This window comes from Malus sylvestris, chromosome 16 (genome assembly GCF_916048215.2).
Source record: "Malus sylvestris chromosome 16, drMalSylv7.2, whole genome shotgun sequence".
Taxonomy (NCBI): domain Eukaryota; kingdom Viridiplantae; phylum Streptophyta; class Magnoliopsida; order Rosales; family Rosaceae; genus Malus; species Malus sylvestris.
Window position 1 is genome coordinate 5,657,818 of NC_062275.1, and position 123,603 is coordinate 5,781,420.

Sequence of the window (123,603 nt, forward strand, 5' to 3'; positions counted from 1 at the left end):
CCAAGTAATTGATTTTTCCTGGGGCATTGTCCACGTGGACCTAAATTGTTGGTTTTGTAGGCTCCATGTGTTGCACAATAGCAAACTAACAGAAAACTTGACGGAATTAAACAGTTAGGACTAAATCGATGTGTGATAGTCACTTTTAGAGACAACATTAATTGATTTTCAAATTAATGGACCAAAATAATGAAATAGATCAATTTCAATAACCATTTGCCACAAAAACCCTTACAACTATAGTACTTTGTGTGACATTTATGGCAAACAAGCCTAATTACTTAAACCAAGTTGAAAATTGCTTGAAGGATGGGTGTAGGATGAAAAGTCAAGACTCAACTTGGAATGAAATCCCAATGGGCCTCAAATCTATAAATTGGCATTATAATTGATTTGGGGCGAACAACTTTTTTTACACTATGGGCCTGGACAACTTAAACTAACTACAATTATGTTAAACTCTGAGTAGTCTTGCGAGTTTTTATTTCGGAAATATAATTTTCACACTATACACACCCTTTTTTATTTTTTGTCACGAAATTGAATAAATTAAGTGGACATAAAGGTTAGTATCAAATATGTATGAGAAACTAAAAAAATGTGTACTTATCAATTTATTTTATCTTTTTTATCTTCAGAATAAGGAAACAAAAAATCGAAAAGATAAACTAAAATGTGTGGGTAAACGATTTGTTTCATCGGATATATTTTTCCGAGCCGTCGAAATAATGGATGTGATGTAGCTAAGGATGAGAAGGCGTTACATTACATCTCTCATTTGCTCCGTCTCGCACGAATAGGCAAAGGGTCGCCCTCTTGACAGTCTGATTTCTTACAAGAAGGAAACCTTCATGCCAAATTGCCAATTGCCAAATCTCATTAAAAAAAAATGAAAAAAGGAATATTAAACACAACCAAACCAAATTTGAGAACACAATGTATGCTTCTTTCAACTCATATTCTTATGCTTGTCTTTTTCTTCGTTGCACAATAAGTTACGCTTGGCGATTCACCAACCTCGACAAAGCAAACCTAATACATAATTGTAACTAAATCACCCAAGCAAATAAATAATAAAAAAAGGTTAGTGTGCGTATAAAATAAGAAATGACACAATTTGTAGCTTAAATAGTTAAGAACATTTATCTTTATATACAAAGTCCAACGAACTGAATGTATTGTTAGATATACACATCCATGATGAAGCTGGCTGATGTTGGTTCTTATTACTTCACCTTTTACTCTCTGTCATGACAGCAAACTTCCATAACATAACTCAACATTGTTTCCATATGGAATTGAGGTGTAATAGAAATGAATGATTTTCTTACCATGCATTGCATGAGCCATGGATAATACAAGTCTGCAGTAAGCGACGGATTTATGATTTGAATTTTGGAGATTCCAATGTTAAAGATTCTAGTTTTTTAGATAAAAATATCGCAAAAAACGCACAAACAAATTTCAATTTATTCACAATGACATTTCCTCGAACACTTGATAGTCCTGGAACCACCTTAGTCTCAATGCACATCCACTCTTACCTGGAGCCACCTTCATCAAATCTTTTCTTGGCACCCAAACAACCTTTTATTGTTGCTCCCACCCCCATACTTTGCCCTAAAACAACAAAATTAAGTTTCAACAATCCTAGAATGTCTATGTATCTTGCCTGTCATATTTATGTTTTCAATCATATCGGCATTTATAATTCCAAAAATAAATAAATGAAACATTTTATTCGACCAAAAGGGTGATGATAAATTTATATATTATTATTTTCCATGTGTGAAGCAAGCGGACCATATGATGATATATGTCACACCCATTATTTCATCTGCTTTTATATGAAGGGTTCATAAATGATAATGATCATTTCCCCAGAAGGAAGAAGAATAAATAAATAAATATTTTATTAACTGTAAACGATAAGTTTTGATTTATAATAATTAATAATATGTAAAAGTTTGAGGTCAAGTTTCTAATTCAATCCCACCGCACTGATTGCGATTTGAATAACCTTATTAGCCTTTTTAGCTTTGATTATGGTCAATGAGGCAATGATCCAACCCACCTCCCTTCGAGCCATTTTTTCAAACAAATAGGAGGTGTGTCTCCCATGCACCCCGGTGCGCAGTTTCTCATTTTTAAAATGGCCAACAGTTTTCATGTTTGTCCTCAAGGTTCTAAACTTAAATTTTCGTCTCATATTATCGTTTGTATTTAAATATAAAATTACCATTATATGAATAAATGATGAGATTGTACATTAATGATTTATATGAATACTAATTAGCCTTTTGTTTAAGATGATTGTGATCCTTTAATTAGACAAATTTCTCCACAAAATGAATTTTATTATTGCGATGTTCAAGTCAATAAATAATAATACGCGTTTTAACTTTTTTACACGACAATGTATTATTTACTTAAAACATCACCAAAATGAAATTTTGTTGCAGGAAACTCCTTTTCCCGCTTAATTGGAGTAAATCTCAAATTTAATTAAGTAGATTCAAACTTAATTGTGATTTATTTAGTAGACTACGTTAGAAAGGAAGGATAAAAAAACATGCGTCTTTTGTATAACACCACACGCGCCGATCGCGTGCAAACCGTGCGTATTACGCACCCCGGCGTACATTATCAGGAATCCCCTCCTTTTCAAATTTTCTCAGGAGTTACCATCACTCTTGTCTCACTCTCTCTCTGTCTCTCTCTCTCTCACTCTCTCTCCTCCAAGGCTCCAGCTTGGATGTGCATGGAGTCTCTCTGCCTCCTGGTTTTCTGATGCTCCAGTGCTGTGGGACAGCTGATTCGGCTCCTCCACTTCTTTGAAATGAGGGAAATTTTCACTCCGGAATCGTGAAATCGGCGTTTCGGAGGTAATCGAGAGGCAATTTCTAGGGTTTTGTGAAGAAATCGGCCCTCAATTTTGAATATGCCTGGCAGCCGATCGAAATCGGAGAAACAGGAAGCTGAGAAGCAGCTCCGGCGAGACGCTTATGAGGTCCTCGGCGTCAGTAGGAACTCCACGGACCAGGAAATCAAAAGTGCTTACCGGAAACTGGCTCTCAAGTATGTTCATCTTCCGTTTTATCCCTATTCTTTTATTTTTTATTTTTATAAGCTTTTGAGTTCCGAGGCACTGTTGGACTTTGTTTATTTCTTCTTCGATGAGTTCGAGCTTATGGCTTCTGTGATTTTTGAAGTTAATTTGTATTTAATTTGTAGCTGATGTAATTGAGAATACTATCAGTTGCGAAATTGGGTGCACGGATTCTTGTTTCTAATTAGATTGTAATAAATGCTGGTAAATCCAAAGTCAAACGCAACTTAGATGCAAACAAAGACGACGGCATGAAATTTAGGAATAAGGGTTAAGAATTTTGTAGAATTAGTATTAGCTGGAAGTAGTGGTTCCCGGTTTGTTGACCATTGCTTGTGTGGAGCATCTGCAGAAGAGAGAGAGAGAGAGAGAGAGTAGATTGGGTGAAGGATTAGGTCGAAATTAAAGGTTTCCTGATAGTTGCATAGATTTGCTAATCACTATCTTATAAGCTATGCTATTCCGCATCGTGGGCAGCTGCGTTGCAACACTTCTTTTGCGTAGTCATGTGAGTCTCGGATTTCTGTGGTGAAATCTTCTTGTAGGCTTGTGGGACAGATTCGTGCTAACATAGTATTATCTCTATATTAGATGGTTCTGACAATGGAATTCCAGATGTTTAGGTGTTGGATTTACAGTAGAAAGATTGAAGTTTCCAAGGTTTTAAATTGAATGTTCAGTTTTATCTAATGGGTTAGTTTAAGGCATCAGATTGCACTTCCTTATATGTTTTTCCTTGATAATCTTATATAATATAAAGAATTTTGAAAATGTGCTGCGCCTTGGTCCATGACTCCATGTGATCGTTTGGTGGCTTGAATGGGTTCAAATCTTACAGAGTAAAAGAGAGAAAAATTGTTGATAATGCTACAATGTATCATTCAGGTACCATCCGGACAAAAATGCTAATGACCCTAAAGCAGCTGATATGTTCAAGGAGGTTACGGTTTCTTATAATATATTGTCTGATCCAGACAAACGACGTCAGTATGACACAGCCGGCTTTCAGGTGAGATATTTTTGGGGTGCTTATTATTGTGAACTATTGAAGATTCAGTCACCTTTGTTTTGATCAGAGGCAAATTATTTGTCCCACACTTTAGGGCTGTCGAGACTGCAGTCGCTCCCTCTGTTGATGCATGCATTTAACTTGGATTATGTCGATGCATTTTATCCTTTTGGTTAACATGAATATTTTTTGCTGAACATGATTCCTTTGTTTGTTGTCTAGGCTGTTGAAACAGAAAGCCACGACTTGGAGCTAGATCTTTCAAGTTTGGGTGCTGTAAATACCATGTTTGCTGCCCTTTTCAGGTTTGGTTGGTTTATTTGCTCTTTTTGTTCTTCAGAATTTTCTTCCCTTCTCTGAACTTATGAAAGAATTCCTGATGATGTAACACTGTTTTACACATTAGTAAACTTGGAGTGCCGATAAAGACCACCGTATCAGCTACTGTCTTGGAGGAGGCACTACATGGGATGGTCACTATCCTTCCACTTCCATTGGGGCAGTCTATAACGAAAAAGGTAAGTTATCCATTTTTGGCCTGGTTTATTATTTTAATTATAGTGTTCTATTTATTCACTCATTTTTCTGTCTTTTAACAGGTTGAAAAGCAATGTGCTCACTTCTATTCTGTTACAATAACGGAAGCGGAAGCAAAAGCTGGATTTGTGTGCCAAGTGCAATCGTCTGACAAAAGCAAGTTCAAGGTTAAATCTTAGATCTCTTCATACACGTGTCACCTGGAAAGTAACTATTCGATTATCTTCTGCTCTTTTAACTTGTCAAGTTTTGTGGATGGAATTTTATTTTTGCAGCTATTGTATTTTGATCAGGAGGAGACTGGTGGATTGAGCCTTTGCCTACAGGTGCCAAGATTTTTCATCTTTAATTTTGTTGGGTTATGGATCATTAGTGTAGCCCGGCACCACAATAAACTCCTTCATATGACTGTGAACTATAAATATAGAGCTGGGTGGCAAATAGGATAAATTGAAGAGTGGGACGATTTTTATCTTATAAGAACATGCTCTTTCTTTCAGTCAAAGTCATGTAAAATCAAGGGTCACATGTTAATATCATCTTCTTTCCGAATTGATCTTTCCTTGGGGTTGGAGGCATGGAAGGAAGAATGAAAATGGGGCTACAGTGCTAGTATTTTCAATTACTAACTGATATATGCGTAAGAATTACGGTTTCATATCAGCTGCAATATAATGATTGGGATCTTTTGGCGATGCTTCTTATAAATAAATTGTTCTGGCCACTGTTATTTTCATTCTAGAAAAAACTGTCCTAACTACCTACCTTTCATGTCTGTAATGTTGGCGGGGGCATATGCTTGTTTTACCATGTTTGTCTTAGTTGCTCATTTGTATTTACTTCTGGTGCAGGAGGACAGTGCAAAAACTGGAAAGGTTACATCTGCTGGGATGTATTTTCTTGGTTTCCCTGTATATCGGTTGGACCCAACATCGAACTCGGTGAGCTTTTGGAAATCGTAATAATTAATTCTACCTTTGAATTCCATGTTTTTAGTTTTTGTTTCAGGTTTTTTATCCTAATTGTTCTTATTATGGTTTCTATAAATCTTTTGGCTCTAGATGGCTAGTGCAAAGGATCCTGATGCTGCATTCTTTAAAAAGCTGGATGGGTTTCAGCCATGTGAATTAACCGAACTGAAAGCAGGCACCCATGTGTTTGCTGTTTATGGTTTGTAACTTTTGTCTATGTTGAGTTTACTATGTTTATTAGTTGTACCGTACTCTGCTAAACCTCACTACCACCTCGGTTTCGTGGCAAATTTGATTCTAGGTGACAATTTTTTCAAAAGTGCAAGCTACACGATAGAAGTTCTTTCTTGTGGACCTTTTGCAGAAGAAAAGGAAAGTTTAAGGGCAGTGGAAGCTCAAATACTATCAAAAAGAGTGGAGTTATCGAAATTTGAAACTGAGTACAAAGAGGTATGTACATGACATAAGCACTGCATATACCCTTTGTAATTGTAAATACCTTTACCTTACTTTTCACTTGGCTTGTTGACAGGTTCTGGCACAATTCACGGAGATGACCTCCAGATACACACAAGAAATGCAAGAGGTAACGCTCTTTATACCTTTTTAAACAAACTTCATTTGAATGCTTAAGCATATTGATAATTTTGAACTACACTAAGTTTCTGCTGTTTTCATTTCGTTTTCTTTTTCCCTACCATGTTGGGTTTCTCCTCAGATTGACGAGCTTCTCAAGCAGAGGAATAAAATTCATGCCTCGTATACTATTGCTCCTCCAATGAAGCGTAGTTCAAGTAGGAGTAGAAATAAGGGTCAGCCTAAGGAGGTCAAAGAGGATGGTCAAGTGAGAGATAAGAAACCTTCGTTTAGAGATAGATCTAAGAAGAAAAAATGGTTCAACCTTCGCTTAAAGGTTGACAAAAGAAAACCTTGCTGACCAGGGTGAGTGTCATATCTTCTTCTATTAGCTTTGCAGCGTTCAATGTCAACGATATCTTGATTTTACTTCAAGAGAATCTCCTTATGCTACAGGAAGTCAATCAGGCACTCTCTTTCCAGTTTTTGGCATCCATTGAAGCAAAGTACAAGTTGACCAGAATCACGTTCAACAACTGCATAAGCGGATATGATTTGGCTCCATTAAATCAATCAGCCTGTTCTTTTTGCATCGGCATTGTCATCAAATCACACATGTAAATTGGCACAATTTGTTCGATGAACTCTTTCCGTGGGTACCAGTCATTTTGGATTAAGGAATGAAAAATTATGGCAGGATTGTATTTGCTCCTGCACAAGCTCCCAACTGTTCTTTGCCAAGTTTCTCTTGTTGTAACTGGCGATTTCGCCTACTAAACAGACATTATATTAGAAGCAGTTCCTTTTTTTGTTTATGAATTTGTAAGTTTGTAATTTCATAACTGCGCATAATTGCTTACAAAATTCGCAGCTACATGTCTGGGAGATGCAACATTTTCGTATTTCTAAACTTTACAAACAAATGAAAAAAATGCAAATTATATCGATTACAAGCTGACAACAGGTGAGCTCGAATTAAGCTGAGGAATTTTTTTTCTTCTTGTTCAAGTCTTGAGGTTTGTTGTTCGAGTCTTGGGGTTTGTTGTTCGAGTCTTGAGGTTGTTGAAGGTTGTTGAAGGCGTCGCATCGGCGTCGGACCTCCCCATGCTTCCCTGTCTTCACTTTCATCAAGCTGACCCTCTGTATGGCCTGGCCGAAATCCTCGAAAAACTTTGCCTGGTCGGCGGCGTAGAGATCCACAAACGGCTTCGTCCGCGGATCCGTCACTAGGGCGTTGTCTGTCGCCAGTAACCCTAGACCCCTTTGCAAGTTTTGGAAATACAAGTTGTCGAACTTCCCCGGGGTCATGACGTCGTTGAACGCCGACATCCCGGGGTTGGTAGTGTAATTGGCGCAGAGCTTCCTCAGACCCTCCGCGTAGTTGCGATTGAGGGCGGGGTCGGTCTCCGCTGTCGTGCTGAAATTGAAGAGGCGTTTGGCAAACTCGTTGCAGTGGGAGAAACCGATAGTGTGGGCCCCGCTTAGGGCGACGAGGTCCTGGACGGAGAGATTGATGGAGGAGAAGAGGTTGATGATCTCGGAGATGGTCATGTTGGTCCTGGCGTAGTGGCCCTCCACACGATCGGCCCGGGAGATTAGACCGTCTTTGCGGCCGAAACGGAGGGTGTAGTGGGGTCCACCGACCATGTTGACAAGATTGCGTGCGGCGGCGGAGAGGATGTCGGCGCAGGAGACGACCCCGGGGCACTGGAGCTCGAGGGCGGTCTTGATGCGGGTGACGACGTCGAAGCCATCCCCGGGGATGGCGACGTTGATGTCGGCGTCCCTCTCCGCCTTGTTGAAGGAGTTGGAAGCGATGAGGAGGGAGGCGTCGCAGCCTTCGAGGACGCAGTCGTGGAAGAAGAGGCGAAGGACGGCAGCGGCGGTAGTGGGAGTGGCTATTTGCTTTTCGGTGACGATGCGGTGGACGATTTCGTTGAATTTTGGGCATGTTTTATCGTAGTAGTTTTCGGTGAGCTGGGCACGGGATGCTGTCGCGGCGGGAAAGGGTAATACTAGGGTTAGAAGGGTGATCAAAAGGGAATGGGAATAGAATGCCATGGTTCATTAGTGAGAGGAATGTTGGAGATGGAGAGGTGCAGGAATCGATGGGGGAATGTGTGTTGTGTTTCCTTCTTGTGATTGTGCAGGGTGGGGAATGAAGGGTGGGGAGAAGAAGATAGAAGAGAGAAAGTTGCGGATTGTTTTTTGTGGAAGAGAGGACTTACAGGGGAGGGGAAGGGAGGGCTGTGCATGCATGCGGCTGACTCTTGGGTTGGACTCGTGCAAGTCCAAAATGCTGGGGGACATGATTTTCTACTCCCTCTATTTTCGCAATAAGTCCCCATTTTTGGTGCACCATTATAGGTCTAGGCGCAAGAACCTGCTTGACAAAGCAGAATTGTTATTTGTACTACGTTTACTCTTCAACTTTTCGATAAAATAAAGGTAAATTTATGTTTTGAATATAATAATTTGTACCATGTTAACTTAATGATAATATTAATGTTGAGATATATCGTATAATTTACAACATAAATTCTTTGTACATGAGAATGTCATGTTTTTAAGAAAGAGTCTGGAAAAAACTTATAAGTTTTGAGACGATTTAAAAATCCTAGATTAGAAACCTAAGTTTTAAGTGATGATTTTACACCTTAAAAGAACCCACTATGTCAAAAACTGATTAAAAGTTAAAGAAAATTTGAGTAAAAGTGATTGAATGACGTATTGCACAAGTGATTAAGAGCATCAACTCGTACACTCAATATAATAGGATCAAATCTCAAGCTCTTCCAATGCCAAGATGAATGCTTTTAGATGTATTTCATTATCTCTCTACTAAATGTAAGAGTTCCAATCATATGTGGATCTCTGACAAATAAAGTTAGTTGGATCTCACCTCTATTGAAAAAAAGCGATAACAGACATCATCAGTGGAGATATATAATATAGTTTATAGAACTTAAATATATATGTTGATTAAAGTTCTTTTTAATAAGTTGGAATCGCAGGATCCTATCAAGATCTTAACAGATATATAAACAGATATGATTGGAGGATCATTGGGAACCTCACAAAAAGGAATCGGCGAGGATTCTCCTGGTATAATCGTCGGACATGTATTTTGTGATAGAATTAAAAAATTGTTGAAACTAAATACAATTGTGATGGTAAGGTGAATGATGTGACTTCCTACTATGGATCATATTCGTCTCATGCAAATTGACAAAAGGTCCAACTTAAGACTTGACAATTAGCTCATGTGATGATGTATGCATTGGAAACTAACGCACGTTTTTTTATGTTTGAAAACAAAAACATGGCTAATTACATATATTCTTCCAGGTAAATAAGACTTGACAATTAGCTCATGTGATGATGTATGCATTGGAAACTAACGCACGTTTTTTTATGTTTGAAAACAAAAACATGGCTAATTACATATATTCTTCCAGGTAAATAAGGGGTTCAGTGCGATTTTTCCAATCCATATAATTCACGTTTCTTAATTACTTTTTAGTAAACATTTGTTATATGGTATCGATCTTCCACACCTCTAGGGGTGGAATTAGAATGTTCAAATAATAGGATAATGATGTCGATCAAAAAAATTTCAATGGACTATTTCGTTGAACACTTGATGAGAACATGTAAATTCTTGTCAACATATGTCAACAACTACAATAATATGTAGAGGGTTGTCCATGGTGGCTACAAGAACTGTAAAAAAATGTTGAAAATTGCTAAAACTTGTCAACTGAGGCATTTCATTGAGCATTTGATGCAGAATGATGATAAAAAATAAATAAATAGAAGAAGTAAGAGGAGGTTGTAACTGATTTTGCCCTGTTTATAGGATCAAGTATGATACACACATAAATATACAAAGGTTTTTGAAGTAGTTGGATTCATGGGCAACCAACGATCCAATGTTAGCTTAACCACTGCACATGTTATTCCACATGCTATAATATAATTGACGGTAAATGATCTATGTATTCAATTTCTAAATATATATTCATATCTTAATTTGAATGAAACAATAACACTTCAAACGCACTTGAAAAATTATCTTATATTTGAGAAGTCCACGAATCGAAATTTCAACACGTGACCTATTTTCCGCACTAGCTAGCTGTTGTTCTTGCGACTACCCACCCCAGGCATCACGTGACCTATTTTCCACACTAGCTAGTGACCTATTTTCCACACTAGCTAGCTGTTGTTCTTGCGACTACCAACCCCAGGCATCACTCAAAATAAACAAACAAACAATTCCTCAGCCGATCGATCGAGGATAAAGTCAGAAAAAGAAAAAAATGAAATTACTGAATAAAATCCATGCTTACATAATATTTGATATGCATATTGCCTGCCATGCCATTGTTGGAAAACAGAAACGAGAAAAATATTTTATGATTTGAGTAAAATTAGGAATTTTGTTTTATTTTCCAGATTTCCTTCTGAAATTCAGATTTTTGTTGTTGTGCGGATTTAGATTTATTTCGTAATATTAATTCCACTTAGATTCTAGGTTATCGTTTGAATTTATTTCTTATTATTGTTCTTTTATTTTGTTATATATTCTTCCGAGATGAAGAAGAATAAAGTGCGATAGAGGTTGTGAAAGAAGTCTAAAATTTACACTAAAACCTTCTTTTTTTTTTTTCAGAAGCTGTAGAACTTTTGATTTTCCCCAACGAAAAGAGTATTTCTTTTGACATTTTTATTAATTTCAAAGCTGAAAAGTCTTCCAAATCATTGTAGCATTTTTATTTTTAATTTGTGTGTGTATCTATATATACTCACACACACACACAATTGAATATACCAAGCAAAGCTACTTGCACATTATTCCATCTGCAATTTGTGCAACATGGACTTTCTTCTTCTGCAACTTTTGTTCCTAATAATCTCCCTTGCCATGCCCTTGTGCTTTTCTCTGAAACTCCAAATTAACCCTACCGATCATCTCAACTTATCCACCACATATCAGACTTATTCAGTGAAACACCAAATAGTTAGGCTGGCCAACGAACCCAGCACAGTGAATTGGATGAAAAACGTGAGAAGGGAAATGCATGAAAACCCAGAACTTTCATATGAAGAAATCGAAACAAGTGCACTCATTCGCCGCGAGCTTGATAAACTCGGTGTTGCTTATAAATGGCCTGTGGCTAAAACTGGTGTTGTTGCCACGATTGGGTCTGGCTCTCCTCCATTTGTTGCTCTAAGAGCTGATATGGATGCTTTGCCTATTCAGGTTAATTAATTATCTCACTATATTTAATTTAATTTATTTTGTTTAACCTTCTTTTCTCAAAGGTAATTTAAATTGTTGGGTTCTGTCAGTTTTGATCAGGTTGATATATATTCTGTTGCTACTTTATTCCTTTCACTGGCTTTTAAATTTTAATGTTTTCGACAAGTGATTAAAAGTGGAATGTTGAAAAAAGATGCTTTTGAAAAAGCACTGTCATGTTGACAGTACTTCCCTGAATATGAGTATAGGAAATGGTGGACTGGGAGAACAAGAGCAAAGTGGAGGGAAAAATGCATGCTTGCGGCCACGACGGCCACGTCGCCATGCTTCTTGGCGCTGCAAAAGTACTAGAACAACTGCAAGACACATTACAGGTGATGTGAAATATTCAGTTAATGAAAAACTCACTAATTTGTTGATATATATAGGCACGCTCGAACGCTAACTATTAATGTGTCGCTAACCACTCGTTTGGTCCACTTTGTAATTTTGTCATATTTTGAATCTATCGGACCCTTGCAGGGAACCGTTGTACTTATATTTCAACCGGCTGAAGAACGTGGTGCAGGCGCAAAGGACATGATTGAAGAAGGGGTGCTTGATAATGTGGAGGCAGTTTTTGGGATGCACGTAGCGCCTATATATCCGACTGGCGTTGTTGCATTGAGGCCTGGAGAATTTCTAGCCGGTTGTGGGAGCTTCAAAGCGAAAATTCACGGGAAAGGGGGTCATGCAGCAATTCCTCAGCAATCCATTGATCCGATTTTGGCAGCATCAACATCTGTAATTAGTTTGCAGAACATCATCTCGAGAGAAACAGACCCTCTAGATTCCCAGGTATGTATATATTTTTTTCTGCAATTTCGTCTGTGATTATTTCGAAGAAAATGCAGGATTGTGCTTGAACAATGCAATGTTGAACATTAATGCAGGTGGTTTCTGTTGCTGTGATTAAAGTGGGGACTTCCTTCAATGTCATCCCGCAGTCAGCTACAATTTCTGGTACGTTTAGAGCTTTTAGCAAGAAGAACCTCAATGGACTCATGAAAAGAATCGAAGAGGTAATACACCAACAACGTGGGAGTAGGCACATATCGAACTGGTTACAAAATTTTAATCAAAAACAAAATTGCATATGAACGCTAAACCCTGATTTATGCAACTTATTGTTTGTTTAGTAAATTGTAACCGCGTCTAGCTAAGCGTAAACATACAACTGAAATTCTTCTTGCTGACGTACAGGTTGTAAAAGGGCAGGCAGCCGTGCACCGGTGCTCCGCTGAGGTCGAATTCTTTGGGAAGGAACATCCTACCATCCTTCCTACTGTAAACGACGAGAGAATTTATGAACAAGTAAGGCGAATCTCGAGCGAAATAGTAGGAGAAGAAAACATAAAATTAGCTCATACCTTCATGGGGAGTGAGGATTTTGCTTTTTACTTAGACAAGGTGCCTGGATTCATGCTGTTTTTAGGCGCAAGAAATGAGAAGATAGGAGCCATACATGCACCGCACAGTCCTCACTACATCCTCGATGAGGATGTGCTTCCCATTGGGGCTGCCATACATGCAGCTTTTGCCCATTCTTTTCTATCAGATTCAACTGGGAAGTTGCACCTTCATAATTTATGAAAGTCCATCTTCTTATTATATGTTCATTTGGTGTGATCCTTAAAAGTTATCAAAAATATCGATTCATCCAGAGTATCTTCTGTCTTGAAATGATGTATAAGATGTTGTGATTTATAACTTAAAGGATCAATGAATTGATCGCAGAGTTCACTTGGATTTACTTGATAACCAAGTATGACAATTAAATTTGCAGTTGTTCCGTTCAACACATTACGATTCGATTGATTTGTACATGTTTTCAATTTATATGTTTGCATAGGATAAGTTGAATCGGTATTGGGGTTGGCAAAATTTCAAAATGTATTTAACACCGCATTACATGAATATAATAAAACACGACGCGTTGTTAGGTTTAATCACGTCCGTCAGATGGTAATAAGATGTGATACTGCACACACTATTGCCAAGCCCTTTTGTTAAAACCCCATTCCCATTATTGGGAAAATTTCAAACTGCAACTAACACTGCATTACATGAATATGGTAAACACGACATGTTGTTAGGTTTGATTACATCCAACACACACTATTGCTGAGCCATTTTGTTAAAACGTCATACCCATTAATCTCATTGGTGGCGAAATGTTGGTTTGGAAGTATTTTTAAAATGATTGAAATTGCTTTTAGAGAAAATAATTTTGGGTTCCAAAATCACTTAAAGTGCTTCATGAGAAGCACCAGTTATGTGCTTTTTGTAGAAAACACTTTAAGTGCTTTTTTATAATTCATTTGCACTTTTACTAAAGATTGGTTTCAAAATATTTTCATCAAAAGCGTTTCAACCATTTTGAAAGCATTTCCAACCGAGCCCTAAAATGGAGAGAACTTCAGTAAGTTAACACATTTCAGATTTTATTATTTCATAAGCCATTTTTGATAGAACGACGGCTTGCCTAGCAGAAAGATATTGACCTTTTTGGTTTTGGCTTACTACAAGAGAGTACATATATCGAAGATGAAGGGCTGAGATTGGTCGGGCGTTTCTATGAGTTCGTTAATCGTTAGGGAGAAATGTACAAGGCCAAAACTGTCACCTTCCGTACTATCTAGGCTCATGGTTTTTCAATTTTATTTTGCCTGCTGCTTGATAGTTTGTCTTTTTTCGTTCTTGTTTTGTAAGTTAGAAAATAGAAGAGTAAAACTACGTATGTCAAACAATAAAATAAACAAAGCTTAGTGTTAGTCTGAGTTATTTTTCAGCTTGACGGTAACACCACTAATTATTTCTTTTGTTTAGAGTTAGTTTGAAATAATTTATATAGAAAATATTTCTGCTCATAAGTGTTTTGGTTTTTTCTAAAACGCTGAAATTTTTAGTAAAACCCAAGTGCTTATGGAAAATCATTTGGAAGTGACCAAAATAGCAATATTTTTTTTTTCTGAACGCCATCAAAAGCACTTATAACTAAATGCTTTTAGACATGTTAAAACAGTCTTAAATATGGCATTAGATCATTGAATGGATCGATTGGTTTGTTTCAGTCATGCTAGTAATCGAATGCCCAATGAAAATAACCCAAACCGTATTATCTTATACAGTGTACAATCTAATTATTTATGGATCGTCAAAGCATATTATCAAATATGTCATCGATAGTAGTAGCCAATAAACTGTACACATCATAAATAAATTATCGACATCTAAAATAATTAAGAGCTTGTTTGGATGCACTTTTAAAATGACTGAAAGTACTTTTAGAGAAAATGTTTTTGAATTCCAAAACCACTTAAAGTGCTTTATACAAGAAACACCAGTTATTTGTTTATTCCAGGAAGCACTTTAAGCGCTTTTCCAGAATTTACTTGTATTTTACCAAATATTAGTTCTAAAAATATTTTCACCAAAAATACTTTTAATTATTTTAAAAGCACATCCAAACGAGATTTAATAAAGACGTCCGGCACAAAAAATTTCTCAAGTATGCTTTAGAGAAATCGCAAAGGCCGAATTCTAGACTGTTCGTTTTGGGCCTGAAAGGCAAAAGGTCCAACAAAATTCAAGAGCCGAAGCAATCGTTTTGGGAAGTGAATTGGTAGTTGATAGAGAGTGGTCGTCGTCTGCTCGCTCGTTTGTTCGATAACAATCTACAGAGTCCCCGCCGCTGCTTCGCCCTCTGCAACAACAACAAAACCTCCATAGCCTTATCCGTTCATTCCAACAACCCTATCTCTATGCCCTTCTAACTTCCAGCTCGCTCTCACCATATGGGCTCCACTTCCGCCATCTCTCTCTGCTCTCATCCCAAGGTACTCTCTCTCTCTCTCTCTCTCTCTCTCTCTTACTTGAATATTAAAACTCCTATTCGGTTCTCAGATTTTACTGCGGCCCCAAAGGTCTGGGAGTGCTTTTCTGGGCTATCGTGGGCAGGGCGTGGTTTTACCTGCTATCCCACCGCGAAGGAGGAGATGCTTGGCGGTAAAAGCCGCTTCTAGGCCATCCGGTGCTCGAAGAGTGTACAGAGAATCGCAGAGCGGCGGCTCATTGTCTGTTGCTCCTGTCAAGCAGCTTGCTTCCTTCGTTGTTCCCGCCGCCTCCTTCTTGGCCGTCACTTTTGGTACTGCTTTTGCTTTCAATTCCTTTTTGTTTTACCGTCTCTTAGGCAAAAATTTAACTTGGTTGAATGTTGGATAGAAATTAGAAAACTTTAACATGGTTAAAATGTGGTAGAAATTAGAAAACTTTAATTTGGTTGAATGTTGGGTAGAAATTGGAAAACTTTAACATGGTTAAAATGTGGTAGAAATTGGAAAACTTTAATTGGTTGAATGTTGGATAGAAATTAGAAAACTTTAACATGGTTAAAATGTGGTAGAAATTGGAAAACTTTAATTTGGTTGAATGTTGGATAGAAATTAGAAAACTTTAACATGGTTAAAATGTGGGGTAGAAATTGGAAAACTTTAATTTGGTTGAATGTTGGGTAGAAATTTGAAAACTTTAACTTGGTTAAAATGTGGAGCAGAAATTGGAAAAATTTAATTTGGTTAAATGTTGGATAGAAATTTGAAAACTTTAACTTGGTTGAAAATTTGAAATGTCGGATAGAAATTAAAAAGTTGATGCATTTACTTTTAATTATTAGCAAATTTCAACTGGAAAATAGCTTTGCTTGAAGTTTTTGTCTTAATGAATAGAAACCTTTATGTGCTTGTGATAATTAAAGTCTTTTTTGGGTCTGGCATTGTTGTTTAGTGATTATATTTGCCTTGTCGCTCAAATTGGTGCACTAATTTATGTTTTCAGCTGACAGTTTTGTGGAAATTGGTGGAGAAAATTCTTGTTCCAAAGCGTCAGAGGACTTCATCGGTAGAGAGCAATACGCCTGCACAAGGGATGAAATGGTCTTTTGCCGCCGGTACGAATCTGTTATCGGGTCTGGGGGCAAAGATTGAAAGAGAGTCAAAGCTGAAGCTCAATGACTTTGCCAAGGAACTTAGGTCATTCAGAAGTGTTGACCTGTCAGGTAGTTGCTTAGTACTCATGAATGTAGTTTCTCTATCTTTGCAGGCATTTTGGAAAACACTAGCTATCTAAAAGTTCTAATATAGTTACAAACTAAATGTAATAACTCATGCCTATTCTGGCAACACTTTGTTTTGACAGGACGTAGCTTTGGAGATGAAGGATTGTTTTTTCTTTCAGAGAGTTTGGGTTACAATCAGGTTTGAGTTCATTAGTCAAATGCTAAAGCTCTCTGTTTTTGTTATATATAATTTTATTATCTTTTTAATTTATTAAGAAACTGTTACTGTGGACCATAATTGCGTGCTTTATTGTGTTTCAGACTGCTGAAGAAGTAAGTTTTGCTGCAAATGGAATAACTGGAACTGGAATGAAAGCCTTTGATGGTGTTCTTCAATCTAACATCATGTTAAAAACTCTTAATCTTTCCGGAAACCCTATTGGAGATGAGGGAGCTAAGGTCAGTACAAATTCCTCCAGCTAACAATTTTCGCTTCACCTCAGTCACAACTTACAAGTGTATATTCTTGTGCATTCATAAATTAGAGAGCTGATTATTTGTGTGGTGTACTACTGTTCACAGTGCCTATGTGATGTATTGGTGAATAATAATGGTATTGAAAAGCTCCAGCTAAACAGTACTGACATAGGGGATGAGGTTAGATTACTTTTTCTATCCAAGCTGGTGCCCTAATGAGTACATTCATGTGCTTGCAAAAGATGGAAGAGGAAAGGCGTGTTCATGAATGATACACTTACAATGCTGCTCACTTCACTGTGCAGGGTGCAAAGGCTATTGCTGAAATGTTGAAGAAAAATTCAAACTTACGTGTTCTCGAACTTAACAACAATATGATCGACTACTCTGTAAGGAATAGCCTCCTGATATCCTAAGATAATAGTCTTCAATGAGTTCAGTTATAGTTCACTAACTGATTCCATTTATTATTTACAAAATGGAGGTAGGGATTTACAAGTCTTGCTGGAGCTCTTGCTGAGAATAACACAATACGAAATCTACATCTGAAGTTAGTCAAGCCCCCTCTTTTTTTCTCATGTACTACAAACTTTAAGGTTTATACCATTATATGTACCGTCTGTTCAGCTTTGGCTTCTTTTAAAGAAATTCTTCTGACAACGTATTATTTGCTTGAAGTGGCAATTATGGTGGTGCCCTGGGGGTCAATGCTTTAGCTAAAGGACTTGAAGGGAACAAGTCTTTAAGGGTACCTGTCTCTTCAGTCTTCACTACCACTCTTCTTTCCTTTTTGCAGTGCGATAAAATTAAATTACTACTCTATGTTGATGATGACTCTGAATTTTGTATAAATTTTCAAGGTATCTTACGTCTCTGACTCTCTGTTAATTGGAAAACACAATAAGTCATACTGAGGAAGATATTCAGTGATAATAGTTCACAAAAATCTACTCTTACTACGCAATTTTAAAGATTGATGGAACTTTGTTTATTGTTTCCAAGAAATGCTGTTGATTATTCTTCTTTTTAGCTGCCACAATGTTTCTGCATAAAAATATATGAGCTTGCAACAGAATTGATTAAGTTTTACAAAGGGCTCTGATATTAATAGCTATGCTATATGGCAGGAACTTCATTTGCATGGAAATTCTATTGGAGATGAAGGAGTGAATGCTTTGATCTCAGGTTTATCATTACATAAAGGTTTGTATTTCACTATATTAATTGCCAATTTTTGGTCAGATTTTTTCGGTTTCTTGCAATTAATTTGATATGCATATTTTCTTAGGTAAACTTACACTTCTGGACATTGGCAACAACTCTTTTACTGCTAGAGGTGCTTTTCATGTTGGTGGATATATCAAAAAGACCAAAAACTTGTTATGGTTGAACCTTTACATGAACGATATAGGCGACGAGGTATAGTATTTTCAAGTTGTTGATCACTTCTGCTACACAATTATTTGAACTCACAATTTGTCTGGTTTCCTTTTCAATTGTTAAAATTACTCAAAAGCCAATCTAGAATGTTTGGGAATTTTGTCTATTATCGTGTACCCCAAGAAGGTATCGACTATGATGATTGAAGTCATTAAGCATGTAGTTTTTCTTTTTCAAGGTTATCAGCTTGCATTGAACCATCTACTGCTACAGCCATCACTGTTTGGATTTTCTTGCATTTGACAATCTTAAGATGGTACAGAGAACTTGACCGACCGAAAAAAAAAGAAAAGAATTAAAACTTAGTTTGAGTATTTTCCATTCTGGAACGGTACATTGTTTGTGTGACATACCAAGTAACTAATCAGTAATTCAAAGGCATGTTTAGAGTTTTATAACTTCAAAAATCCAAGTCAAGTTCCTTGCTGATGTGTAAATCCTGTTCATATTTAGGGAGCTGAAAAAATTGCAGATGCTTTGAAGCAAAACCGAACGATAACAACCATAGACATGGTGAGAAGAGCATGTGTCTTTTGTTAGCAGCATTTTTTTTTGTATATGTTTTTTTTTTATTCAAAAAAGAAAGAAGATGTCCTTAACGTGGTAGTTTAGTAAACATGGGGATCGTTCTTACAGGGGGGAAATAACATCCATGCCAAGGGAGTCACTGCAATAGCTGAAGCATTGAAAGATAATTCTGTCATTACATTCGTAAGTCCTTAATATTTGTCTTTTACCTTGTCTTTTCACTATTCATTTTATTCATGAATGTAATTTCAGACAGTTCTCTCCTTTCTCAGTTGGAACTCGGTTACAATCCCATGGGACCTGATGGGGTGAAGGCTTTATCAGAAGTTCTCAAATTTCATGGAAACATAGAAACCCTTAAGCTTGGCTGGTGCCAGGTAATTTATACTTTAGCACATTTGCTTTTCTGTTTATAGTCTAAGATCTGAGCTTTCCGTATCCTTTTAGGAGGATCGTTTAACAATGTATTATGAGTTTTTGGCAGATTGGTGCAAAGGGTGCAGAGTTCATCGCAGATATGTTAAAATATAATACCACAATACGTGTTCTGGACTTGCGGGCAAATGGACTTCGAAATGAAGTGTGTTACTGTAGATAATAAATGTCTTCCATTCGGAACTTTATGATCACTCAAATCTTATGTTAATTTATACGTTAACAAATGCAGGGTGCATCGTGCCTGGCTCGTAGCTTAAAAGTTGTTAATGAAGCTTTAACTTCATTAGATCTAGGGTTCAATGAAATTAGGGTATGTGTTGTTCTGTTTACCTTTTCACATGTTAGTGTTCTTTTGCACAACATTTGACGGCGGTTTTGTATTCAGGACGACGGGGCATTTGCAATTGCTCAAGCACTCAAGGCTAATGAAGATGTGACAATCACATCTCTGAACGTAGCCAGCAACTTCCTCACCAAATTTGGACAGGTATTCCTCTTGGCGTCTAAGGTCTTCGAGTTTCACCATTTGTTGCCATTTTGTTTCCGCTATATAATGGTGTTTTGGATCATGCTGCAGAGTGCTTTGACAGATGCAAGAGACCATGTATATGAGATGAGTGAAAAGGAAATCAACATTTTTTTCTAGAGGGCTTTCCTTAAGCTCGAAACAACACCGTTCTCGTGGTTCATTCTTTCCCCAGGAAGCATTGGCAAGAACTCCGAAGTCCAAGCTCTTGGTTGAAGTTTTTGAGTTCTTATCAACTTCAGCTTACCGGGAACAATTAGAAATTTTGACGTTGAGAGATCTTAGTTAGCTCTTCAGAGATATAGGCATTGTTTGTTCTTAAAGGTTTTCATTTTTGTTTCTTTGAATTTTGGTGGGTGGAACCGAGGTGGGAGGTGTTGTTCATCCCTAAAGAGTTAAAATGATTCTAAAAGCTTGTATCTGTCAAATGTACTGTTAAATATTCAGACAAGCTCAGTAATGATCTTAGTGTCAAAGATGGTTATTCAAAGGATGGGTAGGAGTCCTTACTTAAAATTGTTCGTTATCGATTCAAGAAATTTTGTGTTTGTGATTAAAACAGTTCATATTATAAATTACTCAATAAAGATCACTTCTGCAAAAAATCAATTAAAATTAAGGTTGTCTATTCATCAAAATGTATAAAAACAGATGAATGAAATCAGATGAACTGTTTGTATATTTGTTATAATAGATTGATTAAACGATTTTAGTTTTGAACGGTTTTTGTAAGATCTCACATCGACCAATGGACATGATGTGATGTGCCTTATATGTACATGCTCTTCTTCCTATAGTACGAGGTCTTTTGGGAATTTATTGGCTTCGGGTTCCATAGGAACTTCGAAGTTAAGCGAGTTCGGGCGAGAGCATTCCCAGGATGGATGACCCACTGAGAAGTTCTCGTCTGAGTTCTCAAAAACAAAACCGTAAGGGAGTGGTTAGAGCCCAAAGCGGACAATATTGTGCTACAGCGGAGCCGAGACTAGGATGTGACCGTTTTGATCACAAGTACAAAACTCTAAGATTCAAACATTAAGAATTTTGAAGAAGAGTACTTACTCATTCTTGAGTAGTCAAACATTATTCATAGAAAAATATTTAGCTTCTCACCACATCAATTCATTCGTCGAAGTTTGTAGATCTTAGTTTGACACGAGTGTATAATTTTTTTTTTGAACTTTTCTTCGTTTTCAATGTAATCGTCATAACTTGTTGACAGTGTACCGAACCCATGAAAGTTATCCCCCACCATCAATATCATCTTACTGCATGTAAGCGGTGAACAGGTTTCGTGGCTATCTTTGGAGACAACATTCATGTCGTGGCATCTGGACCTGGTTTTTATAACACTACCATGGAGTCATGGACCATAGAAACCAATGTGTCACCGCCTACCTTTTACTACCTTTTACTTGAGCTTACTCTGCAGCCTCTCCTTCCCCTTGGAAATATAAGACTTGGACGACGCACCGGTTCAGTTCCCGTGCCAACCCACGACCCACATTATTTTATGAAAATGACTTGTAGGAAATGATTTACGGTCACTTTGCCGTTCCGTTTTTAATAAAACAAGGGATGTGCTATCCACATATCTTATTTTACTTCTCACACACCTCTTGATAATTTATGTCTGTTGATCTTCTTCAATTCATCGGATCCAATGACTGAAAATTAAAAAGATGTGTGAGAAGTAAAATGGAGTATGTGGATATCACATCCCTAAAACAATAACACGTATAAATTTTCTAAAACATAACATAACATTGAACTATTAAAATAAAATGTTACCTGGTAATGAATTGTTCTATGTAATTTTTTTTTCCTCTAAAAAAAGAGTATGGAAATGTGAATAACACCGTTGAAAATATGTCCCGAACTGGAAAATGCAGGATTTTTTGTGCAGGTCGTTTAGTATGAAGAAGCTGAGGGCTTCCTCCAGCTCAACATGAGATTAATACTGCAGTGTGCCAAAAGCTGCCATGTTGCAAGATGTCACTCTTAGATTATTACAAATTTAATCCCGCACTATCATATGAAAAAATTAAATATATAATCGTGCATATTAACTTGAGATATCTTCACAATTTTATTCGAAGGTGTATCGATTTTTCTCCCATGCCTATAACGAGGACAAAGAAAGTGACGTCTCATTCACTTGATATCAATCCATCCAACTGGAACTGAGCTGTCCTATGCTGAATACGAGATGAGATTACGGTACCAGTATTATTTGTCAATAGCTAGCTTGGCTTCTTCAGTATACTTTCCAACCGACTCATTCATTCATGTGCATGCATGCACAGATATTGCCTCCCTCGCCATGACCAAGCCATGCCCCTTCTTATCCCATCCCATGCGTCGTGGTTGGTGCTCATGGAAATGGAATGGGCGTTTCATCAATTTCCTTTTACCCATGTATTTATCGAAATACATCAGTTTCGCACACAATTCTTTATATTTCTTGCATTTACGTTCAATAAACGATCGATGATTAAGAAACAAAATAACACGTTTAAGCATAACAAAAAAATATGTGCGAAAATTATTTATTTTTTTCCCGAGTTAATATCCCAAGTAGTAACATCTGTGTGCATGCCATACATATTACATACTGATACTGGTTTGCATGTGTATATAAGGCTAACCCAAAAGTTTTTTGAAAAATCATATGTACATTAAGAGATGAGTAAATATCTAATTTGGCGTTTACGAAATTTGAACTCCAAACTTTTCACTTCCAAACGATGAAACGCACCAAACCTCTACGTGCGAATGATGATTCATCAAGCAAGAAGCTAGCTGGGTGCCACGTATGCCAAAGAACTGAAGTGGAATTAAAATGGGGTTTTGTTTTTCCACTGGCAAATTTGAAATTTCGACGAATATTTTTGTCGTCTAATGTTGTGTACTGCCAGAGTGCGTGGTCCGTCCGTCATGGTTCAGACACCGATACAGCGTCGTACTTAGTTCAGGACGTGCTGAACAAGACATGGGCGCATGCAAATACGGTACAAGAGACATGGTCAATAAGGTAACTTTACTACGTCAAAAAACGACCATATAAACAAAGGGGCAGCTCTCTGTCTATGTAGTTCAAGACTGTAGCTTTCAGAAAGCACTAGTTTTGACTGTTGATAGAGTAAACTGCTATAAGTAGATACATATTGCTACGGAAAATGGAGTCACGCTTGCTTCTTGTTGTGGCGGTTTTGTTCTTCTGCATGGCGGTGGTTTCGTCCGAACATTCTACCATTGAAGACCATGAAACGCAGGTTAACTAATTACTCACCACCCACTAGTCACGACTGCTTTAGTTTTTTTTCTCTTTCGGTTCTTTTTTCTGAATTTCTGCAACTATTTCTTACCAGCTTTACTTTCTGTTTATTGCAGGCGGTGGTGAAAGGAGCAAACAGAAGGCTTTTACCATTCCTGAGTATGCATGCATGGCCTTTTCATTTGCTTTCAAAATTCCGATCCTTCTATATTGATACATGTAGTTAATTAAATTAAAACTAATGATTTGATTTTTTATTTTAGAATCGATATTTTACTTTAGAAATGACTTCTGCACAGGACGATTATGTTTGTTTTATATCTCTAAAATCTTTTTCGGATTGAATAATCCAAACGAGAACAGTACTTAAGTCTACTGAGGAGAAAATTAAAGTGCATGCAAATCACTTTATTTTATTTTGAACTGCTCTAAACTATGTGGGAAGGCATATTCAAACATGAAGAGCACATCTGCTCTAACCAACGTGGATATACACCCCTTTTTGTGCATGACTTACTCAATTGATTTAGTACATACTGCAACCGTTAATTAGTGTTAATTAATAGGTTCGCATGAGTGTGCTTGTTTTAATTTGCAGACTGTGAAGGGTTGTGCAATCAGAGGTGCAGTAAGCACTCCAGGCCAAACGTGTGCACAAGGGCATGTGGTACCTGCTGCATGAGGTGCAAATGTGTTCCTCCCGGCACCGCTGGCAACAGAGAAGCCTGCGGGACCTGCTACACTGATATGACTACTCACCACAACCACCTCAAGTGCCCTTAATTATCACAAATTATGAATTACCTCCTTAAGTAATCAGAAAAATCACGGGAAGCGAGAAATGCCCAAAGGGAAATAAATAAATTTCAGCAGAACTCATATGCTGTATGATGTTTTTGTATATGTATTTCGTTATATAATATATATCTGGATTTTAAATTTTCTGTCGATGTTAATTGTGTAATTTGTACGTAGTTGTGCTGATTCCCATGTCATTTGCTCTAGATTCTAAATCACAACGCAGAGTTCTATTTTTCTGTGTCCTCTGAAGTTGTGCAAACTGGGAACTCCACCAGCTACCAAACTTAGAACCACTTGAAGACAGCAATGAAACAATTTAAACGTTCTAGACTTGAGTTGCAAATCTTCGCTAGAAAGGTTAACAAGGCTGCATGTGAGACGCAACTCTCTCGCCTATAATTTATTGGACTAACAAATAACAAATCAATAAATTCATCAGCCTAATCATTACCCCATGGTCTAACACATGGAGTGCTTAGTAGGAATTATAAAATGGGAAATAGTTTTTACACCTATTTTCTCCTATTCTATGTTCTTAATTATTTTGTTTGATTTTCATATAATTTTTTTAATTTAATAGTATAAAATAATTAAGAATGTGCAAGGGCAACTCCAGCCCTAACCAATTGCTAAGGCAATTGCACAATTCATTCCCCCAAAACCCAAAAAATTAACCATCTCTAGCCCAAAAGGTCGGGGGTTTGTGGAACTAACCTTTTCGAACCAAGCAGTGACGGAATTAGGATTTCATGTGAAGGAAGATCTCTCACATACATAGGTAATTTAAACTCAAAACATGAGAAATTGAAGTAATTTGCATAAAATTTGACTGACCTAAGTTTAATAAAGAGAACTAAGAATATTGCAAACCCCTAGAAACTCGAATATGAAATAAAGAGAAATCAAGAAATTTTTGAAAATATAAGTTAAAGCCACAGAAAAGTTAATAGAATAAGGAGGAGAAGTGAAAACTGCACCACAGTGAGAATGAAATGATGAAGGGAAATCCTGCTGTGTGTGCACTCAGGTTTATTTCACGACAGGTTGACTTCAGGATGACATCAGCCGTGTGGCCAGCCTCATTTTCGTCGCCAATGATGGATTCAATCGAGCATTGCATAGATTAGTGATGTTGACAAAGCCGAGATTAACAGAGGCGTGGCCAATGGTCTAGTAGAGAGTGGTGAGGACGGAGCCGTCGTAGATTTTATGAAGTTTTGGGGGTCGTAGTAGTCATGGAGGACGTGGAGGCTGAGGGTGTTTATGATGAGGGAGAGGGAGTATTTGACGACGAGGGTGGAGATGGCAGCGTTGTTGAGGACGAGATGGCATCGTTATTTTTAAATGTTAAATTCGGACAATTTATTTTACTGGATAAAAATGCACTCAAACAATTATGTTTATTAAAGCAATAATTGCTTATTGTCTAATTGCCTGGACAATTATTGACCTAAGAGCAAGTCCATCGTGTGCTCCAGCCCGAGGGACAGGCGCAGGAACAAGACCATGTAGCTCAAGTGATGAAGCCCAGCGTGTGCTGGCAAGCGAGCCCGAGCAGGCTTGAGGGAGAGGCTCGGCGATTCGTGCCGGCCCGAGCGCCCAAAGGCAATGTGACGTGGGCTGACGTCAGGGTGACATCAACCACAATATAAAATTATTAAAAATTAAATTTTTTTATAAAAAATAAAAAAAAATGAAAACCCAGGCTTCAAACTCAACGGCTCTCGCCGGAGTTCGTCGCCGAGGTTGATGATACACTCACAGACAAATGGCAGAGACTAAACCCAAGGGTTTCAACTCGAAACACATAAAAAAACCAGAGAATAACTCAAGCAATTGAAGTAGGGCAATAACCTCATATGGGTTTGAGCAATGGAAGCTTGAAGCTCTCGGCTTCAATGGTGGATCACCCAAATGGTGCTCTGATGATGCATGCAGGGATATATTCGAGTTCCTCTCATCCAGGGGATTGAGATTTCAGAGTTTGTTAGTTTGATTTGCTTCGGTTTCGAAGAAGAGGAAGGATGAAAAGGAAAAGGAAGGATATATGGATTGGAATATGAGCTTGTGCCTTGGCGTCGGTCCATTTTGTGATTCATATGTGAGAGATAGAGAGAGGGAGAGAGAGAAGGAATAAGAAAAGGAAGAGTGTTCTAGAAAAAAAAATGAAAAGGAAAGTGTTCTGGAAAAAAAATGAAAAGGAAAAGGAGTAGAAAAAAATAAAAAATTATTTTGTATTATTTTATTGCCAATTGCCAAGGCTATTTAGTGTAAGGGTGGAGATGCAAAATGTAGTTATTGTTCATTAAAGACAGTTACTGTTCACTAGGTGGATTAAATAGTATATAGCCCTAGGGGCCCTTAGACACTGTGGAACTGCTCTAAATATTGGAGTTTTTAAGCTCGGGCCTCCTCCGCACAAAAAAAAAAAGGTTTTGTTCATGGATTTAGATTTCATCCAGATTGGGATCTTAGAGATTTTCACATCATAACTGTTTATTGTACATCAATAGTACCTAACGAAAACTGGTCGCACAATGTACAATGAACGATCATGATGTGAAGATCCTTAGAATCCTCACAAAGAGAATCCAGAGAGGATCCTTATCATTTGTTCACGGTTTAAATTTTCATGTTTCTATCTCGATCACAAAAGAAGGGCGGGGGTAATTCTTTTGTTTCCCATATGGACTGCACTGTTTTTTGCGTCAACACGATGTAATATATGCAGCACAAGTACACAATTTTACAACCAATATTGTAACATCCCACATCGCCCAGGGGAGTGGATCCTCTAAGCCTTATATGTATTTTCCCATCTCTATCTAGCACAAGGCCTTTTGGGAGCTCATTGGCTTCGAGTTTCGTAGGAACTTCGAAGTTAAGCAAGTTCGCGCGAGAGCAATCCCAAGATGGGTGACCCACTGGGAAGTTCTTATCTGAGTTCCCAGAAACAAAACCGCGAGGGCGTGGTCGGGGTCCAAAACAGATAATATCGTGCTACGGTGGAGTCGAGCTTGGAATGTGGTGGAGGCCCGGGCCAGGATATGACAATTTGGTATTAGAGCCAATCCCTGGCTGGAAGTGTGTTGACGAAGACGTCGAGCCCCTAAAGGGGGTGGATTGTAACATCCCACATCGCCCAAGGGAGTGGATCCTCTAAGCCTTATATGTATATTCTCATATCTACCTAGCACGAGGTTTTTTGGGAACTTACTGGTTTCGGGTTCCATAGGAACTTCGAAGTTAAGTAAGTTCGTGCAAGAGCAATCCTATGATAGGTGATCCATTGGGAAGTTCTCGTGTGAGTTCCCAGAAACAAAACCGTGAGGGCCTGGTCGGGGCCTAAAGCGGACAATATCGTGCTACGATGGAGTCGAGCCCGGGATGTGACAATTTGGTATCAGAGCCAATCCTTGACCGGAAGTGTGCCGAAAAGGACGTCGGGCCCCTAAGGGAGTGGATTGTAACATCCTACATCGCCCAAGGGAGTGGATCCTCTAAGCCTTATATGTATATTCTCATCTTTACCTAGCACGAGGCCTTTTAGGAGTTCACTAGTTTCGGGTTTCGTAGGAACTTCAAAGTTAAGCGAGTTGGTGCGAGAGCAATCTCAGGATGGGTGACCCACTGGAAAGTTCTTATGTGAGTCCTCATAAACAAAACCGTTAGGTCTTGATCGGGGCCCAAAACGGATAATATCGTGCTACGGTGGAGTCAAGCCCGGATGTGGTGGGGGCCCGGGCCGGGATGTGAAAAATATTGTATTTGTTTAAACACATGATAAATATTTATAAGATGGACATCCAATGACAATAGTGGAGCCAAAGGGGTGCATTAGGATCCCTTGACCCCAACAAGTTTCTAAGTTTACTCTCATAAAAAAAAATATTTGATCCCTATACCATCACCAGCAGATGAATTATGGCTAAATTTAGTGCGTCATTTGCTGTTTTTTGGTTCCATCCTTCTAATACATTTGGTTCCTAACCCTCTAATGCTTGGGCTACTTTATTTGTGCTCTACTTTGAACAATCACTCATATTGGTGCTACGTTTTGTAGTTTTTGGGAGAGAAATTTGTTATGTATTTTCGTCTTCTTTGTTTGTTATTTGTATGAGTGAGAGCTATCGGTGTATGTGGGATTTGGTTTTGAAAGTTAAACACAATCTCCATTTGATATATTTGAGAGCTATTTTTAAATGAAAGTATGATCGATTTTTAAACTATTATTGACTCCATCGTTGTAAATTTATGGCTCTACCATTGTTCAATTAAAAAGCGTCACATAGAAAAAAAAATCAATTTATAATCACCATTAAAAAGAACTAAAACCGAAAAAAGAAGAAGAGTATATTATAAAGAAAAACAAAAAAGTTATAAAAATCCCTCATGCCCCATACCCTACCCGTCCCCAAAATGCCACACTTTTTTATACAACCTACTAACTGAACACGAAAATAATAATTTTTGAGTCGATACGAGTCCTTATTGGGTTACTGGTAAACAAATCGGATCGTTATCGGGTCATCCATTAACAACACAATAAGATATCATTTGCCAGATCTCTAAATTAAACAAGACAATTTCTTGTATAACCCGTTAACCCGACACAAAACAACATGACCCTTTAACGACAAGGTCCCTTGTTAAAATCTGTTAAGATAACAAATTTGACACGATACGATTCGTTAAGATAAATAATATATACAAAAATTCCAACAAATAGGACAAACATGACCCTTTTGCCAGGTCTTCCCATCTCCATTCCCTTTGAAATTCAGGGGTATTGATTTAAACAGGGAGAAAATTTTCATTGTGGCTGGAACACGAGTGGTACATCATGTGTTTTAATAAAATTGGTGGGAAATTTTATTTTTGAAGTTATCAACTTTTTAGCACACATATCCCATCATTTTTATAGTGATACGTGATATACCACTCCGTGTACCGATTATACTGAAAAATCTCTCTTAAACAAGGCATAAAGAAAATTGATTCTCGTTAGCGCACCAATCAAATGTATTTGAGCTTTTACAGTCGAACTGGGTACTAATTAATACTGACCACGTAACTTACGTACTCAGCCTGACATCATCTGAATGCTCATCTTCCACCATTTTCCTGCCTATAAATAGTGACGATACTGTTGCATGCAAGAATTAAACGAAAGCAGAGAAGAAATGGAAAAGAGGGTTCATGTTGTGGTGCTTCCATATCCAAGCCAAGGCCACATCAACCCTCTCCTCCAGTTTGCAAAACGCCTTGCCTCCAAAGGCGTCAAGGCCACGTTGGCAACCACCACTTACACGCTCAACTCCACTCGTGTCCCAAACGTCGGCGTCGAGCCCATCTCTGATGGGTTCGACGAGGTCAGCTTTGCTCAAGCCGCAGACGATGAGGACACTTTCCTTCGGTCATTCAAAACCAACGGATCAAGAACCCTATCACAACTCCTATAAAAATATGAAAGCTCCGATTTCCCTGTCAGCTGTATTGTGTACGATTCGTTTTTGCCGTGGGCTCTTGATGTGGCCAAGAAACACAGCGTCTATGGAGCCTCATTCTTTACCAACTCGATGTCTGTGTGCGTCATTTTTTCGCATATTCATCGCGGTTTAATTTCACTGCCGTGTAAGCTCGAGGACATGCCCTTGTTGGTTCCTGGGGCCTGCCTCCGCTCAACTTACCTGACCTGCCTAGCTTTCTTAAGAAGCCGGATAATAACCCGGCTTACTTGAAGATGAAGCTGAATCAGTATCCTAACTTGGACAAGGCTGATTGGACCTTTGCAAACACCTTCGAAGCACTCGAAGGCGAGGTACACAAATACTAGATAATTTAACTTATGTTTCTTGTCAAACGATAATGTTATATTATCATATTGCCAAATTTTATTGTTTTATCGTTAACGGAAAACATACGCATGTTTTCAGATTAGAGCAACTCAAGCGTATCAAAGGCCTCCTAGGGCAACTTCCTATTGAATCCTCTCCAGTGAACAGTAACTGTCTTTAATGAATAATTATTGTCTTTTGCATCTCCATCCCTAATTGAATAGCTATGACAATATACAATAAAATATTAGTATTTTTTATTTTATAAAATAATACAAAATAATTTTATTTGTAATTTCGGATAAGATTTTTAATCGTTCTCGTTGCACCACGTGTCATTAAATAAGAAACTACAATCCAAAGTATTTGAGAAAATATAAAATTATGGTGTAAGGTGGAAGATAATGATAAGAAATTTATAGAAAATTTATAGAAAATTTAAATCTTTTTTTTTTAATTTTAAAAAAAAAATTCATATTTTTTTATTAATTTTTACATTTCCCTCAGACACTCGGGCTGTTGATTCCCACCTCCTCTCTCACTCCGGCCTCCCCAAGCCCAATCGTCCGCATGGGCTGAAATAAGGGAGGGAGGCAATTGCATTAAAATGGTCCCCGGTCCATCGGGCCATCACCACCTCTGGTATTGCTCTTATTGTCCCAATTGGATCCCTTTGTTTTCACACCTCTCCGTCATTTGAATGGTCGGCACAAAAACAGAGTGTCGTTCACATTTTAAATTTCCATCTTTCTATAGGACAAGGATTGTCTGCACTCCATTTCCGGTGCCCTTCTCGTGCCCTCTTATTTTGTGTGGTCACGGTTAAGCCACGTCAATATTTTATATTATTTTTTTATAGATATAATAAAATAAAAATAAATAGTAATATAAAATGTTGACGTGACTTAACCGTTATCACACAAACAGGATAGCACATGAAGGGTACCAGAAATAGAGGGCAGACAATCCTTATCCGTTTCTATCGCCGTCACAAAACAAAGGCGGAAAGAAAAAGAGAAAATTAAAGCCGGTCCCCTTATTTATTATATGTTTCCCACCTCGTACGCTTCTGTAGGGACGATCTGGGCCGCACCTTTTTGTTTGCTTCTACACGATGTAATGAGTGCAACACGAGTATGCCATTTTACGACGGACATCAATGAAAAAGCGTCGGGTAGAAAAAATAGAATAAATTAATTATAATCTAAGATTCTAAACTATTTATTAACATAACTCTCATTCTCAATAAAAATAAAATAAAATAAAAAACTTTCATTGTCAATAAAAATCTTATAGAATTAATGTTCTAACTATCTAATCAAAACTGAACATAAATATAAAAACATAGACAGTAATGTAATTTCATATAAAACAAATTATGCAGTTTTTTAAAGCATCACTTACATATGATTCTAAAATAACTCTAATATTAAAAAAAAAAGAACTTTAACAAAAAGCTCCCGATACTGTTCACTTTAACAAAAAATCACATTTTTATACTAAAAAGTCAATCCTGATACTATTCACTTTACCTTTTATTTTATCTTTATCTTTAGAACTCAAAGTTTTCAAGCTACTTTTATTAGTTTTCCTATAAAAAAAACATTTTCTCCCTTCTCTCTCCAATTCCACGTTCTCTCTCTCTCTCCTCCTCTCTCCTTCCATTTTTTTTTTAAAAAGTCACTTAGTAGTATTCATCTTCTATTGTAAGTGTTAGGTTTTAGGTTCGACTCGCACCAAATACGAGTTTGAACTATATTATTGTTAGCCTATTATGATGTTAAACCCACATCTTCCCCTTTAATGTAAATAATATCGTTTGTTTAAAAAAAATATAAAATATAAAAAGTTTCACACACTTTGTGTGGCATATGGTAGTCACCCTTAAAATAAGAACTTAAAAAAGGAGTAAAATTAAAAATAAAAATAAACAAAAAAAGTTTGAAAAAAAATCTCTCGTGCCCCATTCCCCGCCCTTAGTCAAAACTTTTATCACGCTTGACAATTTTTTACACGATTTGTTAACTCGGCACAAAAATAACATATTCGAGTCAACACGTTAAGAACTCGTTAACAAATCGGGTTGCCAACATGATAAGATATCGCCATATCTATACAAAAGGCATGTCAATTTCATGCATGATTTGTTAACCTGACACGAAACGACGCGGTGTGTTAACGAACCATGTTATTGTTGGATCATCTATTAAGATAATAAGTTTGATATGACACAATACATTTAGATAACAGGCATGATATAAAAACAAAACGAACACAACAAAGCTGATCTGTTTAACAGATCTACCCATCACCATCCCCTTATAAATTAAGGGAGATATTGATATTTAAAAAAGGGACACCGACTTCCCGTATTTATGCCGACAACGGAATCAAACTTACTTGTTTTTACACTCGAACCAGGTACCAATTAATACTGGGAATTGGATTGTCTGCCCTCTTTATCTTATTCCCTTCCCATCTTTTTTTATTTATGTAGTCACGGTTAAGCTACGTTAATATTTTATATTCTCATTGTTTTTTGTCTTATTATTTTTATAAAAAAATTAATATAAAATGTTAACGTGACTTAACCGTGAGTCCGTGACTACATAAATAAGAAAGGATGGGAAGGGAATGCGATGAGGGAGGGCAGCCAATCCAGGTCCTTAATATTGACCATACAATAACTTTGTTCTCAACCAGACATAATCTGAATGCTTATCTTCCCATCATTTTCTTGACTACAAATAGTGAGGAAAGTGCTGGATGCAAGAAAAAGCTGAGGAGAAATGGAGAGGAGGGTTCATGTTGTGGTGCTTCCATATCCAAGCCAAGGCCACATCAACCCTGTCCTCCAGTTTGCAAAACGCCTTGCCTCCAAAGGCGTCAAGGCCACGTTGGCAACCACCACTTACACTCTCAACTCCATTCATGTCCAAAACGTTGGAGTCGAGCCCATCTCTGATGGGTTCGACGAGGCTGGCTTTGCTCAAGCCGCAGACGAGGACACTTTCCTTCGGTCATTCAAAACCAACGGCTCAAGAACCCTATCGCAGCTCCTCCAAAAATACGAAAGCTCCGATTTCCCTGTGAACTGTATTGTGTACGATTCGTTTTTGCCGTGGGCTCTTGACGTGGCCAAGAAACATGGCGTCTATGGAGCCTCGTTCTTTACCAACTCGGCGACTGTGTGCGTCATTTTTTCGCACATACATCGCGGTTTAATTTCACTGCCGTGTAAGCTCGAGGACATGCCCTTGTTGGTTCCTGGCCTGCCTCCGCTCAACTTACCTGACCTGCCTAGCTTTCTTAAGAAGCCGGATAGTAACCCGGCTTACTTGAAGATGAAGCTGAATCAGTATCCTAACTTGGACAAAGCTGATTGGATCTTTGCAAACACATTCGAAGCACTCGAAGGCGAGGTAAGCAAATACTAGATAATTTAACCTATGTTTCTTGTCAAACGATTATGTTATATTATCATACTGCCAAATTTTATCGTTTTATCGTTAACGGAAAACAACGCATATCTTCTCATCATACTATCAACATTGCGTGCAAGTATTGATTTTATGTTAAAAAAATGAAAGGCTGCGCGAGGAATATCAGAGCTCTGGCCTGTGAAGTTGATTGGCCCCATGGTGCCTTCAGCGTATTTGGATGGGAAGATTAAGGGGGATAGAGGATATGGAGCAAGCCTATGGAAGCCTCTCGGCGAAGAATGCGCCAAATGGTTAGAAGAAAAGCTACCCAAATCGGTCGTGTATGTTTCCTTCGGAAGCATGGTGTCTTTGACCGCGAAGCAGATGGAGGAGTTGGCACTGGGATTGAAAGAAAGTGGACTGTATTTCATGTGGGTGATAAGAGAATCAGAACGCAGTAAGCTGTTCGATGGAATTGTTGACTCGGCAAAGGAACAGGGTTTGTTTGTGACATGGTGCAACCAGCTGGAAGCGCTGGCACATGAAGCAGTTGGGTGCTTCGTGACACATTGCGGTTGGAATTCGATACTTGAAGGGCTCAGCCTTGGGGTGCCGATGGTAGCTGTACCGCAGTGGGCAGATCAGCTGACTAATGCAAAGTTTGTGGAGGAGATATGGGAGGTTGGAGTGAGAGCTAAGGAAGACGAGGAGGGGGTCGTGAGGAAAGAAGAGTTTATTGGGTGCTTGAAGGAAGTAATGGAGGGAGAGAGAAGCAAAGACATAAAGAAGAATTCGAGTAAATGGAGGGAGATGGCTAAGAAAGAATTTAGTGAAGGGGGGAGCTCTAACAAGAGCATTGGTGATTTTGTAGAGCATCTGAGGCTTGCTAATAAGAATGGAGAAGCAAAGGAGTTTATGAAAGGCACAAATTAAACTAGTTTATGCCTCTTCCGAGCTTATTTTCTTATGGATCATGAGATTCACTCGTCAATATCATTGTTGTAAAAAGTTTAAAATCTATGAATATGAATTGCGTGTGCTTCTTTTTACATCAGTTTCGTCGCAACCTAGCTTTCTTATGCTATAACATCCTCATCAACATCTATGACTACGAGTGTGATTTTTCGGCAGACATACTACAAGTATAAAAATGATAATCAGTCCCATCCCTTATATCATAACAAATATGTACTCAAATCATAATGAAGTTATTTAAGATGCAAGTTCTATTCTACTAACCTTGCCGGTCTTAAGTGAGAACGCTCTCCTCATTAGCTGATGAATCCTTGATTCTTCGCAAAGCAGCTGTAAAAATAAGAATGATAGAATCAAGCTCCATATGTAATAACCAATCTGTTTCCAATCAGAACCAAATCATAGATGCAAGTGAACCAAAATTCAAATGAACTTCTAGTACACTACAGTTTTTCAGCATATACACTTGATTTTTATCTCGAGTTTTTGGCATTTTAGACAGTTGAAGATATGAGCTTTCAGGGAAAAAGAGATCAGAAATTTACCTTTTTTCTTGAGCTTATTTCGGAAGCTTCTTTTCCTGCTAAATGCTGTCTCCTACAAACAATAAGATAGCAAACTAGTCATTACCAAGATGTACCAAAAGACTCCATTGTCAATCAGAGCAGTAGAAACATAACAATATGCAATTCATTATCTAAAACCGAGGACTAGGAGGAAGAAAAACTGTTGAATCACAATTAAGAATATCTTGTTTCAAATTGTGAGTTTTATAATTACCACAGGCAGATCAAGTTCCCCTGCCCGACGAACTGCAGCAACCAGGTCACGGTTAGATTCTGTATACATGCTAGTCACAAGTCCATACTGACCAGCTCTGGCTGTGCGACCAACCCTGTGTATAAAGTCCACGGCAGAAGTAGCAAAATCCGCCTGAAATGAGTAATTGATGCCAAGAGTTAGCTCTGTTCATGCTAATATATACCCGATGAATACTTGAAACAGTATCAAAAACTCAGACACACCTGGATAACGTGTGATACATTTGGAATGTCAACGCCATGTGCGGCAGAATCAGTGCATACGAAAATACCACCTTTCTCTTGAAAATCAACCAATGTCTTTGCACGGTCTTCCAAGGAGCAATCTTTATGGTATTGGTAACATTCAATTCCAGCTCTCTTCAATATCTTTGCTACCGATTCCACAGCCTCAACAGTATTTGCAAACACCATTGTTCGGCACTGACCAGAAGCTGATCTCGTCTCAATTCCATGTTTCACAGCCTTTATAAGTTCATCTACCTGAGTATCAAAAGTAACTTCAATCCACCTTTGCTTTAACCTGAAATATATCAGAAGCAACAAATTAAAAACACTCACAACACATCAATGTTAAAACACCTACTACTAACAACCTTGACTCCAAACAAAACCCAAAAAATGCTGTAAAATCAGCAGAACACATATGTTACCTAGGGAGGAGGCAAAGGAGATTATAAACAGTAACTGGTAGCTAAAAAAGGTGTCGCACCTGGGGTTGTGGCAATGGAGGTAGTTTCCGCTAACCCAATCGGCCTCTGGAAACATCTTCTTCAACACTGCCCCGGCAGTTCTCTTTCCATTTGCTGGAAGAGTAGCGGCAACAAAAATGTACTGTTTACTGCGCTTATAAACTTTTCTCACTCTCCTCCAGTCTGAACTTTTTACACGCCCAGCCTCAACCTCCTCATGTACGCTACCATCTTCTTCGGAATCTCCCTCAGAATCTCCCTCTTCTTCAAATATGTCTTCAGTCTGAAGGTCGTCTTCATCTTCAAAGTGCGATGAATTGGGTTCTGATAGATTCTCTTCACTTATCCGTGACAACAGCTTTTCATCAAACCGGAGCATGTGTATGAGACGGATAACCTTATTCTGGTAACCCCCAGAGAGGAGCATATCCGCTTCATCAAATACCTATCAATGCCAAATTGACCATAAATCATGGGATTCCTTCTTCTATATTCATGCAATTGTAGATATATGATTTTGAATGGAGAAAACAAACATACCACATATTTTACACTCCTTATAAAATCCATACGACGGAAATTTTTTGGGTCAATATTATTCAGAAGAGCGGCTGGTGTCGAAACAATAATATCAGGTTCACTAACTGGCCATCCCTGCATCAACGTTTCTTATTTGTGGGAGAACTGTACCGCAAACATTCAAGGGCACACCCAAAAGAGAGATAACCACATCCTTCGAGAAATACAAGTAACACCATACAAGTGCAGAATTCTATATCCAAGACAGAATAACTAGAACATCAATACCTGTCTCCCACAGAGAGATACAACACTCAGAAGTGGTTCACCATTTTCACCACAAAGACCGTTGGCCATCCGAACCACTTGGTCGGCAAGTGTCACATTTGGACAAAGAACAAGAGAAACCTGACGGGGTTGGGACATTCCTTGATCAGAAGAAGCAACATTCGCAAATTCGTGGTGCTCATTACACAGCTTATCAATTAGGGGGACAAGGAAGCTGTGCGTTTTACCACTACCAGTTTCAGCTGCAACAACAACATCCTTCCCTGAAAGTACAGACGGTATGCTAGCAGCCTAAAATCCCAAAAACGCAAATGCATCAATAAAAAAATTCAAACTTTGAAGCGATTTCACAAATTGGGATCAATAATCTGAAAACCCAGTTCCATTTTTCATTGCTCCGACGGAAAATATTGAGAAATGAAATAATATAAGAAAAGGACTGAACTTTGCACCTGAACCAGAGACGGTTGGCCGAGGCCGGCGTTGTAGAGAGCTTGGGAAACCTTATCGGACACGCCGAGGGACGTCCACGAAATGCTTTCTTCAGTGAAAAATGTATCTCCTCCCTCCTTCCGGTACGCGGCAGTGGTGGCGGTTCCGAACCGGCGGGGGTGGCTGAGCAAGAGCAAGCTGATCCGAAACGAAGACGAAGAATTGGAATGAAGAGAGAAGGAGTTCCGGTATTGGGAGAGGAGCTTGGGCGGAGACGCGGAGAGTTTGTAGAGAGGAAGCATTGTTGTGGCGGAGCGACGGAGTATCATTTGGGGGGTTTTGGATTAGGATTTAAGGAATGTGGATAAACCCTTTCGCTGGTGTGAAGATTGGGTTTGGAAATGGAGGGAGAGGTATAAGAGGGGGATACGGTGACAGCGATAGTGGACCTGTTTTGTGACTGACGCATTTTGGCCCGTTGGATCATTCGTTAATCAAATGAGTACTTTTTGGAGGAGTAAGATTTTCTCCCGTCTTATTTTTGTCTCCTTCTCATCCCTTCTCTCACAATTTTCGTTTTGTTTTTCTCTCTATATAAAAAAAATCAATACAAAATGTTGACGTGATTTAATTGTAACTGTTTAAATAGGAAGAAAGGAAGTGGGAGAGATATTAGAGTTTGCACTCAAATGAAGGGACATGTTTGTTCCTTATTATTGCACTTGAGTCTTTTTAAGTTTCACTAACACATTATTACTAGACTTGACAATTTCTTACTCGATCTGTTAATCTGATACAAAATGACATAAAAATAACGAGTTTCGGGTCAATTTATTAAAGTGTGGGGTCTTTATCAAGTAAACTGTTAACTCGTGAAGTCGTTATTGAGTAAACCGTTAACCTCTTTGGTCGTTATCGAATCACTCATTAAGAACACGATAAGATATTGTTGCCATATCTAGACATGAGGTATGCCAATTTCTTGAATGATTTGTAAACCCGACACGAAACTACATACTCATTAACGAATCAGGTTTATTGGATCACATATCAAGAACTTGTTAAAATAACAAGTTTGACACGACATGACACGATATGATCCATTAAGATAACAAATATGATTAAAAAAATGACACGAACACAAAAAACACCATCCTGGCTTAATTCACTTGATTGCCGGATCATGATCCTCTCCTGAGCTAAGGGTGAGGATCCTCCTGAGCAAATCCATATGACCGTTCAAATTTTATCTAACGGTTACAATTATTATAACTTTTAGAGGCCCCCATTTGTAACCCTTTGATAAAATTTGAACCGTCCGATGGGCTTGCTCAGGAGGATCCTCACCCTTAGCTCAGGAGGGGATCCTGATCCTTGATTGCTACCCATCAAAAACGAAGAAATGGTGTTTGATTGCCAAGTGTCTTCTCCGTGACACATGTCATCCAACGATCAGGATTATATGCTATGGATAGCGGTTGGACGTGAAGCTCTTAGATAACGACCGCATCCAATCCCATAGAAGTAAAAACTGTAAAATTCCCGACGGCTTTTGTTGTAGAAGCCCTGGAAACAGCCAGAATAAACGTGACCAAGTCAAAGTAATGGCGCCAAAGGCAACCAGAAATCAAAGTCCGCCGTCCGATCCTCAGGGAATGTTCGCCGGAATGGTCGTCTTCTTAGTAGAAAACGGCGTTCAGAGTCGCCGTTTACAGGTCTGAAACTCACAGCTTCTCCACTCCATAACCCATGTTTTTTTTTTGCTTACTTTATGTTTTGAGAAATTGGTCCGTAAGATTTCAGATTTGGAAGCAAAAATTGGTCCAAATGGGGGCCTCCATTGAGGAACAGTTAACCAAAAAGGTCACTCACATACTTGCTGTGAGCCCAAAAGCCCTCTTAGAACGAGTGGGCAGTGAGAAATTGGCTAATTTCAAAGGAGTGAGTAATTTTTCACCGTTTGATTTTCCTTGAGTCTTTGTAATTAATTTTCAATTGGGTACTTTTGAAAAGTGTAATGCAGTATAATAATTCTTCAAAGTTCCAAACTTTGGGTGATTTGCAGAGTGTTTTGGTTTATCAGTGGCTTGAGGACAGCTTGAGCTCAGGAAAATTGGTGTCTGAGGATTTGTACCCTCTAAAATTGGAAGCAGAAAAGTCTTCCAGTGATTATGTGTCGAGCGATGACGAAAAACCAAAACCGAAAAAGAGAAGATCATCTTCTCCTGGTGATGAGTTGGTTCAGACCTCAATACCCAAAACCCACGAAGCGCCAAATAAGGATCAGGTTGCAGCATTGGAGTCAACCGTGCCCTACAGCCCACCTGATTTAAATAGGAACATAACCGAGATTTTCGGGAAACTTATCAATATATATAGAGGTGGGGCATATGTAACATCTAGTTGTTTGCTTTGGATTTTGGTTTTTCAGGATTCTGATGTTGTGTGGTTGTTTCGTGTGTTGAAATTAAAGCCTTGGGTGATGACCGAAGATCATTTAGCTATTACAAGGCTATAGCGGTTATAGAGAAGCTACCTTTCAAGATTCAAAGTATGGACCAAGTTAAAGACCTACCCAACATTGGAAAGTCAATGCAAGATCATGTAAGTCAATGTGCATGATATAGGTTTGTATGAGGAGGATATATTAGCTTAATTTCAATCTTTGAATATGTTTGTGCAAAGTACATGTCACTAGGTGTCTTTTGTGAAGCCGTGAGCCTTCTGAAGTATGGTTAATGTTTCCATCACAAACGGATTGTTAGGGTGAGAAATTGTTTTTAGTTGCTTAAATTGTTATCAGTTTTGATTCTAAGTGACAGAGTAAGTCTTCAACTTCAAGCTTCCTATTCTGAGAATATGCAGATTACTTCTCTGTGTGGAATGGTGAGTTTTTTTAGTTTGTCCACTTGATAACAGAAGCTGTTGATCTGTGATTGCAGATTCAGGAGATCGTGACTACTGGGAAGTTATCCAAGTTGGAGCACTTTGAAACAGATGAAAAGGTGTTGGAAAGATCCTCAGTAAATTTATGATTTCAGTATTCTGCTGCTAATTTGAAATCTGAACTCTTATGTCATATAAATTGTAAATACACTACTTCACTTATGATTTATGTTTATGGGTGTGTAAATGTGTAATATACATACATGTATATGATAAAAAGAAGTCATATCTTATCTATATCAACAGAGGTTGATTGGGGAACGCAATATTTGAGCTAATTCTGAGTCCACAACTTCATTTCGTTATTGTGTTGACGATTCTGGTTTCTCCTTTCGGTTAATGGATTGCAGGTACGAACAATCGCCTTATTTGAGGAAATTTGGGGTGTTGGTCCAGCTACGGCATTGAAATTATACGAGAAAGGATACCGCACATTAGATGAATTGAAGAATGAAGATTCATTAACTAAATCACAGAAGTTGGGGTTAAAATATTATGATGATATCAAACAGAGGATCCCACGTCACGAGGTCTAATTATAATGATGTTTCCTGATTTCTATGCTGACTTGAGTTCTTTTTACCCACAAAAATTGGTGCTTTTTATATTCTATAGGCTGAAGAGATGGAGCGCCTTCTACAGAAAGCCGGAGAAGAAGTTTTGCCTGGGGTAAGCATAATTACGTTTGATTTAACTGCTATGTGAGGCAACAAAGAACTGGTGTAATAGAGAGAATGAACTTAACTTCAGTTTGCATATTCACGCTGGTGTTAAACAGCTGCCATATTGTGGAATTAATTGAGCCAAATGAATCTATGCTTTTATAATCCCTTATTTAGGTACGACTGTTATGTGGATCAATATAACATCCATTGACGCATTCCTTAAAAGCATTACTCTTGCACACAATTACAGCATTGGCTTCCATTCTAGTTTGTGGCTTTAATTTTTGTACTACACGTAGGTGGTCATTGTATGTGGAGGCTCGTACAGACGTGGGAAAGCTTCTTGTGGGGATCTCGACATTGTAATTACGCATCCTAATGGAATGAGGTATGAAAGCGGTAATTTCTCATCCCTTTATTTTCTTTGCACTAAGAAATACTGATATGCATGTTTCTTAAGATCATAATGTAGTCGTTTTCTTACTATACTGGTCAAGTTCCTGGTTTTAATTTTGGAAAGTTTGATGTACTTTGGTCTGTGTTTTCAGTCATAAAGGCTTTTTACCAAAGTATGTAAAGCATTTAAAGGATATGAAGTTCTTAAGGGAGGATTTGGTTTTCAGTACCCATAGTGAGGAGGTAACATGATTTTTTTCTCTGTTTATGCGTTTCTTTTCACAACTTTTCCAATGTACATATGTCAGTGTTACAGACACGGGGTTGTAAATTGAATTCAGGTTTCCACCTACTAGTTGAATGGTGGTAACTGTAAGAAGCTTTTGGCTTGTGTCGAGTCAAATGCTGCAAAAAGTATTTATACGTGTCTTAGTTGTTTTAATATAGAATCATCTGACTTCAGAAAGCATAGCCCATGTAATGTCTGCATAGCCCTAAGTGTTTCTTGGTTTATTATTCCATGTTATTATAATGCACTTTCCGTGGTTTATTATTGCTTGCATTAACTTCTTTATTCAATAACGTGAGCAGGGTACTGATTCCGGCGTCGACACATATTTTGGGCTTTGCACATATCCTGGACGAGAGCTGCGGCATCGCATAGATCTTAAGGTTTTTGTTGGTGATATTTATTTCATGTTTATTACTAGAAACATTTAGCAGCAGTTATTTTTTCTCCAAATTTTCATTGCCTTACGGTAATATAGGCACTCAAATCACATATTCGTACACTTACGCTATTGTAGTATATCCCTCCTCTTGGGGCATAACGGCCCTGGGTGATTGTTTTTATACTACATGCTTTGCTTTTATAGGTCTACCCACGGGAAATATATGCGTTTGGAATAATAGCTTGGACAGGGAATGACGTATTGAATCGGAGGTTTGTTTACTTCATTGACTTCTACACTATTTTAAGCATAGTTTCTCGTATTTGAAGCATGCTCATATTGGAGGGAAGAAGAAACATTTTTGATTTGTTAGTCTCGTAGTTCTATAAACAGAATGTCCAGGACTCATTGACGCCATGTTTTCGAGAACATTCTCTGTATCATTTCTCTCATACCCGTTGGGCAGTATTGTATACAATTATCATTTGAATCCTTGTTTTCTGATGTGTCATATTAGGGTCATTGTTATTCGCACATATGCTAAGCCGAAAAGTTTGTAAATCCTATCTATGAATGCAGGTTGAGATTACTAGCTGAATCTAAAGGATTCCGGCTTGATGACACAGGGCTGTTTCCAGCCACGCAGGGCTCTTCTGGCGGTAAACGGGTAAAGGCCTGTTGTTTTTGGGGTCTTTCGACCACACTTTGCATCCCTTTCACGGTTCGCTTAGAGCCTGCTTGTATCATTTCTGTTTCAGGGAGCGAGGGCTAGCGCAAGCTTGAAGTTTGATACAGAAAAGGAGGTGTTTGATTTCCTCGGGTTTCCTTGGCTCCAACCGCAAGACAGAAATCTGTGAAATGTGTGAATGTTTTGTATGAGTTGTTTATTCCTGTGGACATAGGATCCCTTGTAAACCATGTAGCTCTTTTGTTTTCTCTAATTTATTTTGGACAGCCAAATGCGCAGCGATAAGTCTCCAAAAAAAACATAGGAAACTAATGAAAAAGGCTTGAAAAACTTTGAGTTTTAATGATAAGGATAAAATAAAGGGTAAAGTGAATAGGATTATGATTGATTTTTTAGTGTAAAAATGTGGTTTTTCGTTAAAATGAACAGTACCGGGAGCTCTTCGTTAAAGTTCTCAAAAAACATTTGTACTCGCATGTTATTGAAAAAATCCAACTAGGTTCCATGAGCCGCCACATAACGGAATAGCCTACATTTGTCTTTTTATCAAACATTAACTTCATTGACAGATGAAGATGGTAGATGAGATAAACATAAAAACATGATGCGATTAGTTTAGAAGGGTAAAATATGAATAATACTTGGCTACTTAAATATGAGTAGGAATTTCTACTCAAAATTTTTAATATTTTAATTACAGAGCTTTGTGCTTATGATCAGAATCGTTCAAACTATGAATCATTCTGTAAAGATCATCTCTGTAAAAAATAAATTAAAACTAAGGTCGTTTAGTCAATCTATTGTAGCAAATACATAGGCTGTTCGTAATGCTTTTATCAATACTATTCAATTGTTTTTAAACAGTTTGATGACTAAACGATCTTTTTTTTAATTGATTTTTAGTAGATGTGATCTTTATATAATGATTTATAATATGAACATTTTTTATTATAAACATGAAGTTTTATAAGTTGACAACGAACAATTTTGAGAAATTTTGAGTACTAGTTCCTACTATTTTTTAGTAACAAAGTATTGTTCCTAAAATATTTTTATTTCTTGAAAGAATTCAGTAGTCACATGTTCTTTATTCCAAATTAACCCCCTGTGACTGGGGGCTCAAATGCAAATGTGAAACAGTTAGAGGCCCTTGTGAGAAATCCAAATCCCACAATTCCACGAGTATATACGGCTTAAGGTTTTAGAGGAGGTTTTAGATAAGAGAAGAAGGAAAGAGATGGGCTGGGCAACTGCAGCTCCGCTTCTATCACTGCCTCCTCCCAAGCTTCACTCTTCCCCTTCCTTCCTCTCTTCTTCTTCGTCTTCGATTTCGAGTGTTAGGGTTTCAAAAACCAGTAGTATACATTTTTCTTCTGCTTCGCCATTTTTGTCCTCAGAAAAGCACCAGATATGCAGAGCAGCGGGCGAATACAAATTTCCCGACCCAATTCCTGATTTCGCTGATGCCGTACGTTTTTTTATTATTTTTTATTTTTTATAATTTTAAGAATTAGTAGTCATTTTTCTCATAAAGATTTGATTTTTATTCGATTTCTGGGTGTTTTTTTTGGGTGCAGGAGACAGAAAAGTTCAGGACCCATCTGCTGAACAAGCTCTCGAAGAAAGAAATGTATGAAGACTCTGTCGAAGAAATCGTAGGCATCTGCACTGAGGTACTTCAACGGCTTTCCGATTTAAACTTGCATCAATCTATCTTTTTAGACTCTTTAAATTGCTGAATGTCTATGTTATGGCAACCAAAATATGTTACATCGTGTTATAGCTACCAAAATATGTACATCACATTGTTGTCTTTCGGGTGGCTCGGCCTGAACTTGGCTATTTCGATTAAATTAGACTAATGTTCTGGCCGCTGTTTGATGAACTTATTAAAATCCGAGACGATGGACCAAACCCCACCTATTGTGTCCCTGTGCAATTGACATTTTTAGACTACGCACAATTGGCAGGCACGTTTTTCGCTGTTACATAGCAGCTAGGTGGATTTGGGAAAGGTTCATTCAAAACAAAAATGCAGGATTTGCATGTTACGGTTTCTGGATAACGGATAACAGAACTGCTTTGTGAATCATTTCTTAGGTGGCTTGGTATTGCTGTGCTTTGAAAAAAAATTGCTTCTGCTGTGCTGTGAGAATAAGCTCATTTTTGCTGCTTCACGTTTTTAGCATTTTTTTCACCCAAAACTGTGAAAATAAGCTGTTTTTAAGTGTTTACCAAACACATTTTTTAGCTCAGCTGTTTTTTGATACCCACTTTTTATAAAAGCACCTCAGTACCAAACCAGTACTTATAGAAATGTTTCAAAGCCGCTTCTGCTGCGTGTGGATTTTAGATACTTTATATCATCTCTAGGGGTAAGATTCATGTTGATTTGTTGGAGTATATAGGCACTAAACTATTTTCCCTGTGATGATTCTTGTCAACAGATATTCAGTACTTTCTTGCATACCGAGTATGGTGGTCCTGGGACACTCTTGGTGGTTCCATTCATTGACATGGCTGATACTCTAAATGAACGGGGATTACCTGGAGGCCCCCAAGCAGCTCGTGCGGCAATCAAATGGGCGCAAAATCATGTCGACAAGGACTGGAACGAATGGACTGGTGGTGATGAAAGTTAACAGGAAGCTCAAGCTCGTGTTATGCAAGGTTGTTTCGTTGTAGTTTGCTAGTTTAAGGATAGGTTATGGAGTTGATCAAGCAGTTTTGGTATCTGTTGTGCTTGTAAAACCGATGGCAAGGGAAATTTGGAAGTGTATTAGTTGCTTTTGTTGTAACATTATGCTGTGAATCTGTTCCTGAGGTCTATCAATGAAAAGCTGTTCCTTCTTCCTTATGGTCCCGTCATCTTCTATTATTCGGTGTTGAAAATTTTAAGTCAGTTTTCGCATATTTGTTTTGAATGTTTTTCGTAAATCCAAAGGCTTAATCCAGTTTAATCGAAATCATCTTTCTCCGCAAATGAATTCACTCGCTGATTTGTTCTCGTTGGAAAACTTCGGCCTATCTTGGATAAACTCCTCAAGAAACGGAGAATGCGGTGGCGTAAGGCCTGCTGGAACCCGACTCTAGCCTCGGATTTCAGGTTGATTCTTGAGCCACTCTCACTTAATGGTGTGCAAAGACCTTAGTCATGACTAATTTTTCGTATCATCAGTTGTATACAATCATGTTTATCTTTGTCAACCACCAATAGTTCCTCTATTGGACGAACTCATGGTAAAGGGTCTGAAAAGATAAAACAAAGAATAAAACAATTTGCAATGGAGTCCCACATCGATTAGGAGAAGCACACCAACCATCCAAGACGTATCACATAATGCTTCTCCAGCTGCCCGTTATAATCACGGAGCCGTGCGGTGACCACAAAGCGAACTATTCTTTCGCCTTTTACTAAAGAATACCGTGTGTGCACCGTTAATATCGGCATACGCCTATTTTTTAAAGGGTACTTTAACTTTGAAGTGCCCTACAAATTACAGTCTAGTTTTTGTTTCTAAAATGCGACTAGTGTAATGTGGAATGATTCTATCCAGTTATATGTTTGTCTGGAGTAATGGTATTTTAAGATAGTATTTTAAAGATTCGTTTGGAAGTGTAACACATAGTGCTTTTTAATAAAAATGTTTTCAAATGAGCCAAAGTTTGTTCCGAAATTGTTTGGAACATTTGGATTTTGCTCTGAGTGGATGTCGGATTTTATTTGAGTGTACCAAAGTTGGAAATTATGAGATCGGAGTTGGTCCTAAACCCTGAACTGGCTGCTCTGCTGTGACTATTGAACCATATGCCACTGTCGAAGGGCTTTGCTAATGAACATTAGATTAAGAGTGTATTCTTCCTTTTAATTCAAGCGCTTACTCGGTATAACAATTACGAAACCCTTGATTGAAACCATATTATCGTGTCGACATTGGTTTGTGGATAGATCGGGACACCACAATGACAATGCGTTATTATTTTGGCAGCTACATTAGCATTCAAAGTGTAGTCAACACGAAATTATATGATTTTAAGATAATGCTACTCAGTTCAACACTTCCAAAAGCACTTGAGTGAAACCAAATAAAACATTCATAAGAACTAATTACAAATCTGGGGGACCTCGATCCATAAGCTCTTCCCTATCAATGAAACGCTCCAGCAACTTTCTCCTGCAAAACCAAGCAATCTTCGGACTTGCCACAGATGTCGTAGCGCCGCTTGGCAACGTAAAGGGTCTAAAAAGATAAAAACATAGAATAAAACAATTTGCAACGCAGTCCCATATCGATTAGGTGAAGTGCACATACCATTGAAGACGTACTACATAATGCTTCTCCAGCTGATTGTTGAAATCACGGAGCCATGCGGTGAGCACAAAGCGAATTATTCTTTCGCCTTTTACTAAAGAATACCGTGTGTGCACTGCTAATATTGGCATACGCTTATTTTTAGAGGGTACTTAAATAAGAAGTGCCCTACAAATTACAGTCTAGTGTTTGTTTCTAAAATTCGACTAGTGTAAATTAGTATGATTCTATGCAGTTTCCCATTTATGTCTGGAATATTGGATTTTGAGGGCTTATTTGGAAATTCCTTAGTGTTTTGATGAAAATGTTTTCGGGATTAATTTTTAGTAAAAATACAAGTGAATCTTAAGCATTCCAAATGCTTTTAGAACCCATAATATTTTCTTCTAAAAGCGCTTTCAGTAATTTTAAAAGCGAACAAGCACTAGTTCTGTTTCCAAAGTGTTTGGAATATTTGGATTTTGTGAGTGTACCAAAGTTGGAAATTATGAGATCGGAGTTGGTCCTAAACCCTGAACTGGCTGTGACTGTTGAACCATTTGCCGCTGTTGAAGGTTTTGTTAATGAACATTAGAATAAGAGTGAATTCTTCCTTTTAATTCAAACGCCTACATGACAATACGTTATTATTTTGGCAGCCGCATTAGCGTCCAAAGTGTTGTCGACGCAGAATTTCGAGTAATATATCATTTTAAGACAATGGGAAATTACGAGTAATATATCATTTTAAGACAATGCTACTCAGTTTGACACTTCCAAAAGCACTTGAGTGAAACCAAGTAACACATTCATAAGAACTGATTACAAATCTGGGGGAGCTCGATCCATAAGCTCTTCCCTATCAATGAAACGCTCCAGCAACTCTTTCTCTTGCAAAACCAAGCAATCTTCGGACTTGCCACCGATGTCGTGGCGCCGCTTGGCAACGTAATCATAGATCATCTCTCTCAGAGGAGTCGGGATCACCATGAAAGCACTCAAAGCAGAGTAAGGGAGAGGCAAGTAGGACAATACTCTCAGTGCAGCTGCAGAAGAATCATGTCAAATGAAATTTCAAAAGATGGAGTACGACAAGGTTGCAAGAATCTAAAGCTAATGCCGAGAGATTCTAACCAGTAGAGCCTTGGTGGTAAAGCCCCGGGCCTTCGACGAACAAAAATCGACGAAGAACGTCCTCTCGATCAAGACCACACAATCTCAGGTAAGGCTCGGCAGCCTCCGATTGGACGCAGCAGAATTTGATCTTCCTGTACTTGTCTGCTTTGATCACCCACTTCACCCCTGTTTGCAACAACATTTCAGACCAAGACCCAATTTCCCAATTCGGATCAAATTGAAAACCCTAGAAATTCAAAGGGGAAATGGGATTTCTGAAATACCTCCATGGCAGAGATGGCAGACCCCATCGTACACCACGACGCCTGGCTGAAGGATAGTGGGTAGCATGATCTTCGCCACCGCGGAAGCAGTCGGGTTACAGTAGATGGGCACGTCGTCATCTTCTTCTTCGCCCATGTCAGCGAGGTCGGCAGCAGTGCTCGAAACGACGTCCTGCGGAAACGGTGTTTTGGAAGAAAATAGACATTTAAACGAAGGAGATGGAGAAGAAAGTGAAGCTCTTGTTTTTGTAAGTTTCGGCAGCAATCTGATCAGCCTTGCCGCCGTCATCTTTGGCTCTGGTTTTTGAGGGGTTTTAGCGGCGGCACCGACTGTCGTTCATGAGTTTAAGTTCCCATCACTCAACTGACGAAAGAAAAAGGGATCGCATCATTTTTAGGGCCATGCCTTCCTTGGTCCCCAAGTTATGGGTTTCAAAATTTAACTCAATTTGTTCGTTTTCGCATACTAGGACGTATCTCATTGATTAAAATGGATATGCTTTTCTAAATGTTTTCAAATACGAATCCTCTTTCTTTGTGGTTTGAAAAGTTACGGGCTTCAAAATTTAACTCAATTTGTTCATTTTCGCATACTAAGACGTGGCTACATTGACTAAAACAGTTATGTTTTTCTGAATGTTTTCAAATATGAATCCTCTTTCTTTGCGGTTTGAATTAGTTTAACGTAAAACTTTGTTTTTAATACATAAATGTTATTTGTCTAACTTGACGATTGCTTTAACGTTATTTGAGTCGAATAACCGTAAATTAAGCTAGTTGGCCAGACAGCATGTTCACCTCTTTGTACTCAAATTGGAATCTACAAACATTTATTTAGGCATCGAGATGGACATTAGAAGATTACATGAAAGTATTGGTCATATAAATATGGTAGAAAATCACATGGTGTCTGCTTATAACACCGAATTTTATAACGTCGGATAGCTTTAGAAGAGACCTGAGGTTGAAAGCTTTGTCCAATTACAACAAATGAATTGATTCCAAGCAAATATTTCGTCGTATAAATGGTGGGAAAAGCACATTGTATCTGCTTTTGTTTAATGAAAGATGATAATTGGTTCGGCGAATCGAACTTCACATAAGGCTTTATCTTTTCTGTATGCTGAGGCTTCCAAATCCCATCTTTGCAGGGTGCGAGTTTGCAAAACTGAATCTCCCTTTTGCATCACGAGTTACATGACCGCGGGTGCCGCTCCCCGGCTCTACCAACGTTAGTAGATGGGGAATAGGGGGTAGGTTTCTCAGCTGAAATCATTCCTGTGCTGCTAATTAATGCCACATGAACCACATAGTAGCAAAGCATCACCGAAGACACACTGGTCGTCATACACACAGCTGGAAGCCCAAAGATCCTGAACTTATCAGGGTCTAATCTTCGAAAAACTCAGTCACCTGCATCAACACTCAACTTGAGGACAACGAGTAACAAAATTCGTAATGATCATATTAACTTTCTGTTTGATATCAACGCGAAAATACCCAGCAGTAGACCGTGCTTTAAACCACTTCCCAAACTCCTCCTCTTGGACTTGACCGTCTGCATAGCAAACAGATACTGATAAATTAAATTGGTTGGTCAGATGACCGTATGCAGATTGAAACCTTATAAATGCAAATTCAGAATTGAAAGCCTCACTGCTAAGACGGACTGCCAAGTTTGCTTGAGCATCTGCCTCCGAATTTTGTTCCTTTGGAAGTCAAGAAAATGTCAAAACTTCATAACCATCCCCAATAAGGTGGTAAATTACTGGGTCTGGGACAGATGAGCAATTAACAAGAAGTGCAACCCGTAACCCACAAAATTATCGTATAACACAAAATATAAACAGAACCAACTTCACCCACCCTGAGAACATGACTGATCTGGAACGAGATAAATTTATCCTTCAGTTCCTTCACCTCTTCACACAAATCGGACATGTTTTGGTTTCGGACCTTCCATAATCCCTGAACCTGTTCCCATAACACCCACAGTTACACACTTGCGGAACAAAAGGAACTGACAACTACATATAAGGAAGGAAAGGTCCTTTAAGAAAGTACAACACTACACAGCTTCTTTTCAAGCTTAAAGACCGAAACAGAATATGCATCAGATCAAATTTTCTTTTTCAAAATCAATCAAGACAAGAGCAACCTAAAGATGATGGCATTGGTATTTAAGAACATCAACCAGTATATGCAGGTTAGTGACTGAATTTGCCAAAAACCGTTTTAAACCAGCAAAAGTACGCCAAAGGATAACAATTCAAGACAACCAAATATAAGATAACAAGGTCATTAACAAACCTGCATACAGACGAGTTTGGAGTCACCCTTGATACGAATCTTAGTAAAACCTTTCTTAAGAGCATATTTTAGCCCTAGAATCAGAGCTCGGTACTCAGCAACATTATTGGTTCTAACACCAAGACCTTCATGAATTTTACAAATCTACAGAAAAAGAATGGTCAGAGAGAAGATTTTTCATGTGTTTAAATATAGACAAACCCCTTAGGAAAAATACTTACCAAACTTCCATCATCAGCACGCAACACAGCTCCAGCACCCGCTAGTCCAGGATTTCCTTTTGATGCACCATCAAACTCAAGAATACAGGACTCCTAACAATATGACATGACCACAAAATCAATTGAGGAAATCCCAAAAAGAGGCATAGTAGTTCATATATGTAATATCTAAATAATAAAAAATATAGAAATATTTTTCCAACCGTCAAACATCGCCAAATATTCAACTTACAGTGTCCAAGGGTGGCGATTCAGTGAAATGTTCTATTTCGACATGCTTTCTGAATTGGTCTTCTAATATGGAAGTTGAACCAATTACTTCCTGCAAAGCATCGAAATGTGTAGTAGAGACTAAAGTAGCCAAAACAATTAATGATACAAAACAAGCCTAACATTTGAATATGGATAAATAAGGAAAAAAAATTACACAACGGCTAGAAACACACAAAATCATTCTTGTACATAACGAAATAGTAACACTGAAAAAAACACCAAATTTTCCGGTAGATACTCGAAATTTCAGAAATAAGGTACTAATGACATGTCCAAGACATCTATTGTTGTTCATTTTCTTGAACAAGGGTATTCCAGTTCAGAGATAGCTATGATTCTGAACTTACCACATTTTCCGACCCAGGCACTTCACGGGGTCTCTTTTCGGATGCATCCAGCGCAGATGTTTCATCTTTTGAAGATGTTGGATCCTAAAACGAGAAAGACAACAACATAATCCTACACCACTGCAAAGCCAATCCATAAAAACAATAGCATCTCTTGGGCAAAATTACATTGTTATGTCCCTCGAGACCAAGTAAAGCAACTCAAAACTCGCACAAACAACTACTATGCCATAAATTGCAAGTTCATTTCGAAATGGGAAGGCGGAAAAATCCGCCTTTCGGAATTGCAAAACGGAAGTAACAAGTGGAACTCTTACTTGAAAAGGGCAATGCAGAAGCTTGCCGAAAAGATCATCCTTCAAATCCTCAGCTCTGATGGTGTAAATTGCGTTCTTAAGTCCAAACGAAACGAGATAATCTTCAGTTTCCTCAGTCAAAGAGTACCCTTTGTACACACTAACGGGAGGATCAAATATCTACCACAATTCAAAAATTCAAAAATAAATAGGTAATAATATTGAAATTAAACCACATTTTAATTCATTCAACCCAGAAAAATAAATAAATAAAATTATGAAATTACCGAAGAACCAAGCTGGGCCTGGCAATCGCTGAAGCTCTTGTAAACACCGACGATATCCCCTTTACGAACTACATAAAAGGCGTCCTTTTCCGGTTCAGTAGCCGGTTCGGGTTCGGACTTTCTTCGCGAACGAAGCGCCGTCGTCTTGCTGCTGCTGCTTCGAGAGGAGTAGAGCTGGACATGGAGTCTCGTTGATTCTAAGTTGATAGACTTAATCCCAATCGGACGGTTGAATTTTGTTCTCCAGGGAAGAGGTGTGCACAGATAAGAATTCGCCGCCGCGACGAAGCAAGACTTGGTTCTGAAAATGGCGGTTGTGCAGGACGAAACTTGCGACAAGCAGTTCATCACAGTTACCAGAGGACGATGGATTGTGCAGGATTCTGAAAACAGAGAGGCCACAGGGCCGGAGGCAGAGCAGAGAGTCAAGGATATGGGTTTTTTACTGGGCCAACTCGCTACGGACACTAATCGCAAATAGTGGGTTGTCGGCAACGGCCCAGTTATTCGTCTTGAATAGCTCGCCCATCTCATAAATCATAGCGCAACCCTACACTAAAATCTCACTTGAATCAATGGACAATGCGATGATAATACACATCTGTTCTTTAATAAAAACGAATTGTTGATTGTCTTTGAATTAGCCTCAACGATTTATGTAGTATACACTTTGCCTCAATAACTTGGGTGTTGTCTTAGGTAGTCCAGCCTACCAAATAAGCCGACTTTTCAAACAATCTTCACAGTTCGATTTTTTTGAGTCAATCTTAGTAGTCACTTACTATTGAGGAAAAATTGCAGTATTTTCCAATCTGGGTGTTGCCAAACTGGTTAGGGGTGTAGGAAGAGTGGCGCCACTCTACCCGAAGACGGAATCCCCTACTCGTAGTTTAGACTAGATTAGAATATTCTATATAATATAGAAGGAAAGAGGGGGAAGAAGAGCAAATTTCATTCATACATTTGCACTTTGCAGTTTACAGTCCCACACTACCACTCCATGTTCTCATACAATGGCCTGGTCAGCTTTCTACCTTTGAAGCCAAAACAGCTTCTTTGGACCCATATTTTGCGAACACGTCACCAAGCACAGCCTTCTCCTTCACCTTCAACCTACAGCACAAGCAACAAACTTGATGTAATTTTGTCCTAAGGAAAGAACAGACTGAAAAATTTCAGTAAATATGCAGCTGAAGCTGATTACCTCTTGGCTGATCCGCCGACCGTCAACTTTGGAACCTTCACTGCTTTTTGTTTCACATTAAGCTTCTTCTTCTTCTTATTCTTAGGCGAGCTTTCGTCTTTCCCTTTCATAGCTGGCTTTTGTCTGGGAAGCTTCTCTTCTTTTGCTTTGACAAGTAGCTGCTTCGAGGAGGATGAATCTGCTGATAAAGACTCGGATTCCGTCCTTGATTTCATGCTATCTCTATCTCCACCATCTAGGTCTGAGCCACTGATAGATTCCAAATTCTCTATGGCATCTTCCAGTTCTGATTCATTGAGTTCAAAATCAGAGCCGTCGTATTCATCAACTATGGTCTCCTCCCATGTCTCCTGGGAAGAATCATCCAAGTCAGAATCAGCTTTCTCATCTTCCAATTCAGAAACAGTTAGTTCACGAGCAGTATGGTTATCCGATGAGTGCTCCATGACGTCTTCCAGTTCTGGTCCAACAATCTCAACATCAGAGCCCTCATATTCATCAAGGGTAGTCTCCTCCAATGAGTCCATGGAAGAATCATCCGAGTCGAAATCAGCTTTATAATCTCCTTCCAATCCAGAAACAATTAGTGGGAGAGCACTACGGCTATTTGTTGATTGTGTCTGATCCAAATTCGGCTGTGGCGTATCTACCAGCTCACATTTTATCTGCTTTTGAATTTTACCAAATGTAACATTCTGTGAAGAAAACATCTCTACAAACCTGCCATGATAGAAAAACCAATCAACTCGTATAATAGAATACCGGCATTGTAATAAAACTTAGACCACAATGCAAACAATCAAGATTCAAAGGTAAATGCCGATATGCATATGCTTGATAGTACTCTCAACTCTCAATACTCATACTTAAAACGGAGCCCTGTCCTGCATTTTACAACCACACCTATCCACATAGACCGAAAACTTCCGCACCCTTCTAGTCAATCACTACCTTTCTTCATGTTTCATTTTTTAACAAAACGATATTCTAAACTACTATATCTACGGCGAAGGGATTCAAACTCGGGTGCAATTCAAAGTCGCATTCTCAAATTAGAATTCCATTCACATAAACCCTAAACCCTACACATACCTAGTTGCATCGATCTTGGACTTGAAATGAACAAAAGCAAAACCCTTGCAAATGGGGTCCTTAGTCTTCTTGTTTCCGGAAACCGCGGGGTTTATACTAATCAAACCCGGAACCAGCTTGAAAGCCGAGCTCAAATCCCTGTGAATGTTCTTCTTCTTCGGAAGATTGATCACCCGCACTCTAACTCCATCCGGAACCGCACCAACACCTGCAAATACAAATGCAGTAAAAATTGAATTAAAAGGTTTAAAATTTGAGTGCAAAATTGGACTCAATGGAGAAAAAGGCCAGACTTTTGCTGCTGTTCTTGCTTTGGTCTCCCTTCGAATTCGGCTTTTCGGAGAGCTTGGCGAGATTACTCTCGGCCTGTGCTTTCTTACTCTTCTCAATTTCTTCGAGCAGCTTCTCTTCAATCGAAATGTCGTACTCTTTGCCTTCTCCGAACCCCCGCGGCTTCCTCTCCAGCCACTTCTTCATCTTCCCAAACGGCACAAACGCGTCTTCGTCATCGTCTTCCTCCTCACCATCGAACACGTCATCAGAGCCGTCCAATTCCAACTCCTCCTCGTCATCAGAGTCGTCGTCCGTTACAACGCCGCCTCTCCGTTGCCTTTTCTGGGAGGAGACTCCCGACCCGCTACTTCTCCTGGCTTGGACGGCGAGAAACCCGAGATGGGCGCGGTGGGTTTGCCGAATGGGAGGGAGGAAGAAGCTGGTTTTGAAAATGGCTGTGGGGAGTGAGGAAGAAGAAGTAGATGGGAGGGGAAAGACGGCGAAGCCCAATTGGGATTTGTGTGGCGGGAACGAGATGGCGGCGGCGAGAAGGGACTTGGAAGTGCAAGAAGGTGGAAACCTGCCGGTGCTTATCATCTTTGCCGCTCAGTCGCCTTTTCCTGTTCCTCTTTCTCTCTCTGCTAACTGAGTAACCGAGCAAATGGATAAATTCATCAACCGCGTTGATATTAACCACAATAAGTGTGCATTAATAAAATAAATTGGGAAACAATGCCAACATGGTTTCGTGGTGTAGTTGGTTATCACGTCAGTCTAACACACTGAAGGTCTCCGGTTCGAACCCGGGCGAAGCCATGAATTTTTATAAACTCAATTTTTTTTGGTTATCCTCTTTTGAGGTTTTGTTCAGTTGGGCTGGGTTTAGAGCAAATGAATTATTGACTGAGTTTGGTTGCTCTTTCATACCCAACCAATTGAAATTGAAGGCCCATTGACTGTTTAAGTATAATTTAGATTAATTTTGAATTTTGAATTTTGAATTTGAAGTGGTTCTTGCTCTATATGTTTATTAGATTCACATCTTTCTTTCTTTTTGTCCAGGATTAGATTCACATATTTCATTGGTCAAAAATACAAAATATCCTCCTTCAAATAGTTACGTTTCTAATTTAGTGTAAATTATCGCTTGTACAAAATAATCAGTCTACTAAACTGATGTATTGTGGTATTTATACCGAAATATGAGAAATCCTCAAAGTTTGTTGAATGAATAATATGAAGATGATAAAAGTTACTTTAAAGTACTACATCAGAACATAGATTCACTAAGAATCCTAATTGAAAGCAAAATCAAAATTAAAATTCCAAAAACACCCTCAATTTTAAATTGCAGTTTTGACCTAGTAAATGATAGGATTTGGCCTTAAAAAATCATATTGAAGCTTGGAGTTCAAACCTACAAAGCTTGAACTTCGCTCTTTACATTTGTTAAGGTGCTCTTCAATCACAAACGAAGCCTCAAAACCCAGTTCATGAAGTAGCCATTGTTGAATGGTGACAACGTACGTAGACCACCAAGTGTCTTTCTCAAGGCTTGTTAATTTCTAAGATGTTAAGTCTTCCTTATTTGGCAAGTTGGCAACGTTGAGTCGACTCATTATTTTAGTTGAACAAAACACAGAAGTCAGTATCAAGCATGGACTTGGCAATAGAAAAATAGAACAAGACGCTCCCCGGGGGCTGAGGGTCATGGTCATGGTTCCAGCTCCCATTTCCAAACATGTTTTCTTGTTGGCATTAGATATTAGGTAAGTGAGAGCTTTCCATCGCTCTCTAACCTAGAAGTATCAACTGATTGACGTTTTAGTTGAACATATGAATATGACTGATAATTCATATACTAAATAGCTATGAATCATAGCTGAGAGTACCATAATTCCCTATTTCTTTCCTATTCTCTTTTACTGTTTATCTAAGAAATCGATTAAAACGATCAGAAATCAAATCTATGTTGTTGGACTGATTAAAATCAAATATAAACGACATAATGGTTGAATATATGGATGACGTAACGTTAAAATGTTGATGAAATAACAATCACATATCAACGATAGACTGAACACTAATCATTTCAAATGAAGCTGGTTTTGGCCTTCCTTATCCAATATCCACCAAGCAAGTTAACAACTAAGTATTATAGTAACACTACTAGCTATTTTTATTATTTAATTTTCTTACTATATATCAAACATGAGAAGAGTTGTAACCAACGACAAGCCGGTTTTGTCAGTTGCAAGACAAAGATGCAACTTCTGAATCCATTATTTTGGCCTATGGGGCTTTGTCCCCATCAACTCAAATATAAGTTCAAATAAATCAAGGCATCATAATTGATCTACTACCTAGTTCTAGCCACTTCACAAAGAAGATAAATTGCTAATCAAATGATGTCTGTTAAGTTTTTGAGTCATTCTATATGGTTTAACGCACGTGTGTTAAGTCATATGGATAAGACAGTGTGCGCTTTTTTTTTTGTATTCGAGTTTGAGTTTTCACTTCAGAAGTTTAGAATAGAATATTGTCGTGTGAAAGAAAAAAAAACCCATATGGTTCAATTAGTGGAACTAAACTTCAAATGTCCAATGGAACTTGTGTCAATCTCAATCTTCCCCATTGACCAAAAGTTCTAAAGGAAGTTTATTATGGGTCGTATAGAGTGTTTGAGAGTCTAAAACTAAAAGCATAGCTAAGAAAGGAACTGATACCAGAAAGTAAAATCACTAATACTCATTTGATTTTTATTTAACTTTATCTAATTAATTAATTTCAGCATCAATGAAGTTTATTCATCCAAAATCTAGCTTAGTCTGCACTCCTAACAACAAAAAAGAAAGAAGGGAAAAATAAAGGCCTTCCTCCAATTATCTGTCTGACTGGCAGATAATACAAGGCCGAAGTGAATAACAAGGAGAAAAAATCAAAAGCAAAAAAACAGTGCTGATCCCACTTTGTATTTAACTAACAATTTTAGAACATGTCATGGGGGCAGCAGATTTGGACACATACACAGAGCTAGCACGTACCTATGAGGCTGTAGCCTTGCCCAATTTGTAGATAGGAAGAGAGATTTTTTAGTGCAACTGACCATCGGATGGTAAATCGCATGTCGTTATACAATTGGAAGATTTTTTTTTCTTTTTAAGTCTCACTTCAATTGTATAAAAACATGTGGCGTAGAATTCTATGTTTTGGTCACATTAAAAAATCTCTCTATAAAGAAAATAAGGTGTACAAATATCATTAGATTTTTTTTTTCTCACCCCAAACACGGAGAACCTTGCATGCAACTGATGATATTACTCTCTCGTTAAGTCACAACATATCTCATGTCTTGGCATTCATTCCGTGACGAGTGTCATAGGAAGCCGTAGTTTTACTTTCAGAGTGAAGTCTTCTGCTATTTTGGATCATACAATAAATTTGTGTAACTTTTAAGTTATGTATAGTATTAAAAGGAAGAAAACAAGGGTTCAATTATTTTGGGTAAGAGACAGATGAACTTGAGCTGAATTTCAGAAGGGTTGGACCCTGCTGCATTGGGCGAATACATGCATAGCAGTGAGTTCACAAAGTCTTAAAAACTTCAAATGGCCACCTAACATTCTACATACACACAATTATTATTATAGCTACTTGTAAGAATGTGAAGGTAAAATAGCCCATATTGGTGAAAGAACAAACCTTGTAAGAGCTTATAAGTAAGTTGAGTTACTCATCATATTGTCAATTAGTTTTATGGTAGAACCTAAACTTTCTTCATGGCATCAAAGTAGGTTGGTCCACGTGTGAAGCTCAACGGCCACACGTGCTCCACGTCACCCAATTTGTGTTGTCCACATGTTTGGCTTGAAAATCCCTCACACGTGAGGGGGCGTGTGAGGATGTGAAGATAAAAGAGCCCCACATCGGTGAAAGAAAAAACCTTATGAGGGTTATAAGAGATTAGACAATTCTCTATATTACCAATTGGTTTTATAGTAAAACATCAAATCTTAACTACTTACTCAATTTTTCATATATATATATATATATATCAAGAAAAATAATTTTATTACTGAATTTGGATGAGGTATTAAATTATTAAAAGTATGAGGAAATTAACTTGTAAGTGTTAAACGATGGTGACAACTCATGAGGACGGTGGTAATGATTGGTGTACGTGACTATGGTGAGATATAGACTATAGGGGGGGGGGGGGGGTGGGGAACCGGCCTTATAACTCGCAAAACGAGCAATGAACTGAAAGGGCCGGAATTAACGGCTGATGTTTGGATTTACAGTTCATTCAAACGTCGTTAAGTCCTTTGAATTTTCGTTATCAATAAAGCATGATAGAGATTCATCACAGTCTCTCATAATTGAAACACCTATATATGTATACAGCTCTGTAGCTCATTTAATCAATCCCCTCCACACGACATGTACCATCAAAAGCTAACTTTAAGTGCCGTTGTCTCCCTTCCAAACCTTGATGTGGAAACAGTACAGTCGTATAGTACACACACACAGATATATGTATGTGTGCGTGTGTGTGGTATGGAGCAAACTGCAGTGTGGTTGAGAAAAACACAGTGCAGTCCAACCACCTGATGCAAATAGCATTAACTAGGGTTTGCCTGCTGTAACAAGAACAATGTCATGATCAGTAGCTCACGTGAACGTGTTGAATCTTAAGTCAAGATCATCCCATGCAAATATGAACGACTTGTATGAGTGTGTGTGGACGAGATTAAAATGGACGTATACTTCATACTATACCGTGTTGAATCCTAACCCTGGCATGCATTCCTACTATACCGAACGCGCGCCAAGATTAAAATGGACGTATACTTCATAACCTGTACATCAAATGTCAGATGCTTTATTTCAACATTTCACACTCAAAGGTCTACACAGGCTGTAACCCGCAGGCTAACTTTAGTTTTCTTCTTGTTGGTTTGCAACTGGCAGGTAGGGCTTCTGGATATTGCATATTTTGACTGTCAGTACTGATCTCACCCATATCATGACTAGTAAATAACCACAGAACTGGAGGTAAATACGAACAGTCATTGTATAATACATAAGTTCTCTGTGCATTAGTTCACCTTATAAAAGAACAAATATATATCAATCTTGTAGTAGATTTATCGAAAATACAAATTAATAATATGTTGATACGTTTTGTTATTGTTGCGAATGATATCGACTCTTTATAAGCAAGGTATAAGAGTTCATTCTTTATTAAAGAAACGTACATTCTATATATAGTCCAGCTTATGCACTACTATACATAACAATACTATTTGACATTATCTTCTCAAAGCAGCAGCCTCTGTTGATCTAGTCATTTTATAAATTAAGCCATTAGAATTATGCATATTCACACGAATTTGAAATTGTGAATTTGTGAATGCGACGGGTTTGTCATCATCAACATGAAAAGATAATTTAATAATTTCGCCCTAAAAAACCTATTCCAACCCTTGAAGTAAAACTCAAATTTTAAGTTCTAAACTTATTCCAACTGGCTCCAACCTTTGAGGCAAATATGATCAAATCCAACAGTAAAATAGAAGATCTAACCATCCAAATTTGAAAGTAATTAAAAAATTCTTTTAGTTGTTTCATATTCTTTTATAGTATTCCACGAGTTTCATGGTGTTAGTTTAGTAATTTTTCAATATTTATCGGAATATAAATATTTTTAGGTTAAAATGTTCATAAAATGAAATTAGGATAGTTTACATAATTTTTTGTTCTAAAAAAAGTTACTTTAAGAAAAAAATTATCATAAATTCATTCCTTAATAATCTCGGGTTAAAAATTTAACCCAAATAATTGAAGAAGATAAACTATTTCTAAGTTAAAACCTAAATTATTTGAGTTAAAAATTATAAATTTTAGCTTAAAGATTGGAGATAGTCTAATTGGAAAATCGTTCCCATTATATCATGGCTATCTACTTTAATTATTCGCGTTCTATAATTAAAATCATCATGTTGCAGAGAAAGAGAGAGTTCACCTTTTACTTTTTTCCTTCACTTTTTTTAACTATCAAAACAAAGAAATCCAGTCTTTTCATATGTTACACCTTGCATGCCAAACAAGTCCCAATTCAATGGTGTTTCTCTTCCCAAAATGAAACAAGTCCCAATGTCAGATTTTTTTTTTTTTTTTTCCAACCGATATGTTTTTTGTTATTATAAATAATATTTGTAGGATTCATTTTAAAAAGAAATCAATTAAAATAAATTTTCAAGATCTATATAAATGATATTTGTAGGACCCCTTTTCTCATATGTCAAATTTAACATATGAAAACTCATATGTCAATCCACATAGGATTCACATATCGGTTGGAGCTTGCTCCTACCTTCAAATTTGATTACATGACATTCCACTTAGAATTTGACCTCTCATTTGGAGATGGTCTAAAGGACGCTCTCAAAGTGAGGCTCTCCATATATTTTATGTCACATTCTATTTTAACGTTAATTTTCGTGCCTATATTATAAAACATTGTGCAAAAAACATGAGGTTAGAAAGTTCATGGAGAGTCCCTTTTTAGCTAGAGGACTCCCTTAGCATTTCTCAAGAAGAAGAAAAAATTGTATTTGTTGTCAAGAGAAATGATAAGGGGACTCTCTAAAAAAAAAGACTATCTATGAACTATTTGTTATCTCATAGTTTAACATCAATTCCCATACTAACATCATAAAACATTGTGCAAAAAACATAAGATGACAGAGAGTTCATGAAGAGTCTATTTTTTAAAGAATCCCCTTAGTATGGAAATCAACAAGTTGATTGTTTCAATGAATTGCCCCTTTTCCTTTTTACATGCATGATAATAATTTAAACTACTATAATTTATTGGATATGATGAGATTCAAATTTAAATACACGGGAGCCAACACTACCCTTAAACTAGTAACAAGAGGAATACACGGGAGCCAACACTATCCTTGATCTATTAACATTGTGTAAAAAACACGAGATGTCGAAGAGTTTATAAAGAATTCTATTTTGAAAAAGTCTCTTAACATTTCTCTCAAATAGTTTAAACCTTGAGATCCTTTAATTAATTTCTTGTATCCCAAGTCTAAATGGTGTGCAGCCTTCTTTATTTACTTTTTCTTGGTGCCACAATGCCATCAGATCCATTGGGCAGTCTGCTTCTTTTTCTTCTATCGAAATTATGCCCTTTAATTACGTTTTAGATTTTCGACAAAAAAAACAAAGAAAAACTACTTTTTAGATTAAGCATAAAATCAGCACCCAATATATTGATATATAATCAAGGATTTCATCCCAAATCAAAAGTTACGCCAATAGTAGATAAGATAGTTCATATAATTTGGTGCCGTGACTGTAAAATTGTTAATAATTACTGGGAAATGTACCAAATCCATCTAGTCCAAGATCCGGGCCATTGAAATTTGATCAAACAGCTAACAACTGATGATTTTTTTAAATGTTATAATAATTGTAATCGTTAGATCAAATTCTAACGGCCCGGATTCTGAATTAGATGGATTTGGTGGAAAGAGATCTTTGGAAAGGATCCCCTTTCCTAATTACTGCATCTTAGCACGAGGTCCATCAAAATAATTCTATGTCATGTCATTACTGCTTCATTGAAACTTCAAAGGGAGGGGTCCGAGGGGACAAAACAATTTAAATTAGATTATTTTTACCAAGAAATAAAGAGTATTTAAGATTTTATCAATAAATCCAACGGGCCACGAGGCATCATCACAATTCAATTGTGAATTATAGCATGGGTTTCCCGCGGGCGACGTGATGAAACTCCAGTTGCCATCGCACTCTTTACGTAATATTTTTCTCCAATAAAACTGAATAATCTATTTTCCCGGGAAAATCATATCTCTTTTTCGAATTTTTACCTCCAACGAAAACGAAAAATAAAAAATAAAAAAAAATAAAAATATCTCATACATATATATTCAATGAAACTGATGGAATCTCCAAATCAAAGTCTCACTTCAACTAATCTTCCTCACTCTCTCTCTCCCTCTCTCTCTCCCTCTCTCTCTCTCTCTCTCTCTCTCTCTCTCTCTCCATAGACAAGCATTCCGGCGACTTCTCCGAACAAATTTCGACAGTCGATAAGTGATGGGTAGTCATTGACTGAGGCGATCGGAGACGACCGCGATCATCATCATCATCATCATCATCATGTCGACAGTATGGAGCTCGGACTGCTTCTCCGAGCTACTGTGCGCAGAGGACTCCGGAATTCTGTCCGGAGAGTCGCCGGAATGCTCGTCCGAAGTGGAATCTCCGGCGTACAGCGAGGAAGAGTCCATAGCCGAATTCATCGAAGGCGAGCGCCACTTCGTCCCCGGTATCGATTACTTGTCTCGCTTACACTCTCAGTCGCTTGACGTTACCGCCAGAGCTGATTCTGTTGCATGGATTCTCAAGGTAAATCGTAAAGCTATATTTTTAATCGGAACGAGTTAATCAAATTCGATTCAAGTCAAATGGAGGGTGTGAATATTATTTCCCTTGAAATTAACGCATGCGCGTGAGAGCGTCTCTCTCATTGCTAGCATGTGCCGTGCGCGTGCTCTTCATCAGCCGCCGGATCTATGTACACTGCGCTTCAGTTTCGGATGTATACCGGCGGCGCACATTAGACTACTTCCCTTGCAACAATCCTTATTTAATCAATTAATCAAATATTACGTTTTGTATACAGGTCCAGAGTTACTATGGATTCCAACCACTGACGGCGTATCTTTCCGTTAACTACTTGGATCGGTTCTTATACTCCCGCCGGTTGCCGGTAAATTTAATCTTCGTTAACGAATAAATTGAATAATGTTGAAGACTATATCTTAATTATTGGTGAAAGACTTCATTACTTTATTGACTATTTTAAAAAAAAATAATAGCGTTAGTTAGTTAATTGTATTTTGTTAGAATAAAGAGGCGGGTATCGATCAAATCCGCATCAAAATGCTTAAAATAATTACCTTTTGCCATACTCAATATAGTAATTACTTTCGACAAAAAAAAAACGTATAGTAATTACATTTGACTTTTCAAACGTACAACAAATTAGGAAGAAACTAAGAAGTCGACGGTTCAATCTGAACAGTAGGTGATTTGTCGCACGTCTTGTTCCATTATAAACCTTTTATATTAGGTTAATCTCACTTTATAATTACTACAGTATCAAAGATTTTAATTATTACATGCCTTTGTATATAACAATAAGTTTTCTCTGACACGTGCACTGCACGTGTTAATACTTATAGCATTGTTTATCAAGTGCAAACAAATTACACAGGAATCTTAATTAATTAAATCCACATGACGACGATAATACTTTTTATAATAGTACGCGTTTTGTTTGTTTATTGTTTGATCAGCAAGCAAATGGGTGGCCGATGCAACTTTTAAATGTTGCTTGCTTGTCCTTAGCTGCTAAGATGGAGGAACCTCTGGTTCCTTCGCTGTTGGATCTTCAGGTACACACATTATACCTAATCAAACCCTAATTTTAATTTTTTCTTAATCTAAACCTATTTGATTGATTTGATTAATTGTGTATGACAATAATATTAGAAAACAGCTAGCATGTCATTTATATTTTAAGATGTACACGTATCACAGGTAGAAGGTGCCAAGTTTATATTCGAACCCAGAACAATCCGCAGGATGGAGCTTCTGGTGCTGAGCGTTTTGGATTGGAGGCTACGATCTATAACACCCTTCAGCTTCATCGCTTTCTTTGCATGCAAGCTCGATCCAACGGCAACTTTCATTGGCTTTCTCATTTCACGCGCCACGGATATCATCTTATCGAATATCCAGGGTACGTGTACGTAATACATATGCATGCAGATCTTGTATATCCTTACGTAATACATACGTATAGGTGTACGTACATGTATACATTGTGATAACTTTTTGATTAATTAGCTGTTATTCTTGACCTTTTGTTGTTGATTGATTAATAATTATGTCGATCGATCAACAGACTCTAGCTTTCTTGAATATTGGCCATCATGCATTGCTGCGGCAGCAATACTTTCAGCAGCCGATGAAATGCCTAATCTGTCGCTTGAAAACCCTGAACATGCCGAGTCATGGTGTGATGGACTGAGCAAAGTAAGCACACATTCTTATTGTTTTAGGACACGATATTCTAAATTATTATAATCTACATATTTATTTTCATTATAAAAATTCCGAAATATTTCAATTTTCTAATCATTTGCAGGAGAAAATAATCGGATGCTATAGATTAATGCAAGATCTAGTGGTTCAAAATTGTCGGAATAAAAAGTCATCACCCAATGTGTTACCACTGCAACTCCGAGTTACGGTTCGGGGCAGAATGAGGTCGAGTTCCGACTCATTGTCCCCGTCGTTCTCATTATCATCCCCGTCATCGTCATCATCATCACCAATATCTTATAAAAGGAGGAAAACAAATAACTGCTTGTGGGTAGACGATGATAAAGGAAACTCCGAGTAGGGGAGATGGGAAAATTATAAATAAAAAAATGGTGGTCCAAAAGTTGTCTAGAAACCTCATCAATCATTTTTAGGAGGGTTTTTGGGATTAGAAATTGACTGATATTGGGGTTTTCTGTAGATTATAGTATGTATAATGTCTATATGTTTGAGAGTTTGGTGAGATTTTATTATTTTATTTGTTGTTTTTGTTGGTGGGCATTGCCATTATTCGTTATATAATGGCATTGCAGATTCCCAAGGGAGGGGGATTTGTTTTTTAGTACAGAGATATGTTTGATAAAATAGTGGAGTCATGGAAGCGTGAATGAAGTAGGGGATTGAATTCAAAGGGCTCATTGAAGCTGGTGGGACATGAAAGCGAGGAAAGAAAATAAAGGGTTGGCAAAATTAGGAATCGAGCTTTGAAGTTTGAGCAGTACTAAATTGAATGAGATCAGCGTGAAGTCGGATGAAACAGAAATACAAAAAATTTCTATTTTTGAAAGTGCTATCATCGGTTTGGGAGTGATCATATGATGTGATTCGAGTGTCATTCCTCAAGTTTTTCTCCTCATCTAGGAGCATAATTATTGCTTCGACTACTCTACTATGTGCGTTTTTTGACGGGAAAGCCGAATGAACGGGTGCAGGTGTAGACTGAATACGATCGGTGGCTCCACCCATATTAGACTTTTGAGTGGGGTGTGTGTGCTCTCTCGCACTGCTTTGGTGGCAGAGTGCGTGGCGCACACCTGTGTATGTGTGCATTTTTGGCGGCAAATAGCCTCTTTTATAGGCCTTGAGGTGGGCCTATAACCATACTGATGAACTCTGGTGTTTACAAGGGTGGTGCATGGTCACTCGTGCCTACTCCTTTTTTTGTCTAATTTATTTGATTTTTTGTAAGTAGAGAAAAAAAAACTCACGAGGAGGAGAAACCTCCTTAATATTGTCCTAAAAAATACAAGTTAAGGTCTTTGGGGCCTTTTCATGCGTGTTGTATTTGGTTCATCATCAATAAAATATCATCAAGATTTCTTTCACCTCTCTCTGTATAGCTATCTCTCTGTTAATGGCACAATATTGACAATACACAATTTGTAGTTTGGTGCTTTGTGTTATTTACTGTGTGGAAGTTTGTAAGTGATTTTAGCTCCTCTGCAAAGTGAAGGCCACGTTTGGTCCCTCTATCAATAAAGATCGATCAACAGTTCATTCATCGACCGTGACTGTTCATATTGTGAGAATGTGACCTCTTATCCTCACACATATAAATGCCTCTCGTGGCTAAGGATTAGAAAATCTGATGTGTCATTGTAAGCAAGTCACATGATGAATGTTGTTCACATAAGCGGACGAGAAGTTCTACTGTGTCACTACGAGTTTGCGAGTAACTTATGTGATAGATGTTCTACACATAACCGTAGATATCCCCAGCTGTATACCCGAGCGGATATATCTCTAGTACCATGGTAGGAAGCAAGTTATCTCGCGACCAACCCGTGGGTGTTCTAACACCTCTCCCAATATCAGACAACCCAGCCTGATAAATAGTGATATTTCACCTTCGCTATTGTATTTTATTGATCATCAGCTAAATGAGTAGGGTTTCAGTTTCGTTAATACGCAAAAGCTGAGTGTGAAATATGGTGGGGAAAAGCCAAGGCCTTAAAAGGTGCTTTTAATTAAGTACTTACAGCTTCTCACTACAGATAGAAAAAGGCCAGTTAAGAGACCATGTCATTTAGTCACAGATCCCCGACATGGGGTATATTATTTTTGCATGTAGTAACATCACATCTTATGAACTTTTATGCACATATGCCTTGTAAAAGGTAACCATGCATTTCGAGCAACTGCATGCATAGGCCGTGCAATCTTATCAACTTCTCAATTAATTTTCCAGGTGGAAATATGCAAACCGATCGAGTATCCATCATCTCTCAAATCTTCTTACATCACTTTTATTTCTTTTAGTTTTACTCACACGGAAACACATCTAAATTATGTCAATGGCTGTTTAAATGGACCACCGTGAAGTAAAACAACCAACGTAATGACAATTGCTGGAAAGAAAGTGCACTTTTCTCTAATTCCTCTTGGATGGTTGCCCTTTTAGGGTGTAAATAATGCCATCATCCATCAAGGAAAGCACCCATGCATGCTACCATGTTATTAATTAAATTAGGGTTTCTAGAGTGTACTTTTTTATTTTCTTGGAGAAAGTCGGGTGTTTGAATTTAGGGACCAAGTGTTGAATTTGAACAACCTCAGAGTTAATAAAAACATGGGTTTAGATAATTTATTCTCATTGATGAAGACTTAGCTACTTAATTACTTGCTGCTTTACAAAAGGATTTAATTAACTATGTTTCAACAATGTGGATCGGAATCCACTTGGTAGTTTAATTAAACGAATTGAATTAATCTAATTTAATTATGACTGGAACTTGCTAATTAAACAATTCATGCAACATGGAATTGCCTCATTAGTCCAGCTAGCTTTGGTTTTTTAAGTGGGAGCCATGAAGAGTAATTTGGACCAGACGGATCTGTCACCAAATGCCAATTGGGATCCACCATATTTTCCTTATTTTCTATCCTCCCCCACTAAAAAGGTCACCCATTAGACAACATGCAGGTCCTCAGGTTCGGTGATCAACAACTGATAAACCTAATCTATTCACAATTAGCCCACCTCGTAGCCCTATGGGTGATATGTGACAAAAAAGCTTAGCTTTAATTAAAACATAAGTGTGACGGGAAATAGGACAAACCGTGGAGCGCAATGACATTGCTATCAAACAAACCGTGAATCTTTATCGAAGATCATATATATTTTTGACTTTTCCACAGCAGCCATAGATCGATGGTGCTGTTTAATTACACCAAAGTAGATACAAATGTCATGCTCATATAATATGCTTTTATAGTTCCTAAGGTTGGTTTAAGGTTGCTCAAATTTTTTTCAGAAGCAGCTTCTTAAAAAAGTTGGGACTAAAATTGTGTTTAATAAAAGAAAAGAAAAAAGTGTCAGTTTTTTTCAAAACCATGGATCTAAAACAGCATAATAAAATAGAAGCAATTCTAACCATTATTCTAATTAAAAAAAAAAAGGTCTTTTCAAGAAGACACGTGACTTTAACTTTTAATAAAACTTTTATATTAACAATATTATCCATTTTTTTCTTTTTGCTAAAAGCAATTTTAGCATTAGAATTTATCAAACACCTATTTATTTATTCCGCAGATATTTATTTCTATAGCACAACAAAAATAATTTTTTTAAAAAGTACATCAATTCGAAATTAGCCCTAAATCACATGAGCAGTAGGGTTTTTCAGGGTCCCTTGAGTATAATTTGATGGCGGTACATCGAACCCGCAAATTGGGGAACGATGGTGACATGGCGCCTTCTCATTGGATATAAAAAGGTAGAACGTTTTGTTTTGTTTTGAATAGGAATAGGGTGGTGGTGGTGCCTATGTGAATTTGGATATTGTAGGCAATTTCTTCTCCTCATTATTTATCCCTCCGAATTCCAATCATGATCAAGGCCAAGCAGTAAAGTGTGGGGAGTTTGGGTTGTTGATGACTAGCATGTTGCCATCATTCACTTATTATATAACAAGAAGCATATGTTGAAATATTGGATGTGGTAATTGACAATCATGCATCGACTGTTGAATTGTTGAGAAACTTGAGATTGTATGTAGACCATATATCAATAAGAGGATCGCATGTGTATAACTCAAATAGTTACAATAACCAATGTCCAGTGATTTTACCTTTTCCAAGTACATATCAAGATTAAAGGTTTAACATTAGCTGAGCTCGATCACTCATTTTAGAATGAAAATAAGCATTCTATCTCTTAGGCTGTAAGTGATTATATCAATATATGGCTATTTAATTTGTTTATCTTAGATTGTATACGAGGGAAAAGGATCCTCGCAGGATCTTCTTTGTGGGGATCTAGGAGATCAAGCAATCACGACCATTCATCGTATATCGTGTGGTTAAAAATCATTTTAAATTCCAATTTTAAAATTGAATATAAATAGTATCTAACGAAAACTGACTGCACGATATACGATGAACGATCGTGATTGCTTGATCCCCCGGATGCCCACAAAGAAGATCTGGAGAGGATCCTTTTCTGTATATGAGAGAATGGAATTGCATGGACCCAACCCTTTTATTTTTCAGTGATGAAAACTTGTCACGTACTTTTTTTTTGTTAGAAAAAAGTTTAGGGGGAGGAGAGGCTACCTCATTCCAGGGTCATGGCGTATCATAAGCTTCATTGAGGACTTACAGAGAAGGTCTTAAGCATTTTTTTGGTTTTTATACATCGCCCGCTAAGATAGATTGCCGACAATAGGACTTGAACCTAAACCTTGGTCTAACAAAGAGAAAGATCCTTACGAACTCAACCAACCATCGTTGGCATCTACATACTTCTTTTTCTATAAACAAAATGGGGTTTTAAAGTGAGGAGTCCAAAGTATACACCCTAAAGCCAAAATTTCTCTCTCATAGTGCTAAAGTAAGAGGTTTGGGGGTGTAGGGAACAGAATTTTGCTCTTTACCTACTCCTTTTCTTGCGGAATTTTCAACTCTTCGAGGCCAATGGCAAAGATAGAGGACCCTAATATTCATCCTTTAAAGGTCATTTTTCGTTGTAAAAAACATGTTCGTGGGGTTTCTGCAAAAGACCATAGGTACCTTAGACCTGAAGGGTTCAAAAGCTAGAATGATGCTGAATATTTCAATATTAGGGTTTAAACTTTAAGCTGAATGCAAGACACCACCACTCTCAAGTCCTTGAAATACTCATTGTCCCCATCCCCATGTAAAAATAAAATAAAATCAATCTAAAAGAAAAGATGTTCAAAACAAAAAAACTGCGAAATTGGTTAAAATTGCTAAAATGATTAGTTTTTTAATATGTTGTCAATATTTTGATCGTTATCTTGTCAATTTTTTATCGTTTAGTAATTGATACGTTATCAATATTTAATTTAAATTAGTTATGCAATTAATTCGATTTTGATAATTTTAGTCAATTATTTAAGAAAATTTGATCATATGCCCCTTCAACACCTGTGTAAAATTCATGTTTTGCCGAATGACACATAAATATATATAAAGGGTAGTACAATCCATACACTCCTTTTTACATTTCAAACACTCCTCTCAATTTTCGCCCGTCAGATCAAATAAATTGAAGAATATCACAAAACATAAATTGACAAAATGTGTGGGAGAGGTAAAAGTGGAATCGTGTATATCATCCCCTTATATAAAAAGAGATAGTATGTGTAACTTGATTAAATCAAAACTGGAGAGTCTTTGGATGCCAGAAAAAGAAGTTGAAGGGGGTAGGAGATGGAAATGCACGAGGGCCGGTTGGCTATTCTCGAGGGAGCGTGTACGTTTCTGATATTTTCTTCTTTCTTTTGCTTTTTTGATAGCGCCTGGAGCTGGACCTCCATTCCCAAGAGTGGAGACAAAAGGGTTGTCTGTTTAATCATCAATATAACTTTCAACAGCCACCACAATCTCTCTTTGTTTAGATCATATCATGCATATATATCCATCTTAATTAATTATATATGTGCACATAACATAAAACATGTTTCTTTTCTTGTCATAATTTCATCAAAAGCAAAGAAAGTGCAACAAAAATGTCTTTTGCTATAGTATAAAGGAGCATGTGGGTTGAGTCGTTATTATAGTAAAACCCTAATCAACGATGCATGTTAATAGCTTGAAACCTAACGTGTTATACTGTATGAGAAAAGAAAGTTATTATATATGTGAGGCTAAACAAATCACTAGACAAGTAGATTGCAAAAATAATACTTAACCAAGTATGAATGATAGATAAATATGACTTGAGTTTACTAATATGTCGTATGACTTAACCCAAAAAGACATTTGTAGCCGAAAGTTCCTACTCAGACTGCATTAAAAAATGATCAGGACAAAGAAAGGATTAGAGAATTCCCTAATTATGTTTAGGTATAGAAGACCGGTGAAAGGTTGGCCTGGTTGTTGAAAATTTGGAGGGTTGAAGGCATAGACCCCTATATCTTGGGTGCAAACCCATATAATTAGTCTAAAAAATGAAATACACGCCTAATTAAAACGAGAATACAATTATTTCCTTTAATAATTTGGTATTACTATTAAGAGAAATTGAATAATGGTATTGATTAGTTTCTTTGTCTCATGAACATGCTCTAGTTCTTTAAGTGGCATAGCACTTCTCCCCTCTGTCTTTGCATCTGGGATACGTTACAAAAAGAAAAAAGAGCAAGGGTGTATGCATCTAAACAATTATTTCTAGTGCATTCCAGTTCAACAACCCACAAAGGAAAGAGAATCAAAACAAAAAGAAAATCTTCAAAATGAAACCAAGACAGGAGACTTTGTATCTCAATCGAATAAGAACTCAATTATTCACTCGAAATTTTGTATTTGACTCTCTCTTATTGTATAATACCGATTCTCTAAATGAATGAGAAAAGATAAAGAAAAAGAGAGAACATAATGGAGAGTTTGGGATTTGATGTGAACTTATCCATAGACTAACAATCGCTTTAATTGGGGTGGATGATTTTGTTTAGCACAAAGACTCCCCCAAAATGTTTGATTTATTAATGCAAAGTTGCAAAGAAAGTTCACATTGCTTGAGGATTAACGTGTTAAATTAGTTGACCAAAAAAAAAGAACATGTTTAATTAGTAGACACTTTTCACCAAACTTTAGAAATTATTCCAAAGCTCTTCTCTCTATTTGTTTTGTGGGTAATGCTAAGGAAACTAGATTTGCAAACTAAATGATGTATCACCAATAAGAATGCGTACATTTATCAATGCTTAAGTAATAAATAAATCATCAACTTACATGTCCTTTACTTTTCAAAATTTTGTCAACAAATTTAGTCTCCCTAACATTCTCTTGTTTTGTAGTTGCCTTTTCCACCTTGTTCTTCAAAAAGTGGTTGTTGTGGAGAAACTAGCAGTTTGTCCCCATTTTAAGGAAAACCAAAATTTGACTGGCTCCTCCCAATGTGTTAGAAAACTAGTAATTTATAATCTCACACGGCTCCTAAGTAATAAGCAAAGTACAATAACATGTAGTATCCAAAACTTTATCATAACGTTGAAAAAAAAAACTTTCATTTTGTTCTAACCTTTAGGGGTTTCCATTTGCATCTAAAAAATTTATCATTTTACAACTTATTTTACACACACAATAACACATTCTCGCCTAAAAGTTTTCCTTTTGTGTTACGATCATATAGAACAACTTGTGTTCGCACGGACACTACGTTATATGCAGAGTAACTCTTAATAAAGCATGCAATATCTTATACGTCAATCACAAGTCATGTCAAAACTAACTTGATCAGATAGTCTTATATAAAATTTTCAGTAGTTCAGAAAGCCATAGAGGCCCATAAGATCTGAAACCCAAACGTTAGCCAGCGATCCTAAAATACTGGCCCATTACAATTCTACGACAAATCCAATCGGCCCAATTCAAATAATATTGACGTCGTTAGAATCATATACGGCATTCTGTATGTCATCGTGTACACCTTACCAATGGCGATGCACGCACCCAGGGTGGCTGTTTGCCCTCTCTCGTTTGGAGCCCAGCACTCGCTCCTCCCTCCAAAACCCCATAATCGGCCGTTATTCATATTCTTCGTCCGCCATTAAAACCCATATTCCGAAACGCCCACCGAATAGCCGCCAAGAGCCACGGCGGCGACGCCTTACAAGTATACTTTATCCTGACCCAATTACCCAATTCGCAGAATCTGCAAGTATGTTTGAAAATTCATGCTTTTTTTTTTTTTCTTTCTGGAATATGAAATGCATGTTTGATTGTGTAATTAGCTTGAATTGTATGTTGGAGGAGACCCAGAATTTCAGGGCTGAGCATTCCAGGAGGCTGTTGAAGGAGAAAGAGACTTTTGGGCCTGACCTCCACGGTGTGATAGGCGTCTGTGCAGAGGTATGTTAATCTTCCTGCAACCAAATTTAGATTCATATTTCCAATGGGTGAGGAACAATTAGTTGATAAAAATGATAACTTTAGGAGTGTAAGAGCAACTCCAGCGTACTGACTATTGAATCTGTCGGTGAACAGTAACTATCTTTTACGTTTCTACCTTAAATAGTTATAAGCAATAAAATATTAGTATTTTTTATTTTATAAAATAATAAAAAATAATTTTATTTCAAATTTCGGATATAATTTTTAATCGGTCTCGTTGTACCACGTTTCATTAAATAAGAAATTACAATTCAAAGTATTTGAGGAAATATAAAATTGTGGTGTAAGATAATGATAAGATATTTATAGAGAAATTAAATCTTTTTTTTTTAATTTTTTTCGGATTTTTTATTAATTGTTAACGTTTTTTTTAAATTTTTTTTTACATTTTATAATATGGCTGACATCATTCTGACGTCAACCTTGCATCATGTGGCCTCAGGCTCTCGGGCCATCCGTTTGAGTTGGGCCTCTTACTTGGGCCTCCCTTGAGCCCCATTGCTCGCATGGGCTGGAACAGATCGCTAGGCCTATTGGGTCATTTTTGTCGCCCGTCCATCAGGCTACAGCTCACGCTGGAGTTGCTCTAATGTGAGGGAAGTTAATTGAAAAGATTAAAGGAATAGTACAAAGAGGATACTCTGCGACTTCCATTACCCCTAGGGAGTAGGAACTATTACACAAGGAAAATTATCGAATCAAATACAAAATTGACTATGGTTGTCTCCTAACGTAGCAAAACCATATGCTGCCTTGTTAGCTTCTTGGAAAAATATGATTTAGCCCATGGTTATGAATTTGAGGGAAACTAATAAAATGCCATTGTTTTCCCTCATGCTTGTAACTCAAGTGGATAAAAGTATTCACCCTGCAAATGCCTGAGTTCGAAATTTTGGACCCAATTTTGCTTGTAAAAAATGATTGATGAACGCTGAACATGTAACTCTGTGTATGAGCAGTAACTGGATCATCTAGTACTAGAAATAGGACTTGGTTGTGAACTTGTGGTGCACCCAAAACTCTCTAGGGGCAAAATTAATGGGCTATTTATTGTTCTCGACTTTCTGGTGCTGACTTAAGAGTTGATTACCGATGTGACATGTGTTCTTAGCATTCATGGCATCTTTAATCTGTGATCTGGGTGTTGGATTTGATTTCTGACTCACTTATAGGCGTAGTCACCTAATCTTTCCATGGCTGGAAACTCTCTCCACCTTTTAATCTCAAATGCAAGCCATGACCGGCTGGAGGGGGAAAGGGATATGAGGGATTTCCTTTTCAAATTTTAAGTTCTTACCCCAGTTGTATGATAAAGATTGATACCTGGTGCCTTTGAGTTGCAACTTTTTCGGTGCAAGCCAACCCTCTATGTGAATCAGCAAAACATTTGTTCCTTTCTTTTATAATATCTTTGGTGTGTGAGTGAGCCTGTGAGGCCACGAGTTTTGCTTGACCCGTAAAACAGTACAATAATTGAGCCTTTGGACAAATATCTGACTCGACTCCCCTGTATTATTTTCCAGACAGCTTCCATTCTTTCTGGCGGATGTTTTGACTCATTACTACCTACAATATCAATATGTGGTGCATGAAGCTTAAGTCTAAACTGCTGGGAGATAGATTCGAACTCAGATGTATAGGGTAGAGCACATCCGCTATAGCCAGTGTGGCTACGCCCACGTCTACAAAGTTAGATTGCATTACTATTTGAATGACTCAGAATTAACCAATTTAATTTGTGGTTTCAACCCAGGTAATCGGTGACTTCTTGCAAAAGGAGTATGGAGGACCTGGGACATTGTTGGCAGAGCTTGCACTTGGTTGGTCTGAAAGAGAAAGAACTACCAGGAGCACCTTTGGCTGCAAGAACATCTCCGCTTTGGGCTCAAATCAACCATGATCGAGACCGGGAAATCAGGAACTCGAAATCGCAAAAATGATGTTTCGTTTGTAATCAACAATAGTGTAAATTTAATTTAGTTTTGCATTTCTCCAGACCATTTTGTATATCAAACACCCAAAAAATTGGGGAAAAGACCCATTGTCTACCAGCAAGCTCACACTTCTAATACAATGTCAGATTCAGTGCTTGTTTTTTGTGTGTTGCTATACAGATGGATTATTGCTTTCAACATGGGATGAATTTTGTGGGTGATGCGATTGACATAGGATTAGAAAACTTGGTACCCGATTCCATGAATTTCGGGTTATCGATCCATTTTGCACTCACTCTATTGTCTACTTTCATTGTGTTCACTTTCGATGTTTGGAAACCGCTGATCAGTTGCGCCCTCACAGATGCTCTGCAACGAGGGGCGCCAAGACTTCGACCTCAGCGCAGCAGCAGCCGCAGCAGCAGCATTCGCTGATGATGTCCCTGGTCGGTGCCTTTCGCGTTTTGAAGCCTGAAATTATCCACATGGCTAAAGCATTAGTATTTGATATTTCCAACCGATAACAAGTTTTTCAAAACGAAAAGATTACAAGGGTTGTTCAAATCTACATACATGGTTGATATTTTCCTTCTCATCAGATTTCGCTGCTTCCTCTTTGCAGCCCGAACAACCTGAATTCTCCTTCCCTTGCTCCGTTTGCAACTTCTCGAGCACTTCGAGCTGCTGTTTCTTCGTTTTCGCATATTTTTTTGCCTTCAAAACCTTCATAACCTCTACAAAATCCACCAAAAAAAGCCCAAACATCAAACACAGAACCTTTCAAACCAAACGACAACCCCAAACTCCAAAACACAAACACAAAAATCTCATACCTTGAGTGGTGACCAGCCGGTAGGCATGGCCAAGAGCGAGAGTTTCGTTCGGCCGGAGAAGCTTAATGCGAGTGAAACGCACCGCTTTGCCGTGCTCCTCCTCGTGATTCTCTGCTACTTGTTTGTGATTTTGTTCGGAAACCGGCAATGGAATGATGAGGGAAACGTAGTGACCGGGGTTCAACCTCATCACCTCACTCGCACTTATAGGCCAATACATCCTCTCTATCTTCCCACTCGGATGCTGTATCACCAGAGCTGCTGCATCAATGGCTTGACAGTTCCCCATCTCTCTCTAAAACCTCTCTCTCTCTAGATTCCAACGAAAGAAGAAGACGACGACGACAATGAAGATAGAGAGATAAGGAGGAAGAGGAAGAAGAAGAAGGAAGTCACTTTCTATACAGCTCTCCTCCCATATGCTCACACCCCACAAACCCCAAAGATATTAGCAAAAATAAGTTAAGCCTAAAAAGGGTTTAAAATTTTTTCTTAGTAGGCCGTCCGCCCATCTCTCTCTCAGTTCCCCAACTAACTCATGCTACGTGATTTATATTAAACCTAATTAACATTAATTAAGCAACGAGTAAGAGAGCACCGGCTTGGTGATTACGAAGCGGGTCTAGTGCCACGTGGAGAGATACTAGATGGTAGTGGTTTGGAAGGACATGCTCGGCGGTATCGACGGAGTCAAGGTTTAGGGACTTGGGAAAAACCGAAGCTACTCATTTGTGTAAGAAAAAAAATTATATGACCAAAGCGGCAGACGCAGTGCGTGCGTGTGCTAAGATTCTTTTGCTTTTAAGTATGGACAATCGACAACGACATCCCATCACACACTATTTTGGCGAGGTTCCAACTTTGTGTTTGGTTGACGAGGTTCTAATTTTGGCGAGGTTCTCACTTTGTGTATGGAACTCTTTATACACGTTGCGTCCACTGATAACCATGCATGATTTATTTTCTGTAATAATTTTTTTAATTATGTATGAGTAGTACTCATTGAACATAGGGGCTGCTATGCGTATAAAGCAACCCGCTAATGTGTGTTTGTGTTGAAATATTTAGGCACTATATATGCACAACTTTTCGTACAAGCTTCAGTGTCCAATGCAATTTTGAGTAGGACTGGATCAAAGTGACATCTCAAAATATTTAATTAGAGATTTGAGTGTTTCTAATCGTAACTTTGATCTATTTATCAAGCCATCTACTTGCCCATCTCTAATTTTTTTTCTATATCTAAATTTATATTTTCACAAGTAGAATTATGAAAAAAAATGAGGGTGATTACTTTCATGTCACGTTTCATGGTGACTAATACTTAAAGATAAAAATTTAGATAATTGACCTCATTTAGTAGAATGACTAGACAATTTCACAAAGAAACGAGTCTCACTATATTATGTAACAATTGATACCATGTAAATATAACTTTTAATGTACACTTCATATATCGACTATTCGAACTACCCTACTAGATAAACCATAACTTGAATCATAACTTTTCATTTATAATTCAGAATATGCAACACATTTTCTGTTTTGACTTGTGTAATATTTGTCACTTAACTTGCCGAAATAGTTTTCACTCCAAACCACCAATATTCTAAGAAGGCAATGTTAGAGACATTATTTTTTTAAATTACATTTTGTAAACCATATGATGCGATTACTAATGGTTGATTTTCTTTTTTAAGTTTTATTTTATTGCTACATTATGTGATTTAAAATTATTATCTCTCTAGTAGTTTCTTTCTAAGAAAGTTTGAAAAATATTAGTTGTCCATGGTGATAAGTAGTTGAGTAATGGTTTAGGGTTTCAATATTCCAAAGAATGGGAACTTAGGTCGCGGACATGCATATACAACAAAAACAATCGTTTCAACCCATTTATAAAATTATTATTCGTTATATTTAAGGGTTAATTGAGATTATCACTTACTACTATGGTCTAGTTGTATTCCTCTTCACTTGCAAGTGAGATGTCTTAGGTTTGATTATTGTCAAAGGTAAATTTGAATCACATTATTGCTAGCTAATTGTGAAGCTAAGTTCACTTCTCCTTTTTAATGTAGATAATATCGTTTGTTAAAAAAAAAAAACTAATTGAGATGAAAAAATCGCATATTACCCACAAATAAAGAAGATCACTGAAGTCGACTGCCATAATCAAATCATGTTTAAAAGTTTGGGAGCAAATCCTGACAGATGACATATCAAATTTACAATTGTTGTCACATAGTCGATTTGGAACCCCAAATTATGTTACACAAGCAGAACATATAATTCGAGCAAATGAAGAATGAAAATTGTACAATTTTCTGGTCTATGTTTAAAAAAATATTTATCCTTTGGATAAAGAGCAAAAATCCTGACCACTAAAGAGAGAAGATGGTAATATTTCTGACAGTCTTTGACTATCAATGTACATCTGATTTAATTAAGCTATAAACATATGAGGTTAATTAAAAACCTTATACATAAAAGAAAACTAATGAAAAAAGTTTGAAACTTTGAGTTTTAACGATATGACAAAATAAAATGTAAGGTGAATAGTACCAAAATTGATTTTTTTAGTATAAAAATATGATTTTTTGTCAAAATGAATGGTACTTGAAACTTTTCATTAAAGTTCTCTATATATAATCACATATTGTTCATATGTAAACATCCCTTGGTTAATGTCACGTCTGTGTATGTAAGCCATGTGAGGTGTTTGTGAGAAATTTTTTTTGGCTCACATATTTAATGAAAAAATGGACTATTTCTTGTTCAAAGGTGACTTAAGTAGGACACCCGATATTACATACAAAATGGCCTTAACTTCTTTTGGATTTGGGTGTGACAGTCATTAATTAATAAAAAATGTTTTTATAAATTATAAATCCCTTCGTTTTTTATATTGGTCGTTGAAATTTGTCAAATTCCTCATTTTAATCTTTAACTTGAAAGTCAATTAATGTTGTCCCTGAAATGATATTACAAATTAATATATTTATTATGTTAGAGTTTCTTAAAACTTTGTTTATGTGCCTACGTGGCACACATGTGGGATCTACTACTACAACAATATGGTGCCATGTGGAAAATACAAAAATTAAATTCTTTTAAAATTTTAAAATCCATTAAAAATAAAATAATATTCGACAAAAATAAAATAATAAGATAAACTAAGAGTAACAAAGAAAAGGATATCATCCTCCTTGATTTGCAACGTCAAGGATTAAATCAATTAAAATAAAAAATAAGATCAACCAAATCGGCACACTAATAGAATGTTTGACCAAGTTACAACAGAGAACTATATTGATTTGCAACGTTAAGTCCTAAAGATGACATTGATTGATTTTTAAATTTATAGACTAAAATATAAATTATTTGGTTAATTTGAAGAACTATTTGCGATAAAAATTCTTTATAAAGTATATATCCCTTCACTTTTTATAATATTTGGACAGCTTTAAATAGAAGAACCGGATGGCTTTCAAAAATTTCAATAATAATAATAATACAGATGTTCATAGGTTGCAGCTTGTTGGGGGCGGCAAGGAAAGATTAGGTCTTGAATTTCTGTTCCTCCTTGGCCTCTAAACATTCTTGAAATCAAGAACTTAACATGCATTTTAGTATTATTTTTCTGTACTTGTAAATGAAGAGTCTAGAAATTTAACTCATCTTGATGACGAGTTCGATACTAATTGATTAAAATTGACCAATTGTACGGTTTAACTCAATCTATCACCGCTCAGTGTAAATACATATACATATATATATATATATATATATATATATATTGTATAAAAAACATTCTTGATACCTGATTAAAGTTTAAACCTTTGCCACCAACCAGTGGACTTTGAAAGGGTCTTGTTTAATTAGTGTAGGGTTTGCTCTTCTTGTTCTTTTCTTCTTGTTATGGACAAATGGGTTTCAATGCGTGTCTTTCTCCACATTCTTCCCCCTCCATAATACTAAACACAAACTATCCATTCTAACAATTTTTTTAAGTTTATTTTCTCTAAACAGTGGATCGAATCGGAGTGTCGAAGACTCCGACGACATTAGGGGAACAAAAAAAAAAAAAAAAAAAAAAGGAAAGAAGAGGAAGGATACTGTAACTGGTGTCACTGGCTTTAGTTTTTGTTCATGCATCAGGATCACAAATCTTACTGAGGAACTAGACTTAACTGTATTTTAATTACGAGATGTTTGTTAGATATAAATTTGGGGAGGGATTTGTGGCACCATTTTTTTTGTATAAATTTTTTATAAATGTTTTTGTAGGGCTTATTTCGTAATGTATTTCAATAATCTGAACCGTCAATCTTTTAAGTTTTCTCTCAAAAATCATGTCTACTAAAAATCACAAAATCTGAAACTATATGACCGTTGGATAAGAGTTTATGAGTTTTTTGTAGAACCATATTCGTCTATTTTTTTTTTCACAAATGAATGTTTTAATGGTTTTGGATTTGTCAAATTTTTTTTCAAAATGATCTATGAATTATATTTTAAAAGATAAACACTTCAAATTGTTAAAATTCATTTTACAATGAGCTTCATAAAAATATATGTTAAAAATTGTGGAAAAAAAAGTCGTATCACGGATCTACGGATATATAATAAGCTTGCGTTTTGTGTTGCAGAAGCACTATACCGGACAGTTTTAGGATCACGTAGTGAAGCATGTGAACGCTATTTAAGGACCGTGGTTTTCCTCCTAGGTGCCCTCCAATTTAAAGGTCAAAACTAGAGGGCTAGTCATACTTGCATGTTATTTGTGCCACGCTTGACCGAGAGTCAACCTACTGACTTTTCTAGGCGATTTTAATTTTTTTGATACAAGCGAGTTTAGGAAGAGTGAATTGAATCTCTTAGGTCATTTTCAATCAAACGAGGATCAGATGATTCTCTTTGATCCTATAACTTTTCAAGAAATTAATATTTTTATAAACAGTGCATGATTATATTTTTTATTATCTTCAACCAAGGGGCCAGATGGCCATAGGCCAAACATAGTCTTGTGAAAAAAATCATCTCCAACAAAGGGCTAGAGGGTCATAAGGCCAAACATAATTGATTATTTTAATTGAATTACTATGGTTACTTAAATTAAATTACTTCAATAATTTTACGTTATGAATTGTCAATAATTTTTCGAGATGGAATCTCAATAATTTTACGTCTCGAATTTTGAGTGTTACGTGTCGATATGTGAGTAACTTTGTAGATTTCTTATCAATAAGGAATCTCAATAATTTTACGTATCGGATTTCGAGTGCCACATGTTGGTGTGTGAGTAATTTTGCAGATTTCTTGTCGATAAGGAATCTTTCAATAATTTTACGTTCTTGTGCCACAAATAAGTACATACAACAGGATCTTATTTCATATCTTTGGCCCAAAAGAAGCATGGAGTTGGCGTTTAAGTTTTATGTTGTTAAATATTTTAAAAATGTTGTTTAAGTTTCATATTGTTAAATGTTTTTTTTATGTTGTATAATTTTTAAGTTGTTTAATGTTACTAAATGTTATTTAATGTTGTTTAATATTGTTTAATGTTGTTTCATATTACTGAATGTTATTTAATGTTGTTTAATGGCTTAGGAAGTTATAGGAAATAAAATAAAATAGTTAAATTTTTTATATAAAAAAAAACTGTAAAAATAAAAATAAAAATTCAATATAACGGCTAGCTGACGTCAACACTAGCCGTTGCATTCAAACGCCCTGCCTGGCCCAGGGCTGGCTGGTTGGCCCTTTTCTCCTTTTTTGGTCCGGTGGGGCCCACGAGCCCTTTGGCCTGGCCTTTGGTTGGAGACGGTTTTTGTGCCATTTCAGGCTATTTTCGGCCCTCTGGCCAGGTCGGTTGAAGATGGCCTTAGTGTATCTGGTATTGTTGGCACACTGAAAAAAAAAATATTCACCAGAAGTGATAACCTCTCCCATTTTCACCTTTATAAAAGGGATCACTATTCCCTTAAAAGTTTATCTAATTTTACTTGCCCAAACCCATGTCAATTCATCTAATCACATTTTACTAACTTAAGCATCGGAGTAATGTTTTTAACTGATCAGCTTTGGCGTTAGAAGATGGTAACCAAATTTTACACAGAAACCTTAGAATAAGATGCTTTTTTTTTTCTTCTACAAATTGCATGTTGTCCTCAGAATCCAAACTTGAGTGCTTGTTTGTCATATGTTCTCCTAGGACTCTACAAGAACACATTATTAAAAGCATATGATATGATTTAATCCAGTAGTGTAGCATCTAGTGGTTCTTAAGTGCAGCATCTCCATTGCACTCCACCTAGTGGATCAATTTTCGTTTATTTAATTTCTCAGTGGATATAACTTGGTTGGGAAAATATTATCAATCTTTAGAGGAGGGGATTTTTTTTCTTTTTCTTTTCTAAAGGTGATATTAAACCACTATTAAAGATAGTATCAATATTGTTAATTAAGCATTAGGCTCTCTTCAGTAATATTTTAAGTAAAAAAGGAAGTCTATCTTTCCTTCAAGAGATTAAGCTTTTATTTTGATATGTTAGAATCGGATCAGGATTAACATTTTGACAACTTTAGTTTTCTAGGGATCATAATTGGTCAACAATAGTTGATAGGCTCGAGAAATGTTTTAAATTATAAATACTCCTGCAATAGTATATACTCTAATTAACAGAATAATTTTTATATCGGCACATATGATTGATCAGCAACATTCAGTCCCTACAAAGTAGGAGGTACCAATGTTTGAACACTTATCTTTTTTCCCTTCTTTATGTCACACTCTCAAGAACAATTGGATAATTTGGATATAAACATATTTATGTTCACGTGACTAATCAGAAACAGTCTTGCTCCATACACCTTTTGATGTGTACGCTTCTTTTTTTCTCTTTCAACCTTTTATGATTTATAAGAGCAATGGCTCCTTGGGTATAAATCTGCATGTCAGAAACAACAAGTGGGATTGAATTGAATTATTTGATTAGGCAGAAAGATACCATCCATGGTGTTGATAAATTAGGAATTGACACAACCTTTTTTGTGGTGGTCAGCTTGTCCACCCCTGTGATTCTTTTGGGTTAAATCACATCAACATTTGTGTCTGCCTTGGTTTTTTGAGACACATCAAGAACATAATAGGCCTAATCCTTGCCTTATCAGGAACAACCTCCTCATCTGTTATACCTGAAAATTCTTGGTGATCTTTCTTGTTTCTTACATGCCATTTTAGAAGTAAATAAAGCATTATTATTGAGGAAAATTTCAGCAGGATAACCTGATGATAATGTGGCTAGTTAAGCACTTTTATAAGAAGTGAAACCCCGTATATTGGTGATCATATTCCTACATGAGGAGGATGATATTAACTAGTCCTGAATAACTCAGTTTTTTTTTCTGTGAGAATGACATGACCAGTGACACGATCATGCCCTCTCTCTGCAATTTTCCTCATTTTAAGGGCCTAAATTCACTTCGTTTGTTTTTACAAAATGGATTTGTCTACCCTGCCAAGCTTATTCTACATAGTGTACAGGAGTAAGCTAGAAGCCCAATATACAGCTGGGATTTCTTAGTTCTTACACTTCATGAATGTGACAGATTATTTATATGGGAAATTCTAACATATAATTGGAAGGTCCTAATGTGATGAGAGGTATGGCTCATGGGAAATTCTAACAAATAATCTGAAATATGTGTGGCTCGTGAGAGATTCTAACATATATTCGGAAATATGTGGTTGCATGACGAGAGGTACAGGAAGAGAGGGATGGCCAAGTATCTCCCCCACTCACCAGGGCTCATGACAGAGCTGTTAGACACATATATGAAGTATCCAAAAAGGTTAGCGAAGAGAGGTTGCTGGCATGGCCTATGCAGCAAATGCTGGAGGCCCCATTGGGCGTGTGGTGTCCCTGTCCCTTATTTTCTGCCTAATTTGTGCAGAAATAATGGTGGAATGGAACAAAAATCCAGGACTCCTTGTCCCTTTTTGAAACTTCAGAAGTTGCTTCTAATTTAAGTCACTGTGAGGTCCTTGTTGATGGTGGTAGAACCCATGTGCCATTGCCATGTCCATATGGTTAGGCTTCTGCATTTTCAGTTTTTCTTTTGTTCAATTAAGTATTTGAAAGCTGATTAAAAATATTTAAGTACTTAGCCGAACACACTATCTTAATTCACTGACCAAATCCGTTGCTACTTTCCTTTTATCCAAAATCTCTTCGAACCATAAGGGCCAGATACAAGCCCAGTTAACTTGTTCCAATCATACTACTATTGTGTCCTTCCTTAATGTTAGTAGACGAAAAGAAGGGAAAACACGATTCATGTTCAAGTGTGGTACGGCCAATGGGATCATGCCGGAACATTTGACCTAGTTTGAATATCATCACACCGAGGGGAAAAACTTGTTAAGGTTGAAAGGTAGGGAGTAGAATTCCTCGCTTCTAGTATCCGTCTTGAAAGATCGGAACCTATCCCACCAATGCATGCCACGGTCTTTCCTTGTCGCGTTGTCCTTGCGGTGTAGCGTGATGTCCAAGAACATCGCCAAGAAACCGGCAACAAATGGTTCGGAAGAGAAAGGAACGTTGATCATATCATTGAACTGCAAAATAACATAGGGAAAAATGAGTCACTAATCTCTTGCACGAGGCATGGGACCGAGACAGGAAACATGATATGGACAGGAACGGTTTTATTTCGTACCCATCTTGCTCCAGTGTGCACCGGGCCGTAGCCTTTAATGAGGGTGTATTCGTTGAAATATTGTGGAATCGACAAGCCCATGTAAATCGAGAAGCCTAAGATAAACTTTGTCCTAAAACTGTTGAGGTTGCAAAATTGAAGAAAGGTAAGACCTGCTGAACCTGCTCATGGACAATTATGGATAAATACATTAACCGACCTTCCCAACAAGGTCTAGTATCAAAAGCGGATTCATCAGTTGGCAAAACATACCGACATAAGCGAAGAAAAAGCAATACGATGCTGCAATGATGGGTGCCGGAATTGAGGCAAAGACAGCTCCAAATTTTCCTGAAAACCGATGTTTGTTTAGTGCACATATAAGGAGAAAGATAACACAGGAATTGTACCGTAATTCACTTACCAAGGATGGAAAAGAAGATCATGAAACAGGCTGATATTTGAACCACCCTTCGGCTACCAACCCGTGTCAATGCTAACAAACCAGCATTTTCACTGGAGATAAATTCAACAACAGTTTTCAGGCCAATCGGGAAGATAATCGATAGTCAGGTAATTATTGCTAAAGGTTATTTCTAGATATGTACGGGTGCAAAAGAATCTTACACAGATACTGAAGCTCCATTCCCAGTGCCGAATATACCACAGAAAAGAATTCCCACTCCCTAAAATCAAAAGAACGTTGTGAGGAATAAATATGTTGCTAAGTTCATAAAGAATAACTTGAAATTTTAAGTATGAAACATGCAATCGTATGTGATTACCTGCCAACCAACACCGCGGCTTAAAATAGAAGGCGGCAGTGGAGTTGCACTTGCATACCTTGCCACAGCAATGAAGGCACCGGTGGACTGTTCAACCATAAAACTTACGTTACGACAAACAAATCATAAGGAATGATACATCAATTTGATCATCCAAATATTAACATATCCACGATAACAAGAATAGAGGTAGGCAGACCTCTACAAGGGCAACAAATGAAACAGCCATCATTGCAAAAGCTTCTCCAGCATCGAATGTGGGAGCACCCCATTGAAAGGGATATGGAACTCTTATCCTGAAAAAGCATTAAACAATCAGCATCGAAAATGAATAATGACGTACTGTAAAGCATCATAAGTTATAGAAGGAAGCACCACAAGAGAATTACCATGGAGCAGCACCTATAATACCAGCACGATCAGTTCGACAGGTTAATTGAGTTGTGGGTGCTGTGTTCTTATAGGCCCCACCCACAGTAAGCAGGTGAGCGTAAATCCACACAATGGTCACCGAAAATAAAACAGCAAAGCGATCAAAGACGTGTGTTTCACTGCGCATTAAGTGAGGTATGTACTGGAGAAATTCATTAGATCAGTACACTTCCATACAAATGTTTCTACTGAGGTGATCCCCAGTAGCTATTGTTAAATACTGTTGTGAAAGTCCTACAATGGACGAAGGAAAAGAACATCAAACGACAAAAGGATACCTGAGAAAATATCAGTAACATGATGAGTTGCGGTAGTCCAATCTCCACGCATTTTGCAAACTAGACATCCGAAGCCAAAGTTAATAACTTGGTCAAATGAAAGAATGGTGGAAAAAAAGGAACATTTTAATAGGTAATCTCGTCACAACAAAGGAACATGTAGACGCATACCACAGGAAAACCAAACTCGTATAGCCCAAAGCCTGACAAAGCAACCAAAGGAACAGCAGCAAGCGGACTTAGGAACCTGGACAAGTAGAAAGAAACAATAATTAATCGACAACACATGTTTAAGAGGCTTGTCACATTATAAAGCACAAATGAAAGTACCAGCTCAATATGTGCTATCAGTTTAAAACCATAATCTCAATCCATATATTCATGAATGTTTCATAAGATTGTAGTTTGACAGTAAATTTGGCGATTTCAGTGAACAAGCAAAACTTGAAAGAGACAATCAATGTCGGGCTCACTAATGCACTTATTACAACAATGCAACTGAAAACAATTGGCTAAGTCTAATCATACAGCAGAAGTTTAACAAACCTTGCCATATTGCGCCAAAGGCCACTGAAGCCAACAACAATCTGCAGAGTTGAGGCAACAATAAGTGCACCCTGGGTTCCACGCATTATCTTCTCAAATTTCTGCATACCCATCATAGAACATGTCAGACGCTGTTACATTGATGTAAAACACAATATTAATAGAAAAGCACAGGTGAGATTCCAATGAAACAACCTCCTGGGGATTCACAATGTCACTATACCGACCAGCCAAGATAATCGAAATGGTTGTTGGCACGTAGGTATAAGATGCTCCAATCACTGCAGGTAAACGAGTCCCTAAGAATGTTTGAAGCAGTGTGTTTAATCCAGCAACAAACAGTATAGTCTGAATCATTTTCGCTTTCTCCCCCTATATGGAAGGTGGAAAATTTTGTCAGATACCCAAGAGTCACTTGATCCGAGAACAGATCGGCATCTCAGAAAGAAGAATGATCAAGAATAGCCTACATTTCCTCCTCCCATCTGAGGAACAAGGAACGTGGGAATAAGAACCGTTGTGCCAAGCATCACCAAGTAATGTTGGAAACCAAGTAGGATGGCTTCAGCTGCATAGAGAAATAATTCCTCAATTACGCACAACAATAACGTTTGGAAACAAATGCTAGTTACAGTATACAACAACAACAACAAAGCCTTTTCCCACTAAGTGGGGTCGGCTATATGAATCCTAGAACGTCATTGCGCTCGGTTCTGTGTCAAAACAAATGCTAGTTACAGTATAAATGAATAAATAAGTACCTATCCAGGTGAACAATTTTCGTTTTTCCAAATGTGTCCCACTCCCACCCAACAAACAGAACATAAACATACATACAAAAACAAAATTCTAACTGGGATTCATAAAACTGAACGCGGGATAATCGACACGAAAGCTAACATCACCACTGGCGCCGCATAACAACGTATTAAACAAACGAAACGACTCCAACTTGCAGAGTAAATCCTTCTAACAGAGAAAATGTCAACAACGATGAAAGAGAATTATGCACTCACGCCAAGGAGGAGGACTGGTAATGCAGTAGGAAATGTTTGGCAGCTGATCTTTGGCCGGATGAGGCTGTAGCTCCTCCTGTTTCGGCGGCGGTGCATGTCCACCTCCTGCCATTTTTCTCTCCTGTTTCCTTCTCCTCTCTACAAGAAATGCAAAAAGTTATCAGGTTGTCACTCAGCATAACCAAAATTCTAGAAACAATAAAAATAAAAAACCCAAATTCTCAAAGCACCAAAACCAACTTGAATCCCACTAAAATAAACACTTGCCAAATTTGAAACTTTACAAAAATAGGAAGAAGGATTATTACTACAAGGGGAAGAAACAAAAGATTCTTACTTTTTGAAGAAGCTAAATGGAAAATCCAGAAGACAAGTTCTTGCAGTGAGAAAAACTCCAAAACTCCGGTCTTAAAAACTTTGTGATGAAAATGTGAGATGGAGAGAGAGGTTTACGACCCAAAAGAGTCCCACTTGGGCTTCGAGAAAACATTAAAGTGACTGTCAAGATGTGGAGAAAACTGAAAAGCAAAAGGAGGAGAGAAATTGAGAGCCTTCCCCTTTCAAAAGCTAAAAAAAGAAAAAATTAAACTCAAAAAATAAAAATAAAAATACTTCTCTGACCCAAAAGGAATCTCTTCAAATATTTATCTTTGATTTTTGTAATGTGGATCGTCTTTCTTTTTCCTGAGTCACTTAAGGATGAAGCTTTGTGTAAAAGTAGCTTCTCCACCGTCACCTTTACTAATCTTTACTGCCATTAAAGCTCTTTGGGAAGAAAAAGAAAACTCCTTCTTTTGTATAATTTTTTTTAAAATTTAGTGGGTAAAAGAAGTTTCTATTTTGCAGAGTGTGCAGATTACAATATTGAAATTTGCAGAGAAGAGAAGAGAGGTCAAATTTTTTTTTTCTTCATACCTTAGTTTTTGCAGGAGTTTCTGAGAGTGATGAGAGTGATCAGTAACTTTCAGTCCTTTTGTTTGAGTGTACTTGTCAAAGTGGGAGGCAGACACTTCCGTGCTTTCCTGTTTTATGTAGTCATAGTTAAGTCATGTTAATATTTTATATTATTTTTATAGAAATATAAAAATAAAAATGAATAGTAATATAAAATGTTAACGTAGTTTAACCATGACTACACAAACAGAAAGACACAGAAAGTGGGAGGGCAAAGAATTCTCTGCCTCCGTCAAACTGTACAGACAGACAGTATCGAAGTCTCCTTCGATTTGTCTGAGTGTACTTTCGGTTCAGGGCTTTTGCATGGACTTGGATTCTCTGCCCTCCAATTTCTGTGCCCTCGTGCCCTTCTGTTTTTGTGGTCACGGTTAAGCCACGTCAACATTTTATATTACTATTTCTTTTTGTTTTATTATTTTTATAAAAAAATAATATAAAATATTGATATGGCTTAACCGTGACCACACAAAACAGGAGGGCACGGAGAGGGCACCTAAATGAGAGGGCAGACAACCCAAGTCCCTTTTGCATATATGACACTTGGACAGTCAAGTTCTGAGCTTTCCGTAGAGGGACAGTGCCACCAATTTTCTCACATATAAACTCCAGGAAATGGATTCGGAGGATTATTTTTCTGAGGATTCTGTGATCACGATCGTTTATTGTATATTGTGCGGTTAGAAATTATTTAAAATTTAAAATTTAAAATTAAATATAAATAGTATATAAATAAAAACTGATCGCACGATGTAAGATGAACGGTAATGATTACAAGATCCCCCGGCCCCTAAACTCCAAAGCAAATTTTATTTTCTCAAAATCTAGTTTCCTAGCGTGGAAAAGAACTACATGCAACTCAAACGCTAAACCGATATTATTCTAAATTAATTACGAGATATTAGAAAGCTAAAACACATGAAGATGCGTAATAGTTATGAGACTCTTCGAATATTAGTTTGATGACCCTCCTCAATGTTAAAAATATAAATTTGTAAATAAAACTAGTTTTGTGAGTGAGTCTCTCCATATTAAGTTCACATTGGATCCAAGCTCCAACTAAACTTATGTTCATATGTGAGGAACACTTAAGACTTCACATTTGAGAAAGTTTAAAGATTTAAAAGAGGGAATTTTAGCTCTTCTGATTCTATATTTTAATTTATTTATTTCTCATCACGTGATGACAGATGAATAAATTACGTAACAAAACAAATTAAACACATTATATAACTAATTGTAAGATAGATTCTCTCCCGTAATCCTCAAGAAATGTGAAGCTTAGAGACCAAGGGGATGCTGGTAGTTTCGATTGAAGAATGACCAAGATTGAAGAACAAGATGCCAAAGAAAATGGTCCAATTAGTGACCCAAATAGCTATAGATGTCGTAGTTAGTCCTTAACTTCTGTTCCTGGAATTTGCATGGGAATATATCCAAAATTCCAAACAATCAAACAGTTCCACGTATGTAAATCAAATTAAATTAAGTTAAATTATTGGTTGATGTGAAGCTTCCATTATTTTCAGTCGATAAAAGATTGAAATTGTCTTTTACTAAGTTCGAGTCTGGTTGGTGTCAATTCAGTGATGATTCTGACTTTCCTTCCAAGTAATTAAACGAAGTAGAAAATTAAAATATATCAGAAATTTTTGTATTCACAAGCCACCACAAAAGATGTGAAACTTATTGTCCGGAACTTAAAGATAAAAAAATTCAGATATATATTTATGTGAAAGAGGCATCGAAGTTCTTAATTTGTATAGATAGGCCATCGAAATAAATTAATAAGAACCGTCGAATTCAATTTGAGTAGTTCAAATTGTCTGATCATTGGACCCGACAATGAATCTGAAGAAGTTCTTTATCCCCACAAAAGGCCCCATCTTTACCTTCTTTTCCGTAACCCCAAAACATTATATAAATTAATCAACTTTATAAAAGAAGAAAAAGAGAAAAGAGAAATAGCTGTAACAAACTAGAAAAGCTTACTCGTCAGCCATAGAAAACGGGAGGGATGGCAACTGATTCTCATGTAATTGAGGATCCTATGACTCCACCAAAACTAGTAGAATCGAAGAAGAATGATTGCTATGATTTGGTTACTTAAATTCACATCATAATTCCATAATCATCTCCTAAGGAGAGATTCTTAAGTCCAATCTGCCGTTTAGGGCACCGAACACAACTGAGTGGGACCGAAAGATGGAGGTGTGGTCCAAAATAGATGGAAATTTTGAGCTCTGTATACACGGTAAGACAATAACGTTGTTCAGATGAACGCACTAAGAACTTATACTCTTCTTATTAAGAAAAAGAATTTAAATACAACTATGTTTATCATTTTGTGCCTATTTCTTTTCTCGTATACACTCGATTACACTTAGACTTTTTCGGTTCATTAGGAGATAGTTCAACAAATGAAACCTCCTTTGTCCTTAAAAGCTGTAGCCTGCTGGGCATAAGCATAATTGTCATAATTTCCAATCTTTTGTTAAAGCCCTAAAGGAAACTTCAAAGTTGTCTTTCGGCAACACGAAATTCTGAAAACGGTCACTTGTGCCTTGACCTTTCAGACTGGATGGCCACCGTCTATGCAGATTTGGAATTTAGATACTAAATCAATCTTAGTAGTTAGATGTAAACCCATCAATTCCATCCAACCACCTATCAGCATCCATTATTATTTCTAGTGTCAACTGCCAACTTCACACAGATGAATTTATACTCAAACCTCGTATCTTCAAAATCACACGAAATGTTGTAAAAGTCTAGTATTCACAAGCTTAGGTAAGGCTATCAAGAAAACGCCTTTGCTCAGCAGTAGTGGACTATACACTCGTCTAGGCGTTTACGAAGGGCATTGAGGCATTGTTGAGGAGCCACTTAGGCGTTTGAAATTTTTTTTTATTTTTAAAAACTTCTCAAATCCAAAACATGTCGTTTTGGGTAGGTTTTTATAAAACTCAAAAATCGTCTCTCTCACACCTTGAGGCTATTGCCTAAACGAGACTATTCATGAAACGTCTTGGCTTCGACTTCGCCTTTTAAAACATTGATCATACATCAATGTTTTGGTTCTACTTAATGTAACTACAGTTTGGACGGATCATCAATGATTCAAATCTACCATTAGGGGGTTATTGAGCTAGAGTAAAATCAGCTTATATTTAGCCTTTTTATTTTTGAGATTTGAGTTTCACTCCTGTTTCCTCCGCTACACATTTGAACATTTGTCAAATGTTTACAAAAGTGTGTAGAAAATGAAAAGAGGTACATGAAAACCGTAAACCATTTTTATTTTCATCTTGTGGCAAAGAATGTTTTTTGCTTTAGAGACGAGGCAAACAAGTACAAGGATTGTCTGCCCTTCCACTTCCGGTGCCCTCCCGTGCCTTCCTATTTGTGTGGTCACGGTTAAGCTACGTCAACATTTTATATTACTATTCATTTTTGTCTTATTATCTCTAAAAAACAATATAAAATGTTGACGTGATTTAACTGTGACCACACAAAACAGGAGGGCATGAGAGGGCACCAGAAATGGGAGGACAGACAATCCTTGTCCGGCGAACAATGGTTAAATGAGTTTTATGACGAGTCATTTTCCCGACTAAATTCGAACTTCCCTTCTAACCCCCGCCCCTTCAAGTTCACGATCATCCACGCGTTGTCGCGACACATGTGGAATAGCAATGGGCATGCGTTTTCTTTTCAAAAAATACTTGACTCTTCACATGTGAAGATATTCGTCAGTGTCGACAAGTTACACATGTTATTTCTTTCCCTTGTGTTGGAAAATGCAACTATGAATATCCCATCAGCATACTAGTTTATTCAGGTCATATAAAAACCCAAAACATGAATGGAGCGGCCACAATTCCAAAGCCCAAAATACGAGAGTATTTTACTTGGTTAGTTTCTTCTTTCCACGATGCTGTGTTTATGGGTTTCTTTTACATATACATACACTTGTACAAATTCAAAGAAACAATTCCCAAACATATGGAATAAGATTCTCTCCCCTCTTTTTTTTCTCTTCCCTTCCTTCCCCTCTTATTTGAACGGTCACGACTAAGCCACATCAACATCTTGTGCTGACTTCTTTAAAGAGAGAGAGAGAGAGAGAGAGAGAGAGAGAGAGAGGAGGCAAGAGGAGGGGGATTGGAGGTGAGAGAATCCTACTCCCAAATATATTGAGCATTATTGGTCTGCTTGGATTCTTCTTCGAATACGTATAAGATCCACCCTCAAAAGTAGCAACACTAGTTTACTTGAGAGTTTAGACTCAACTGAACAAACAAATCCCACAGCCAGTTTGACATCGAGCTATAAACCTTTTACATCTTCAACTTTGGTACACTCCTCACCACCTCCTCGCCACCTCAACCAATCTCTACATGATTTTCTAGTATATTTCGGTGTATTATTTACTTTGGGGGTTTTAACTGTTAAGTCCTTGGTCAAAGACACAACGACCAAGATCTAACGTTTAAAATCTCCTAGGTATAGAATGTAACTAACAAAGATGCTGTTTGACTAACACCTGGGAAGAATATAACTAACAAACAGATCCACTAAACCAAAATGCAAATTTTCCATCAATCTAAAACAAAGATAAATTGACACCTCTTTCTCCTATTAAACATCATGTACAAGGTGCCTTCGGGAATAGACTAGACTATATTGACTTCTTATTTTCTTTCCTTTCAAAGTCACGTTTGTTTTGGATTTGTTTTCTTCCAATTTTTCTAGTTTAATGTATACCGCATTATGCTAATCTTGAAGCTATCTTTGGAAAAGCCATAAGGTTAAAAGGTATTCTGGTATAGACTGCAGCATGCGAGTATCTTTATTTCAACAGAACGTAAAACCTCGACAAATTCAAACTCATTCTAGTTTTCTAAGTCCCGTCAGATCACTTGTTCATAATATAACAATCATACAATATGCACAATTATATAACACATTCCCAAATATTCAATAGGTATAAGTGTAACGACGTTGGTATAGAACTCAATGTGAGCACAACAAACTGTCTCAAACTCAAATGAACAGCACTAGCAAACACAATAGATGAGCATAGTGTTGAATAACCAAAGAATAGCAACAGATCTAGATATGCAACAATTTAGATTGATTCTTTGATTCATGAGTTCAACTGTCTCAAGTGAACAAATAACAAGTTCCCTGATGAAGGCCGAGTATACGAACATACCCATCATCACTTATCGCTCAAGGGAAAATTCTTTTCCTATCAGGCAATCAGGTGCAAATGTTAAAACCATCATTGACCACCGCCACGAGTTTGTAACCTCCTCCTCTCCAGCTCAAGCTAAAACAAAAATCAAATATATTAGCGGAGGACCATAGTGTGCTCATGTCTATGTTTCACTTATGAAAAATCAATCTAAAATATAGTGGCATTCTTCAAGTATCTTACCACTTTCTTCACCCGCTCATTGGCAGCAGGAGTTCCTCCACTGACAGACTCAGGAGTATATGGACTGCTTACTCGGACCTCATTCATCACAACTATTACAGTCTTGTCCCAGCGCACTGGAAGCCTGATCATCGTCATCATCAATGGCACTCAGTCCACAAAATGTAAATTTTCCAAACTTGTAAATTATAAACTTCCTACCAAACCATGGACTGATCTAAATCGTAACTAAAGTCTAAAAATTACATTTTGCATCCCAGGTCATGCAAGAATCATAATCATTCAAAAGTTCTCCAAACAATGAATATGCCACAAAAAGGACGGCCAATCCGTGCTGACCCAAAACCTCGTAATTTCATAATCTTTCAGCTACTCAAAAGTCCAATGCTTACTAGAAAATCCGATACGATCAGTTTCATGCAACAACATTTACACTTTACAGTAAAATGGGTTGTTTTTTATGATACCATGGTGCAGAAACCGTTATCCTCACAGTTTTAGCTGCAAATAAAATCAGCAAGAACTAAGTCAAAACAACTCACGTCTTAGACAAGGCATCGAAAATGTTCTGCGCCTGGGCGGTGACTCCGACGCCAATCCGCTCCGACTCCGCCTCTGCTTGCCTGCAATCAAACACAAAAAAAAAAAAAAAAAAACCCAAGACTTTATCAATCGTCACTCAACAAAATTCCCAATTGGGCATCAAATCAATTACCTAATCGCCAGTTCCTCCCTGGCCCGGAGACTATTGAGATCAAGATAACACTTTTTGATATCGAGCGGGTCTTCCGCCTGACCTGAGTATGACAGCTCCTTTATATAGTTCGCCTTCAGCAGCCGTATGTTCCGCCGCGCTCCACCTTTCGAACCCTCTTGTGATCCCATAAGTTAAAAAAAATTGCAAGAAAGATCGCATTTTTTTCTAGGGTTTTAGGAAAAATTGAAATGAAATTGATTGAATTGATTAAATTGCGATCGGTGAAAGGATATGAATGACGACGATGTTGGAGGGGCGATCGAAGGTGATGACTTGGCCTTGGAACTCGTCGCTGAGCGTGGTCTTGATTTTGACGAAGCTCCCGATGGCAAACTCCTCCGCGTTGCTGCCATCCATGGCCATGCCTTATTTTTCCCCAAATTGGAGTTCTGATTTGTGATACAAGAGCCCTAGTAATTTTCCCTCTCCTAATATTTAAGTGGGCTCCTTAGCTAAAGGCGGGCTTAGTTGCAATCGGCCCAAATATTTGTAATCATGCAAGCCTTTATTTTGTTTTATTTCTTTTTTTTTTAGGGTCAAATATTATATTTTGGCAAGACAACATTCTAAGTTACTATGGTTACGAGAAAACAAAATAAGGAACATATTAACAATTATGTAATCAAATTATCAATCAAGAACATAAATGGCATGTTGATAACCATATATATATATATTGGATTGTCAGACATGCCATGTTGATTAGAACGACCTAACCAAGAATATGTTAATATCAAAATTCTTGAAATTGGATTGTCCTCTCTAGTACTTCAAGTCCTACTTAGTTGATCAAGAAACCAGTTAGAAACGATATTTGCTTTGATGGTTCTTTGAATCAAATCCAAAACAAGAGAAGGGGCTATATCTCTTTTGGAGAAAGACGTCATGGTAGCGGTTTATGTGAAAAAAGTTAAATTCAACTTTAAATGCAATTAGTAAATATACAGATTACTTAATTCTTTATAAACACATGATAAGTTCATCATCTTTCAAATGTCGGATTTACACTCTCATCGGTTGGTTTGCATTTCTCATATAAAAATACTTGCCCCACATCCCCATCACTTTGACATCTTGCCATGATCGTGGGTCACCTGAGCTGGCCATCACTCCACGATCCAACCTGGCATGGCGTTCAATGTTTTGATATAAATAATATTTCAATCCGTTGCTCATGGACCAGCTGGTTGGTAGTTTTTCATTTAATTTTTTGTATGTACCTTAGAAAACCAACTCGAATTATTGCTGTACTTTTTTTTGCAGCTTCTGTGGTTTTGATTTCTGCCGTTACAACGTTTTTCACTTATTTATCCGTACCATGGTTTGGTTTGGGCACTTTTCCCTTTTGGGTAGGTATTGCCACAACGTGCATCACTCGTTGTATGACTATCGGTTAAATCGAATAAATTAAAAAGATTGAAAAATAAAAATGAATATAAGATGTGCGTAAAGTAAAAAGAGACATGCAAATACTGAATAATGTCACCGTAGTTGACTAGCTGGTCAATCATATCACACAAGCTCAGGTAGATTGATCCCGCAAGTGCTCCAGATCAAGATGCAGAAAAATTGTAAGTTGAAGGGAAGAAGAAACTTCCCTCACGATCCAACTCCCAAGTTAGTGAGAGGAAGTCAAATTGGGTAGCTGTGATGAGTTTACTAAAAGCATTTTTTATGTGTCATCGCATGATTTCGATGCTAAAACGTGTTCTTCATTAATACTTATTATATTATACGAGGATTGCATCTCACTCATGTATAAAATGTTCTCGAAATTTCTTGATCATAATTTGAACTTAGAGCTTACTATTTTAATAGTGTGTAGATTATCATTGAGCCAAATCTTCATCGACTTAATTCTGATACATTTTAGAATATTTTATACGTGTGCCTTTCTTATTTTTGTGGTTAACATATGTTATACTACTCCACCAACTCCAGTGGCCTAATCATGTGAAAAATATATGCATACGTGTCCTCATGATGGTGATGGTGGTGGTGATGGTAATGATGATAGTGGGTAGGGGTAAGGCCTTCTAATTTGTATAGGGTGATATCCACACACTACTTTTTATATCTCATAATTTCCCTTAATTTTCGGCTGTCATATCAAAATAGTTGAAGAAGATCAAAGAGTATAAATCAACACAGAATGTGTGAAGAGTAAAAATGAGTGTGGGGATAACACCACTCTTTGTATATATGGTTTAGGTGAGAGTAACCTAAATAATGGAAAAGGATCCTCGCCAGATCTTTTTCCTAGGGATCCCGTGATCTCGTCCGTTCATTGTATATCGTGCAGTCAGTTTTTGTTAGGTACTATTCATATTTAATTTTAAATTTTGAAATAATTTTTTACCGTACGATATACGATAAACTGAGATTACGAAAATATCAGGCGACGATATTTTCCCCTAAATAATGATACAATATGTGGTGCAGGTGCAGCACCCCTCTCTTTTAGGCTTTTTAGATGTTTCACATGATTATTTTTTTGACTTTATAAGATGCAATTTGCATTTGTATTTGTATTATATAGGTACTATGGGGTTCTTGTATTATTGGTATTGTGGAGTGGACACCATCTTGTAGCTAGAAGCCTAGACATCAACATCAACATGTGTACACCATCTTGTAGCTAGAAGCCTAGACATCAACATCAACATGTGTCACTTCATTATATATTTTAGGGTTATGATCCAACGGATGAAAATACAACTTGCATGAGACCGTCCTGTACGGATTTCTCTTTGAGCGTGTTGTTGCATAGAAAAATTTCACCCACAACTCTCCCTCCTCAAAAGCAAGATTCTGCCTTATTGCAATTGAAAGTAAATACTTAATTCGTTGTCTGTATTAGATGTCATTGTGGTGTTGATATAGATGTTGAAATGTTTGTGCAACATGTTGACACGGTTTTGGTATATCTCCACATCTTGCCACATTGCCAGTTATTAGATGACTATCAATATGTTGTCAAGTATTTCGTTTCAGCTATGAACGGAGCGGAATCTCCTTAAGAAGAATGTGGCAATACAAAAATAGTGTTAGATAATGGATGTCACAACAAAATAAAAGTTTTCATCATCCAATATGAATAACATTTTGTTGAACTTTTGGTTTTGAAGCATAGATGGAGCAGGTGACAAATGTGAGACTTGTAAGTTGTAACCATGGTTTCTTGTTGTAAAGGTAATTCCTTTTAGGGCTCAAAGCCATCGATAATTGTAATGATCGGAGAAAAACATTCTTTAGGGCTCAAAGACGATCTTATCCTCAACAAACCTATGGTTACAAAGGAATATGTCCCTCTAAAAGAAGGGCAGTTTGAGGTTTCACTGTCCCAAATTACAGATTATAGTAACCTTACCGACAGTGTACGTACACATCCTAGACAAAAAGAAAGGGACCAAATAATTATATTCTTTGTTTGAAGAAAACAAAAAAACCAACCCAAAAAAGATATTTTAAAAGATAAACATCTTGCCATTTAGTATTACGATTTAGTAGTATTCTTTTTCATTTATAAGTGAAAAGTTTAGGTTCGATTTTTGTTAAAGAAAAATTTGAACTAAATTAATATTAAGCTATTATGAGATTAAATCTACCTCTCTTTTTAAAGTAGATAATATGGTTTATTTATTTATTTTTTTTTAAAACATCCGTTCCAGAAAAAAACAAAAGAGGAAGGGCAAAGCAGAAGTAGAGTCCACATGTTGCAAACAGGTACGAAGACAACAATCACAAACCGAAAAACTGGTCTGGATTTGGAATTAGTTGGCCAACCAGAGAGATAATGGGATTTCTATTTGACTGAATCATTCATCCCACAACAAGCTTCTCTCCTCTCTCTCTCTCTCTCTCTCTCTCTCTCTATAAGCTTAATCCAGCTCAAAAAGCACTTTTCTAACTTCCTCTCAGCTGATAGATTAAGCATTTTACCAGAAAAAAAGCAAAAAATACTGGGACTTTGAAATGGCAAGCCCTTTCAAAGACCAATCTCATCACTCATTATCTCTGGCCAAAAAGCTCTTGCCTTATGCAATCTTTGCCCTCCTCCCCATTGCTGTAATCCGCTTGTACTTATACACTCCCTCTCTCCCTCTCACCTCCACAGATCACCTCCCTCACTCCAGAGAAATTACCATCTCAACCTCCTCTCCTACTCCATTACCCCGTATTTCCTCCTCTCAAGGTGCTTACTAAAAGCATTTTTCTGTGCAGTTATCTTTTTTCTTTAATTTTTCCAGTTGGGTTTGTTTTCTAGGTACTTACGGCTTGAATCTTTATCATAGATAACAAGGATTTTGCCTTATATTTTTTGTTGGGTTTTTGTTGTGTGCAGAAAAGGCTAAAGAAACTACATCTACATGTGACTACACCAGGGGCAAATGGGTCCATGAAAAGCTGGGTCCTTTGTACAATGGCACAACCTGTGGGACAATCAAGGAAGGTCAGAACTGCATCACTCATGGAAGAACTGATTTGGGTTATCTCTACTGGAGGTGGAAACCCAGCAAGTGCCAGCTTCCCAGGTTTGAACCCAGCACTTTTCTCCAACTCATTAGCAACAAGCACATAGCTTTTGTGGGGGACTCCATGGCCAGGAACCAGTTGGAGTCCCTCCTTTGCCTGCTTGCCACTGCCTCTCCTCCCAACCTTGTTTACACAGATGGGGAGGAGAGGAAGTTTAGGAGATGGAATTTCCCGTCCCACAATGCCAATGTGTCGGTTTATTGGTCACCATTTCTTGTGAAAGGGGTTGAGAAATCACCAAATGGTCCAAATTATAATAAATTGTATTTGGATCAAGTCGATGAGAGGTGGGCTGCAGATTTGGGGGGATTTGATATGATTGTATTGTCAGTTGGGCATTGGTTTTTGCACCCAGCAGTGTATTTTGAGGGGGATGATGTTCTGGGGTGCCATTTTTGCCCTGGATTAAACCACACTGAGATTGGATTCTATGATGTGTTGAGGAAAGCTGTGAGGACTACTCTCAATACCATAATTGAGAGGAGAGGGAATGGGAATGGGATTGATGTGGTTCTGACGACATTTTCGCCTGCGCATTTTGAAGGGGAATGGGACAAGATTGGGGCTTGTTCAAAGAACAAACCCTACAAGGAAGGGGAGAAGCAGCTTGAAGGAATGGATGCCGAGATGAGGCAGCTTGAGGTGGAAGAAGTGGAAGTGGCTAGGGCAAATGGGAAGAAATTCAAAGGGTTTAGGCTGGAGGCATTGGATGTGACAAAATTGTCCTTGATGAGGCCAGATGGGCATCCAGGGCCTTACATGAATAAGTTTCCATTTGCTGATGGGGTTCCTGAGAGGGTGCAGAATGATTGTGTGCATTGGTGCTTGCCAGGGCCCATTGACACATGGAATGAGATTCTGCTGGAGGTTATGAAGAAATGGAAACAAAGGAAGTGAATTGAGGAGAAGAACTTCCATCTAACGGTGATGCTACTGTGGCGTTATTCCAAGCCGCACTTCCACGTTGGAAACTTAGCTTTGACATTACGTGATTGGTTTGGAATAGTAACGCAATGACACCCCCGTTGTTGGTAAGTTTCTCTCGAGAATTAAGGAGAGCAAAATGAGTTATTACTGAATCAGATTGATGGGTTATGTTTGTTTGTTTCATTCTTGTTCCCAGTTTATGTGGTGGTTACGAATCTGGGAGAAGGCCAAATGAAGAGGAAGACAAACTGCATTGACTGTTGTTCTGTTGTAATGGAAGAATGAGTTGATTGAAGATTTGGTGGAGAAGGTTTGAGAGGGGCACAGACGAAAACGTGAGTTACGCCGGTTGGTCAAGGTGGTGTGTTTGCTCCGTTACATCTAAGTTCGAATCTCTCTCCCAATAAGTTAGATTAGTTATTGTCAAAAGAAAAACAAAATAAAGGGTTCCAGAGATTATGATCTGCAAATGTGGGAAGGCGTACAGATGAGTTCGAATTGGAAAAAGTGGTAGAGAATTTTGATAGATAATTGGAAGCTCCCTGAACTTTCTCTGAGAACTCCAAATATAATGTAAATCTTGCCACGTTGACTTCAATTTTCCAGCCTTCAAATTGTGTTCCAAGATTTTGGGAATTTGTGTGGTTGCAAGTTTGTATCTTTTTGATGTGTCTTTCTTCCCAACTTTTATGGACATTTCTAAACCGAACAAAATGGAAATACCTTAAATTTTTTCAAAGAAAGGATGTTATAATTCGGAGTACTTTTCAGCTATTCTGGAAACCGAATAGTACTCCGAATTACAATTCCTGAAAATACAATTCAAAAAGAACTCAAACACAAAAGCCTATTTGTTAAAAACACAAAAAGTATGTTTTTAAACATTTTGGATCTTGCCTCCCTCTCCCGTATCCCTCTCTCTCGAAGGCCAAGATAAATCGACGGAATTGAACTGTCAGAGAGTGAAGAATCCCAGATTCGATTTGTTTCTCTCGCGATTTTAAAGTTAATGAATTTTCGATCTGACATCAATGACCCGATAGGCCTCTCCCGCCGTAACGGAGAGGGGACTGGCCGGGGTTTTAAGAAACTAGGAAAATGGCCGGCGAGGAGTGGAGGGAGAGTGGAGGGATGGGTAGTTGGAAGATCGTACCGGTTGTATCAAAGTTTTGTTTTTTCTTTTGAGGTTCTAAATTATATAATTTTGTTTTTAAATTTTAAAAATTTAAATCAAATTAAGAAAAATTAATTTTTGAGTTCCATTTTCAAGTAAGATGTCAGATAGTTGATGTCAAAGTAGAAGAGATTTTTGAGTGTGATCGTCACACGAGGTGGTACATCACTTGTCTCTATAAATGATGAGTTATGTGCGTTAAAAGGTTAATAACTTAAAAATTAAAATTTTTCACTACTTGTATAAAAACATATGATGTATTATCCGTGTTCGCATAACAATTAAAAATTTCTCGTCAAAGTAGCCTTTTGATGCTCAAAGTATTATGTAACATTATCCAAAGTTACTTCAATTGGCTTACTAATTTTGCACTTAACGAAAATCAAGCGCATAATATACTATAAAATATAATTAAAAGATTCTCGGGATCACAAAAAATCCGGCGAGGATCCTCTTTTCTTGGGATGTATGTCAATTCAAGTGTGATTTGAACTCCACACAAAGTGTGTACCAGAAGTAATCATCCACTGTTTTGCTTCCATCCTCCACTGTGAGTTCTATGGCCGCAACTGTTTCACTCTCGTTCTCTTTAGATCCGCAGCAGCAGCACCACCACCACCACTGCCATCTCTACCACTTCAGTCCCCGCCAAACTCTTCGCTTCCCTCCGTCAACCTCCTCATCTCTTAGTCTTCCCCCCAAATACCCACTTTCTTTTTTCCCCAATTCAGACCGTTTCTCCTTCAAGTCTTCCTCCTCCCCATCTCATTCTCCCACTACCACCACCGCTACTGATTCCACTAATACTGATTCCGCTGCTACTACTTCAACAGCTGCGTCATTCCTTGAATACCCACTTCGAACATGTAAGTTTCTGAGCAATGAAGAGCTCGAGCAGCTCAAACTCCTCGAGGGTTTCAGGTATTACCAGGAATTGGAATCTGGGTCGATGTGGGTTCGGGTGATGAGGCCTGAAGAGTTGGACATCACCGTTGGGTTGCTCGCCGAGTCGTTTGCGGAGTCGATGCTTTTGCCTTCTGCGTATGTGTCTGTGCTGGCATACTTGGTCAAGCAGTACTTGTTTGAGAGAATGGAGCTGGTTCCAAACACTGCCACGCTCATCGGGTTTTACAGAAGAAAAAAAGAAGAGGGAAAAGCAGAAGAAGAACAACTGGAAGAAGTAGAAGATGAAGTTGAGCTTTTGGCGGGGACTGTGGAAGTTTGCTTTAACAAAAAGGGGGCCAATGCTTCTCCTCCCACACCAACTCCTCCTAAGAATTCGCCTTATATAAGTAACATGGCCGTGAAAAAGTCGCTTCGGAGGTTCGTTGTTCTTCCCCAATTGAAGCTTTTACTTTATCATTTGTTTGTTTCTTGGGCTTGTTATAACTTCCAATTGGAAAATTTGGGGTCCTTATGTTCTTGTCACAATTGTATTGCATTGCATTTTTGTCGTAATTCGCAGATTGAATCCATTGAGTTTTTGTAATTGTATTGTTTTTTGAACTGACTGATCACAGGACTACTCATCACACAACACTAGTTAAAAAAAACAAACAGCCTTTTCTTTACGGTGTTGCGAATGGGGCTGGATTTAAGATATGGTTTTGTGAATTTCAGGAGGGGCATTGGCTGGCATCTTTTGAAGGCAAGCGAGGAACTAATCTCGCAGATGAGTTCCTCAAGAGAGGTGTACTTGCATTGCAGGATGATTGACACAGCTCCATTCAACATGTATAAAAAAGCAGGATACGACATTGTAAAGACGGATAACATTTTGGTTATGTTGCTGTTGCAGAGGCGCAAGCACTTAATGTGCAAGAAAATTCCAGTCTTAAACAGCTTTTCGGAATCAGATACGTCATGTTCTGAAGAGGAATCAACACCATGAATGTATATATGTGAACATCATAATATGTGTCTCTGAGGTACACATGCAGTTACTGCCACAATCTTGTTTTGTAGATTGTACCGATAAATCATCATGCAGATAAATCTCATACTGTTGCCTTGTTCCTTAAATCCACTTTTGTCCAGGATAGATGATTAGAGGCCTTGAGGTTGTGAAGATTATCCAGCTCGGTTGACGTCTTTGTAGAATGCTTGATCCTATGTGCCGATTGCTTGCATTTTATAATGTGTATGGTAGAGTCCTGGCCTGCTGCAGGTAATCTCATCAGGCATGTCTATTTCTTGTATGTCATATGTAGTCCTAGACTCCTAACCTTAATGCAAACATATAGTTCAATGACCATATCCACTCTAGTTTTGGTACATGTGAGTTAGAAATTGTATATACGTAATCCTGAAGTTTAATACAAGGAATATATTTCGGGAGCTTCGAGTGCAATAAAAGTTCTAGAATTTGCTCCAAATAATCCCTCCCTCCCTCCCTCCCTCCATTTTCTTTTCTAGCTTTGGCGTCTGTTGCTTCAGTAATGTGCTTTTTTTTTCCTTGAAGAATTTGAGTAAATAGATTAAGAAACGATAGAGATGCATGAAATTGTAATATGCTTCTCTCTGCCTTGTGACTCTGTAAACTCATACGGAAAACATATATAAAGTACAAATTACATATACTCTGAGTTTAACAGTATATAATTTACAATCGCAAAGGTTGTAAAGTTTCCAAAATATAGTGATACAAGAAAATGATCCCCTCTTATCTTTGATTTCATTCATTATTAATTTACGTCGTAGACTCCCTTGGTCTTGTACAAGAAAACCAACTTCAGTTTGATCATTTTCGTGATGAATTTCCAGTCTAATATATGTAGTCAATTGCATTCTCTATTTCTCAATCCTTATCAAATTCTCTTCGTGGGTCTTGTTTTTAAGATCATAGGTCACCAAGCTTTGAAGATTCATCAATTCTTTTATTAGAAGAAGTAAAGGATTTCAATTTTGTTGTACATAATCTTCACCCTGCAATTAGAACGTGCGTCTATTGGGAGCCACGGCCACTCCCAAGCTTTTCGCATTTGTATAGATTATCAGCTGGAGCTCTTTTACGCATTCTGCCATGGAAGGTCTCTCACTGCTCTCAGGACGCACACACCGTGATGCCAGGTTTGCAAACATAGCTATAGATTCCATGGTGTATGAACTTCGACCCATCTCAGAATCTATCACCTTGCGTAGTTTCTTCCGATCATTCAATATGTGTCTTACCTGTAACATATGAACTTTGGTCATGTTTAACGACCTAATGTACTTAACCAGAGTAGGATTAGGAGTGAGAAAAGATTTCCTACCTGTAGCACAAGGTTTTGATCATTTGGTCCCAAGGTAATGTCAACGGCTTGACGCCCAGTCAGAAGTTCAAGAAGAACCACTCCAAATGCATAAACATCACTTTGTAAAGTGAGTTTTCCGGTCTGTTTCCAAATACACCTCTTATTGTATAAGTGTAGCATTGTTTTTTTTTCTATGAATAATATGATCAAAAATATCTTACGAGCATTCATTTGTGAGTTAAATGCATAAAAGTGAAAATTACAGGAAGCAGCATGCATCACAAGCATATAAACGTGGAGCTTATGAAATTTCTGGAGAAAATCCGTCTTTGTGTCAATCTATGTTGTCTCTGTTCGCCTATTTTTACAGTACTGAACACAGAGAAGTTGCAGAATGCATGAAGATTAATAGATTATATTTGTTTGAGAAAAAAAAAATTAAATGCGGCTCCATATGGAGTGTTCAAAGATGCATACCGATGTATACTCGGGATCAAAATAGCCGAATGTTCCGAGCACTCTAGCAGTCGCTTGTATTTCCTGGCCCTCCGGCATCATCGTGGCAAGTCCAAAATCCGATATCTACATGAAATCGTGATTAAATTTCAGCTGCATATGTTCTGTTCAAAGTTCAAAAGCAACCTGACGCAAAATTTCAAATCAAGTAAACTTGTTTTTACCTTTGCTTCAAAGTTGTCGCTTAAAAGAATATTGGTGGATTTGAAATCTCTGTGAACAATGGGAATCCCTACAGCAGAACTAGAATGCAGATATGCTAGTCCCCTTGCTGCTCCAAGTGCCATCTTGAGCCGTCGAGGCCAATCCATTTTCGCTTCCCCAATCGCTGTCATACGATTAAAGATTGTTCCGAACATTAGCAAACTGATTAATTATTCACATGTTAATTGAGCATATATAGGCATTCCTAGTTGAAAATCCAACCGTTTAAGTGATCTTGTAGGTTCCCTTTCTGCATATATTCATACACCAGAAATCGTTGCTTCCCGTCAGCACAATAGCCGATCAAAGAAACCAAATTTGGGTGTTCAAGTCTGCTCAAGATATCTACTTCTACCCGAAATTCTCGTTCTCCCTCGGCTGCTTTAAAAGGTGGCAGCTCCATTTTTTTTATCGCTACAACCTTTACATTCCAAAACAGAGTGCATATTAGTGTGTGCATGGAAATCTGAGTTCTTCAAAATTCCAGAAACTAATTACTAAAGAAATATACCTCTCCCGACCGCAAATTTCCCCGGTATACACGCCCAAACCCTCCTTTTCCGAGCAAATTTTCCTCACTGAAGGAACATGATGCCTCTTCCATTTCTTTGAGTGTGAAAATTGCTGAACCATGGTGGTGTCTTTTGGTGGGTTGGGGGGTTTGATCCTCGAGCTGCCAGTACTCCACCGGTTTATAAATCCCTGAAAGGTGATCACACGTAAATCATAACGAAAAGTTGGCAGCAAACACTTTGCAAACAAAGCTGCAGGGAAAGAGAAGAACAATAAGAAGAAATAACGTACAAGGGTCTGTAAGGTAATGGGACTTCGATCGCCGGCACTTGCTCCAGGCCGAAACCAGACCAAAAGGCATAATGGTTCTTAAGTTTGATCCAGTTTTGTTCTCAGCATTGAGGATTGAAATGCATGGGAGGGTAGAAAACGAAGTCGAAATTTTCCTAGTTTGAAAAATACAGAAGAATAAAAGAAAAATTATATTATGAAAATTGGGTCGAGAGTGTACGTATAGAGCAACTGAAGTTGGATTAGGAGAGGAGAGTACTCAACAAATCATCCGCCAATAACCCTAAACGGTAGCTCTCACTGCATAAACAAGTAAAAAAACAACAAATTGTATCCCACTAAGTGAGGTCAGGTGTACCTACAATGCGGTCACTGCGCTCAGTTTTGTGCTAAATTTTCCTTTAGCTCCACCTCCAAGTACCGTGTCAGTTCTTAGTATTTATTTCCAAGTCTTCATAGGTCTTCATCTACCTGTTTTGCCTTCAACCTTTGCCTCATAATCGCATTTTTAATTGGAGCATCTATATGTCTTCAGTTCACATGTTATACCACCTTAACCGATTTTCATTCATCTTATCTTTAATTGCGGTCACTTCTATTGTATCTCGGATATCTCGTTCTTAATTATATTTTTTCTCTTGTGTCTACACAAACAAGTACTCAAAGAAAAAGAAAAAAAAAAGAGAAAGGAGAAGTTGGTATTGCTTTCTGTTTGCCTAACATTGGATGATGAGGAAGGTGTTTGACAAGGAAATTGAAGCTACTGCAACACCTTTTTTGTTACATTTTTACAATTTTCTCAACCAAAAAAAAAAACAAACAAACAAACAAAAAAAAGGGTTTGCAGTTGAGAGGGTGCTTTCATATGTTTGTCTCATCATTTTTTTATTGTTTGATTTGTTACTATTTTCTATTATTTTGAAAATTTGAAATGGACAATGTAATGAGATTATGAGATGCTCAGAATTAATGCAATTTTTGTCACATTCAACACCCAAATGGGACCCAAAAAGTTTAGTATTCCTATTTTTGGTTACTCAAGCATTTATACTTTTTTCTTCTTCTTCTAGTTGTGTGAAAATGAGGTCGGAGTCAATGAGTAAATAATGCGTAACGTATATTTGACACATCAAAAGTAGCTTAAGTTTAAAATTAATATTTAATATTTTGAAAAGGGTAATGTTAGGGAGAAAAAAATTTTAAATAAAATTTGCAAACAAAATAATGTGTCATCAATAGAAAATAAACACGTTAATCAACGCTTAGTAACAATTCAATCATCAACAATCATATCATTTGATTTACAAATTTAATTTAAAAATGCTAGAAAGATCAAATTATTCAATTGAAAAATGATAAACACAAAGCAATTAATATTAACTTTCATGTGTCCTCACGCATAATCATTTCACCTACTCTCAATTAAAGCACGCACAACATTCTCTATGATTCATTTGAACACAGTCACCATAATGGTTGTGCGATTGTGCGCTGTCCAGCAAACTCGCCTCTAACTTAGGTGAGTCGCCCTTCTCTATTAATATCATCTGTACAACGAGTAAATAATTTTGAAAATTTGTAGGAAATGATTGAGTTATAAATTTAACTGTTGAACGGATCAAAATATATCAAATATTTATAGTGTATTTATTAAATAATAAATATTAACCGATCGAATATTAATGATCCATCGTATAAACATTGACACATATCAATTAAATATTATTGTTTTATCGATCAAATATTCCTTTAACATCTTATCATATAGTATAAAAAATTGGCAAAGATCAATTTTGTAGCTAGGTTTTACAACTTTTTATTTTTTAAAGTCATTTTTAACCGAAAGAGCTAAAGATAGCCCCGTCTAGAATTATAATCTTATAAGAAATTATATCTTAGTGACAATGTAGGCCATATTTATACATCATCTCCAACCGCATGGGCTAAAAATAGCCTCTTAATAATTTATTAGTTTTAAGTTTAATTTTAAAAATTATTAATTATTTAATTTGGCCATAATTCTAGAACAAAAACACCAGTTAAAGTAATGGATAATGCTGGGGAGACTACATATGTTGACAAAATTTTGTAAACTAAATGACATGGAAGTTGATGATTGAATTATTACTTAAACATTTATAAACGTGCTCATTTATATTGGTTACACATAATTTAATTTACAAATTTTGTCTACAAAGTTAGTCTCTATAGCTTTACTCTATACTAATTGTGCGGCGTTCTCCCATGTCGTGCATGATGCGTGTGAATGGTATCAATTTTGGTTGCGTTTGTTATGGAGTTAATAAAGTGGCAGTTGAGCTAATTCCTACTGAATTTAAGACCTCCGGAGCACTCAAACTAGTATATATATGCATGCCTAATTCTCAGAAATCTCAACCAATTCTCTAAGCGATTAGTCAATTTCCTCTGATTCTATATAGTACACTCTTGTTCTAGCTCAAGCTACCACATTTTACATAACAATGGCTACATTTGATGGAAAGCTTGAGGTTGAAGTTGAGGTGAAGTCTCCTGCACAAAAGTTTTGGGAAGCCCTTAGGGACTCCACCACTGTCTTCCCCAAGGCATTCCCTCAGGACTACAAAAGCATCGATGTCCTCGAAGGCGATGGCAAAGCTGTCGGATCCGTTCGCCTTATTACATATGCTGACGGTACGTTCATGCAGAATGTTCTTACTAGACTTATGTTATACTTAAATTTACAAATTCACGTCTGACAGTCTCAGACAAATTTACAGTTTGACAAAAGAACATTTTCTTATAAATAACGCATTTCCTTGCACGTAGATTCTGCACTTGTGAAAGTATCAAAGGAGACGATCGATGCAGTGGATGAAGTCGGAAAGGCGGTTGCTTATAAGGTGATCGACGGAGATCTGCTCAAGTACTACAAGAGCTTCAAGTGCGTCCTAACCGTGACTCCCAAGGGAGACGGGAGCTTGGTGAAATGGTCGTCGGTGTTTGAGAAAGCACACGAACAGGTTCCCGAACCAAGCATCATCAAGGATTTTGCTGTCAAGAACTTCCAGGAGCTTGATGCCTATGTTCTGGCTAATTAATTAATTACAAGCTTAATGAAGCTGGCTTTGGAGATCATTGGAGTTTTCCCTTAATATTTAATGGCCGAATAAATAAGATGAGTCGAAGTTGTATGGATGCTAATGCACAAAGCTGGTTTTATCTGAACCCTAATTTGTAAGCAGCTTGTGCACCTTATAATATTTAAGGTTTTGATCTTTTACTTTTATATGCCAGTAATGTATTCAGTGTTCGTGTTTCCCTACAGTTTGCTTGCCGTTATGATGATCATGATGTGCATAATTGTTTTGTGACCCGATGATTTTAGGATTTTCGCACGACGATTATGATGTGCATTATTGTTTTGTGAACCGACGATTTGGAAAGAGATCCACCAAGGTTACCGGATCAAGTGATCCAGGCTTTTAAAATTTTATTCCTCAATGGTAAAAAATTATTATAGCTTTTAAGGGATCACAACAAGTGGGCCGTTAGATGAAATTTTAAAGGTCTGGATCACTTGATACGATGACTTTGGTGAAAGGGATCCGGAGAGGATCTCTTTTCTTGATAATTTTAGGTTTTTTGCACGTACAAATGTACTTATGAGAAGAAAAGGAAATATATATCGTAGGTCACACAAATATATGATAAGAATAACATTTTTGTTAAAGATAAATTTACAAAAGACAGATGGAGTTTCGTCATTGGACCCAATAATCAATTCCCTAGTGAGAGCCGACCAACCTCATTGGAGGCTTGGATCACATTTATTGGCGAAAAATAATAAAACAAAAGTAAACCTCAAAGTTGATAAAGTTGTTGTAAAGGATTTCATACGTGCAATTATTCATCCGAAATTCTGTGTTTAATTTTTTATTTTTTTAATAAAGAACAGAAATAAAGTAATGTGATCTTCATTAATTACGTGAGAAACTGAAATAGAAATAAAAATGGCATATCATTGTGACAAGAGGAAAATTAAAGTACCACGAGATATTATTTTTTGTGTCTATCTCTTTTCTTTGGTGTAAGTTTTTTGTCTTAAAATATAAGAGCATTTCTATTCTTTTTTTTTTTTTTTTTAGAGAACTAGGAATTGCATTCTAGGGCATAGATGCCAAGAGTTTACAAGAAAGGCCTACCAAGAGGCAAACAACAAATGTCAAAGTTTTAATTGATTGTTGATGTGACCAATTATATATAGATGTTAAATCTTATTTATTTTCAATGGACATGTCAAATATTTAGTTTATTAATATATTGGCCTCATAGTTACATTAAATAAAAAATAATTAAAATTGATTTTAGTTTGCATTCTATTGGTGTCAATGTGACTCATGCATTAAAAAATTAAATTAAAAACTTTTTTTTTTTTGGGTCAAAGAAATTAAAGGCATTTGACTCTATATTTGTTTGCTGTATAAGGGACAACTAGAAAATAATGATCAAATGACTCAAATATGACATAAAAAGAGAACAAGATGATGTCTTTAATCCTAAATAAGTATTTGACACCTTTTTAAGAAATGGCCTAAAGGAGGCATGTTGTTATCCTAATTGGAGGACGGGGAGATTTGGATCAATCGTCAGTCAACATGTTGCGCTGTGGTCGTGTTGTTTTTATGGGTACTTCTACTCTGGGTTATTGCGTGGGACTTTGGGTCTCACATCGTTTGCCGTCATCATAACATCTAATAATACAAAACCTGTCAAATCACTAATAACAAGCTACTTCTATAATTTAACTACATAATCTTGTATGGATAATATTTGCGTTGCCTTTATAGGGGAATGAACATATCTTACAATTTGTAAATAGTGCATTTTTATTGTATAAATGATATAATCTGAATTATTTGTATTCTTAATCTTCATTTGAATATCATTTTAAAAAAAATTGTTCGAATAAGAGATTGTTAAGTCATCCAAATAAACTAAATCATGGAGGATTCATTATGAATATGTTATTAGTACTTACACCGTCAATTTGTTACACACACACGCACACATACATTTCATATGAATATGTTATTAGTACTTACACCGTCGATTTTGCTAACTACATTGAAATGTTTGGGAATTGAAGAGAAAATCAAGAAGAAAGATGAAGAAAATGATAAACACAAAGATCTTAGAGAGAGAATTTAGAGAGAGAAATATGACTTGTATTAACTAAAAGAATGAATATTACACACTTTGTTTTTATACTAGTAAGCCTAACAACTCTAACCAAATACTAACAAACTTGCTAACTATATTTCTAACTGTATTGCTGATTTGTACCCTTAATACTCTCCTAAATCTCAACTAAGGAAACCCAGTTTGAGATTGAAAGAACATCTGCAATCATTACTATGAAACTAAAAAACAGAACACAGAGTTGAACAATTTGCAATCTTGCAATCACTTGAAACTTCAAAAGCTATTTTTTGATGGAATCACTTTTTAGTTGGGCATCAGATCCATCGACAGCTCATGCTTATGTTCATTTCCAGGCCACTAAGACTTAAAATCAACATCACCATTTTCGATTGGACGGCTAAGATCAAATGCACCGCTGATGTTGGATAAACTGATGCTTCAGCACTCTGGACTCTTCTGCACCTGTCTCGGTATCTTTGCCGAAATGAACTTTCTTGTGGCCACCCAACGCTTGGCCTGTTGCGAACATCCTCAATAACTTTTTCTGTCTTCTCTTCTCCTACTGGATTATCATTGCATTTAGGCTTGGCAAGCTTGCAACTGTACTTCATCTCCGAAAACTTGTTAATTGGAATTTTATCTTCATAATCCTCAACATTTACCACATAAGTGGTGCTGGTTGATTTTTGAACTCTTTGGTGGCTTCCAAGTGCCTGATACGTGCCGAAAACCTTGTTGCAAAGCCTGCACTTATGCTCTCTTTTCTTCAGGGAATCAACAAAAACTTCAGATTCAGTAGCATATAACTTGGAACAGACTCCTCATCCAGTCTCGCCCTCTTATACCCTACACCCTTGAAGAACCTATCTTCCATTTCGACATTCTTTTCCTCATCATTCGCAAACCCAGAATCATTTTCGCTAAATTCAAAAACTTTCTTCTCAACAGAGACATTCTTACAATCAGAAATGCAATCAACCAATTTCACAGTATCATCACAAACAGAAACACCGCCCTTATTTCCCATGATCCAATTCTTTAAGCCTGGTGATTGAACCTCTAAAACTTGAATAAGTAATCTTATACCTCAATTTTTTCGATCTTTTCATGAACTAAGCTGCATACATCCAAAAGTCTAATATTCCTCTGCCTTTCGCAGAAGCTTCAATCAAAGAACATCCTCTTATAAAGTTGTAACACACCCACATGCTGGTTATCACAATTTCTTGCGGGATTACCATTCGTGGGATTTACCGTCAACAACATCATTTAACATTGGCTTTGGCCTTTAAAACAGAAAATTAACAAACAATAGTGTGGCATCGGCCTTAACTGTAGTACCATGAGATCGCCCTTTGTGAATTTTACCAAAAAATTACTCTTAACAATGACATCGGCCTTCACAATTTCAACAACAAAAAAATCAATATCTATGTAGAATTACCCTTCGTGGGATTTACCGTTAACAACTTCTTCAAACTTCATCATATAACCGGACTTACAATAGATACATGCTAACAACTGAGCTAGTTAAACTCGACATTGTAGACTGTAATAAGGAAAATACTACACAATTAGCTCCTGAACAATCTACCATTCATCAGTTAACACAATCTATGCTTCAGCAGCATCCACAGTTAGTTCTCAGGGGTCCCTAACAAGCGAACAAGAATGCCTTATCATTACAGAGTTGGGTTAATATGGCACATGCAATTGATTCCCTTCGTTTGAGTTCTGGTATGCTTTAACACCAGCATATAAGACAAGATCAAGAATAGCAAATGCATCAGAATCTACTCAACATACAATTTCAGCAGCAAGAGATTACAATAGTAAGTGAAGCAGGTGCAGTCACAGCACCAAGCCAAATATCCCAAATATCACAAACACTGATCTTGAAGCAATGGCCAATCTTGAATCCAAATATCCCAAATATCACACTAATATCCCATAAAAGACTCACAAGAAAGATGAACAAAAAAAGTGTAGCATTTTCTTACTGAAACATTTAATCAAACAGATTATGTGCATTGTGAAAACCAGAAATCAAGAACTTGATAAGAACTTCAATCTTGACCCAAGAACGCTGAGAGAGAGAACCAGAAGTCTCTTATCGATCTAAGAATCCATGGCAAAGTCAGAACCTGTGGATGCAAATTTTCTCCTCCTCGATCTTGGACGATTTTGCACCTACAAAACAACTAGCACCTTAGGTTAAGGCCAAAAGCCTCACACGCCCACGATGAATGGGGGGGCTTTGGCTGAAGAACCTCCGATGCCAAAGTTAGAATTTTAGAGAGAAATAGTGTTTAGAGTATTTGGGATTTTTTGCAAGACGTTTGGAATGAGTGTTTGGTGAAAATGGGTCCCTATTTATAGGACTAGGTTGGTCCACTTTTCAAAGGAAGTGGCCGGCCACTTTGTCCATTTTTTGGTGAATTTGTGGTTTAATTAGCCATTTTATTGGCTAATAAAATATGATAGAAATAAATGGGGGGTTATCAAATTGAATGATTTGCTTTATTTGGGTAATAAAGTGGGAAAAGATAGGGAAGGTAGAAAGCTAAGGGGATGGCCGGCCATGTAGTGTTTTTAGGGTTGAATTGGATGTATTTTGTGGTTATTTGGATATAATGGATGGTTTAATTGACAATTAATGGGTTAATTAGGCAATAAACCCATCAATTAGCCAATTAACATAATTTTAAAAGGAATGTGTTTGGGAATTACCTTGTAGAAAGGATTTGATGAGATGGACTTTGAATTGTTACCTATTTTGGGCACTTCTGTCTTGGTTGAAAGAGGGTTGCCCGCTGCTTGCGCGTAGGAACCTCGTTGTACTGCAAGGGTATTTTTGTCCTTTTTGTCCAAAAATCCACGTGTCGCCTTGTGAATATTTTTGGCTCCACAAATGCCCCCACACCTGTTGGGCTGCTCACAGAAAAGGGCAGCAGGTGTAGAGATCTTCTTGCTTTAGGAAACTTAGGACTGCTTCCTATTTTGATGTAGATTCTTTCTTTAATTGGAAATTAGATCCTTCTAGGAAGGGAAAATAAACTTCTCTCAAAGCCTATTTAAGTCCACCTTAAGTGGGTTATTAAATCAACTTTGGAGAGCAATTTAGTCTACCCCACAAGAGAGAGAAAGTTAGAGGATATTTGTTTCCCCTCCTCTAGCAATCTTCTACATCTTGCCCGTGCAAAGGACCGTCTTTCGTTGATTTCTTCGTCTTCTCCGTGCCGCACCGATGTAAGAAAAAATTAATTTTTCTTGCCTTCTTCTCGGATAGTGCTATTGCGAGGCAATCGTCGGGGTGGTGCGGCACGTCGGCTGGCAAGGGCCAGGAGTTGGCTCGGCATAGGCCGATGAGATGTCGTGGCAGGGACCACTGCTTGGACAACTTGGCTTGGCTTGGCTTGAGTTAAGGGCAGTTTGTGCGGCTGGGGTCGCGGATTGTGGCGCTGGGGCGCAGTGCTAGGCGAGCCGCATAGCTTATGTCATTTGGGCTTTTGGACCTGACTCGGGCCAGGCTGGCGATTGATAGAAATGAGGAGATTGTGGGTCTCATGGGCTACTGAAATGTTGGGCATGCAGGCCTCCTGCCTACTGGAATGCTGGGTTGAGCTCCCCTGCTGTGTACCATGAATGTCGTTGGCTGCTTAGTCTTCTTTGCTGAGAGAAATGTGGGCTGTTTCCGAAAGAGGAGGTAAAGAGGATCAAAGCGGATGCATTGGCTCGTCTGATCGCTGTCATAAAGCTTACTATGAATGAAGATGGAAAGAAGAGATCTTCCCCGTCTGCTCATGAGATGCCAGTTAAGAAAAAACTGAAGACTTCTTCCGCTGCTCATGAGGGTCCGCCTGCTACCGAGAGGTATGTGATTGACATGACTTCTTCCAATGGGAAGAAAAATAAGGTTGCTAGATCTGAGCATGTGGCGTCTTCCATGTTGAGAATGGCTAGTACAATTGTTGATAAAATTACTCAGCGTAAAGGTTTTATCATGCCCCCAGTGCCGAAGTCTGTACCAGGACGTTCGTTGGGAGCCATGTCTGGTTCACCTTTGTAGAAACTTGCTATTATGAAGAGTGGTAAAGTGGACTTTGCTGCTAAAGTGGCGCCAAAGCCTACTCTCTTTGCTGCTTATGCTGAGAAGGGAGTAGATGAGCTTCTCTATTTCTCTGGAAGACTTGTTTGCTTTTACTTTTAAGGCTTCTATTGGTGAAGTAGTTGGAGAAGTTAGTGCCCAGGCTGGGGCAGCCGGGGGTGAAGCGCCAGATGATGCCGCTGCTAAGAGCGTTACAGCTGTTGAAGGTGTGGCGACCGAGTAGTCGTGGGATGTCCAAGCTGCTGTAGTGTAGTATTCTAGGTAGCCTTCAGGATTTTCTTTGTTTTTCCTTGTAGCTCTTGTTTTGCTTGAACTCCTTCGGCCTTTGCTATTTGTTTATAAATATGTTTTCCTTCGTTTTTCTTCATCTTCGCTTATTTTGCTCATGCCCTAACCTTTAGACTTGATAGACCAGTGGCAGGCATGCTACTTTTTATAAGCAGACAAGCTCGCGTAGCCTATACAGCCGTAGGTGTTGGTGTAGAACTTTGCAAAGTTGTTAGCCATAGGGTTGGTAGCCGGATGCCTTACTTACAGAAGTAGACAAGTCCGCGTAACCACTAGGCTGTTAACCTTGAATTTCTTCAATTCCGTAGGTTGCGTAGCAAGTATCACAACACTTTAGGACTTGGTGTAGGTTGTTCCGCGCTTGGCAGAGGTGAAGCTTATCGACTACGTAGCATGTCAGCAGTGGATAAAACTTCGTATATGCGCGCTAGCTTGTTTAACCTTTTCACAAAAATGTGCGGTTGTATAAGTCTAGCGCGGCTTTACTGCTCGAAGGGCAAGCCGTAGGCAGTCTTCCGGAATCCGTAGGCTACCTTAGTGCACTCGGTAGCAGCTTTAGGGTTCCAGGGCAGCCGTCTATAGGGCGTACTGCGTAATGTGCCCCCTCCGTCTCTAGGGCCCGGTTCCCCACAGATTAGGCCAAGAGACCCAAAATCCTTCAGTTAGCTAAGCCTTGAAAAAGACCATTGTGGCTACTTCTAGGAATCCTGGTGCAAGCCATCGTGCATCTAGTTATACTAGGCCAGCCAGGCTCATCCACGTCTGGATATTCGGAGTGTAAAGTTTATCCTCCCGTCTTGGAGAGCTGACCCATATGGGTGTCGGGGAATTGGTTTACCCTCTTGCACTGGAGAGCATGGTTGGTCCCTCGGGGGGTGCAATTCCTGCGATGAGTCCCTAAGAAGGGCGCGGTCTTCTTTTGAAGTGCAGGAATGATCAGTTGTTGTAAGCATGCAACCGAGCCAAGTTGTGATTACTTCTGAATTTCTCATTGAAAAATGAGTGAAACGAATGAGAACTTAACTGTAAGGTAGGAACTGCATAACAACTGGATAGTCCTCAGCTTGTGAGGTGGTGCCTGTCGAGTTGTTTGAGTCTTCAGGCTTTGATGTAGCGGGAGGTCACACATGGTACTTCCTCAGATTGTAGGCGTTCCACTGCTTTTCGATCTTTTTGTCGTTTCATAGTGGCGAAGGTGTAATTACTCTTGCCGCCTACTCTGTTGATCTTGTACCGGCCTTCCCAGATGGGATCCATCTTTTTGGAGTCATCTCCGCGGGCAGTGATGAAGGCTTTTCTTAGGACTAGATCTCCGGGCTAAAACTGCCGAATCTTAGCTCTTTTGTTGTAGCTGGAGAAGAGCTGCTGCTGGTAGGCTGCAATGCGGGTATTTGTATGCTCGCGTTTCTCCTCTGCCAGATCTTGTGGCTATCTTCTCACTATTCTGCTCAATGCTTGGTAGTAGAGCGGTGATACTTGGCTTGATAACATTGGGATGAATGATTGCTTCTTAGCCAAATGCCAAAGAGAAATGAGTCTCACCAGTTGCTCGTCTTTTGGTGGTGCGATATGCCCATAGACATCCGGGGAGTTTGTCTGGCCATTTTCCCTTCTTGTTGGTGAAGGATTTCTTGAGGCAGTTGAGGATCATCTTTTTGGATGTTTCGGCCCGCCTATTGCCTTGAGGATATCTCGGCGTGGACATATGCTGCTTTATGCCATATTTTTGGAAGAACTTCACCAAATCTTTGCCCACGAATTGCGGGCCGTCGTTGGTGACGATGGATTAAGGGATGCCAAATCAGTAAATGATGTTCCTCCATATGAAGCGCTCTATGTCCGTCTGAATCGTGGTCGTCATGGGCTCTACTTCTACCTATTTGGTGAAGTAGTCAGTTGCCACGATCATCATGCCTTTGCCCCTAGTAGTCTGGCTGGTGATTAGTTGGGAATCAGAATGAATTGAAAGCTTTTTCACCGCCAAGTCTTTTTTCATTCGAAGGCCTGCTAGTGGAGCTTCGTACTCTGCTTCGTTGTTAGATGCTTTGAAACTTAGAGTGATCGCCTGCTCGAGCATTGAACCGTTTGGGGTGATAAGAACCACGGCTGCTCGCGAGCCTTTATAGTTGGATGCGCCGTTGACATGCAAATGCCAGAAATCTCCATTGAGGGAGTAGGTGCGGCTAAAGTGTGCTCGACTGCCTTCGGGGCGTCATCAGGCTGCTCTGTTGCGTTGTCAAGGCTAGGCGTGAAGGCTCGGCAGGGAGCCGTGGAGCTAGGGCCATGTTACATGTAGCAGGAGATGCTTAACTTTCGATATTGGGCCACTCTAGAGCTGAATAATGGAGTAAGGGTCGGCTAGGGCCGTGTGACGCACGGCAGAAGGTAGTGCTCAACTGCCGGTACATGTTGCTCTTATGTAGAATCTTCTGGGACGACGAGGACAAAACTTGCTTCTAAGTGTTCCTTCCAATGTTCTTCTGCCCTTGGCATGTCTTTTAAGCTGAGTTGTTGTGTTCGTCAGAAAGCTTTGCATCCACTAAGGTCTACTTATTTATCGTCGCACGTCTGGATTCAGCAGAATGGTGCATCATGATGATGACTGCGTGCGTTTGAAGGTAAAACTTGAGCTTTTAGGTTACAACAACTATTGCCAAAGTTAGCTTTTGAATTTCTGATAACATCAATAAGAGCTTTTAAACTGTGGAATACAACTAATAGCATCGAGAAGAGCTTTTAAATTATGGAATATAGGTAGTCGGGCCCCCAGCTCTTCTCGTATGATGGTAGAGCTTATTTCTGCTTCAGATGTGACTACTCGTCTAGTCAGATTTTGAATCTCCTTCAGAGTAGTGGGGAACTTCATATTCAAGATCGTCGAACTTCGTCCCAAAGTGCATGCTTCTCCGCCAGAGCGAAAGAGTCTGCCAGAGTTAGATATTCTTTCATTATCAGTTTTCCGAATAATGGGTGGTCCGCTGGAAGTATTTTTTGGAAGGCTGCTCTAGCTATCGAGTCGTTACATTCGACTATTTTTACCTTCTCTGTTTTGAACCTCCTCACATAGTCTCGAAACGACTCATTTGGGTTTTTCTTGACGTCGAACAAATGGTCGGACTTCTTTTTGATCGAGCGATAGGATGAATATTCTTTGGTGAAAACCAAAGGAAGTTCGTCAAAATTCCGGATAGATTGTGGCGGCAGGGTGTAGAACCAATCTTGCACCTCGCCTTGTAGAGTGGTGGCGAATATCTTGCACATGAGACCGTCGTCGTTTCGATAGAGAATCATTGTGCTTCGGTAGTGCTTTAAGTGTCTCTCCGGGTCTTCATCCCCTTTGAAAGATGTGAAATGTGGCATGCTAAACTCGCGTGGGGGCTCTACCTGCTCGATCTTGTCCGTGAAGGGTGACCTGCTTATGTTGGTCATGTTCCGTCGTAGTGCCTCGTCGATGACCTCATTGCGTTGGAAATTGCGCAATCGCTTGGTCAAGAGTCTCTCTACTTCTTCTTGAATTTGTTTTTGTTGAGGTAGCGGAGCGCTCGGCTGCCCCCAACCGTGACTTGCTGGTCTAGGCTGCTCTTCCATGTGTTTGGCTTGTCTATGCCCTGGATGCAGTGCATGTAGCGCGTTCTTAGCAGGCGAGCGAGTTCTTCGCAGGCTGCTGGTTGCACTTAAGCCGTATTGAGTGACTGTTTCTCTCCATCCGTCGGGCTGCCTACTCTGATGTGAGGTGGATGATGCTCCTTGAAGGCTTAACCGCAAACGAACACTTCGCCTGGAAGGCTGCTCATGTTGACTATCGGAGTGTGACCCTAACCGTGAATGTATGCTTGTATGTGGGCCTAATCGAGAGTGCACGCTCCTCCACGCTCTAAGACGGGAGTATACGCTATCTCGGGGGCCCAATCGAGAGTGCATACTGCCTGAACGCTCGGTTCGTGGCTGGTCGAGTGGCTGCTTACCGAGACGCTGCTGGAGAGGTTCTTTGTCTGCCCTTGTCCTACTTCAGGACACCTCGTCTGGGGCACGTTGCATCTTGGTGCGCTGCAAGAGCCGATTCACCAAGGTCGTTTGCTGTGCGAGGACGCTTGTCAACTCTATGACTTGTCGAGACAAGTGTTGTTCTCCATTTGGGTTGGAAGAGCTTGGAAGGAATGTGCCTTCTTGGGCAATGGAAGAGTGGTAGACTCCGGGCACGAGATTTAAGTTGGGAAATGTCAAATTCGTGAAAAAATGTGGTGAGAATGCCCCCAACTCGATGGTAGGTCTGGATGGTTGAGATAGTCTTGGGCCGACTTGGGCTGCTTGGAAAGCCATGGGAGCAGACTGGGTCGCATGAGCAGGCTGGGCCTCGAGAGCAAGCTGGGCTGCGAGAGTAGGCTGCTCGGCAGGAGCAGGCTGGGCCACGGGAGTGGGCGGCTCGGCTGGAACAGGCTGGACCACAGGAGTAGGCTGCTTGTCGAGAGCAGGCTGGGCCACGAGAGCAGGTTACTCGGCGGGAGCAGGATGGGCTGTGAGAGCAGGTTGGGCCACGAGAGTGGGCTGCTCGATTGGAGCAGGCTGCTCGGAGTGTAATGCACATGGGTGCGAGGTTTGGGCTTGGCTTGGCAACGCGTTAAATTCACGTTGGGCTTGGAGTGACATGGCTTGGGTCGTGGCCTTGGTGCCGTGAGCCTTAGATGGCACGGCTCGGGCCGTGGTGAAAGCACCATGGACCTCGCCACGGGTGACTACCGAGGTAGCCACCGCGGTGGTTCCCGTGGTGGAAACTCGTGGTGGTGGTGCCGCTCCACTTATTGTCGCATTTAGCCTCACGGATCTCCGCAATCCCATTTCTTGAATATTAGAATTTTCACTTGTGGAATTTTCTAAATTTCTAGCCATTATATTTTTCTTATACGTTTTATCAAAGAAACTTTGCAAGTAAAAAATTCTAATAATAAGAACGTATGAAAAATATTCAAATGGACTAGAAAATAAAGAAAAAACTTTTTTGTGCGAGAGTCTTCTACGAGTATGGATTTCAACTCTCAATGAAAGCACCAATTTATGGATGCAAATTTTCTCCTCCTCGATCTTGGACGATTTTGCACCTACAAAACAACTAGCACCTTAGGTTAAGGCCAAAAGCCTCACGCGCCCACGATGAATGGGGGGGGCTTTGGCCGAAGAACCTCTGATGCCAAAGTTAGAATTTTAGAGAGAAATAGTGTTTAGAGTATTTGGGATTTTTTGCAAGAGGTTTGGAATGAGTGTTTGGTGAAAATGGGTCCCTATTTATAGGATTAGGTTGGTCCACTTTTCAAAGGAAGTGGCCAGCCACTTTGTCCATTTTTTGGTGAATTTGTGGTTTAATTAGCCACTTTATTGGCTAATAAAATATGATAGAAATAAATGGGGGGTTATCAAATTGAATGATTAGCTTTATTTGGGTAATAAAGTGGGAAAAGATAGGGAAGGTAGAAAGCTAAGGGGATGGCCGGCCATGTAGTGTTTTTAGGGTTGAATTGGATATATTTTGTGGTTATTTGGATATAATGGATGGTTTAATTGACAATTAATGGGTTAATTAGGCAATAAACCCATTAATTAGCCAATTAACATAATTTTAAAAGGAATGTGTTTGGGAATTACCTTGTAGAAAGGATTTGATGAGATGGACTTTGAATTGTTACCTATTTAGGCACTTCTGTCTTGGTTGAAAGAGGGTTGCCCGTTGCTTGCGCGTAGGAACCTCGTTGTACTGCAAGGGTATTTTTGTCCTTTTTGTCATTTTTGTCCAAAAATGCACGTGTCGCTTTGTGAATATTTTTGGCTCCACAGAACCAACAACCACTTTGATGATGGATAAGATCTACATCCACCAGTCCTTGTCTTTGTCATACTCCAACAATGAAAAGAAGTTCAAGCACGCTGCCACATCAAAATTGCTTGCACATCATGGAAGCCGATGTCGTACCAGAATGGCAGCGTTAGTTTGACCTGTGGTTTCTTATTATGCTCAACCACCTTTGCGAGTCTGAAAGAATTTGAACCATGGGATATCCATTGGCGGGTCTTAAACAAGATTTCTGTCACGCGAGTGGCCTCGAAATCGATCACCGTTCGTTGGGCTTCAACAACTTGACTGGATTCATTTCCAGCGATTACTCACACCTGTGTACGATGGAGAGGGTTGGCGGTCGAAGGAATCGAAATCTAAAAAAAAAAAAAAAAATTCCCAAATTCAAGAACTGAAACTTCAAATTGCCACTTCTATTTGGCATGAAGAAACAATTTTGACAACCCAAATATCATCAACTATATATATTCATAGCCTAGAAGAAAAATCAACCAAGAAGTTACATGACGATCGCGGAAGCACCAAATTAAGAAAACCTAATGAAAAAAAAACAATGAAAACGATGAAATCTAATGACAAATGGAACCACCATAATCCATGGCTTGAGCCTGGTGGCTCTGATACCATGTTAACTACATTGAAATGTTTGGAAATTGAAGAGAAAATCAAGAAGAAAGATGAAGAAAATAATGAACACAAAGATCTTATAGAGAGAATTTAGAGAGAGAAATATGATTTGTATTAACTAAAAGAATGAAGATTACACACTTTGTTTATATACTAGTAAGCCTAACAACTCTAATCAAATACTAACAAACTCGCTAACTATATTTCTAACTGTATTGTTGATTTGTACCCTTAATAGATTTGTTATACACATACACACACACACATTTCATATATATCTACAATTCATATGATTGCATTTTCATCCGCATCTTATTTTTTTTGTTCTTAACATGAAAACACATAGGTATGTTCCTTCTCACACAAACCAATATGAGCATCTTTACAGTTTAGTGGAAGGCAAAGACAAGGCAAGGGCAAGAGCATCTCTATCAGTATTTACCTTTGTGCGACTTCACTAGTTTGAAAAGAGTAAAAGCAAGGACAAGCAATGACAAATACTATTCACAAAGATATATTTTTATTTTTTATACTTTGTTAACCTTATCCAGCAGAACCACAAACCAAATTAACACTCCAACCATAGCTTCTACTACCAGTAAAACACAACCCGTAATCATCGTCTTCTTCTAAACCTTCTATTGAAAATAAGTAATTTCGATCATGTACTGAGCATAAATTGTTGACAAATTAAACTTTGGGCATGAAATTTAAAAGGCCTGGATCACTTGATCTGGTGACCTTGGTGGAAGAGATCCTCTCCGGATCTCTTCTCGACCATCAGCACCTAAACATGGTCTTTTGTTACTCCTTGATATAACAAACCTCTTAATATAACAAGAAATTTTTTGTTACTCCTTTACCTTCAAGAACTCATATATACTAAGACCAAAGTATTATCCATTTATAGACGGAACTTCAACAGCAGCTAGGTCATAGTGGAGATCAAACACTCGGAATCAGAATAAAAAAAAAAACCCAGGTTGTTCGAAAGGTTTCTGAACCCTTGAAACGTTCCAACCTTGGAGCCCCAAAAATGGATCCCGTAGAAGCCGTGAACAGGCTTTCGTTTCGGGTCAGGTTATCCAGTCATAGTGGTCACCTTCGGCTCGAGCCCCTCTCCACCGTCGAGAGCTTCGACCCCGTCAAGTTTCTCACTGATTTCATTATGCCGCCTGTGAGCCGTGCCTTCCATTCATGGACACTCTTCCGGCCTCCAAATTGAGAGATTCGACATGGCGTAACTTTGCCCATGATCATTTTCTCTCCTTCAGTTGTTGGTTCGTTATGGGCTGCTGAGCTGAGGAGAAATGAGATGGGAGGACAGTTCCGGAAAGTGTGGGAAAAAGTGAAAAATGAAGCGAAATGATGGAAAATGTGGTAAAGTTTTGGTCTTTGAAACTCCCATTGCTGAGAGAGAGAGAGAGAGAGAGAGAGAGAGAGAGAGAGAGAGAGAGAGAGAGAGAGATCTGAGAATTATTTGTAACGGTTGTAGTGACGGGGAGC

At 38.0% G+C, this 123,603-nt stretch overlaps 19 protein-coding genes, 3 non-coding genes and 1 pseudogene across 32 annotated transcripts; 15 read left to right on the forward strand and 8 right to left on the reverse strand.

Moving 5' to 3' along the window:
* Positions 1 to 2,668: 2,668 nt before the first annotated feature.
* LOC126608539 (chaperone protein dnaJ 16-like) lies at positions 2,669 to 7,017 on the forward strand. Its single transcript, XM_050276480.1, has 12 exons — positions 2,669 to 3,078; positions 3,995 to 4,118; positions 4,341 to 4,423; positions 4,525 to 4,636; positions 4,718 to 4,822; positions 4,931 to 4,981; positions 5,507 to 5,596; positions 5,717 to 5,825; positions 5,928 to 6,076; positions 6,159 to 6,212; positions 6,345 to 6,568; positions 6,659 to 7,017. The coding sequence occupies exons 1-11, from the start codon at positions 2,942 to 2,944 to the stop codon at positions 6,561 to 6,563; spliced, it is 1,233 nt and encodes a 410-aa protein (XP_050132437.1). The 5' UTR covers positions 2,669 to 2,941; the 3' UTR covers positions 6,564 to 6,568; positions 6,659 to 7,017.
* A 70-nt stretch (positions 7,018 to 7,087) lies between these two features.
* LOC126608540 (peroxidase 6-like) lies at positions 7,088 to 8,473 on the reverse strand. The gene has a single exon (XM_050276481.1). It carries the CDS (start codon positions 8,261 to 8,263, stop codon positions 7,178 to 7,180), a length of 1,086 nt encoding a protein of 361 aa, XP_050132438.1. The 5' UTR covers positions 8,264 to 8,473; the 3' UTR covers positions 7,088 to 7,177.
* A 2,048-nt stretch (positions 8,474 to 10,521) lies between these two features.
* On the forward strand, positions 10,522 to 13,256 carry LOC126606629 (IAA-amino acid hydrolase ILR1-like 1). The gene is made up of 5 exons (XM_050274010.1): positions 10,522 to 11,468; positions 11,717 to 11,842; positions 11,991 to 12,305; positions 12,401 to 12,529; positions 12,711 to 13,256. The coding sequence occupies exons 1-5, from the start codon at positions 11,082 to 11,084 to the stop codon at positions 13,098 to 13,100; spliced, it is 1,347 nt and encodes a 448-aa protein (XP_050129967.1). The 5' UTR covers positions 10,522 to 11,081; the 3' UTR covers positions 13,101 to 13,256.
* Positions 13,257 to 15,078: 1,822 nt separating this feature from the next.
* On the forward strand, positions 15,079 to 20,587 carry LOC126609037 (uncharacterized). Its single transcript, XM_050277056.1, has 18 exons — positions 15,079 to 15,346; positions 15,414 to 15,654; positions 16,351 to 16,563; positions 16,704 to 16,762; positions 16,885 to 17,022; positions 17,146 to 17,220; positions 17,346 to 17,429; positions 17,529 to 17,590; positions 17,719 to 17,788; positions 18,168 to 18,243; positions 18,329 to 18,459; positions 18,934 to 18,993; positions 19,117 to 19,191; positions 19,281 to 19,385; positions 19,493 to 19,588; positions 19,676 to 19,756; positions 19,832 to 19,933; positions 20,024 to 20,587. The coding sequence occupies exons 1-18, from the start codon at positions 15,305 to 15,307 to the stop codon at positions 20,090 to 20,092; spliced, it is 1,779 nt and encodes a 592-aa protein (XP_050133013.1). The 5' UTR covers positions 15,079 to 15,304; the 3' UTR covers positions 20,093 to 20,587.
* Positions 20,588 to 23,055: 2,468 nt separating this feature from the next.
* Positions 23,056 to 24,188, forward strand: LOC126608370 (gibberellin-regulated protein 3-like). The gene is made up of 3 exons (XM_050276244.1): positions 23,056 to 23,247; positions 23,366 to 23,408; positions 23,848 to 24,188. Exons 1-3 carry the CDS (start codon positions 23,152 to 23,154, stop codon positions 24,030 to 24,032), a joined length of 324 nt encoding a protein of 107 aa, XP_050132201.1. The 5' UTR covers positions 23,056 to 23,151; the 3' UTR covers positions 24,033 to 24,188.
* Positions 24,189 to 32,577: 8,389 nt separating this feature from the next.
* Positions 32,578 to 34,358, forward strand: LOC126608950 (UDP-glycosyltransferase 74B1-like). Its single transcript, XM_050276968.1, has 2 exons — positions 32,578 to 33,309; positions 33,478 to 34,358. The coding sequence occupies exons 1-2, from the start codon at positions 32,677 to 32,679 to the stop codon at positions 34,240 to 34,242; spliced, it is 1,398 nt and encodes a 465-aa protein (XP_050132925.1). The 5' UTR covers positions 32,578 to 32,676; the 3' UTR covers positions 34,243 to 34,358.
* LOC126608949 (DEAD-box ATP-dependent RNA helicase 22-like) lies at positions 34,306 to 37,430 on the reverse strand. 3 transcript variants are annotated; one of them, XM_050276966.1, is made up of 9 exons: positions 37,057 to 37,430; positions 36,605 to 36,895; positions 36,338 to 36,451; positions 35,818 to 36,242; positions 35,310 to 35,628; positions 35,065 to 35,217; positions 34,830 to 34,881; positions 34,549 to 34,614; positions 34,306 to 34,445 (listed from the first exon to the last, which is right to left on the reverse strand). In XM_050276966.1, exons 1-8 carry the CDS (start codon positions 37,363 to 37,365, stop codon positions 34,559 to 34,561), a joined length of 1,719 nt encoding a protein of 572 aa, XP_050132923.1. In that variant the 5' UTR covers positions 37,366 to 37,430; the 3' UTR covers positions 34,306 to 34,445; positions 34,549 to 34,558. The 3 variants fall into 3 exon arrangements, with proteins under 3 accessions (XP_050132923.1, XP_050132922.1, XP_050132924.1); XM_050276965.1 differs by having other exon boundaries at positions 34,306 to 34,614; XM_050276967.1 differs by lacking the exon at positions 36,338 to 36,451 and having other exon boundaries at positions 34,306 to 34,614.
* Positions 37,431 to 38,556: 1,126 nt separating this feature from the next.
* Positions 38,557 to 42,674, forward strand: LOC126609364 (DNA polymerase lambda). Of its 2 annotated transcripts, none has more exons than XM_050277291.1 (13): positions 38,557 to 38,751; positions 38,840 to 38,977; positions 39,102 to 39,417; positions 39,510 to 39,640; positions 39,979 to 40,041; positions 40,333 to 40,512; positions 40,598 to 40,651; positions 40,947 to 41,035; positions 41,196 to 41,286; positions 41,635 to 41,715; positions 41,919 to 41,986; positions 42,294 to 42,381; positions 42,473 to 42,674. In XM_050277291.1, exons 1-13 carry the CDS (start codon positions 38,641 to 38,643, stop codon positions 42,569 to 42,571), a joined length of 1,509 nt encoding a protein of 502 aa, XP_050133248.1. In that variant the 5' UTR covers positions 38,557 to 38,640; the 3' UTR covers positions 42,572 to 42,674. The 2 variants fall into 2 exon arrangements, with proteins under 2 accessions (XP_050133248.1, XP_050133249.1); XM_050277292.1 differs by having other exon boundaries at positions 38,589 to 38,751; positions 38,833 to 38,977.
* A 932-nt stretch (positions 42,675 to 43,606) lies between these two features.
* Positions 43,607 to 45,259, forward strand: LOC126606434 (protein PLASTID REDOX INSENSITIVE 2, chloroplastic). Its single transcript, XM_050273828.1, has 3 exons — positions 43,607 to 43,870; positions 43,980 to 44,075; positions 44,850 to 45,259. Exons 1-3 carry the CDS (start codon positions 43,640 to 43,642, stop codon positions 45,042 to 45,044), a joined length of 522 nt encoding a protein of 173 aa, XP_050129785.1. The 5' UTR covers positions 43,607 to 43,639; the 3' UTR covers positions 45,045 to 45,259.
* A 513-nt stretch (positions 45,260 to 45,772) lies between these two features.
* LOC126609433 (U5 spliceosomal RNA) lies at positions 45,773 to 45,892 on the forward strand. Its single transcript, XR_007618153.1, has one exon. It is a non-coding gene; the product is annotated as a U5 spliceosomal RNA (small nuclear RNA).
* Positions 45,893 to 46,765: 873 nt separating this feature from the next.
* Positions 46,766 to 46,883, forward strand: LOC126609432 (U5 spliceosomal RNA). The gene has a single exon (XR_007618152.1). It is a non-coding gene; the product is annotated as a U5 spliceosomal RNA (small nuclear RNA).
* A 539-nt stretch (positions 46,884 to 47,422) lies between these two features.
* Positions 47,423 to 52,624, reverse strand: LOC126607882 (uncharacterized). 3 transcript variants are annotated; one of them, XM_050275583.1, is made up of 11 exons: positions 51,829 to 52,624; positions 51,563 to 51,721; positions 51,246 to 51,329; positions 50,858 to 50,947; positions 50,626 to 50,718; positions 50,405 to 50,548; positions 49,961 to 50,068; positions 49,747 to 49,803; positions 48,095 to 48,266; positions 47,829 to 47,996; positions 47,423 to 47,740 (listed from the first exon to the last, which is right to left on the reverse strand). In XM_050275583.1, the coding sequence occupies exons 1-11, from the start codon at positions 52,360 to 52,362 to the stop codon at positions 47,517 to 47,519; spliced, it is 1,833 nt and encodes a 610-aa protein (XP_050131540.1). In that variant the 5' UTR covers positions 52,363 to 52,624; the 3' UTR covers positions 47,423 to 47,516. The 3 variants fall into 3 exon arrangements, with proteins under 3 accessions (XP_050131540.1, XP_050131538.1, XP_050131537.1); XM_050275581.1 differs by lacking the exons at positions 47,423 to 47,740; positions 47,829 to 47,996; positions 48,095 to 48,266 and adding exons at positions 48,956 to 49,507; positions 49,595 to 49,652 and having other exon boundaries at positions 49,752 to 49,803; XM_050275580.1 differs by lacking the exons at positions 47,423 to 47,740; positions 47,829 to 47,996; positions 48,095 to 48,266 and adding exons at positions 48,956 to 49,507; positions 49,595 to 49,670 and having other exon boundaries at positions 49,752 to 49,803.
* Positions 52,625 to 52,762: 138 nt separating this feature from the next.
* Positions 52,763 to 55,065, reverse strand: LOC126607881 (uncharacterized). The gene is made up of 4 exons (XM_050275579.1): positions 54,418 to 55,065; positions 54,125 to 54,332; positions 53,033 to 53,752; positions 52,763 to 52,941 (listed from the first exon to the last, which is right to left on the reverse strand). Exons 1-4 carry the CDS (start codon positions 54,992 to 54,994, stop codon positions 52,851 to 52,853), a joined length of 1,596 nt encoding a protein of 531 aa, XP_050131536.1. The 5' UTR covers positions 54,995 to 55,065; the 3' UTR covers positions 52,763 to 52,850.
* A 74-nt stretch (positions 55,066 to 55,139) lies between these two features.
* TRNAV-AAC (transfer RNA valine (anticodon AAC)) lies at positions 55,140 to 55,213 on the forward strand. The gene has a single exon. It is a non-coding gene; the product is annotated as a tRNA-Val (tRNA).
* A 7,165-nt stretch (positions 55,214 to 62,378) lies between these two features.
* LOC126606185 (cyclin-D1-1-like) lies at positions 62,379 to 65,937 on the forward strand. The gene is made up of 6 exons (XM_050273539.1): positions 62,379 to 62,848; positions 63,126 to 63,212; positions 63,802 to 63,900; positions 64,046 to 64,247; positions 64,413 to 64,543; positions 64,656 to 65,937. The coding sequence occupies exons 1-6, from the start codon at positions 62,600 to 62,602 to the stop codon at positions 64,911 to 64,913; spliced, it is 1,026 nt and encodes a 341-aa protein (XP_050129496.1). The 5' UTR covers positions 62,379 to 62,599; the 3' UTR covers positions 64,914 to 65,937.
* A 6,459-nt stretch (positions 65,938 to 72,396) lies between these two features.
* LOC126606251 (protein PLASTID REDOX INSENSITIVE 2, chloroplastic-like) lies at positions 72,397 to 75,060 on the forward strand (annotated as a pseudogene).
* On the reverse strand, positions 74,937 to 76,428 carry LOC126606250 (uncharacterized). The gene is made up of 3 exons (XM_050273609.1): positions 75,738 to 76,428; positions 75,478 to 75,638; positions 74,937 to 75,375 (listed from the first exon to the last, which is right to left on the reverse strand). The coding sequence occupies exons 1-3, from the start codon at positions 76,024 to 76,026 to the stop codon at positions 75,202 to 75,204; spliced, it is 624 nt and encodes a 207-aa protein (XP_050129566.1). The 5' UTR covers positions 76,027 to 76,428; the 3' UTR covers positions 74,937 to 75,201.
* A 7,493-nt stretch (positions 76,429 to 83,921) lies between these two features.
* LOC126606326 (nucleobase-ascorbate transporter 6-like) lies at positions 83,922 to 88,074 on the reverse strand. Its single transcript, XM_050273696.1, has 15 exons — positions 87,832 to 88,074; positions 87,495 to 87,632; positions 86,949 to 87,046; positions 86,674 to 86,850; positions 86,479 to 86,579; positions 86,104 to 86,179; positions 85,933 to 85,992; positions 85,612 to 85,796; positions 85,422 to 85,518; positions 85,223 to 85,309; positions 85,065 to 85,123; positions 84,862 to 84,953; positions 84,711 to 84,788; positions 84,459 to 84,619; positions 83,922 to 84,357 (listed from the first exon to the last, which is right to left on the reverse strand). Exons 2-15 carry the CDS (start codon positions 87,604 to 87,606, stop codon positions 84,139 to 84,141), a joined length of 1,602 nt encoding a protein of 533 aa, XP_050129653.1. The 5' UTR covers positions 87,607 to 87,632; positions 87,832 to 88,074; the 3' UTR covers positions 83,922 to 84,138.
* A 5,364-nt stretch (positions 88,075 to 93,438) lies between these two features.
* Positions 93,439 to 95,060, reverse strand: LOC126609029 (uncharacterized). The gene is made up of 5 exons (XM_050277048.1): positions 94,881 to 95,060; positions 94,607 to 94,765; positions 94,434 to 94,514; positions 93,892 to 94,015; positions 93,439 to 93,783 (listed from the first exon to the last, which is right to left on the reverse strand). The coding sequence occupies exons 1-5, from the start codon at positions 95,009 to 95,011 to the stop codon at positions 93,736 to 93,738; spliced, it is 543 nt and encodes a 180-aa protein (XP_050133005.1). The 5' UTR covers positions 95,012 to 95,060; the 3' UTR covers positions 93,439 to 93,735.
* Positions 95,061 to 98,377: 3,317 nt separating this feature from the next.
* Positions 98,378 to 100,736, forward strand: LOC126609367 (xyloglucan O-acetyltransferase 1-like). Of its 2 annotated transcripts, XR_007618115.1 has the most exons (3): positions 98,378 to 98,843; positions 98,994 to 100,215; positions 100,308 to 100,736. XR_007618115.1 is itself a non-coding variant. In XM_050277296.1 (2 exons), exons 1-2 carry the CDS (start codon positions 98,624 to 98,626, stop codon positions 100,079 to 100,081), a joined length of 1,308 nt encoding a protein of 435 aa, XP_050133253.1. In that variant the 5' UTR covers positions 98,378 to 98,623; the 3' UTR covers positions 100,082 to 100,736. The 2 variants fall into 2 exon arrangements, 1 of the variants encoding a protein (XP_050133253.1); XM_050277296.1 differs by having other exon boundaries at positions 98,994 to 100,736.
* A 938-nt stretch (positions 100,737 to 101,674) lies between these two features.
* LOC126606345 (uncharacterized) lies at positions 101,675 to 104,268 on the forward strand. 4 transcript variants are annotated; one of them, XR_007617187.1, is made up of 4 exons: positions 101,676 to 102,608; positions 102,906 to 103,213; positions 103,323 to 103,452; positions 104,124 to 104,268. XR_007617187.1 is itself a non-coding variant. In XM_050273717.1 (3 exons), exons 1-2 carry the CDS (start codon positions 101,845 to 101,847, stop codon positions 103,174 to 103,176), a joined length of 1,035 nt encoding a protein of 344 aa, XP_050129674.1. In that variant the 5' UTR covers positions 101,675 to 101,844; the 3' UTR covers positions 103,177 to 103,213; positions 103,328 to 103,622. The 4 variants fall into 4 exon arrangements, 2 of the variants coding, with proteins under 2 accessions (XP_050129674.1, XP_050129673.1); XR_007617188.1 differs by having other exon boundaries at positions 104,131 to 104,216; XM_050273717.1 differs by lacking the exon at positions 104,124 to 104,268 and having other exon boundaries at positions 101,675 to 102,608; positions 103,328 to 103,622.
* LOC126606344 (probable serine/threonine-protein kinase PBL28) lies at positions 103,811 to 106,273 on the reverse strand. Of its 2 annotated transcripts, XM_050273714.1 has the most exons (7): positions 106,046 to 106,270; positions 105,753 to 105,943; positions 105,464 to 105,662; positions 105,202 to 105,365; positions 104,999 to 105,103; positions 104,540 to 104,662; positions 103,811 to 104,456 (listed from the first exon to the last, which is right to left on the reverse strand). In XM_050273714.1, the coding sequence occupies exons 1-7, from the start codon at positions 106,113 to 106,115 to the stop codon at positions 104,217 to 104,219; spliced, it is 1,092 nt and encodes a 363-aa protein (XP_050129671.1). In that variant the 5' UTR covers positions 106,116 to 106,270; the 3' UTR covers positions 103,811 to 104,216. The 2 variants fall into 2 exon arrangements, with proteins under 2 accessions (XP_050129671.1, XP_050129672.1); XM_050273715.1 differs by lacking the exons at positions 103,811 to 104,456; positions 104,540 to 104,662 and adding an exon at positions 104,837 to 104,893 and having other exon boundaries at positions 106,046 to 106,273.
* Positions 106,274 to 108,425: 2,152 nt separating this feature from the next.
* LOC126608713 (MLP-like protein 423) lies at positions 108,426 to 109,343 on the forward strand. The gene is made up of 2 exons (XM_050276704.1): positions 108,426 to 108,718; positions 108,854 to 109,343. The coding sequence occupies exons 1-2, from the start codon at positions 108,529 to 108,531 to the stop codon at positions 109,123 to 109,125; spliced, it is 462 nt and encodes a 153-aa protein (XP_050132661.1). The 5' UTR covers positions 108,426 to 108,528; the 3' UTR covers positions 109,126 to 109,343.
* Positions 109,344 to 123,603: the final 14,260 nt, after the last annotated feature.

Excerpts from the sequence above, each read along its gene's own strand:
- LOC126608539 (XM_050276480.1), top strand. The coding sequence starts at position 2,942 with ATGCCTGGCAGCCGATCGAAATCGGAGAAACAGGAAGCTGAGAAGCAG. Across the intron at positions 4,119-4,340 it reads ATGACACAGCCGGCTTTCAG|GCTGTTGAAACAGAAAGCCA; the intron begins GTGAGATATTTT and ends TTTGTTGTCTAG. Across the intron at positions 5,826-5,927 it reads CCATGTGTTTGCTGTTTATG|GTGACAATTTTTTCAAAAGT; the intron begins GTTTGTAACTTT and ends ATTTGATTCTAG.
- LOC126607882 (XM_050275583.1), bottom strand. The coding sequence starts at position 52,362 with ATGAGATGGGCGAGCTATTCAAGACGAATAACTGGGCCGTTGCCGACA. Across the intron at positions 51,330-51,562 it reads TTCTGCATTGCCCTTTTCAA|GATCCAACATCTTCAAAAGA; the intron begins GTAAGAGTTCCA and ends TTCTCGTTTTAG. Across the intron at positions 48,267-49,746 it reads CAGTCCGTCTTAGCAGTGAG|GACGTCGTTTCGAGCACTGC; the intron begins GCTTTCAATTCT and ends CCGTTTCCGCAG.
- LOC126608370 (XM_050276244.1), top strand. The coding sequence starts at position 23,152 with ATGGAGTCACGCTTGCTTCTTGTTGTGGCGGTTTTGTTCTTCTGCATG. Across the intron at positions 23,248-23,365 it reads TTGAAGACCATGAAACGCAG|GCGGTGGTGAAAGGAGCAAA; the intron begins GTTAACTAATTA and ends TGTTTATTGCAG. Across the intron at positions 23,409-23,847 it reads AAGGCTTTTACCATTCCTGA|ACTGTGAAGGGTTGTGCAAT; the intron begins GTATGCATGCAT and ends TTTAATTTGCAG.
- LOC126606326 (XM_050273696.1), bottom strand. The coding sequence starts at position 87,606 with ATGGCAGGAGGTGGACATGCACCGCCGCCGAAACAGGAGGAGCTACAG. Across the intron at positions 85,519-85,611 it reads ATTATAGGTGCTGCTCCATG|GATAAGAGTTCCATATCCCT; the intron begins GTAATTCTCTTG and ends ATGCTTTTTCAG. Across the intron at positions 85,124-85,222 it reads GCCGCGGTGTTGGTTGGCAG|GGAGTGGGAATTCTTTTCTG; the intron begins GTAATCACATAC and ends TTTTGATTTTAG.
- LOC126607881 (XM_050275579.1), bottom strand. The coding sequence starts at position 54,994 with ATGATAAGCACCGGCAGGTTTCCACCTTCTTGCACTTCCAAGTCCCTT. Across the intron at positions 54,333-54,417 it reads AAGCAAGAACAGCAGCAAAA|GTGTTGGTGCGGTTCCGGAT; the intron begins GTCTGGCCTTTT and ends TTGTATTTGCAG. Across the intron at positions 52,942-53,032 it reads GTCGGCGGATCAGCCAAGAG|GTTGAAGGTGAAGGAGAAGG; the intron begins GTAATCAGCTTC and ends CTTGTGCTGTAG.
- LOC126609364 (XM_050277291.1), top strand. The coding sequence starts at position 38,641 with ATGGCGCCAAAGGCAACCAGAAATCAAAGTCCGCCGTCCGATCCTCAG. Across the intron at positions 40,652-40,946 it reads GAGAAGAAGTTTTGCCTGGG|GTGGTCATTGTATGTGGAGG; the intron begins GTAAGCATAATT and ends TACTACACGTAG. Across the intron at positions 41,036-41,195 it reads ACGCATCCTAATGGAATGAG|TCATAAAGGCTTTTTACCAA; the intron begins GTATGAAAGCGG and ends CTGTGTTTTCAG.
- LOC126606185 (XM_050273539.1), top strand. The coding sequence starts at position 62,600 with ATGTCGACAGTATGGAGCTCGGACTGCTTCTCCGAGCTACTGTGCGCA. Across the intron at positions 63,213-63,801 it reads TATACTCCCGCCGGTTGCCG|CAAGCAAATGGGTGGCCGAT; the intron begins GTAAATTTAATC and ends TTGTTTGATCAG. Across the intron at positions 64,248-64,412 it reads CATCTTATCGAATATCCAGG|ACTCTAGCTTTCTTGAATAT; the intron begins GTACGTGTACGT and ends ATCGATCAACAG.
- LOC126606345 (XM_050273717.1), top strand. The coding sequence starts at position 101,845 with ATGGCCGCAACTGTTTCACTCTCGTTCTCTTTAGATCCGCAGCAGCAG. Across the intron at positions 102,609-102,905 it reads GTGAAAAAGTCGCTTCGGAG|GAGGGGCATTGGCTGGCATC; the intron begins GTTCGTTGTTCT and ends TGTGAATTTCAG.
- LOC126609367 (XM_050277296.1), top strand. The coding sequence starts at position 98,624 with ATGGCAAGCCCTTTCAAAGACCAATCTCATCACTCATTATCTCTGGCC. Across the intron at positions 98,844-98,993 it reads CCGTATTTCCTCCTCTCAAG|AAAAGGCTAAAGAAACTACA; the intron begins GTGCTTACTAAA and ends TGTTGTGTGCAG.
- LOC126606250 (XM_050273609.1), bottom strand. The coding sequence starts at position 76,026 with ATGGGGAACTGTCAAGCCATTGATGCAGCAGCTCTGGTGATACAGCAT. Across the intron at positions 75,639-75,737 it reads CCGGCTGGTCACCACTCAAG|AGGTTATGAAGGTTTTGAAG; the intron begins GTATGAGATTTT and ends TGGATTTTGTAG. Across the intron at positions 75,376-75,477 it reads AGAAGGAAAATATCAACCAT|GCTTCAAAACGCGAAAGGCA; the intron begins GTATGTAGATTT and ends GGATAATTTCAG.
- LOC126608713 (XM_050276704.1), top strand. The coding sequence starts at position 108,529 with ATGGCTACATTTGATGGAAAGCTTGAGGTTGAAGTTGAGGTGAAGTCT. Across the intron at positions 108,719-108,853 it reads CCTTATTACATATGCTGACG|ATTCTGCACTTGTGAAAGTA; the intron begins GTACGTTCATGC and ends CCTTGCACGTAG.
- LOC126606629 (XM_050274010.1), top strand. The coding sequence starts at position 11,082 with ATGGACTTTCTTCTTCTGCAACTTTTGTTCCTAATAATCTCCCTTGCC. Across the intron at positions 11,469-11,716 it reads TGGATGCTTTGCCTATTCAG|GAAATGGTGGACTGGGAGAA; the intron begins GTTAATTAATTA and ends ATATGAGTATAG. Across the intron at positions 12,306-12,400 it reads CAGACCCTCTAGATTCCCAG|GTGGTTTCTGTTGCTGTGAT; the intron begins GTATGTATATAT and ends ACATTAATGCAG.
- LOC126609037 (XM_050277056.1), top strand. The coding sequence starts at position 15,305 with ATGGGCTCCACTTCCGCCATCTCTCTCTGCTCTCATCCCAAG. Across the intron at positions 17,591-17,718 it reads ATACGAAATCTACATCTGAA|TGGCAATTATGGTGGTGCCC; the intron begins GTTAGTCAAGCC and ends ATTTGCTTGAAG. Across the intron at positions 19,192-19,280 it reads ATAATTCTGTCATTACATTC|TTGGAACTCGGTTACAATCC; the intron begins GTAAGTCCTTAA and ends CTCCTTTCTCAG.
- LOC126606344 (XM_050273714.1), bottom strand. The coding sequence starts at position 106,115 with ATGCCTTTTGGTCTGGTTTCGGCCTGGAGCAAGTGCCGGCGATCGAAG. Across the intron at positions 105,663-105,752 it reads GAAATTTGCGGTCGGGAGAG|GTTGTAGCGATAAAAAAAAT; the intron begins GTATATTTCTTT and ends TGGAATGTAAAG. Across the intron at positions 105,104-105,201 it reads GCGACAACTTTGAAGCAAAG|ATATCGGATTTTGGACTTGC; the intron begins GTAAAAACAAGT and ends GATTTCATGTAG.
- LOC126608540 (XM_050276481.1), bottom strand. The coding sequence starts at position 8,263 with ATGGCATTCTATTCCCATTCCCTTTTGATCACCCTTCTAACCCTAGTA.
- LOC126608950 (XM_050276968.1), top strand. The coding sequence starts at position 32,677 with ATGGAGAGGAGGGTTCATGTTGTGGTGCTTCCATATCCAAGCCAAGGC. Across the intron at positions 33,310-33,477 it reads TCGAAGCACTCGAAGGCGAG|GCTGCGCGAGGAATATCAGA; the intron begins GTAAGCAAATAC and ends AAAAAATGAAAG.
- LOC126609029 (XM_050277048.1), bottom strand. The coding sequence starts at position 95,011 with ATGGCCATGGATGGCAGCAACGCGGAGGAGTTTGCCATCGGGAGCTTC. Across the intron at positions 94,515-94,606 it reads AGGGAGGAACTGGCGATTAG|GCAAGCAGAGGCGGAGTCGG; the intron begins GTAATTGATTTG and ends GTTTGATTGCAG. Across the intron at positions 94,016-94,433 it reads TTCGATGCCTTGTCTAAGAC|GCTTCCAGTGCGCTGGGACA; the intron begins GTGAGTTGTTTT and ends GACGATGATCAG.
- LOC126608949 (XM_050276966.1), bottom strand. The coding sequence starts at position 37,365 with ATGATACTCCGTCGCTCCGCCACAACAATGCTTCCTCTCTACAAACTC. Across the intron at positions 36,452-36,604 it reads TATCTCTCTGTGGGAGACAG|GGATGGCCAGTTAGTGAACC; the intron begins GTATTGATGTTC and ends ACGTTGATGCAG. Across the intron at positions 36,243-36,337 it reads TAAGGAGTGTAAAATATGTG|GTATTTGATGAAGCGGATAT; the intron begins GTATGTTTGTTT and ends TGGCATTGATAG.
- LOC126606434 (XM_050273828.1), top strand. The coding sequence starts at position 43,640 with ATGGGCTGGGCAACTGCAGCTCCGCTTCTATCACTGCCTCCTCCCAAG. Across the intron at positions 43,871-43,979 it reads TTCCTGATTTCGCTGATGCC|GAGACAGAAAAGTTCAGGAC; the intron begins GTACGTTTTTTT and ends TTTTGGGTGCAG. Across the intron at positions 44,076-44,849 it reads TCGTAGGCATCTGCACTGAG|ATATTCAGTACTTTCTTGCA; the intron begins GTACTTCAACGG and ends TCTTGTCAACAG.